The 128,519-nt window shown below is 31.8% G+C and overlaps 5 protein-coding genes across 9 annotated transcripts; 1 reads left to right on the forward strand and 4 right to left on the reverse strand.

The window, feature by feature from the left end:
- Positions 1 to 2,253: 2,253 nt before the first annotated feature.
- Positions 2,254 to 8,376, reverse strand: LOC134712128 (mitochondrial amidoxime-reducing component 1-like). Its single transcript, XM_063573302.1, has 7 exons — positions 7,791 to 8,376; positions 6,752 to 6,928; positions 5,688 to 5,865; positions 5,344 to 5,484; positions 4,494 to 4,558; positions 3,047 to 3,118; positions 2,254 to 2,791 (listed from the first exon to the last, which is right to left on the reverse strand). The coding sequence occupies exons 1-7, from the start codon at positions 8,012 to 8,014 to the stop codon at positions 2,671 to 2,673; spliced, it is 978 nt and encodes a 325-aa protein (XP_063429372.1). The 5' UTR covers positions 8,015 to 8,376; the 3' UTR covers positions 2,254 to 2,670.
- A 5,887-nt stretch (positions 8,377 to 14,263) lies between these two features.
- Positions 14,264 to 33,439, reverse strand: LOC134712129 (ciliated left-right organizer metallopeptidase-like). 3 transcript variants are annotated; one of them, XM_063573304.1, is made up of 16 exons: positions 33,373 to 33,439; positions 31,669 to 32,001; positions 27,379 to 27,457; positions 26,936 to 26,990; positions 26,202 to 26,354; positions 25,637 to 25,756; positions 24,133 to 24,211; positions 23,301 to 23,452; positions 22,795 to 22,866; positions 22,298 to 22,400; positions 21,215 to 21,278; positions 20,367 to 20,457; positions 19,196 to 19,291; positions 17,765 to 17,884; positions 17,293 to 17,404; positions 14,264 to 14,416 (listed from the first exon to the last, which is right to left on the reverse strand). In XM_063573304.1, exons 2-16 carry the CDS (start codon positions 31,940 to 31,942, stop codon positions 14,271 to 14,273), a joined length of 1,716 nt encoding a protein of 571 aa, XP_063429374.1. In that variant the 5' UTR covers positions 31,943 to 32,001; positions 33,373 to 33,439; the 3' UTR covers positions 14,264 to 14,270. The 3 variants fall into 3 exon arrangements, with proteins under 3 accessions (XP_063429374.1, XP_063429373.1, XP_063429375.1); XM_063573303.1 differs by lacking the exon at positions 33,373 to 33,439 and adding an exon at positions 32,507 to 32,578; XM_063573305.1 differs by lacking the exons at positions 19,196 to 19,291; positions 33,373 to 33,439 and adding an exon at positions 32,507 to 32,578.
- Positions 33,440 to 38,093: 4,654 nt separating this feature from the next.
- Positions 38,094 to 87,450, reverse strand: LOC134712130 (RAC serine/threonine-protein kinase-like). Of its 2 annotated transcripts, XM_063573307.1 has the most exons (12): positions 87,324 to 87,450; positions 77,970 to 78,047; positions 76,254 to 76,376; positions 74,434 to 74,648; positions 73,858 to 73,989; positions 71,704 to 71,769; positions 71,000 to 71,191; positions 67,184 to 67,312; positions 66,346 to 66,560; positions 64,136 to 64,223; positions 42,335 to 43,102; positions 38,094 to 42,034 (listed from the first exon to the last, which is right to left on the reverse strand). In XM_063573307.1, the coding sequence occupies exons 2-11, from the start codon at positions 78,025 to 78,027 to the stop codon at positions 42,863 to 42,865; spliced, it is 1,458 nt and encodes a 485-aa protein (XP_063429377.1). In that variant the 5' UTR covers positions 78,028 to 78,047; positions 87,324 to 87,450; the 3' UTR covers positions 38,094 to 42,034; positions 42,335 to 42,862. The 2 variants fall into 2 exon arrangements, with proteins under 2 accessions (XP_063429377.1, XP_063429376.1); XM_063573306.1 differs by lacking the exons at positions 38,094 to 42,034; positions 42,335 to 43,102 and adding an exon at positions 51,671 to 55,525.
- LOC134712131 (AP-4 complex subunit mu-1-like) lies at positions 87,394 to 104,472 on the forward strand. Of its 2 annotated transcripts, none has more exons than XM_063573309.1 (13): positions 87,394 to 87,512; positions 90,740 to 90,822; positions 92,190 to 92,296; positions 93,198 to 93,294; positions 93,805 to 93,918; positions 94,654 to 94,728; positions 96,024 to 96,089; positions 96,612 to 96,732; positions 97,162 to 97,268; positions 98,375 to 98,466; positions 99,884 to 99,982; positions 103,510 to 103,624; positions 104,247 to 104,472. In XM_063573309.1, the coding sequence occupies exons 1-13, from the start codon at positions 87,452 to 87,454 to the stop codon at positions 104,445 to 104,447; spliced, it is 1,338 nt and encodes a 445-aa protein (XP_063429379.1). In that variant the 5' UTR covers positions 87,394 to 87,451; the 3' UTR covers positions 104,448 to 104,472. The 2 variants fall into 2 exon arrangements, with proteins under 2 accessions (XP_063429379.1, XP_063429380.1); XM_063573310.1 differs by lacking the exon at positions 87,394 to 87,512 and adding an exon at positions 88,616 to 90,018.
- Positions 104,473 to 112,749: 8,277 nt separating this feature from the next.
- Positions 112,750 to 114,297, reverse strand: LOC134712132 (E3 ubiquitin-protein ligase NRDP1-like). The gene has a single exon (XM_063573311.1). It carries the CDS (start codon positions 113,834 to 113,836, stop codon positions 112,829 to 112,831), a length of 1,008 nt encoding a protein of 335 aa, XP_063429381.1. The 5' UTR covers positions 113,837 to 114,297; the 3' UTR covers positions 112,750 to 112,828.
- Positions 114,298 to 128,519: the final 14,222 nt, after the last annotated feature.

Below are 128,519 nucleotides of genomic sequence, written 5' to 3' on the forward strand. Positions count from 1 at the left end.
AATAGTCACATCCGAATAAGTTTAAACCTCAACGCCAAGTGACGTCATATTTGAAATTGTAAAAAAATGACAAAAAAAATGACGTCACATTTGAATGAATAAGATAGAATTAGGATTGGTTTAAGATTATATTTGAACTAAATACTAATATTACATTTAATAACAATGCACATTTCAATACTTAGTAATAGCGAACTAAGGTAGCAATTAACTATATTATAAGGCTATGTTCGGTTAGTTTTGAATCTAACTTCCAACGTAAAACATCGTACAAATTACGTTGAACAAATTGAAATTAATAAATGAAGGCGGTGATTAATGTTCTTTGCCATAACACATGAATATAATAGAAAAGACGTCAACACATTTGACAAAATCAGATGAGAATTAAAAAATATAACATTAAACATTTAAACTAAATACAACTAAATACATGAATTTGGGATAGATAAGTACCGTAACACGTCTTATAGTAATGCGAATTTTCACTCAGCAAAACAGTCACAATTGGGAATGAGTCACGTTTGGCAATTAAAAGATTAGACGACGTAATGACAAACTACAATATATCATGTGGTAAAAATGTCCTTAGCTGGTCAAAGACACATCGTATGGATCCACCAATTCGTGATGGTGTCCATAAAATTTACGGAGTCTCAATTTTTTATCTGTCCTCCTCATAACTTTGTCGGAGCAGTTTCTGCGTAAGGAGCACACTTCTGTATATTAAGTCCGTATAGTTTGAACAAGCACGAGAATAACGTATCAACTGTGATATGTAAACACCATACGAAGGGGCAGAGGGTATGTTACTGCTGAGAAAAGGGAAGATAATTGGGAAGTTGAAATCGTCCCGTTTATCAAACATTTTCGTGTGAAGTCGTTCATCTGCGTCAATATTGAGGTAAAGATCAAGGTATGGAGCAGTCCTTCTAGTATCAGTAGTATCCTTAATTTCAAGTTCACTGGAATATATGAGATGTAAGTATTGGCTGAAATATGGGTTATTCAATGATAGAACATCATCAATATATCGGAAAGTAAAATTAAAGAATTTCGCAAGGTGCTTTTTCTTTTTGTCATTTAGAAGGTTCTGAATGAATTCTGCTTCATACGAGTACAAAAACAAATCGGCCAGCAGGGGTGCACAATTAGTACCCATTGGAATACCGACTGTCTGTTGAAATACAAATCCTCCAAACTTAATAAATTTGTTGTCGATCAAAAAGTCCAGCATTTTGATAATATCAACTTTAGTATATTTTTTGGAAGGTTCAGTGCGATTCTTCACAAAATATGAATTATTGTAACCCAAAATAAGAAATTTGTATCTACGATTCCCATTATTATAGAAAATGCTCTGTTTTATGAGATGGTGAAGTCGATCTTTCAACTGAGCATGGGGAATAGCAGTATATAGCGTAGAAAAATCAAAATTATTTATGTTGCTGCAAAATTGCAAAGATTGTGATCGAAGATTAAGCAGTAGATCTTTCGAGTTTTTGAGAATCCACATCTGAGAAAACGACGGTTTCCTATGTGATCAAGAAATGATAACCCGTCCGAAGTAACAAAGGTCACATCTTAATTTTTGTGGTTCATGGCTCAGACGTAAGTTTTCTGTGAAATGCTATTTGTCGTTTCGTCCTTTGCTGTTGTCTATTGTGTTATCTGTCATTTTTTAACTTATAACTTTGATTGTCCCGTTGTACTTTTTTTCTTACTGTGAAGCTGCTTCGTGAATTTCTATGCCAGACCTGTGTAGGCAAATTCTCATGGGATTACCTCAAAAAAAGTTACCGTAGACTATGAAGAAAAACAACTGAAATCACCACATGGTCACCGTTTTTCATTGGTGTATGAAGTGTTTCTGTTTCTCTATGTTTTTCTTTCTTGAAGGCATTCAAAATTAGAAGTAGATCCATGTGGTGTAATTGTTCTTCGTCAGACATCGCACCTGGTTTCGACGTGTTATATAGTAAACTGTAGATAGGGTGTTCTCTACCATCTTGGATCGTAAAATTGTATATCTTTACAAAATATGCAAATTTTAAGAAAGGAATGCAACTGTTTAGTGTGTTACTTTATCTTTTAAATAAAAAATGACATGTGCTTTGTGTTATTTCGACTTTTTTAACAAATACATTATACATTGCAATATAAGGGAAGATCACTCATATAAACTTAATTTAAGTAATGTACATTTTATAAACATATTTGCTTTAAAGCACACTCAACAAAAAATTCCTTGACCTCAATTTTTATTTGAATTTTCTACTCTCTGAAATTACATTATAAAAACTATTTTCTAATATTACATTTTAAGATTCTACAGTCAATTTAAAGTGTTTTTCATATTCACACAAAATTAATGTTTCCTTGTCACATAATCGTTTTAAAAAATCTTACATTTTTCACAATCCGTGATCCATACTTTATGGGATTTGTTTAAATAACATGACTTGATTTACTGTAACTACATTCAAAAATTTTAATCAACATTAACATGTTATGTCGCAAAAAGATGAAATTGACACTACAAGTTGATTGAATGTAGACTTTTAATCTATAAGTCTGCATATCTCAAAAAAATACATTTGATTATATGTCGGGAATACTGTCTGAAAAGTATGTTTCTCCATTGTTAATATGTTTGTACATATCATGATTCTATGCGCCTGGTTTCCTCAAAACATAAACTGGGTCTCCAATCTTGATTATACCTTCTTTATCTATTGCTGTGTTAATACCAAATAATGGAGAATCGCCGTAAGGTTTTGTTTTTCTAAATCTGAAATTTTACACAAATCATTATGAATTCTACAACTATAAATATTTTATAAGTATATCATTTTTAAAATAAAAGGGCGGTTTTCTATTTTAGTGGCAAAAGCGACGTTCCTTGGTGTATGCAAATGAACTTTTCTTCAACAAGTTTCTTCTAAGATGTTGAAATAATCAAAATATTGAGAGATTTGCTTCACAAGTTTTCATACCCAAGTGCTTTAATCATCAATGCAATTTTTATAATGAAATTGGAGCTTACTTTCTGAGTGTTTTCAATGGCTCGATGTTAGGGTCTCTCTTCCCGTTCGGGGCGACAGTTATCAGTAAACACCTGCAATGAACAGGTGCAATCATATATACTTCCAGATAAAAACAAATCAGAGTTCACATACTGCATGCATTATCATCACATCACATTTCGAAAGTAGCAGCAAAGTTTGCGAGGTGGTTATAATAAAATCATAAACCAATCAGTAAAGATGACTATATCAGACTATAACATGTGATGAATGTAGAAACAATGGTAGGAAAAAATTAATACAAGCTTTAATTATAAGATTACATCGAATATAAAAATCAAAATTCGCTACAACGAGAAAAAAGTTACCTCACATACTATGATATCACTTTGCAAAAGAGTAGATAGCGACTGAACACTTTTAATTTTATTCAAGCAACTATATGTTGTTCAAATTTATTCCGTTGTAGTCTAGTTTTATTTGTAAAAGAAATCTCAGTTTCCGTGGTAGACATTTAACATTAGACCAATAACTATAGACATACGTTTATATATAGACAGCTCAGAAACTTACAAAACCTTTGAATAGACTTATTGAGAAGGGATATAATTACGATACTGTTGTCAAGTCATTAAAGATTGCATATTTTGGCGTTAATATTGAGTCACTGATAAGGTCTTTGCGTCGGAACTAAACACATTTATTCTAAAAACAGTTGTTGGCATGACACGGGTTATGTTCTTCTCATATATGTTAGGATGGTATGATACTAAACCCCTAACGGGAAGGGTTGTGCCTGATGGTCATATGATGAAATCATAATCTTTCAGTCAGTTTAATTGAAGTCTGGAGCTGGCATGTCAGTTAACTGCTAGTAGTCTGTTGTTATTTATGTATTATTGTCATTTTGTTTATTTTCTTTGGTTACATCTTCTGACATCAGACTCGGACTTCTCTTGAACTGAATTTTAATGTGCGTATTGTTATGCGTTTACTTTTCTTCATTGGTTAGAGGTATATGGGGAGGGTTGAGATCTCACAAACATGTTTAACCCCGCCGCATTTTTTGCGCCTGTCCCAAGTCAGGAGCCTCTGGCCTTTGTTAGTCTTGTATTATTTTAAATTTAATTTCTTGTGTACTATTTGGAAATTAGTATGGCGTTCATTATCACTGAACTAGTATATTTTTGTTTAGGGGCCAGCTGAAGGACGCCTCCGGGTGTGGGAATTTCTCGCTACATTGAAGACCTGTTGGTGACCTTCTGCTGTTGTTTTTTTTTTTATTTGGTCGGGTTGTTGTCTCTTTGACACATTCCCCATTTCCATTCTCAATTTTACAGCCATACAGAGTAAGAAGAAGTTAAACGCAGGCATATTCATATGCAGATTTCAACTGGACTTCTCTAATGTCGTGGTTAAACCAATTTTTTTCTAAGACCATATCAATGCCTCCAACAATAACCTTACCTTGGGTTTGGTTCTAGTATTCGCATGTATACACTTTCACCAATTCTCATCTCCAGCCAATTGTCCTGAAAAAAGGTTTCAATGGAAGGGATGTACAGATGTACTATTTCGTGAGCAATACGAAAGAGTGTCGCTAGTGGATCAGCACTTACCATTTGGGAGAACATGTCATCGAGTTTATCCGATGAATTTTGATGGGGTTTGTGTGCTTTTTTGTGTGGTGCTTTTATGAATGTTGGTAGTTTTCTTTTCACTTACGATTTTTAACTGACCCTTTAGTACCTTCTTACATTTTGATGTCTCCCTTTGACTTTCATCTGCTGGTTTCTATTTTTTCTTATTCTTTTCATACAACCTTTCCGGGTCCTAACTTTTTAGAAAGGCTTTTGACATTTGACACATGGATATAGCACCTCAAGACGATGTTAAGCGTGCAATGGAAGATGACTTTTGAACTTTGAACCCTTTCCCTTTGGCTTTCAAGGTCACATAAATAATTTGTATATGTCCCTCAAAACCATACAGGACTATTCAGTGTAAGTTTGCTTGTCATGGCGAGACCCTTTCGATGCAACTAAGAGTTTTTCCCTTGTAGCAAGCTCCTCCTCTTGTATAATTAATCGTAAATGTGTCACAGATCACCATCATAAGCCATATTTAGTCTTAATTGTTTTGATAATACCTTTCTAGCGCAACGTCTTTTTTTGTGTGTTTGAACAAAATCCGTCTTTAAAGTGTTCAGAATAATAATTTCCCCAAGCATTTCCTTTTCCACGCTTACACATATTGCATTTCCTGTAAACAATAGAAAAGGATGCTCACATTTATGGATGAAAATGTTATATCTTACCTCGTCATACGCAAGAGATCCATTTATTATGATATTTGGTCGAAAGTTTCCCATGCTAACTGGGTTTGCTAATCGGCTGTTCAGATCTTTCAGTGAGTTTTCGGATGCTATATTACACATGGAAACTTCAGAAAAAGTCACCTGAAATGTGAAATAAAGGATTCATTGACGACTTATGAGGATCAGTTTCAAGTGCACAATTAGTGCATTAATATATATAAGCCTTCCACAAAATCATCTTTAAAATAATCCTATAATATGAATCGATGTGGATCTTATTTTCAAAGTATGCATACAATATTTTAACAATTATATTCGTAAACAAAAGTTTGTATTGAACTCACTTTATCGGTTGTTTCTGGTACATTTAACCATGGTCTTGGAGCTAGTTCACTAACATCTCGCTTTGCCATACTTTCCGTGGATACCACGATGTGTAATCCTTTTGTATTTAGATATTTACTAATCCATTCCGAGGCTTCTTTTCCACAAAACATTGCTGTCATTGCCTTATATCTAGGTCTGTTATGTAAAACAAAACATGTCATGCAATACGCTGTCCTTTTATGTATGTTTTATATGTTTGTTTTAATGATAGTGTCTCATACGTCGTTTTTGGCTGGCATCCTTTTACTTAAATGTTAAGTTCTTATGACTTTATGTGTATTTTACATTAATTTGTAGGATCCTTTACTATAGATAATTTAGCTGATCTGTAACAATAACATCTTCATGCCTTATATATCATGTACTGTAGTACGCCGCTAGATTAAAAACTGACGTGGAAAGGTAACATATGGCCACCGAAAGCTCTTTTTTTGAGAGCCCAGGTGGTCGTGTGGTCTAGCGGGACGGCTGCAGTGCAGGCGATTTGGTGTCACGATATCACAGTAGCATGGGTTCGAATCCCGGCGAGGGAAGAACCAAAAATTTGCGAAAGCAAATTTACAGGTCTAACATTGTTGGGTTGATGTTTAGACGAGTTGTATATATGTATATATATATTGATATTGTAATGGATGGTGATACTTTAATAAAATAAATCTTATCTTATTATCTTATACTATGCATATGCTATTTGCTGTTCAATCTATCTTCATGCCATTGTATTAACTGAGACAAGAATATGGTAAATATGTATAACACACTCGAAAGAACTAGTGATGGTTTATATCTTTCTAATATATCAAGGTCCACAGTAATAATATAACGCTGGAATAAGAACCCACAGAACAAACGTTGGAAAAAACGATGAAAAAAAAATATACGTGAATCCATTTATTTATACCAATTATAATTGAAAAATACCAATAACCAATGATTTTTAAATCCCTTAATTCCATTCATAAAAATAAAAATGGTAATTTTTGGAGAAAAAAATCAAATACAATTTATTAATAGAACTTACTTGCAATCCATGAATATGGATGGATCTTCTTTAGGATTTTTCTCCAACTCCAGAGTTGGCATTCCAGGCGCATCAAAGCAAAGCTTATTGCCAAGAATGCTTGGTGTTATAAGTGCCATTTTCGGTTCTTGTTGGATGTTGACTTTTACACCGTCATCTCTGACGATCATCCAGTGTCTAAATATACACGGAGAATAATTGTGCTTTAGTACAACGCTACGTCTTATTGTGTTTTTAACATGCTTATTGGTGCAATGTTCATGTAAACCCTAATCATTCCTCTATGAAATTCTAGTGTCTTTTATGGCGAATAATTTAGCTTTGCATCGGAACTAAACACATTTATTCTATAAGACAGTTGTTGGCATGACACGGGTTATGTTCTTCTCATATATATGTTATGATGGTATGATACTAAACCCCTAACGGGAAGGATTGTGCCTGATGTTCATATGATGAAATCATAATCTTTCAGTCAGTTTAATTGAAGTCTGGAGCTGGCATGTCAGTTAACTGCTAGTAGTCTGTTGTTATTTATGTATTATTGTCATTTTGTTTATTTTATTTGGTTACATCTTCTGACATCAGACTCGGACTTCTCTTGAACTGACTTTTAATGTGCGTATTGTTATGCGTTTACTTTTCTGCATTGGTTAGAGGTATTAGGAAGGGGGGGGGGGGTTGAGATCTCACAAACATGTTTAACCCCGCCGCATTTTTGCGCCTGTCCCAAGTCAGGAGCCTCTGGCCTTTGTTAGTCTTGTATTATTTTAATTTTAGTTTCATGTGTACTATTTGGAAATTAGTATGGCGTTCATTATCACATCCAATAATTTATAACTTGAAATATCAAGTATTTTGGGAAAATGTGGTATACTCCTGTTCTAGATAACGCCATTGCTAAAGACATACATAGCAATCACAATAGAAGGTTTGTTTCTTTGGTTCAAAACTTATTTAATGTAACAAGCAAGCACATATTCCTGCAACCTTTTTTTGGATATCTCACTATATATTAGATCTAAAATGTCTCGCTTACCTGTCAGTAACACCGTCATGCTTCAATCCACCTCTGGTACAGTTCGCTGACTGTAGAGAAATTGCTCCACATGATTTAGCAGGATATAAATCCAATGCAGTAATGTTCCCTACAAACTCATATTTGGCGAGTTTCTTTAACCTCCACAAAGATGCACCAATATATTTAATTGTGCTTGCAGCGGCTAAAGCTAAAACCAAATTAAGTGGATCGTCAACTGTCATGGCGAGTCCTAAAGTTTGTATAAACTGGCCGATAAGAATTTTTTCTTAGGATAAAATATTTAGGTTGCGATACTCAGTCTGTTTCTTTACGTTATTTATATGTTCAATCCGGAACTGACAATAAATAGGTCAAGCGGTAAGGAATTATAAATTCTTTACGAGTTCATTAAACATTTGGAAAGTTTAAAAACGTACGGCGAAGTTGAAATTGTCACTTGTAATGACTATACACTTATAAATCCCGCTATCACCGAGAACAATCAATAGGTTTCTTATATAATCTGAAACTATCGTAATATATTATGTCCTAGATATAATATACAACATTGAAGTTAGGTCTCCTGTTATCATGCCTCTATGTCGAGTTAAAATTTCGGTTTACCTTACAGTTTAATTTAGGATCTTTTTCCGTTCGCTTCCATATCATGTCAACTTTTATAAGAATAGAAAAATAATAGGGTCACAAATTCAACATTTAATTATTAAATTGACTTGTCAAGGTTAAATTACAGGTTAGCACTATAATATACATAACTATTAATTTTTCATCTTTGTTAAGTATGCTTAATTCTTTCTCACTTTTGTACACAGTTGTTTTCCTGCATTTTGTGTTGCAAAATACTAGAAGTATCCATTTTCAATTCCTATTATAGGGTCTTTATGCTGGTTACTTATTCCTTATTCGTTACTTGTTTCCTTTTCGTTACTTATATCTTATTCTTTATTAGATACTTATTCCTTATTTGTTTCTTATTCCTTTATTATTCAATTTCAAAATGCTTAATAAAACGATATGGAAAATATAAAATGTATTAGAAAGATTGCTCTCGCTACCAAAGTTTATCAGTCTTGCTTTCTTTTTTTTATTGTTATCCCGCAATGTACAGATATTGTACTAGTTAATTAGGACACAACTAAGTGTTGGGTTAGGATTATTTTGAAAATGTATAATACAGAATAGAAATTAATGTTCTGCAGCACAAACTGCATAAAAATATTTGGTACAAAAGTGAAGGAAACAACTAAGCAGACATTACAACATATGATTTAATCTGTAAGAAAAAATAATTTCTACATCCTCCACACAGTACGATAGCACATGCACTTGTTTTTATCCACTGGAAGGTGGAGTTTATCATGTGATATATTTCTATTTGTATCAATCTAATAAGTTCAGCCTTTTTTCCACAGATTTTTTTTATAGTTTTATCTTATGTTGTACTGATACACCGCTGTCCAAGTTAAAGGAAGGTTGGATGCTTACAAAATTGTTTAACCCCGCCACATTTTGTTATACAAATGGTTGTTAGTTTTCTCATTTTTTTTTATATATATATTTCAAAGACATACGGTATGGGGTTTTCTCATGGTTGAAGGACGTATGGTGGCCTATAATTCTAACTTCCACTTCATTTGAAGTTTGGTTGAAGGTTGTCTCATTGACAATCATACCACATCTCCTTATTTTTGTAGTATACCCCATTACTAATTGTTGGGTGTATGTCACTCAGTTGTTGGTTGTCTTCTATTTGGTATTGTCGGTTTGTTTTTGAAATATGAGTTTGACTGTCCCTTAGGTATCTTTTGCCTTTCTTCTACTACACATTGTGACAAAACTGACAAAATTATTATAATCATCAGGATTGTGAAATACGTACCATCATTATAAACCATGTTCACAGCCACTCGTCTCAGATCCCCCCCCCCCCCCCCCCTAATTCAACCTTTATATAAAGGTATATATAGGGGGAATCTGAGACGAATGCCTGTGGCCATGTTGACTTATTTATAGAACTTATTGTGCTGTACAATTCCGCTTTGAAATAGTTTCTGCAATAAATGCAAATAGATTAAATTCATCTTTCATGGTCAATAACTCCTTTTATGTTTCAATTGACAATTTCAGCTTTGTGATTTATTTGTAGATCTAATTTACAGTGTCAAGCACTTTTTGCTTTACTATTCCTCTTAATTATTTATAAATTCTGCTAACATGACAAAAATTGGTTAAAATGTCTTTCAAGGACAATAACTCCTATATGTATGGCAAGCCGTTTTGCTATTTATTCTTTTTTTTTTTTTTTTTTAACAACAAATATAGTCTTTATTCTAAAGATATCTTGTTACAATTATACTTCACTGTCCAAGCGCCAGTGGAGTATTCCTGTGAAAAAACTTCTGAGTTGCCAGGAACATACTCAGAATATAATAAACAATATTACATAAACTATTACAATATTTTCAACTTATTCTATTAAATCAATTTCTTCAAATTTATGAAAAATACATTTTCAGAAATTATTTTGCTTTCCTTCATAACCCTTCTTAATTCCTTTATAAACAATTCATACACATCTATATATTTCAATTTTTGCTCTGAAACATAGTATGACTTGAAAATGCAAAAACCTAAAACTGTCAAAAAATAGTTAAAACCATAATAACCTTTATCTGATATTTTGTATCCAAATACTAATTGTTTAACTGATATCTTATTTTTAAAATTGAGTTGTGCAAGAAGATGTTCCACTTTATCCCAAAAGTCTTTTAAAAAAGAACATGTTATAAAGAAATGAAAGTAATCTTCCTCTTCTGTTTGACAAAAATTACATTTACTATTAGTAGAAATTTTCCATTTAAATAGTAATTGCTTTGTGGGAATAATATAATTTAGCAGTTTCCATCTAAACATTTTCATCTTATTCTCTCTTAAAAATTTAAATATAAAATCGTTTACGAATGACATATTTGGCTTGCTATCTAGCTTTAAATTTTTTGTCCAAATATTGATACCAATCGGCTGTGTATACTTCTGATCTACTAGACTATTATATAACATTTTATTAAAGATATCTTGTGCTTGTATTTGTTTATTTCCCCATCTCAAATTATCCTTATTAATACTAATTTTACTCTTTAAAGAGTTTTCTTTAATTAGAATTTGCTGCCATTCCTTTGGGATGGAAGATTTTAATATTGTAAACTCTGCAATCCAATTAGACTTATTGCTTAATTTTTCTAAAATAAAAGCCTCTGATAACTTTCCCTCACGATCAAGTATGTCGTTGATGTAAATCAAACCACTTGCTACCCAGTTTTGAAAGAACAAACTTTTGTTACAATGTTTAAAGTATCTATTTCCCCAAATAATCTGTTTTCTTATATTTGAAAAATGATCTTTAAATTTTGTAAAACCTCCCCCTGTTTTCACCCAGCTTGAAATTACTTGCAAATAAAAGTCTGGTATATTTTCAAATTCTTTTTATTCTTACTTCAAGATATCTCATAAACTTTATAAGATATCTTATATAGTTTATAAGATATCATATATAGTTTATAAGATATCATATATAGTTTATAAGATATCTCATAAAAATGAAATTTTATAAGATATTATAGGCGATATCTTATTTAGTTTATAAGATATCTCCTAAAGTTTATAAGATATCTTACATAGTGTATATGATATCTCCTAAAGTTTATAAGATATCTTATATAGTTTATATGATATCTCCTAAAGTAATTTTTGGTGCCTCCTTTCTAATCCTGACTTTTGTTGACTTCTGATTTTTCCCCCCATATGATGTTCTTACTTTTCTTTTTTGGAATTGAATTAAATTTTATCGTTTGTTTGATATTGGTCTTTTCTAGAAAAAAAAATGGGGAATATGTCCATGGGATACAGATGATGCCCCTGCTTGCATGCAACATTATAAAGGGACATAACTCAAAAATGGTAAAACTGATGCTACCTTAATTAAAACTAAATCTGTGTATCGTGGTTAGAAACATTGGGTATAAGATACCTCACAATTAGTAAAGGCAAACTAAAGTTAGAGAATGGAAACATTTGTAAAGGGGCATAACTCTAGAATGATGATAGTGACGCAACGAAAATTCAAACTTTATCTGTGTTTTATGGAAATTAAGTATAAGTTTCATAACATTTGGTTGAAGTCTATGTAAGTTAGAAAACATAAAATTCAGCATTTTTTTCATTTGTAAAGGGAAATAATTCTAGAATGGTAAAAGTTATGCCACCAATATTCACACTTGATCCGTGATTTAAGGTAATAAGCATGGTGTACAAGTTTCATAACCTTAGGGTGAGGCAAACTCAAGTAAGAGAACAGAAACCAGCTTGATACGACAGCTCTGAATTTGGATTGTGATTAAATAGTTGACACAGCATAGGTTTTCGACACATTATGAATTTGGTCTAAGAACTTAAAAAAATTAAATTGGACATTTCCCTTTTATGGTCCAATATCAAAAATCTAAATACATGGTTAGATTCAGAATATCAATGTGAAAGTGCTTTAATTCGTGGGTATCAATTTTCGTGGTTTGAGCATTATTTACATGTTCGTGGGTTTTTGAATTCATGGATTTTAGTTTTCTAAAAAAAAAAAAGGAAAAATGGAAGCCTTTAGAAACGAAGGTAACAAACAGTCTGGATTGAAGGAAATTTCAAAATAAAAATTGACCCGTGTAAATGGCAGTGATAACACTAATTAACCCATGATAAAGTGATCAACTGATTAAAGACCATCAAAGTTGTTAATTAGGCCATAAACATGTCACCTAAAGAAAACACTAACATAAACAAATGCTATAAACGTATCTTGAATTGTCAAATATTTTTTATTAAAATCAAGCCTAGCATGGAATTATTATTTCCCGTATGTACGTTAACTATGAGAGTATAAAATGAACACTTAATCTTACCAATACCGGAAATCTGACTTTCATCGATCAAACTTATTTTTTTATGAGAATTTAAAGATCAAAAGTTTAGGCAAGTAAAGATTAAATGGGTATAATCCTGCATGGGGTTGTAGTTCTGCGACTACTATTAATTAAAAGTATTCTCAGATTTGGCGTTATTCAATTTATTCTCTAGATCATATCAATACGTAGTCAAAACTACCCATGGGGATCTTTTCATACCTTGATTTGGACAATGATTGTTTTATTTCGTTGGACACTTAAATTCATTGATAAAGTCATTCACGAAAACCACAAAATTGGTACCCCCCGAATAAAATTACTTTCACAGTATATTCATTTTTTTTTAAAAATCAAACAAAGCTTAATTTTGGGACCCTGATTTGGACCAACCTGGAAAACAGGCCCATAAAAAAAATCTAAGTACATGTTCAGATTCAACATATCAAAACCCCCAAGAATTCAATTTTTGTAAAAATCAAACTTAGTTTAATTTTGGACCTTAATGAAAACCAATTTAACAAAAAAAACAGGATCAAAAACTAAGAATCTAAACACATAGTTTGATTCTACATATCAAATAACCCCAATAATTATATTTTAGATGAAATCAAACAAAGTTAAATTTTGGATCCTTTTGGCCCCTAATTCATAAACTGTTGGGACCAAAACTCCCAAAATCCTAACTTTCCTTTTGTGGTAATAAACCTTATGTTTAACTTTCATAGATTTCTATTTACTTATACTAAAGTTATTGAGTGAAAAACCAAGACAAAGGCTTAATTGGACCCTTTTTGTGGTCATAAACATTGTGTTTAAATTTCATAGATTTCTATTTACTTAAGTTTCTGTGTGCGAAAACCAAATGTCTTTGGACGACAACGACACAATGCCAATATACGATCGCAAATAAATAATGTTTGCAATCGTATAAAAATCCCATCTTCTGTCATTTTATATTTTTTAGAGGCAGGCATAATGCTGTTAACATAATAAAGACAAGATCGTGTCCACAGTACACAAATGCCCCACTCGCACTATCATTTGCAATGTTTAGTGGACCTTGAAAATAAATTCTCTAATTTGGCATTTAAATTACAATTATCATATCATAGGGAACATGCATACTAAATTTCAAGTTGATTGGACTTCAGCTTCATCAAAAACTTAAACCTAAAATTTGCACTATCATTTTCTATGTTCAGTGAACCGTCAAATGGGGTTCAAAACTCTAATTTGGCATTAAAATTAGAAAGATCATTTCATAGGGCACATGTGTACTCAGTTTCAACATGATTGGACTTCAACTTCATAAAAAACTACCTTGACCAAAAACTTTAACCTGAAAGGAAAAGATGGAGGAATGTATGGACGGACAAACAAATGGACCGCAGGACGAACGAACGAACGGACGCACAGACCAGAAAACATAATACCCCTCTACTACCATAGGTGGGGCATAAAAATAACATAATATTCTATGGTGCAGTGATGTAGAAAAGACTAGAATAATAAAACTAATTCTATATTAAGTTACTGTGTATTGGTTTATCAAATATACAAATATTAACATAAATGGAGAAATATTAACAAACAAGTTATTGTTTGTTCCTGATGAAATGCTGTCAATGGATCTATTGTCTGTACTTGAAATTTTGGCAATGGTTGACATATCTGAAAAATAAGATTATTTTCTTTGATTATTTCTAACGCATTATAATACAGCACAACATTAATTTTTCTCTCAGTTATATGTTTAACTTTTGCAACATATGGTCTAGATAGACAAAAAAAAGAAGTTAGTTTGCATGTAAAAGTTGGTTTGACCCACATACATGGTATACCTGTACCTGTCTTGTTATCTGGATAATCTGATATAAAATTGAGAATGAAATTGGGGAATGTGTCAAAGAGACAACAACCCGACCATAGAACAGGCAACAGCAGAAGGTCACCAATAGGTCTTCAATGCAGCAGGAAATTCCCACACTTATAGGCGTCCTTCAGATGGCCCTACACAAATATTTATACTAGTTCAGTGATAATGAACTCCATACTCCAAATTATATACAAGAAACTAAAATTAAAAATAATACAAGACTAACAAAGGCCAGAGGCTCCTGACTTGGGACAGGTGCAAAAATATGGCAGGGTTTAACATGTTTATTAGATCTCAACCCTCCCCTATACCTCTAGCCAATGTAGAAAAGTAAACGCATAACATTACACACATTAAAATTCAGTTCAAGAGAAGTCCGAGTCTGATGTCAGAAGATGTAACCAAATAAAATAAACAAAATGACAATAATACTAATAACAACAGACTACTAGTAGTTAACTGACAAGCCAGCTCCAGACTTCAATTAAACTAATTGAAAGATTATGATTTCATCATATGAATATCAGGCACAATCCTTCCCTTTAGGGGTTTAGTATCATAGCATCATAACATATATGAGAAGAACATAACCCGTGTCATGCCATCAACTGGTTTTGAATAAATGTGTTTAGTTCTGATGCAAAGACCCTATAAGTGAATCAATATTAACGCCAAAATATGCAATGAGAAGAACATAACCCTTGTTATTCATTGTTGTGAATCTTTGTAAGTATAAATAGCATAAATGTTTGTTATCCTATCCAATATTCTGAAATTCCTGTTATCTTTTTTCATAATTTATGATGGGGTATGAATATAAAAGAATTTCTTGATGAAAAAAAATCTTCTATGAACCACACTGTTGTTTTTTGTTTGCTTAAGTTATTCATACATTTTGATATAGCTATATGGATAGAAAAAGTTGACCAATCTTTATAAAACTTGGTATGACACAAGCCTAATATATTATAAGACTGCTTACAAAGTTTCATAGCAATAGGATATATATTATAGACACTATGATTAATTCTATATTCAACTTTACGTGTTAAATTTGGACGTTAAAATTGAGAAATTTCAACTATCAACATTTGGGGCTTTTAAAATTAAAATATTGCAAAAAAATACTTTTACAATGCCTTAATATATAATACATCATGTATTTAAAGCAATAGAGTACTCATTTTATATATCAGACTTAGCATAATTTTTCAAAAGTCAAATTTATATGAGCCTGTGCCTAAAAATGGAGGTTTTCCAATGAAGGGGAGCCTTACATGAAGATGTAATATTTTCCAGCAATTTTAAATTTGTGAAGCTTTTTGATTATAAATGATCCTTACATATGTACTTAATGTACTTTAAATGGAAAGAAAACTTACAAATAACATATCATATTAGTTTAAAAGGGTCTTAGGCCAAGTATGACTAAAAATAATTTAGGGTCAATTTAGGCCGTAGCACATATTTACATTTAAAAATGCATATTGAAGCTATAGGAAATAAAAAATTGTGTCTTTTCTATCATTTCTATACTCAAGTGACATGATACAATGAATCTGAGCACAAAAAGCCTCTTACATTCAACTTTTTGAGCAGACAGTATGGTCTGATACAAAGATTTTTCACTTTTTAGTGAAATACTTGCATGCAATTTTAGTCTCAACAGGCTTATATTTGAACCACATGGTATCCTACAGAGGTAAAGAAAGATATTATGTGAAATGAAACAGGTACAAAAGACATTGTTAAGTGCTTTTTATACAAATTTAGTGAGGTCTTTATTATGGACTTCAACTTTTATGTACCATGCTCCTCACATTTAACTTGATCCAAACAGGGCGTTAGATGAGGGTCATTTATACAACACACTTTGCTCATATTGTCTGAGATAATCTTCTTTTCTGTAAATTCAGAGTTCACAAATGAGTAATACAACTGGATTAAATCATAGAAACACCAAAATTGACACATGAAAACATGTCAGATAGAAAGTCAAAATGCCACTTATGCATCAAAATTGAAAAAGCTATGAAATGCTTATTTTGACCATATAATGCCAAAATTGGTCATTTTTGCAGAAATTCTATCAAATAAAAGTTTAAATCCTTTAGTTTTATGCTACATGCTATTTGACAAATTGACACCATCAAATCATTCAGAGAAGTTGCCAAAGTACAGATTCTATATTTCCTGATTTCACCTCTTATAAGAGTACACAGTTATTTCGTAGTGCATTTCTTTTAGACAATAAATGTAAATAAAAAAAATCCCACCTGCGCTTTCTCAATAACATTTTTACAGTGTGTTGTACTACTTTTGGGACAAATTATATCAAAATTATAGAAAACTTCATCAGCTCTAACTCAAAATATGGACAATTTTGTGTTAAGGGGGTCTTGAAATCTTTTGACAGCTTCCGAAGTGCTAATTTTTGACCTTTTTCAGCTGGACCTAATCACTACTTTACCTAAATATTTATGACCCAAATTTTTTTACAGTGTCATTTCATCCCCCAACTTGCTATATGAGGCATAAAACATGGAGAATTAAATTTGGAAGGGGTATAACAAAAATTGGCAAGTAACACACTGTCCACATTAAGGACTATATTCGTGAACAACGAAAATCAAAGGACGATAACTGTGTACTCGGACCATATGACACTTACAGTAAACAAAATTAGGATATTCTGTAACAGGTATAGTTGTATCAACAGAGAGTTCTGGACACATGATATCTTTACTACTTGGACATTTGATATTTCCTCTGTAACCTGGTATCTAAAAAATGTAAGAAAATTGCTATTGAGAACAATGTCATTTGACAGCAAGGTGAATCTAATGTTCATCCATGTAAATTGCAATAATTTTGAAAAGATTTAAACTCACAGTTACAGATGAACTATAAATTGTTAACCATTATTTATCAATAATGCATTGTGACAGTTGGCAAATTTACAAACCACCAAATAGTATGCCCTTCTTGTAAAAATCCATCAAAATACTTGTAAATATAAAAGTTACATTACCAGCCTATATCTGTTAGTAACAATAAAATATAGAATTGAGCAAATCAAGCTGTTTTAAGATTTTTCTGATATTTCAAAAATCATAAAAAATGTTAAGAATTAAAGTACATACTTTGATTAGTTGTCCATATGGGCAATCATTCCAGTCTGATCCATGAACTTTGACCAATAAATTTCTATTTTTGGAACATTTTTGTAGATAACATCTACCAGTTAATACAGCAGTCTTTTCCTAGAAGGTAGAAAAAAGTCAATATAGATTTATGATATCCATATGAGTAAATACTGAATAATAAAAAAGGCTGTAATACATTACAGGTGGGACAATTTCCCTAGCATTGAAATGAGGAACTCAAAAGTCATATGTAAACAAAAAATCTCTGTGTAGTGATATTTGACACTTTTCTATGATAAACAAGTGACTGAGCTTAACCATTTGTGTTAATTTAGAAAGTAGGGGAACACAGAATAAATGTGTAAAATCTATGGAGCTATTAAATGTGTTTGTTAAAAATGGGATTTTGTACATGTGTACCATGAGCAGCCGCATCACAAAAATGTACTCCAGGTTTGCTAATTTATGGAAAAAGTAATCTCACTTCGTACCCCGAAAATTTAACCACATATGTAAAAATGTCTCTACTTCGAAACAAGCCATCACACATATCCAAGTTAACAATATGGACTGAGCAACAGAAGAAAACATTACCATTACCGCTTGGAGAAACTCATATGCATATTGACCCAGGTACATGAAATTGAAAATGAATCAAATCCTCAGTACATTTTAGCATGCGAAAAAAAGACAATATTCTTTCTTCTCAAAATATCAATCTATATTTTGTCTCATTGGCACTCATACCACATCTGCTTTAATCTTATATCTATAGAATATATTGTTACAATGTCATTTTAAACAACTTGCCCTACACCCTAGAAGAGCATATACTATTATTACATATTAATAAATTGTCTGAACTTCAAAGGGTATGGATAAGTTTTAAGGCATATTCACCTTACTCAATTGTGTGTACTAAAAAAAAACCAAGAATGTGTCCATAGTACACGGATGCCCCACTCGCATCATTTTCTATGTTCAGTGGACCGTGAAAATTGGGGTCAAAACTTAAATTTGGAATGAAAATTAGAAAAATCTTATCATAGGGAACATGTGTACTAAGTTTCAAGTTGATGTAGCTTTAACTTCATCAAAAACTACCTTGACCAAAAACTTTAACCTGAACTTCGCGCTATCATTTTCAATGTTCAATGGACCATGAAATTGGGGTAAAAACTATAATTTGGCATTAAATTAGAAAGATCATATCATGGGGAACATGTGTACTAAGTTTCAAGTTGATTTGACTTGACCTTGACCAAAAACTTTAACCTGAAGCGAAAGGACGCACAGACGGACGAACGAACGGAGGCACAGACCAGAAAACATAATGCCCCTCTACTAGGTGGGGCATAAAAATATAGCAAACTAACAAAAGGTAATTCATTCTGTACGGTCTTAACCCAAAAAAAATGAAACTCTTACCATACAATCTGTAGTTAAATTTGATATAAAGCAGGAACTAGAAGTTTTAAATATCTCTTCATCAAAGTCAGGCTCTCTTGGCATGGAACACTCTCCCTAAAACAGTAGATCATTCTTTTATTTGAAAGTTGGATATTTGCCACTTTACACTATATTAATAACAAGAATGTGTCCAAAGTACACGGATGCCCCACTGGCACTATCATTTTTCATGTTCCATAGACCGTAAAATTGGGTCAAAAGTCTAATTTGGCTTTAAATTTAGAAAGATCATATCATAAGCAGCAATTGTACTAAGTTTCCAGTTGATTGGACTTCAGCTTCATCAAAAACTACCTTGACCAAAAACTTTAACCTGAAACTCCCCTTTTCATTTTCTATGTTCAGTTGACCTTAAAATTGGGGTCAAAAGTCTAATTTGGCTTTAAAATTAGAAAGATCATATCATAAGCAATAAGTGTAATATTTTTCAAGTTGATTGGACTTCAGCTTCATCAAAAACTACCTTGACCAAAAAATTTAACCTGAAGCAGGACGAACAAACAAACGGACAGACGGACGAACGAACGAACAGAGCCACAGACCAGAAAACATAATGCCCCTCTACTATCGTAGGTGGAGCATAAAAATTAATCAAGCATTTTAACCAATCTTTAAATTTTGTAAAATCTTGGATGTCATTTTCCTTTTCCTGGGAAAAAATTGGTTGATTATATAGGGAATCACTGAAGCATGATTGGAGCTTCCCCCCTTAGGTCAGTCAGTGGGCCCCACCTTATGACAAGTTCTGGATCCGCCACAAAATACACTATGATATATTATATAAAGTTTCTCTATATAATATCAAGTGTATAATATATCAGTGACTGTGGTGGATAGTAAGTAAACTTGGAATTGATAGTTAACTGCAAATACACTTTATTTTTAGTATATGTATGTCCATAGTATACAGAAAAACAGAAAACAAAAAATGAAGGACTTTGGAAAAAGGGGGAGGGCTAAAAAATTGTCCTGTCACCATACCTGCATTAAAACTTTTGATACCGTGCCTAAATTTCCTCGTCATAAAATCTTTTTGGAAAATTCATTCTACAACAATTTATATACATAATCACGCAAAAAATGCCAGCAATTTTAAGTGTATTTTATAGTACCTATAAAATGAACTGACCTTTGGTTGTGGTTGGTAAATTTTACATGATAAGTCAGACTCTTGTTTACAATAGCCTTTGTCTTTGTGTAAAAAGTGACAACCAACAGAGCTTAAAATGTAAAAATACTGATTAGTGCATTTATCTTAATCTATATCCCTTCAGGTTATACTGTCATTTCAGAAACTATTGCACATATTTATTATTGAGAGTTTTGGGGAATGGAACAAATTGTGATATTAATTATTGAGATTTCTGGAAAATCTACATACAGATATATGTATCAGATATCACAATGTGATTTCTTACCATTGGAATAATCTGCAAATCGCATAAAATATCCAAAAAGTTTCTGAATATACAGTATGTACATTATTTATTATCAAGCTTACATAGCAATCAACAAGGCATATTTTGCAATCAAGTAAGAAATCAAATATGCAAACTATCTAAGGTATACAACTTATTAAAAATTCAAAGCTCAAATGGGCACCTGCTCCCAGAATAGCAGGTTATTTTCTCTGGTGTGAAATTTCAAGATTTTCATTGAAAAGGTATACGAAGTTTTTTTGCGGTTATTATTTTGGCTTATTCAAAACTATTATCAATACTCTTGCGTGTACAATTTTAAATTGGCGCAATTTATTATGCCGATTTTGTCTATCCGCAAAAACAAGCAAAAATTTACATCCCGCGAAAATAACTGGCTATACGGTATATGATGTAATCTAAATACTCTATTCTACATTTTAATGAAAAAATTTCAGCACTCTTGGCTGTTACAGGATTGTCAGTTTTTATTGGTTGAGTACTCAGAAAAGATAATTGATGATACACTATTATGATAACAAACATAGGAACTTCTTACTTTTTTTGGCAGATGTAATCTTCATATTTAGCACAAAATTCAGATCTATCAACACAACCCATATCTGAAATAACAAAAGACATCATAAAACAATAAACAATAACTTTTTCACTCTTTTGAATTTCAAAAAGCCTCAGCGAGTTAAATACAGAAACATGTTATGCACACTAACTTGAACTAATGTTACCAATGAATTACTACCACCACATGTGGCATTTGTATTTCACATGGTTTCATAGTAAGAATAGACAATTATCAAACTCCTGCTTTTTCATGTATATATCCTATGCCACAATGCTTATATTGTTACATCACAGCGGCCAAGTTCGGATGGATATCTAGAGTAGATTGGATTGACATGGTCATATATAACACCTGTTATGATTGGATATATCTTTCCCGCCATTAACACTCGAGGAAACTGGGTTATGACAGGGTTCCTTGAGATCGACTCAATATCCCGGATGTTATGACATCAATCCAATCAAATTTGAATGTTCACATATTCAGAATAGGAGCCTTGTACTTCCGGTAATCTAGAGACCTTACGCTTCAAAGTTATTTACCGTTCATATGGAACTCTAGTCCTAAATCGAGTTCCATCCAAACTTGGCCAGTAAGAACTGATTGTCCAAAGACATCATTTATGATAATTGCCCTGGTCTCATTTCGTGTAAATCATTTCTTAAAAAAAAACTTGAGATGAGTCCAATAGGTACTTCCATGCTTTATCAAATGCATAAATGTTTATTCAAAATTGATTAATTGAATTAATTCTAGACACACATATATATATATTCTGCCTGGGCATTGTCTTTGTTTCTTTGACATTGTTTTTGATTGCCTCCTTATTTTACTTATACATTTAAAATTAGTGACTTACCACATAGAACTTTTTCATGAAGTTATTCATTTTTTATTTGATGATGTTTGATTGCTGCCTTACTGGTTTATTCCCAAAATCTATAGAAAAATGTAAAGTTTACCACAAACGTAAAACTTCAAATTTAATTGAGAATCAGATTGTGGAAAAACTCAGGATAAAAAACAATGAAAATTTTGTGTCAATTAAAACTTTCTTACTTCTTCCCCAGAGATAATCATCAGCAGAGCTATAGTCTACTGTGTACCATCCACCGTCCTCAAATACAGCTAAAGTTATTCTGTCTATAAATGTCACATGTGGCTGAAAAATACAACAATTTATTGTAAGAGTTCTGTGGATTGATGTTCCCTCAGGATGTTTTTTAAATGCAACTTTAACATGTAGAATTGCTTATACATGAACAACATATCAATGTAACTCTAACACTTTATTAATTCATTAAACATTTAGGAAGTATAAACTAATAATAATAATAATAATTGTGAAAAAATTGTTTGAATGTTGTCACTCTTTAACACCGGTCTGTATGTTAAATTAAACACACCATTTGCTTTAAAAATACAAAGTTTAAAAGGACAATACATGTACTTAGCAGGCCTCAGAGTATATGAGAACCTGAATATCAAGCAACATTTGTAGCAGATAAGGCAAAACTAAAATAATATGAACTTTATACAATTATACATATACATACCATTCCCATATCAGGTGTCATAATAGATCCATACATCAACACTTCATCCCAATGCGACGTAAAGTTGTTAAACTACAAAATCAAAACCACTATGTAATGTCTATCACTGTGTTGACTTTAAACACTCATTTTTTGTCAATATTTTTGCAGAAATTTCCATTTACAAAAAGTGTTTCAACCAAAAGATGATGATGATTCTTGGAGTTGAAGTATTCTTGAATGAGCTGTAGAACCATTTCAACCAAAAATAAATCTTCTTGTAATGTTATAATTTATTTTCAATAAGTTCTAATTAAGGAATAAATAATTATAAGTAGAATTTATTTTATAGTCATAATTGTTCACCCAAGACTTGTTTTCATTTTGAAAAATGGCATTTTCATTATCCATATTCATGTACTATAAGTAGTCATATTTTTTCTACAGATCCAACATAAATTTCTTTTATGTATTTTGTAATTAACTGATTATTTCAAAACAACTATTTATTAATTTCTTTTAATTACCATTCCTGTCAATGGAGCACCATATTTAGTCTCAGTTGTACATCCAAAATGATTTTGTGTTTCTCTTAAAACTGCTGGTGTAACCATCCGAACTAATCCATTTACTTCTTTAACAATGGTCAAACCTAGAGGCTGGCAATCAAGATTTCTATCTGCAAAATATTCAGGAAAACATACTGGGGATTAAAAGCACTAGTCTTCTCATGGCTGTCAGTATTAACAGGATTCCTTGGAAAGAACAAGAGCACCCATGATTATCATCAGGTGCGACAAATAGGATATTTAAGAATGGGATGAGAGATTAACATGAATATATATTAGGATTATTTTGCCCTTTTAGCAAATAGTTTGTTTTTATTTGATTTTTATGGGAGGGCTAGGATGAAATTTGAAAAAAATAGGCAGGACAGGAGTTTTGATTAAAAAAAAAAAGGCAGGATGAGACACTTGCAAAAAAAAAGTCAGGATGACAATTTAGGTAAAAAAAAGTCAGGATAAACTAAAAAAAAAAAGGCAGGACCGAACAGAGTGAAAAATAAATAGGCAGGACAGAGATTACAGCTAAAAAAAATGCAGGACAAAATTTTTCATCCTAGCCCCCCATAAAAATCAAATGGTAGCTCCCTTATTTCCCGGAGAAATGTGGTCTTCAGGTATCATGTAATTTATATTTCAATTCAATTCTTTCTTACTTTGAACAAAACAGTCAGGTTTTAGATTTCGTCCAGCAAAAGAATATGCATAAATCTGGTCAAAATTTGATAAACATTTATTCAAGCACTAACAGTGACATAAGGCTATTTGTCTGTTATTTAAGGTCCTTATGACTTACCTTTAATCTGACACTTCTTAAAATATGGAAAATGAGTTTTTGAAAATCCTAGTGTATGGAATAACTCATGTAACAATGTCTACAAAAGAGCAATCATAATTATGACAGGGGACATTTGACAATTGTTATTGACATAAAAATAAATTGTGAATAAGTGGTACTAACCTAATTTACAAAAATTCTGTTCAGATGTCAACTTTGGCAATATGAAATTATGGTTACAGTGTTCTGTTTATCGTTTGCTTTTATTTCAATAATTTTATAGTGCTTTTTGTCTCTTTTTGACAGCTTAGGCAAAAGTTTTTTTTTTAACTAGCTTGCTTTGATTTATAATGCATGTTGCTTATCTACCTACAGAGTTAAGTGAAATGAAAGTAAAAAAGGAAACTAGTATAGTTAAAAGTGAAAATTAGTCAATAAAGTTATTAACGATGTGGTTAGCTGCTATTCTTGCACGTCTGTGTAGTGGTCTTCATAGAGGTTTCTAGTGGTAATATTGTAGAAATGATGGAAGTTGCTCATAAAATGTCAGTTCATTTCCAAGTTGGACAACACCCCATTGGCCATCCCGTACCAATTCAACTGGCTTCGCTCTGAGGGAGGTACTGCTTCCATTGAGTGGACTGTTGTATGATTGCCGCAATTTTGGGAATTGTAAATCTTGGTAGATATGTTCATAAAAATTAACTTTGCTAATAAAATGTCCGTGGATCAAGCTTTTCTTTATAAATATGGTTTGTGGTTTATGTGGTTCATCTTGGTTCTGGTTCCTTCCTTTTTTTCTCTAAGTAAAATGCCTGGTATTCCGAATTACTTTGACTTTGTGTACTTATGTATGGTATGTTAATCATCAGTGATGGACTGCTTCTTCTTTGTATGTTTCTGTGGTTGCTTCTGTTTCCAAATCTCTCCTTCTTTTTTCTCGTATCTGGTAATTTTCGGGAACAGATCTAGAAATTTTTAAATGGTCCGGTTTTTCGTTCATGCTGTGTGGTTGATAGGTACAACGCTAGTTTGGCAAAGGTGGATCCTCTCGGATGCAGGGGTTTCATAATGTTTAAACACAATTCAAAAGTTTTAATATGAGAACTACAATTGGATTTTTTTTTTAAATAGATACTTTTTTTCTTCCCAAAATTTCCTGTTTTCAATTTCCTCAGTTGGCCAGGATACAAACTAAGGATTACCATTTACATTTAAAATCAAACTGTAATAGCATTAACAGCTTTTAATTTATCAATTTCTTCACCAAGATTTACCTTCAAAACATAAAATATATATACGGTAACTGTCAGTGCAGTCTGCACCAAAAACTTTTTTTCAACTACTAGTCCGAAGACCAATATTCAAACATTTTTTCTTATTTGGCCAAACAAAGTTTTGCAATAACTTACTAGTCCATATAAAATTTCACTAGTCTGGGGCATCGGACTAGTGGCTTACCATGCAGACTGCAGTGTAAACACTTCATAAGCAGAAATTCAAAATAATAAACTTTACAAACCTTATACATTTTTTCTGGACTGTTATTGATTGAATGAGGACAAACATTGATACATCCTGATATTGGTCTATCATATTGGTCCACATGACATACTTTGGAATAGGATAATACCTTGTTCACCTATGGAAAATAAATGGTTAGCAGCTATTTATGGTAAGAAAGACTTGAAATTTAAAAGTTTTTTAGCATTACACAGCCATTTATAACGTGTCTTCATACTTTATATATTACTTATCATAAGTTATATTAGAAGTTAAGCTATATGATTAAATAAGTACCATTCAAAAAATATCACAGATAAAGGAAATTCCCTAAAGCAAAATTCTCTAATCTATTTTCTTGAAGAGATTTCTGAGACTATCTGACCTGTTCTTTTTATAAAATCCTAGAATATCAAGACTCTACTTTACTTTTTTCAATTGTTATTTGGATGGAGATTTGTCTTATTGGCACTCACACCACATCTTCCTATATCTATCTACCGTTCTTATAAATTAAATATTTACCTCTTATGCAATAAGGGTTAGTTGCTGATTAGCATGCAATGGCTAGACTAGAAACATACACTATTGAATCCACAAACATCTGTCGTCACTGAATCTACATATAATATAAAATCTGTATTGTTGACACCAGCTCCTTGAGTATATACCACTCTGACTGGATCTGGGTCTAACTCATTCCATACATATAAACCATCTAAATGGTCATCTGGAATCTGAAAAGTTTTAACATACAAATAAGTTAATTTACATGTGTATCAATTTATCTAGTTAACACACATGAAAATAGATGGGGAATGTGTCCATGGAACACAGGTGAACACAGATAATGCTGCTGCTTGCATGTAAGGTCATGAAGTGACATAATACATGAACTGTAGAAGTGATGCTACAAAAATTTGTACTTGATCAGAGTTTTGTTGTAATAAGCATTAATATTGTGTATAATATTCATAATATTTGGTTGAGGCAAAATTAAGTATGGGAATGGAACCTACAATTCAGCAGTTTTTCCATTTGTAAAGGTACATTAATTTAGAATGGTAACTATGAAGTCACGAAATTCAAATGCAATCTGTATTTTGTGGTAAAAAGCATTGTGTATAAGTTTCAAAACATTTGGTTGAGACAAACAAAAGAAGAAGCATGTGCATGAAAACCAATTTTGGGATGTACAGACAGACTTAGTGCCCTCTCCACAACAGCAATAGAAATTGAAAATAGTACAGGAAATAAAATATAAGAAACTTTATATATTTTTTCTTAATACATGTATAACAACATGAGAAAAACTCACCTTGAATGTCTCCATGCATAGTTCACTTTGATAATTTCTTTTAATTGACTTGCATCTGAAAAAAGAAAGGATTTCAAAGAAATTTAATTTGTATGTGACAATTATAGCCTTCTGATACAGACAAATGTGTAAAATAATTAAAACATAACTTCTTATTATACATAATGAAATTTTTAGAAGTAACTACCAACAGGAAACATGTAGCAGTATTTCACTGTTATATTTATATTCATGACATAAAATTGATTGATTGGTATTTAATGCCACAATCAGCACTACATGTATTGTATTAGTTGTCGTTGGTGGAAGAAAGCCACAGATCTTCGATTGAAAAACTGAAAATCCTTATCAATTAGTAGTTGGACTAGTTGGATTGTCGACCACTCAGCCACACAGACCTCCTAAATAATAACATACAGGTCAACATTATAACTAATATCTACCTTCCTTTATTGGGTCCTGTGGTCCATTCTTTATGACACCCACTTCTTTTTAACAGTATAGGCTTCTGAACTGGAAAAACTATAACATTAATATAAAATGTGTTATTAATTCATTTAAATGGAAAATTTCAATTTGCTTTAGTATTCGAGTTACATTATTAAGGAGGCTTGCGGGTATAAGATTTTCCGAAAAAAATTTAACTTTAATTTTTCATTGCAAAGTTTATTTACTACCTTAAGTAGTTGTTACTTTATCATATGATCCAAAATCATTCCAAAAAATCAATTCGTGTTGGCCCCAGGTTACTTTTAAAATGTTGATATCACTGAAAAAGCTCCAAATTATCTCCCTTTGGTGCAAAAATGCCATATTTTGGCATTAAAATTAAAATATCTTTTTGAACTCATCGGTGACCTATATTTTTTATTGTTGTTTTCAAATAAGCTGTACCTAAACTAAATAATTGTAAAATTTAAGCGATTTCTGTAATTTAGTTCTTTTTTTATTTCAATATTACCGATATTTCTCCTATTAGTTCAACAGAAAAAAAGGACATTAACAAAAATGTATGCTTCTTTCGAAGGCAGATAGTGAGCGTAAATGAACGGTGACCCCATTTTTTTATTTCGTTTTTCTATTAAGAATAAGATAAAGTTCGTTTATAGAAAAATATAGGGAAATCCTATATTAAGGGCATATCCAACAGTTTATTTCTGACGGTGAGAATTTTTTCCCTTTAAGATATTTCATTCTTCAGTTGACAGAGAATCGAATTTTGCTAAAAAAAATATATGTTGTCGATTTCGTTTTTGCAAAAATTACTGCTGAAAATTGAACATTTTGTGCAATTTTGGAGTAAAAAACGTTTTTTATTGAAAAAAATAAATATGATATTTTAATCAACATATACTTATATAATTGGGCTCAAATTGAAGCAAAATAATTCAAGATGGTTAGAAAAATCTAACTTTATTATTTAAAGCATTAATTCTTACTCAAATAAAGCCAAAAACATTATGGTGGACCCAAACAACGGCAAGAAATGAACGTTTGAAATGCACATTTTTGATTTTTTGAAATATTTCTAACGGTGTTGATTTGGCCAAAGTGAGACATGTTATTCTTTTAAAAAAATGGAACGTGATAACGTTTGGAAAAATACTTGTCACCATACTCGTTTTTGAGAAAAATTGAGTAATATAATACTGTTTACTCAATCCCTCCCGTAAGCCTCACAAATTGCGCCAAAATATTAAGACGTTTCGGATCCCGAAAAATAACGTTATATTTCCCCGCTAATTTTTCAAAGGCAGTGCGACGGTGAGGCAGACAAATGTATTTATACAATTTGACTTTGTTGGATAGTTGTCTCGACAGCACTCGTATCGCATTTTCATATTTATAATGATCCAGTATCTGGACGAGATAACTATTCAGATAGTTTTACTATTGTGTTCGTCAAAATCGTGAAACCTGATAGTGAAAAACTCACTGACTTCGTATTAATTCATTTTGCAGAACTTTTCGGGCTTTTTATTCTTTATAGGCTTCTAGCTATAACAAAAATCTGTATGTTGACTCTTAGTGTTTTGAATTATATGGGTCGTTAGGTTGCTGTCGTATTAATGTATACCTTTAAAATCTTTTTCAAAACAAAAGGATTGGTTGGTTATAGAATTATTCACATCTCTGGACTTCTCCCATCCGACAGTATATCTTTGCTAAAATTTGGTGCGGCCGTTTAGCTGCTTGGATGTATAAATTTGCAGCCTCGTTTAGTCGAAATAAAAATGTATATCCGATGCATAGTGCAGTGAGTTTCGTGCTATCTATACGTTAAAAAAAACATCTAAATAAATGTGTGAAGGGATATACAAACTTCGAATAAAATCTTTAAACAACAACAAAGGTCACATGAATCTTCAAATAAGTCACATGGCTGATTTAAACACATCTGTTACGCCTTTTGCAGTTGAAGGTAAAAAAACAGCTTTATTAAAAAAAAAACAGATCAGTAAGACCAAAGCTTGAGAATAAACGAAAGGGCCGAAAAACGACCGTGACTGCCGTTGTTTTACTCTTCAATATATGAGTTACTGCATATGCACAATGGAGATTGTTTTCTGTTCTACTGCCCTCCACCTAGTTTGACTGCATACAATGTAACCACTGATGTAGACTACTATATTATTTTTGATTATTCAAACAAATGAATTCAAAGAGAAAGATGCGGAAAGAAATTCTAAAATTTTCGTTTAAAAACAAAATGTAAATAAAAATAAAATACCAAAACTGGAACCCTGTTTCAGACAATTATCCGTTGTAAACTAATGATTATGCATCACTATATGAAACTAATAAGTTGATTGCTCCCGTGCTCCAGTGGCACATATATCACACATATTTAGGACGAGGCGAAAGTGGTTCTGAAGTAAATTATTGATACATTATTAAGATAAAGAGTTTGCTAGCGGTAAAACGTATGCCGTACTAGAATAAAGTTGAATAAGATCAAACTATTAGCCCTCCACTCCCCCCTTTTCTCCAATTTTGAATTATGGTATTTCGATGGCTGTTTTTTCCCCTATCCTATTATGGACCCGCTGATTTTATGAGAGCGTGTTCTATTATTCAAGACCTACATCAAAACCTATACCGTTTTTGTTTTATTTTGCTAAATCATATTTGTTTTCTTATACATAAGTAAACATCAAAATCATCAGATAGTCAGTGTATATCTATATACTACAATGTTTTCCTATTTCAATTTTGTTTTTATTACAGTGTCATCTATTGTTTTACATTGTTTACCAGTTAAAGGTCGTATTCATTTACATTGTAAAGATCTACTATATGCACTGTACATAAGGACTTCAACGCAAAGCTAGATACATGATAAATGTTAGTTTACGCTGTATCTTATTTTTCTCAAGAAACCAGTTTTTTTTCATCTTTCTCAAGTTAAACCAAACTTTGAGTTTTCTATCCTGAATGACAAAATCTCGGAAAAGTTTGGTAAAGAATTAATTACAATTTGCATTCTAATGCAATAATAAATCATTACGCATTTGTTCTCGTTGTTCTCTACTGTATTGAGGATAATTTCAATAAAAACGGAAACTTAAGTGAATATGGTCTATAATGATCAATATAATTTCGGTTCTTTTATAATAGACTAAGACGACAAATATATCTTTAAAGATTTGAGTTCTATTTCTGTTAATATTCTGTATGAGTTTTTTGCCAATTCCCGCCGTGCCCTTTCTTTTGATGAAAGAACCCGCCCTTTCCAGACGGCCATAGCAATTCCAATGGTGATTCCGTTATGACGTCGTTGAAACAACGTTAAATTACGGGAAACACTAGACGACGTTTACGTTTGTTATTACCTCCCCTGAAACTGTTGGATATGCCCTTAAATAAAAAAAATGATTTAGACCCGCGAGCCCCCTTAAACCTGCAGTAAATATATTAATTTTTCACTATTTCACTGCACATGAATTTAAAATCACAACAACAAAAAAAATGGTGTACCTGTTATACTACATGTAACTTGATTTACAAAACCACAGACATTTATGTTCATAGTAACTTTTTTTTCTATTCAACACATATGATATCCACATCTGTTTCTTGTTAAAATGCCCATATTCTATCATGTACAATCCAACTACGATAGCCTCTTTATTTTGGTTTATATTGTAATTGTTAAATAAAGATGTATAATTATGTTAATATTAAATAAAACTTCAAAACATATTGTCTAATATAAACTTTTATTATTGTTGAATACTCATGATTACATGGATTTCAAGTAATCTGATTGGTTAGTTTAAAGTTTAATGCTCAGTTCCGAGGTTCTTTGTTTTGAGGTAGAAGGACTAATGGAGTCAAAATGGACGGATGCATATGTCCAGAAGCCATTGAAGTGTTTGAGAATTTATAGAGAATAGTTATGATTGTATTATATTGACTTGACATTTTGACAATTTGTAAGCTGTCATATAGATATCACTGTGTGATATACCTGTCAACTACATGTAGTATGTTCATTTGAATTGGTTTGTGCCACAGCAGTAACTACCTTGCTCCACAATTTGGGTGTTTTACGTTACTGATTAATAAATATCCTGAACTCTAGCAAAGTGACTTTAGTTGTCCTTGAGGCCTTAAAGACAGCTTTTACACAACTACAAGTTTGTAAATTCCAAATGCCTAGATTTCAGTATAAAAACTTAAAATAATTTTTGAATTGTTAATTATGATTATTTTAAAAACTCTTATCTTACCAGATAATAACTGTGATATTTTGTCAACTGCCATATTAACTGTCCCAATTATTCTCTGTCTATCCTCAACACTCAGTTCAAAATATATATCTCTGTATACCACTTGAATTCTGATTGGCTGATATGTAACATTTCTATTCTCTACATTACTGACTACATAACTTAGTGTCTGTCTTTGTATACCAGGACTTCTTTCAGCAACAGTTAAATGGTTGTTTTCTTTGTATGACTGTACAATAATCAATGCCATAATAATCACTAGTAACGAATCCATTGTATTTCAATAATTGTATCATCTTAAAGATTTTCTAATCTTTTATGTTATCTGTTGATCTGGAAAATTAAAATTAAGATTATTATTCACTAATAATACCCACTCTAAGTATAAGGTCAACAAGAAGCTGTAGAGCAATTGATATAGAAATGCATTACACCTGCATTGTATATATATATACAAAAAAAATGTAAAGGTTCCAAGGGACCAAGGCCAGTGTTTCGCCTACTTCATGAAGCTAATAAATGTTTTAGGAATTTCAACTGCAGATTGTATGTAATGTTAACTGGCAGAAAACTACTTAAATAATTAAGTAACATACAGGAAAACAGGAAATATATTTTTACAAAATTTTCATCTAGGTACTAGCTTTTGATCATAAACAAGCTTCTGTCCAGGTTTGGTAGAAATCCAGGATAGTTAAAGAAAGTTATTAAAATTTTAAATACTTTAACCACAGACTGAATGATGTTATATCAACTGGCAGAAAAAACTAAGTTCATTTACAAATGTATAATAAGAAAAATAAGATAAAAAGGATTTTTTTTTCTATTATAAATTTACTTCTGAATACCATCTTCTGATCATAAACAAGCTTTCGTCCTATATAACTAGTTTGGTAGAAATCCAGGATAATCTTGGAAAGATATAAAAATTAAAAAAAATTAATCACAGAGTGAATGTAATGGTTTTTTTTTACAAAATTTATTTCTGGATACCATCTTATGATCTTATAAACAAGCTTCTATCTATCTAAGTTTTTTAGAAATTCAGGACAGTTTATTAGTGAGTAAAATTTCAAAATCTTTAACCACATAGTGAATTTTTGTGGACGCTGCCTGCCGACAACATCAATATGTAGGAAACAGTAGGATTGCTATGTCTCTCTTTTTCTACAAAAGTTAAAGGCTCAGCAAAAAAGAAGATGAGATATGATTGCCTACATTGTATGTCAGAGACAAACATAATAAAATTGAGAATGGAAATGGGAAATAAGTCAAAGTGACAACAATTTGACCATAGAGCAGAAAACAGCCAAAAGGCCACCAAAGATACGTATAGCACCCTATAACATACTAAGTTTTTACTTTTCTTAAACGACCACCCTTTTCTAAGAAAATTGGTTTGCATAAACCATTATAAAGGGACATAACTCAACTTGAGTCAAGAATGTTAAGAGACACATAACCAAAATTTAATCAGAGTGTTTTGATAAATAAGTTTCATAACATTTGGTTGGGGCAAACTAAAGTAAAAGAATGGAAAAATAAAACTCGGGTTTTTTTTTCATTTGTAAACTGCTGAATGTAATTATACTTAGATCGTAAAACCCTCCATAGGAATGTATTGAGAGAGTATACTTTTTCTTATTTTATGGAAAAATCAAAGACGATTAATCGTCTGGAAATCAAAAAAAGAATATATCGTACAATTTGTTTACTGGGCGCAGCCATTTTTTGTTGTGTTCGTATGGAGCGTTTTGATTGGGCATCTGAGCAGATTATCCAATGGCAAGTGGTTTTATTAAATGTAAGGTAAATAGTAAACAAATGTTGGAATGACAACAATAACAACCCCACTTCATTTCAAATGGGAAAAAATGTTGACAACTATTGTAAAAGAAAAAAATTAAGGTCCTTAAAAATTAATTAGTCTTTCTATTATCTTGTTTGGGCCAATCTAATTTAAGGAAAATTATGATTTGGAATCAGATTTTATTCTCAGATCCGGACATCCTGGCATTTACATTTGTCAGGAGGTGATGAAATCCGGAATCCTCTAGATTTTTCATCTATTTGAAGGGGATAACTGATTATTTATATTGCCGATTATTTTTTAACCAGAGGTTATAGTATGTTAAAAATCAAAATGGAGATAGTATATAGTATCTTTAACAGTATTAAAAGAGTAAAATTACTATATTCAACTGGTTATGATATATATCAATTAAAATTAATTTGCAATAAGTCTATGGAAAATCTAGAGGAATCTTATCCGCATCACCTATCAACATTGTTTACATAACAAAAATGCTAATCATTGATTGGTCAGTTACATGTTGTGATGTCACTGCAGATCTGAGAATATTTTAGCCTGTCATACATCAGGGACTTTCTATGAGGGTCTGGAAGGGGTTTGTTATTGAAGACATTTAACTTTCACCCCTTTTCTCTAATCTTCAAAAAAATAACCTCTTTATCTCTAATATTAAAAAAATCTACCCCTTTTTTCTCTAATCTTCTTTTTTTTTGGTCCTTTAATTTAGTGTTATTCTCTAATCTTCATTCGTTAAGGGCATTGTTCTTTAATCATTTAAACCCATCCAAACCCTCTTCTATACAGTTATTATTATTACATCATGAATTTACTAATTGAAAAGCTATTTTAATTTTTTTCCATGATGCCTTCTCCTTTGGAAGGCATCACAGAAAGACATAAGCATCACAGAAAGACATAAGCATCACAGAAAAACATAAGCATCACAGAAAGACATAAGCATGACAGAAAGACATAAGCATGAAAGACATAAGCATCACAGAAAGACATAAGCATCACAGAAAGACATTAGCATGACAGAAAAACATAAGCATCACAGAAAGACATAAGCATCACAGAAATACATAAGCATCACAGAAAGACTCAAACATCACAAAAAGACATAAGCATCACAGTAAGACATAAGCATCACAGAAAGACATAAGCATCACAGAAAGACATAAGCATGACAGAAAGACATAAGCATCACAGAAAGACATAAGCATGACAGAAAGACATAAGCATCACAGAAAGACATAAGCATGACAGAAAGTCAAAAGCATTACAGAAAGACATAAGCATGACAGAAAGGCATTAGCATCACAGAAAGACATAAGCATCACAGAAAGACATAAGCATCACAGAAAGACATAAGCATCACAGAAAGACATAAGCATGATCGAAAGACATAAGCATCACAGAAAGACATAAGCATTACAGAAAAGCATAAGCATCACAGAAAGACATAAGCATCACAGAAAGACATAAGCATCACAGAAAGACATAAGCATGATCGAAAGACATAAGCATCACAGAAAGACATAAGCATTACAGAAAGACATAAGCATCACAGAAAGACATAAGCATCACAGAAAAGCATAAGCATCACAGAAAGACATAAGCATCACAGAAAGACATAAGCATCACAGAAAGACATAAGCATGATCGAAAGACATAAGCATCACAGAAAGACATAAGCATTACAGAAAAGCATAAGCATCACAGAAAGACATAAGCATCACAGAAAGACATAAGCATGACAGAAAAACATAAGCATGACAGAAAGACATAAGCATGACAGAAAGACATAATAATAATCTTCGACTGATAAGATAAGATAATTTTGAATTTTCTGTAAGTTGTTAATTTATTGCCAGATTGTATGTAAGTACACTTCCCAGTATTGCTTTCTTAACTTGCTAACCAACTTTCTTTAATCTTAATAGTTAAAAATGTTTTTACTTTTTTTAGGATATATGGTTTTGTTTAAAGTTGATCTCAATGTGAAACTCCTACTTTAATGTATTTCTACGGGTTTTCTTTACTTGGCCAAAGAATGGAATTAAAAGGAATTTTGACCCAAAAAATGATATGAAAAATGTAACTAAAATTAAATCTTTGATGAAATTTTAAAGCTTCTACAAAAAGCATATCCAAGACTGCAATGGATAAGACAGTCACAGAGGACTTCCAATCTAAGAGTGAAAGTCTTTTATCTTAGCTCTTCACTTTGCAATTTTATGGATGAAAATAAGTTTTTTGTTTTAATAGGAAACCATAGATAGGATTAAAACGTATCTGTGACATATACATTTGTACCAAACATCTCCTTCAAATTCCTATTTATTAAATAAAATTCTCTGACAGTCACAGGATTTATTTGAATTTGACCAGCATTGATGCAAGAGGATAATTATTGTAGTATAAACTTATTTATTATATTTTACCTGCACACAAATGGAATCAACTTTTGTTACTACATTGTATATGGGGAAACAATTACTAATGAAATTTGAAACTATGTCCCACCAAACTGACTTGGCTTTTCAAATTGGTAGTTTCTATAATGTCTCTGCTTGATAATTATTGTTTTCTTTGATTTTATATAAACCAAATAATATCCACACTTCTACCTTTCTATTTCTATGTCTGTTTGGCAAATTTCAACTGACTTAAACTTATTCACAGTTCATTTGACAATGTTAATTTTTTGTGGGTTGGTTGATTTCCCAAATTCAAGAAATAGGACCACTAAATCTGAGTATGGAGGACTGTAAGGTGTATTTTTCTATCTTGCAGGTCTCATCTGACATCATCCTTTTTTCATGGTTCATTGATCAATGTTTAATTTTTACGGTTTTTATGCCCCACCTACGATAGTAGAGGGGCATTATGTTTCTGGTCTGTGTTCATTCGTCTGTCCGTCCGTCCGTCTGTCCCGCTCCAGGTTAAAGTGTTTGGTCAAGGTAGTTTTTGATGAAGTTGAAGTCCAATCGACTTCAAACTCTGTACATATGTTCCCTATAATATGATCTTTCTAATTTTAATGGCAAATTAGAGTTTTCACCCCAATTTCACGGTCCACTGAACATGGAAAATGATAGTGCCAGTGGGGCATTCGTGTACTGAGGACACATTTTTGTTCTATAAGCAATAGGTCAACTATATTAGGTAATCTGAGTGATAGTTAAGTGTGCATGCCTTTCTAGCATGGTGGCTGGTTCACCTGACCTTGGTCTCATCTTCATGGTTCATTTATCAATAGCATGTTTCTTTTAAGTTGAATTTAACTGTGCATATTGCCACCTGTTTGTTTATTCTTCACTGCCTGGAGGTATAGTGGGAGATGGTTCAGATCTCACAAAACATGCTCAAACCCAGAGTGCCTCATTTTTGTTATGTTTTTTTTGCCCCAGCATTTATGGTTGGTGTTATATGTTGTGTTGTCCAGGATGTTTTATAATTCCCATGAACCTTTTAGTGTATTAATATCAAATCAAGTTTCGCAGTAACAAACCATATTGATATTAAAATGAGACCACACACAGTAAGTATATGTGTACTGTCTATGACCTTGAACTTAGAATTAAACAAAGGGTCTGTAACATATAAGGACAAGTGTGAAAAAAGTTCTGTGGAGACTATATGTCAAAGAAACAGCAACACAATGACATAATCAACCAAGAGTATTCAGGATAATAAAATAATAAATTATGTTAAAATAGTTACAAATTTTAGAAGCTAGACATTTGGGTGTTTTTCCACCTTCAAATCACTGGCATAGATTTAGACACATTGGATCTTTCCAATATGCCAACTCAGGGTAAACTCTAACACAAATAACAAATCGATATATTTAAGCATGAAGAATAAAAGTCTGCTTAATTGCATGAAGTCCAGGGAGCATAACTTTGCACAAAATCATCAGACAGGAACAAAATTCAAACTTGACGCGTAACTGGTCATGATAAAACTATATACCAAATATTAAACAAATATCATAGACATAAAGAAACCAGATGCTTGGCAGGGCCAGCTTGATACAACAGCAGAGGTCAAACCCTGAACAGTTGGGGCAAGTAAAACGCTTATTTGTACCCCTTTTTTGGCCCTAATTCTTAAACTGTTGGGACTAAAAAAAACATGATCAATCCCAACCTTCCTTTAGTGGTTATAAACCTTGTGTTAAAATTATAATGATTTCTATTACTTATACTTAAGTTAAGTTATTATCCGGAAGTTATCTGTCTTTGAACAACACTCACAACGACAATGTTATACCAATATACGACCAAATTTAAAATTTTGCAGGCGTATAAAAAGAAGAAAAAGTGTGGACTGACATACAGATGGACTGAGTGAACACAGAAAGTCCTCTGACTTTTTCAGTCGGTGATTAATAATTTGAAAGTAAAATGCAAATGACAAAAGATTGATGGCTGGGAGTTCCACGAAAATCATATGAATTTATGCTTATACAACTGCATACCAAAGACAAGTCTTGCTTTTTCACTGCTTCAAGGGGAAACAAAAGATGGATTAAGGGATAATAGATTGAAGTGCTTACTGGTCCTTTTTTGCACTGACAAACAATAAGGATTAAATAAAAATTAAATTCAAGATTTCTAAATCTGTATTTTGTATAAAATATAGTATACCGACAGTTCTATAAAGCATGTTAACAATGATGGTGGGTCTTCCTAATCTAAATGAAATGTACAACCCACTGTTTGTTCTCAACAACATAACCTATACTTAATAAAACTTCAACAATCATACATACTATATATATATATATATATATATTACAATACAATTTGTACAACAATATTTTTTTTGCAGATATTTCCAGGATTTCTAATTATTAGCAGTGCCATGATATTCTTCCATCAAAATAAGATTTAGGGGCTCAAGGATTGTTCCCTATAATGAAAATTCTCTTTAAATAAAGGGAAACACTTAAATTTCCATTGAAGCTCCCTCCTTTCTTTGAATATTCAAAATTAATACAAAACTGTACAGGAAATAAAAATACAAAACTGTCCCAAAGTGAATAATCTTAAGACTGGATTTATCAGTCCTGGTCCTTCAATATATTATAAACCTAATAAAAAAAGTGTAAAATTTTATTACATATTTGTTTTTTTTTTATAATTTTGTGGTGAAAAACAAATGATGGGTATCTAAAGGATTGGACTCTAAGGCCTTACAAATAATAGAAATAGTCATTAAGATTTTTAAGGTGGAAAACAATAAATATTTTTTATTTTTGAAAAGATGAAAAAAGTTATTTGTTTTGACTTTTACATGAATTTCTGAAATATCAAGACATGAAAAATCCTGTAAATTTATAAAAGATTGTTTGTTTATATAGTCAGAGATAAACTATTTTAATGGTCCTTATGTTAACAAATCTGAACAATTTGAAAATCAATAAAAAATATATGTTTTTTCACAAAAAAAAGAGTATCAGTAGCTTGTTTATGCCTTGTGACTTTATTACGGTGGTACATTTTTGATGAGCACTGTCTTATAGTTGAATAAGATATACATAGACATTTTTTAAAATAAAAATAAATCTTTTAGTCTAGTTAGGGGAAAATAGCACTTGTAATGTACCTTGTTCATCTTACAAAATCTTGTCAAGTTCATTGCATAAAACCCATTCTGAAAAGCATTTAAAAAAAATTGTATGAGGTATTTTTCTTGCTTTTTCTGATAGCAAATTAGCTTTGCTTTCCATAATAGGAAAAGCTCTTATAAAAAAAAATCAAACTATAATTCAAGTCGAAATCCTAATTCATGAATCAATTTTTTTTTTACCAAAAGCATAATTCATTAATATTCATCCTTTATAAAATACAAAAGTTACTATGCACTATCTGCTGTCAAATCCTATTGATTGTACAAATCTGTAATATGCTGCCTGTGACAGTATAAAGCTTTGTTTGTGATATAACAATATGTTTCTATAGAATTTTAAATATGACCTTTCAAAGGAGAAGAGGTACATTGAATTTATACACAGAACTTTACAAATTACATGTATGATGAGTAGCTTATAAGAGATCATACTCTAGTGTGTCAATAAATTAAGAGTTGTCATGATTAGAAATGAAAAGAAATGAATATAATCCAATTGATAACTGATTTTAGGTACATTAGTGTAAAAGATGTGATCAAAATATGTAAAACCACTAATATCTAGAATATTCTAATTGTAAAATTTCTAGAGAGCAATTTTTTTCTCCTTCATGATATAAAATCAACCTTTAAATAATACTTTTAATGCTATTCCTTCACAAAATGAAATCAGTTGCTTAAAAACAGATTGTGGCATAGCAATTTAATCTTAAAACGATTGATATTGTTACTTGCAGGTGTTTAATTCATTATAAATTCACGGAAAACATAATATACAACAACAGTTAACAAATGTCCTTACTGAACAAATAAATTTTCATCTTTGCACTGCAAAAGAAGTTTTTCTGCTCAAATACCACATTAACAAGAGGCTCTTAAAGCCTGAATCATTCACTTGCTATGCTTGTCAAAAATAGAGTTAATAGACAAAAACTCTCAACTTGGAAACAATTTTATATAATAAGTTGTGAGCCAATGGTGCCTCTTTTTTATAGCTTCTATAACATTTTTCCATTCAAAGTTACTTATCTATTATAGTTTTCAAGTTAATAGGTAAAACTTGTATATTAGTCAAAATTCATCAGTTAAGGGCAATAACCCCTTTAAGAAGTCATTCAATATTTAGGACATAGGAATTATTATAGGTCTTGAATTGCCCATTATGTTTGCTGCTGTATCTAGTTTCTGCTGATCTATAATAGTTATAGGAATAAACTCATCATCATATATTAATAAAAGTTCTTATTTCAGAACAATAACTCCTAAAGGGATTTATCCAATGAAATTTGTTCAGTACCGGTAGTTTCAGAAGAGGCCTTTGAAAAAATGAATGAAGAGGACATAAAACAAAAATGATAGACACCAAGTGATGGCAATAGCTCACAAGGCCACTAGATCAAGGTCCGCAAAAAATGTTTGTTTTTAATTTTTTATTTGTGATGCTTACAAATGTCACTACCATATTTTTGTGAAGTTAAAATGTGAGACAATATTGATAATATCAGATTAAAAATTTAGCTGTAAAAAAGGTCTATACCGAAATGTGGAGAAATATATACCAGTTTATTATAGCTCAAGCCATTATATTTCTATATGTACATGTAATAAAAAAGAACCAATTGGCCACACTGTCATAGGCTAGAGACAGCAATAAAAATATCTTTTGTACACAAATATATAAAAATATTTCACTACAACAGCAAACAAAGATAAATACAATACATTATATTGTCATTTACACCATTAAAGACTTACATCTAAAATACTGGATAAAATTAGTTATATCTGTAGCACTTTCTCATTTGTACAATAGAAATAGACATAAACTAAATATCACCAAAAGTAATATTGGGATATGATTAATGAAGCAATTAGAACATTACTTTAATGATACAACAAACAAATCATTTCCAAAACTTATTCAACATTTAATTTTTTTTAAGGATATATTTTTTTCTGTATTTTATAGGACAATTTCTATCTTTTTTTCGTTGCATTGATTCCATACTTGTCAGTGTTGATATCCTATGTTTTTCTAGTTTCATACATTTTAAAAATAAATCTTTTCAATGTTCATGGATCAAAGATAAAGATAAAAATGTATTATATAATAATCACATGATTCTCTGTGAATCTGACTTAATAAAATTATTTTTTTCATTGTTATACATTCTTTGGTTGTATTAGTTTAACTTTACATTCTTGAGTCAAAGATTTTTTTTTAATTGAAATAATTTAACTTGCTTGGACAAAAATCCATTATCAGTGTTGAAATAGATAGAAAGAAAAAAAAAATCTGAATATTTTGTCATCAATTTAATGAAAAGTACTGCTTCTCATATAAATTCTCAACAAGAAAAAGAGTTTTATTATCCAAATGAATTTGCTGGAAGGCAAAAGAGAAATTTACTTGATGCATTAGAAAGGTATAACATTTGTTTTTGTTTCAAGGAAGGTTTTTCCCAGTGTTTGATTCATCAACAGAGAATGTCGGAAATAAAATAAAATTCAACCTATTGAAATTCTTTTTCCAACAAAATTTTATTGAAAAGTTTTATATTTAAAATAGTTTGAAACATCATTAAAAGATTAAGTAAGTCATCTGAACTTAATCAACATTTTATTGGAATTATACAGTAGGTCCAAAAAAATGATTATGCATACACAGGCTGTAAGCACTTCTATAATTCAATTTCATATTTTATATATCTAGGAAAAAAAACATTAAATCTGAGGAACTTGAAATGCAAAATTTTGAAATTAAGGGAAATAATAAATTGCCAATTGCTGGGCAGAATAAAATGCACTTTTTTTTTGGCATAAAAGGCACCCTTTGAATTTATTTTCTTTAAAGATCCCATATTTGGAATGTTACATCAATCTTTCTAAAAAGGGCTAATATTGCAACAAGATCTTTGCTCTTTCTAATATATGATCTTAAAAATCTAACCTAATACTACTATAGGCATATGACTTATGATGGTCAGAAATGATAAAGGACCCCCAAAAAAGTCTACATTTTGGGGTTTGATTTGTGCTGTAAATTCATAAGTTTATTTTCTAACTGTACTTATCTGAACAATCTAATAATTGGTGTATACTTAACTACCCCCCCCCCCCCCCCCCCACACACACACACACAAAACCTAAAGATACATAGATTATAATTTATACAAATTGAATGTTTTGTCCAGTTGCACCAAATTATTTCACTGAAGTACATGTTTGGGCTTTAGATTTTGTATTCTTTAATGTCAGCAACATTTACTATCATACTAAAATTTTGCTGCTAGATATTCTTAGGTGTTTAATAAATGAATAATATCCCTAATACTGTGGATTAATTATTTTTTGGGATACCAACCTTTGTGGATAACACTGAATTAATTATTTTTTGTGGGATACCAACTTTTGTGGATACACTGTGAATTTAAATATTCCACTAAGTACAAGTTTTCTAGAGGCTTGTATGCAGACATTGTCGAAACCATCAAATCAAATACATGTATCCACAAATATGCAATTTTTTTCTCAATTCACAAAATAGGTACCCAAGAATATCACTCAATCCACAGAACACTATACATAGTTGAGGCTAGGATGCAAAATACATCTTTGAATCAGCCTCTTTTTAAGAATTCAATGATAAATAATTGATGATGACAGTTATACAATACTGAAAGACATGATATATCTACACAATAGAGACAACCTCATTTCTATTATTGCATTTCATATGTGCTAGAAAATTTCCCCATCATTTACATGTGATTGGAGGTAGCTTTCTCCCATACCAGCTCTTGATCCGTGGTATGAGAATTGTTCAAAGTAAGGAAGTTCACTTTCCTCTGCTATGGAACTGAGCTCTACATGACTTTCTTTAGAGTTAGGTGTCAAGGACAGAGGAACCTGGGCAAACTCATCAGGTATGTATTTTGTATCATAGTCATTTTTGACGTCAGGCTTCCAAGGTGGTGTTATCTGAAATAAAAAAATAAATGAATACAATGTGTGATCAATTGGAAGTTAACTTGACAATAGATGACTTTTCCAAGGTAAAGACAGGGAATTTTTTTTCAATTGGTAAAGACAGGACATTTCATTACAATTGGTTATCTTTTATAATGGTACGTTTGATTAATATTAAGATTTTTTACAAAAAACAATATTTTTTTTTCATCAATATGAATATTCCTACATATCTGATCACATTCTTCACAATTTTGTTAAAATAACCCTACCTGTTTTTTTTTTTTTTAAAAACATGCAATATAAAGGTTACAGTTGGAAAAATTGAAAAAAACATGTTAGTAAAACCTTCAAAAATGACAATTGTCAACAAAAATGTCCTTGGTGTTATTGATTGTTGTCAATTTTATTCTCTTAATGCGACATATTCTACTAAATGAAAAATGTTTTTACAGAAAAAGTTAAAAAAAATATCTTTGTTGTCACAGTACATCCCCAGAAATTCATATTGGTTATAATCCAATGTAGGTTTCCAAAGTTCTTATCTAGAAACCTACTTTCTACTTTGATTTTGCATCAATTTTGGTATGAGGGACACTGACTGGACATATTACCTCATTACAGATAAGGATCAGGGACACTGACTGGACATATTACCTCATTATAGATAAGTATCAGGGACATTGACTGGACATATTACCTCATTATAGATAAGGATCAGGGACACTGACTGGACATAATCCCTCATTATAGATAAGGATCGGGGACACTGACTGGACATATTACCTCATTATAGATAAGTACCAGGGACACTGACTGGACATATTACCTCATTATAGATAAGTATCAGGGACACGGACTGGACATATTACCTCATTATAGATAAGGATCAGGGACACTGACTGGACATATTACCTCATTAAAGATAAGGATCACGGACATTGACTGGACATATTACCTCATTATAGATAAGTATCAGGGACACTGACTGGACATATTACCTCATTATAGATAAGGATCGGGGACACTGACTGGACATATTACCTCATTATAGATAAGGATCAGGGACACTGACTGGACATATAACCTCATTAAAGATAAGGATCAGGGACACTGACTGGACATATTACCTCATTATAGATAAGTATCAGGGACATTGACTGGACATATTACCTCATTATAGAAAAGGATCAGGGACACTGACTGGACATATTACCTCATTATAGATAAGGATCAGGGACACTGACTGGACATATTACCTCATTATAGATAAGTATCAGGGACATTGACTGGACAAATTACCTCATTATAGATAAGTATCAGGGACACTGACTGGACATATTACCTCATTATAGATAAGTATCAGGGACATTGACTGGACATATTACCTCATTATAGATAAGGATCAGGGACACTGACTGGACATATTACCTCATTATAGATGAGGATCAGGCACACTGACTGGACATATTACCTCATTATAGATGAGGATCAGGGACACTGACTGGACATATTACCGCATTATAGATAAGGATCAGGGACACTGACTGGACATATTACCTCATTATAGATAAGTATCAGGCACACTGACTGGACATATTACCTCATTATAGATAAGGATCAGGGACACTGACTGGACAAATTACCTCATTATAGATAAGTATGAGGGACACTGACTGGACATATTACCTCATTATAGATAAGGATCAGGGACACTGACTGGACATATTACCTCATTATAGATAAGGATCAGGGACACTGACTGGACATATAACCTCATTAAAGATAAGGATCAGGGACACTGACTGGACATATTACCTCATTATAGATAAGTATCAGGGACACTGACTGGACATATTATCTCATTATAGATAAGGATCAGGGACACTGACTGGACATATTACCTCATTAAAGATAAGTATCAGGGACACTGACTGGACATATTACCTCATTATAGATAAGGATCAGGGACACTGACTGGACATATTACCTCATTATAGATAAGTATCAGGGACACTGACTGGACATATTACCTCATTATAGATAAGTATCAGGGACACTGACTGGACATATTACCTCATTATAGATAAGTATGAGGGACACTGACTGGACATATTACCTCATTATAGATAAGTATCAGGGACACTGACTGGACATATTACCTCATTATAGATAAGTATCAGGGACACTGACTGGACATATTACCTCATTATAGATAAGTATGAGGGACACTGACTGGACATATTACCTCATTATAGATAAGGATCAGGGACACTGACTGGACATATTACCTCATTAAAGATAAGGATCAGGGACACTGACTGGACATATTACCTCATTATAGATAAGTATCAGGGACATTGACTGGACATATTACCTCATTATAGATAAGTATCAGGGACATTGACTGGACATATTACCTCATTATAGATAAGTATCAGGGACACTGACTGGACATATTACCTCATTATAGATAAGGATCAGGGACATTGACTGGACATATTACCTCATTATAGATAAGTATCAGGGACACTGACTGGACATATTACCTCATTATAGATAAGGATCGGGGACACTGACTGGACATATTACCTCATTATAGATAAGTATCAGGGACACTGACTGGACATATTACCTCATTATAGATAAGTATCAGGGACACTGACTGGACATATTATCTCATTATAGATAAGTATCAGGGACATTGACTGGACATATTACCTCATTATAGATAAGGATCAGGGACACTGACTGGACATATTACCTCATTATAGATAAGTATCAGGGACACTGACTGGACAAATTACCTCATTATAGATAAGTATCAGGCACACTGACTGGACATAATCCCTCATTATAGATAAGGATCGGGGACACTGACTGGACATATTACCTCATTATAGATAAGTATCAGGGACACTGACTGGACATATTACCTCATTATAGATAAGTATCATGGACACTGACTGGACATATTACCTCATTATAGATAAGTATCAGGGACACTGACTGGACATATTACCTCATTATAGATAAGGATCGGGGACACTGACTGGACATATTACCTCATTATAGATAAGGATCAGGGACACTGACTGGACATATAACCTCATTAAAGATAAGGATCAGGGACACTGACTGGACATATTACCTCATTATAGATAAGTATCAGGGACATTGACTGGACATATTACCTCATTATAGAAAAGGATCAGGGACACTGACTGGACATATTACCTCATTATAGATAAGGATCAGGGACACTGACTGGACATATTACCTCATTATAGATAAGTATCAGGGACATTGACTGGACAAATTACCTCATTATAGATAAGTATCAGGGACACTGACTGGACATATTACCTCATTATAGATAAGTATCAGGGACATTGACTGGACATATTACCTCATTATAGATAAGGATCAGGGACACTGACTGGACATATTACCTCATTATAGATGAGGATCAGGCACACTGACTGGACATATTACCTCATTATAGATGAGGATCAGGGACACTGACTGGACATATTACCGCATTATAGATAAGGATCAGGGACACTGACTGGACATATTACCTCATTATAGATAAGTATCAGGCACACTGACTGGACATATTACCTCATTATAGATAAGGATCAGGGACACTGACTGGACAAATTACCTCATTATAGATAAGTATGAGGGACACTGACTGGACATATTACCTCATTATAGATAAGGATCAGGGACACTGACTGGACATATTACCTCATTATAGATAAGTATCAGGGACACTGACTGGACATATTACCTCATTATAGATAAGTATCAGGGACACTGACTGGACATATAACCTCATTATAGATAAGGATCAGGGACACTGACTGGACATATTACCTAATTATAGATAAGTATCAGGGACATTGACTGGACATATTACCTCATTATAGATAAGGATCAGGGACACTGACTGGACATATTACCTCATTATAGATAAGTATCAGGGACACTGACTGGACATATTATCTCATTATAGATAAGGATCAGGGACACTGACTGGACATATTACCTCATTATAGATAAGGATCTTACTCGGGTTATATGAGACATCATCTGTAACATGTGTAAACCAACACATCTGGTGTGGGGTCCATAAGAGACCCTTTATGAGGTTAAAGTTCTATTCCTTTGAAATGCATCTGTTTTTTGCCTTTGATAGAAATGATAGTTTTACCAATGAAAATATGATTTTTTACTCCTCAAGAAAGTTGAAAAAACCCACATTACATTATGAAACCAGCAATCAATGATATAATCTTCAATGTTTTAACTGGAGATGTAAAATTATAAAACCAACACACAACAAATTCACTCCTCACTTGAATTAGATAACTTCAATTTAAACAAGTGACATTCCTAATAGGTTTCAATGGAAGTAACTGCATACTAATCTCCTTCTATTTCGCCTGTCTAGCACATATTTTTTATTTGTCTAAGGGCAATTATTCCATTTATTTTTTATTTACACATGACTTAAGTTCAATACAAATTACATTTCCTAAGGACACTGCTGTAAAAACATTTGTTCTCACAGCACTGATCTAGAGCTGGTCCCAGACATTTCTGTTTTGAAACTTATATGGAAAGTTTATAACAATTCTACAAGTAAATGTATGCTTGAAAGAAATTACAAAGCAATTTTCCATATCGTTTATAACTTCAAGGGGCATAACTCCTTTGAAATTGGTTGTATGCCATTGATTTTCCAACTTGTCAAAGAAATTGCTAAGACATTGCTGATATAAATTTCATATCAATCTTGCTAGACTGAAAAGAAGATTGGTTGGACAGATGCTTTGCCTGTCTGTGTCCTCCCCATCACATTGCATAGAAGACAATTTTGGCCAATCAATATCACAATGTTGTCCACAATATATAAGGATCTTTTTCTAGAAGGTCTTTAAAGTGGTACCTAACACTACAGGGAGATAACTCTGTAAAGTCAGCTTAACTTTTTTATTACGTTGTGATGTAAAGGGAATATCAAGCTTATCAATGATCAAAATTGATGTTTGTCAAACTGCTGTATACCCAGTGTAATTTTTCTGACATAACTGTTGGTTCAAAATGTTTGAAATTTTAATATTTTTGTTAAAGGGTCAAAATTAATACTTTGTCAAAATTTTATGGAAATTAAACAAGCCAAATAAATTTTAGTGAAAGTGTTGGGTACCACCTTAAATCACTTATCTAAAGACTTCAAACATAATCAACAAGAGTGCACACCCTGAAATATCTCGCCTTCTTTACTAACCATTGATATTATCACATAAACTTAACATGATCAGAGAAAATGAGGTCAAGGTCATATAAACCAAACTAGAAATACATGTACATCTTAAAATCATTCATACACTAAATATAGTTGAACTATTGCTTATATTTTCTAAGAAACAGACTTAACCAAGAAAACTAAACATTGACCAATGAACCATGAAAATGGGGTCAAGGTCAGATGAACCATGTTAGGCAGACATTTTCAGCTTACAATTCTTCTGTAAACAAATATAGTTGACCTATTGCTTGTAGTTAAAAAAAAAAAAGGACCAAAACACAAAAAAAATTAACACTGAGCAATCAACCATGAAAATGATGTCAAGGTCAAATAAAACGTGTGAGTCTGAAATTTTCATCATAAAATATAGTTGAACTATTGCATATCTATAATTAGAAAGAAAAAAAACAACAGCCAGACATGTACACCTTACAATCATTCCATTCACCAGATTTAGTAGACCTATGGCATACAAAATAGAAAAAACAGACCAAAACACAACCAGTTGCTTCGCAGGGCGCAGCATTATACGACCGCAGATGTAGAACCCTGAACAGATGGGACAAGTATGGACACAACTTTTAAGTTTGATACAGCTTTAAATGTGGATTGTGATTAAATAGTTGACACAACATAGGTTTATGTCACATTATGATTTGGACCCTTTGGACCTTAATGTAGACCAATTTGAAAACTGGACCAAAATTTAAGAATCTACATACACAGTTAGATTTGGAATATCAAAGAACCCCATTTATTCAATTTTTGATGAAATCAAACAAAGTTTAATTTTGGACCCGATTTGGACCAATTTGAAAACTGGGCCAATAATTAAAAATCTAAGTACATTTTTAGATTCAGCATATTAAAGAACCCCAAGGATTCAATTTTTGTCAAAATCAAACAAAGTTTAAGTTTGGACCCTTTGGACCTTAATGTAAACCAATTTGAAATAGGGACCACAAATTAAGAATCTACATACACAGTTAGATTTGGCATATCAAAGAACCCCAATTATTCATTTTTTTATGAAATCAAACAAAGTTTAATTGTGGACCCTTTGGGCCCCAAATTCCTAAACTGTTGGGACCAAAACTCCCAAAATCAATACCAACCTTCCTTTTGTGGTCATAAACCTTGTGTTTAAATTTCATAGATTTCTATTCACTTATACTAAAGTTATAATGTACTGATTTCAATTCAAATTTCTAATGAAGTTTGCAACAATAACTGCTGATTTAAATACATCATACAATATTAAAATGTAATAAAAAGTGCTTGTTATCACTGAATGGTAAAGATTTTTATAATTTATTAGTTGGTAGTAAAAATGAAAATACATTGTATATTGTATAAAACTATGATTAAAGTTGATTCAACTCCTATTCTATACAAAGAAAGATAACTCCAATTGAAAAAATTAATTGCTATTTCACAATATTGTGCAATTAGATATTTCTTGCTATTGTGCAATACTGTGCAATTGAAAATTTCTTGCTATTGCACAATGCTTAATATGATAATTTTGAATCCTGATTTGGACCAACTTGAAAACTGGGCCCATAATCAAAAATCAAAGTACATGTTTAGATAAAGCATATCAAAGAAGCCAAAGAATTTAATTTTTGTTAAAATCAAACTTAGTTTAATTTTGGACCCTTTGGACTTTAATGTAGACCAATTTGAAAACTGGACCAAAAATTAAGAATCTACATACACAGTTAGATTTGGAATATCAAAGAACCCCATTTATTCATTTTTTGATGAAATCAAACAAAAGTTTAATTTTGGACCCCAATTTGGACCAACTTGAAAACTGGGCCAATAATTAAAAATCTAAGTACATTTTTAGATTCAGCATATCAACGAACCACAAGGATTAAATTTTTGTCAAAATCAAACAAAGTTTAAGTTTGGACCCTTTGGACCTTAATGTAAACCAATTTGAAAACGGGACCAAAAATTAAGAATCTACATACACAGTTAGAATCGGCATATCAAAGAACCCCACTTATTCAATTTTTGATGAAATTAAACAAAGTTTAATTTTTGACCCTTTGGGCCCCAAATTCCTAAACTGTTGGGACCAAAACTCCCAAAATCAATACCAACCTTCTTTTTATGGTCATAAACCTTGTGTTTAAATTTCATAGATTTCTATTCACTTAAACTAAAGATATTTTTGTGCAAAAACCAAGAATAATGCTTATTTTGGCCCTTTTTTGGCCCCTAATTCCTAAACTGTTAGAACCAAAACTCCCAAAATCAATCCCAACCTTCCTTTTGTGGTCATAAACCTTGTGTCAAAATTTCATTGATTTCTATTTACTTAAACTAAAGTTACTGTGTGAAAACCAAGAAAATGCTTATTTGGGCCCTTTTTGGCCCCTAATTCCTAAAATGTTGGGATCAAACTCCCAAAATCAATCCCTGCCTTCCTTTTGTGGTCATAAACCTTGTGTTAAAATTTCATAGATTTCTATTCACCTTTACTAAAGTTAGAGTGCGAAAACTAAAAGTATTTGGACGACTATGACGACGACGCAGACGACGACGCCAACGTGATAGCAATATACGACGAAAAATTTCAAATTTTGCGGTCGTATTAAAACTTAACTATAACCACTGAACCATGAAAAAGAGGTCATGGTCAGATGACACCTGTCAGTTGGACATGTTCACCTTACAGTCCTTTCATACACCGAATATAAAATAGACCTATTGCTTATAGTATCTTAGATATGGACTTGACCACCAAAACTTAACCTTATTCACTGATCCATGAAATGAGGTCAAGGTCAAGTGAAAACTGTCTGACAGGCGTGAGGACCTTGCAAGGTATCTTTAGATTGTAAGAAGTTTCTGAACACCAAATACAGTTATCTCATTACTCATAAGAGAGAAATTAACATAAAAAAATAAAGTATTAAGCTTTTCAGAAGTAAGTAAATGCTGCCACTGCAGTCACCATCAGATCACTATCCCTATGTTGACCTTTCTGCGACAAAAGTTGCAGGCTCAACAAAAGTCAAATATGGCAGCAAAGCTTTTCATAAAATAAGAACCAAATTTTATTAGTCCTTTCTCAAAATTGACAATGGTTCATTCCTGCAAAATTTGGTTTAACCTAGGCTGGTGGCTTTAGATGGTGGTATGGCCTCTTAAGTTTTTACATTGTGTTGTAATTGGGTTGCTGTCTCATTAATGATACTCCAACATGTCTGTTTTTTATTATTATCCATTGAAATAAAGAACTGATGTAAATTTATGAAGCAGATGATTTAATCAACATTAGTGGACATAATTTGTTTTACATTGCACACTGCAGAATGACTCTTGACAAAAATAACAATAATTATGTCATATCAATGAACGTTCAAATCATTTCTGTGATTATAGAGACATTTAAAATTAAATCTAACGATACAAAATAAAACTTTTACAAATTTAATCTCATAAAAAAATAAACAGTTGTTTGTGAGACTACCACTCTTACCATCTCCATTTCTCTCTTTACATAATTTGCCAGTTCAGAATCTAATGCATTCTGGGTAATATTTTCAAAAGTGTACACCAAAATGTCATGTTTGGTTGAAAACGTTCAAAACAATGGAAATCCATTATTTTCAATTTGATGTACGAACCATGAAATTACCCATAGTCCTTTAGATTCTGAAACGGTCAATTAATAGATTCATATGGAAAAATCATGTTGTTTTTTTATAATATTATTATAATAGAGATTTTATATAATATAGTCATGCATTCTAAATCATCAGTTCATTATAAATTAGATGATTTTGTCATCTTCAATAGATTTTCTTGGCTTGAGGTTTTTTATTTGTTCCATAGTTCATGTAAAACATTTTTCACAAATATAATTTTTACATGGTCATTCATCAAGGGTTTAAAAAAAATCCATTAACATGCCATTATGAATGTTATACAAGCAAATTAATCAGAATAAATTAGGGAAACTAATTTTGATTCACAATAAAAACACACAGCCTGAATTTATGAATCAGTTCTTGAACTTGATTTTTGTCCCTTTTCCTTTCACACTGAACATTGACACATCTTGTTTAATACATTTTCAATTTTCTTCTATGGGAGCCTGAACATTACCAAGTTTACAGAGACTTGGAATGAACTGAGTTCAACTCATCAGAAAAAGAATGCATTGATTAAACTTGAAACATAATCATATTAAACTGATTAAAAAAAACTCAGATGTTCAACACAACACGGTTCAACTGCAAATATCTAATAGCCTAGAAGATCAAAGTTGTTCAAAGTAGTTCAGACCGCCGGTCTGTATGAGACTTTGTCACTTTTACTAGATGGTTTAAAAGAAAGATTTTTAAATTGTTAAGTTGCGTAAGTTATATATGTGATAATATGGCTCAAAATGAAGGAAAAAGCTGGATCAGTTCTTTTTGGTTATTTCTACTCATCTAAATACTTTTATTCCAGTTAGTTTCAAAAAATATCTTAATACATTTGGTTTGAAGTGAACACGTTTTTTTTTATCTTTTACAAAATGTTTGATGTGAAACTAATGCTGAGTTCACACTAATTCGAGTTCAATTCACATTAACTAATTTGAGGTAATTTAATTCGCATTCGAAACGTTTTACTTCCTAACATCAATTCTAGTCCAAGCGACATTGATTTTCAATTTGAATTAACAAAAGTGTATGCGAATTGAATAATTCGAATCAATTCGAATTAAAAAAGAAGAGTGTGTGAACGTGATTAGCGAATTGGATTCGCATTCCATTCTAATTCAATTGAAACTAAATGTACGTGTGAACGAGGCATAAGTTTTCAATAGTCTATTTACCTTCTTTTGATGTACATAAACTCTTAAGAATTTAAATTAACCACTTTTTTACCAAAAATAATGATGCACTTATGAATTCTAAATCATTGTCAGACCACACATACAATGCACCATGTTCATTCCTTTTTATTAAAAGACACAGAAATAAATTTGAAGGACACCTCAGGGTGCGGGAATTTCTCGCTACATTGAAGACCTGTTCGTGACCTTCTGCTGTTGTTTTTTCTATGGTCGGGTTATTGTCTCTCTGACACATTCCCCATTTTCATTCTCAATTTTATTACTTATTAGAAAAATGACTATAATCAGCATCATTCTTTTACTGATCAGTATAGTCAAACAAACTAAGCAACTAAATATTTTCTACTAGCTTCAATATAAAAATATTTCCTGTATTAGCAAACATATTGTTTGGCACTTTTTAAAAATAAAGTTCTTAGAAAACTTGGAGAGGTAACTGAAAACTATTATAAACCAGTATCAATCAATAGACCACTTTCGAGTTTCCTTCACCAGAAAAACACAACAATTATGTGTGCCTTTATGACATCATTTACCAAATAGAAGGGATTGGCTGAATCCCTGCACTATAAATGTTCACTAAGGGTCTTAGTGATCGTCATTGTGCAGGATAAACTAGAAATAATGTTTGTTTTGTAGGTACTTAATCACAATTCCCTAATATAATAACAGCAGTGCTGGTTGTCAATTATGAGAAATCAATTTGTTGAATAACTTCGTGCAATATAGCATCATAGTTTTCCAACCACTTGCTCAACATGAGCATCATAGTTTTCCAATCACTTGCTCAACATGGGAATGGAAGTGACGATGCCCCTAAACACATGAATGCTGTTCACTAAATCCAAAGTTTTTGACTGAAATGCACTAAACTCGAAAGTTGTCTATAAAGAATTGGTAAACTAAATATAAATGTGACTCAATCACTATTGTTATATAAGCATTGTTACAATAGAAATGGCAGGTTTACATGCATTTAAAGCAATCAATATGATATTAAAATGAGTACAAAAAGATAAAAATCTTTAAAAAAACATTTTCGATCCAGCGAAATGTTACAATAATTGTAATTTGTATTGATAGTGGTAACAAAAAATAAAATTTTAAAGGTGCACTATAAAATATAGAGAAAAGTTTAACTAAGAAAAAGAAGGGAGAATTTTTTTTTTTTGCTCAGAAGAAGAAAATAATGCAAAATATTATTAACAACTCAAATTTATTCATATTTTTCTGTAAAATCTGTAAAATCATAAATGTTAAGATTTTACATTTAAGACACAATCAAGAATATATTCCTTTAATATAATTACAAAACATATATACATAAAAATACTGAGATTTTTCAGCAAATGTGTTGTCTAAAATGAAAACAAAATATAAGTAAGGTAACTTCAATAAAATAACTGTGATCAATACAATTTTCTTTGTATCAGACCCTCTCTAAACAATAATGCTTATGTTCCATAGATAAAAACTTATCACCTACCAGAATTAATCATTCAATTCGGTAAGTCCACACTATAATAACACATTTGAATGGTTTGTCTATTGCAATCTTAGAAAATATTTATGAAAGTATTTTTTTCCAATGATGTAGAGAAATGGACCTAATTTAAAATCATTTATAACACAAAATAAAACATAACATGCTACGATTCAATGTCTTTAGACTTATCAGTGTAACTTTCGGTGGTTTGTGTGAAACAATTATGAATGAATTGCTTACAAATTAATATGAGGTTATGATGGACAATTCAAGTTGTCTTACAGTAATATTTGTATGTTCAACTGTTGTTTTTGATATGAAGGCAAACAAAAATGAAACCATGCACTTAAGGAGGATATTTAACAAATTATAAATTTGACATCTTATCACATTTATATACCACAATATCCATTTTAAAATAACAATTTGAAAAATCATATACAAGTATCTAAATAATAACACTTCATTTATTTTGAACAGTAATTGAAAAAGAAATATATCTACATATGTTGTTCATCATGTGGTCCAAGATGTTTCAAAACTCATACAACTACTAGCATGACTTGCTGCTAAACTAGCTTTACTTCCGTGGTAAGAAAATTTCTCAAAGTAAGGCAAAGCATCAGGCATTTCTTCATCAATACTCTCCAACACATGTTTGGGTTGGTCTGGTGGTGTCAGGCTTACAGATTCTCCAGTGAAGACATCGTCAAAATACCGTGTGTCAGTTTCAGAGGTCACAAGTGGCTTGAAGGGTGGCTGAACCTATTGGGAGAGTAAAGAGGTGCATGCGAATGAGTCTGGTGAAAAATATAAAGAAAATGCAGAAAAATTTATCATTAGCCAAAGAACTACCCGACAATGAGTTTCGGATTTTTCTAGAGAAATGTGTGAACAATGTCTTTTTTATGTCTTGGTTTTTTTTGTAATTGATTTTTATGGAAATGTCTTACTTTTATGTAAAATCCTAAAACCAGTGTTCTATTTTCTTAATGACTGAACTAAAATTGTCCATTAAGTTGGATGTGACAACTCATTCAGGGCAACTTAATGCACTGGTTTTTATTTTCAAATCTTATGCTTAGCAGAATATAAAGAATTATTAATGAAAGCAAGTCCCTTTTACCACATTAAGCATACAAGGATCAACATTCCAATATCAAAATGTCATCTGGTTTGAAATCAAGTTCCTGTAAATCTTAGCTTAAAATACATATAACTGATAAAGATAATACCAGACTCAAGCAAGAATAAAAATAGAAATATGATGGTAATGGTGTGGTTTATATTATGTATAAAAATATAAAAATGATATTGGGAAGACATAAATTAGAAAATATCCGAAATATATAGAGTAAAAACAAACTGAAGATCCAATATTGCCTTCAGTGATGAGTTTAACCTAATAACCGAATAATGAGAACATATTTAAAAAAAGGGACAATAAAAAGTATTTGTCATAAAATTATTCCTAAGCCAAAGCCTTCTTCCTTTCAGTCTAAGCAACAACAAACAAGTGAAACTGCGAGCTACTGCTCACTGATGATACCCCCGCTGCAAGTGGATTATATTAATAGTGTAAAAATATGCAAGTGTTCGGTAAACAGGAAGTTGTCGAGTGATCAATCCGAAAACGCATCACACGGTATAGCTGACTTATATAAATCCTGAAACCAAGTTTCAGAAATCCTTGTATTGTAGTTCGTGAGAAAAATGTGACGAAAATTTTCAACTTGGCTATCATGTGTAAAATCATACAAGTGTTCGGTAAACAGGAAGTTGACAAGTGATCAATCTGAAAACGCATCACACGGTATAGCTGACTTAGATAAACCCTGAAACCAAATTTCAGAAATCCTTGTATTGTAGTTCCTGAGAAAAATGTGACGAAAAATTTTCAACTTGGCTATCATGTGTAAAATCATTCAAGTGTTCGGTAAACAGGAAGTTGTCAAGGGATCAATCTGAAAACGCATCACACGGTATAGCTGACTTAGATAAATTCTGAAACCAAATTTCAAAAATCCTTGTATTGTAGTTCGTGAGAAAAATGTGACGAAAATTTTCAACTTGGCTATCATGTGTAAAATCATGCAAGTGTTCGGTAAACAGGAAGTTGTCAAGTGATCAATCTGAAAACGCATCATATAGCTGACTTAGATAAACCCTGAAACCAAATTTCAGAAATCCTTGTATTGTAGTTCCTGAGAAAAATGTGACGAAAGTTTCATGGGACGGACTGACTGACGGACGGACAGACAGAGGTAAAACAGTATACCCCCCCTTTTTTAAAGCGGGGGTATAAAAATCCAATCTTAAGGTGGTACCTAACACTATAGGGAGATAACTCTGTAAAAATCAGCTGAACGTTTTAATCATGTATTATTTATGAAATATTAAGCTTCTCAATGATCAAAAGTAGAGTTTGTTAAAACTGCTTTGTTACCAATGAAATTTATCTGTTGAAGTGGTTGGTTCAAATTTTTTGAAAATTTTATATTTTTGTCAAAGGGTCAAAGTAAACATTTTATTAAAATTTTATGAAAATTAAACAAGCCAAACTAAATTTAGTCAAGGTGTTGGGTACCACCTTAAATGTAAAAAGAAAAGATAGTGATCTATCTGAATTTATGCACATAATGGAATACTGTTAATAAATTAGGGCCTCCAACATTTCTGATTATAATTCCATGTTTTGTGAACTGTAAACCCTTGATCAAAACCCTTTTTTTGGTAAATATTTTAATAATAAGTTCATATTATAATAATGATGTGTACTTTTGTTTAAGTTGATAAAGCACGGTGTAGAAAGGTAACAGACTTCTTTTTTCCCATAGTTTCCACACTATTTAGCAACAGACTGATTGCCTTAAGATTCAAGACCACATGACACACAATGAGCCACATAGGCAAGAAGAAGTCATAAGTGTTTGTGTTTATATGATTACTGAAGGCAACAATGATCTAAATTGGCAATATAGGCCATTTTACTTCGTAGCCACTCATGGCTTTTCAAACTGCTTCCCAATAAACAGGACAACCAGCCAAACACAGTTACCTACGGTGTAGTTGCTAATTAGTGTGAAGCAGTTTGAAAAAGCCATGAGTAGTACAAAAGTAAAATGGAGAATATTGCAAACTTAGATCATTGTTGCCATCCTTTATCTTGTATAAACACAAACACTTACGACTTATTATATCTCTGTGGCCTATTGTATGTCATGCTGTCTTGAATCAAAATGTGATAAATCTGTTACCATTCTACACTGTGAAATGGTAATCATGTTTCTTTGAAGGTAGTGCATAAAGTGCACATTATATGATAAAATTCCAATATGATCTTAGCAATTTCCCAATTCAGTGATTGTAACATGCAGGCAATAAGAAAATTAAGAGATCAATAAACTTTTCACACAAGGTATGTGTCACCTTTTTGTTATTTTGATAATGCAAATGTTGAAATTAAGGTAGCAATACTTTCACATGTAAGTTATGCAAATTAGCTTGTTAACTATGTAATATTTTCAATAAACTATAATGATGGGTAAGGGTAATATAATTACTTGCAAATGTCAATACAGTCGCATACTAAATATCAATGACTTAACATAAAGGGTTCCCCATAAACTGACCTAATCACAAACTAATACATGAAAACTAAATTTCAAAGTCAATAGACCATGACTGAGGGTGAATTGCCAAATTGTCTGCATGGTAATGAGATGTGCCAATGCTAATACAACTGCATACCAAATATCATTGATCTACCACTAGTGGTTAACTATAAACTGACCTAATCACAAACTAATACATGTAAACTAAGCAAAGTTTTGAAGTCAATAGACCATTTCTTAGGGGGCAGTGCCAATTTATCTGCATGATAATGAGATGTGCCAATGCTAATACAACTGCATACCAAATATCATTGAACTACCACTAGTGGTTATTAACTAATCAAAGAGCTGAATAGCTCTGAGGGGAAAGACGGCCCTTGTTTCTATTTAATTATGTTTTTGGAAAAGGGGGGGTGTCTTTTGATAGTTTTCATATGAAGAATGAAAAAGAGAACAGCTAGAACATGTAGAAAGGTTGACAATATTGAAATCAATTGTTGTTTATGTAATTTCATTTCCTCAGTTTAGGATTCAATTTGGACCAATGAAAGAGATCTGCATCTTCTAAATCTAAACATTTGATTAAAGTTGATAGCTAATTATAAAACTCAACTGAATTCTGTCATTTCACAGCAACTACAATATTTTCTGAAATCTTGATTGTGTACTACTGAACTGCAGGCTCGGGCCATTTTCCATTTTTTGTGACAGTTCTCTTGGATTTTTAGGTTTTTTCTTTAGAAAGTGTGGACTGAAAAATCTCTTCAGTTTTAAATTTCCAATGAATTTTATGAAGTTCATAGTTATAACTCTTATCACAGGGAATCAGGTACTAATAAAAAAAACAATATGAGAGATGTAAACTGTGTGAAGCTTGTTTCCAAATCTTAATTTTGAAATATTTGTAAATAATAAATATGTTTAAACTACAAAATGTAAATTTTTTTTTTTTTTTTTTTTTTACCATTACAATGATTATGTAGGTACACAAAAAAATAGTTTTAATAGAAGACTACTAATCCAATGAAATGTTACATTTGAAGTGTTTAAATACATTAACTTTTATTTTAGTGGATAATTACTCATCAATTGACATGATTGAGGTGCTCCTGAATTGGAGGAAGATTCTCAGAATTTTTACAGAAAAAGTGGTCTCACTAATTAGCGACAAGAAGAATTTTAGCGACAAGAAGCGACAAGAAGAATATTTTTTTCTTGTAACTAAATAGTCTTCTTGACGCTTCTTGTCGCTTTTTGACGCTTCTTGTCTCTGATTAGTAGGACTCGAAAAAAGTAATAAAATCGTTTCTTTCCCCTGTCTCATGTAACCCCACAATCTTTGTTGATTTTGAAAGTTGTTGACCTACAAATTAAAGTATTGTATGTTGATGTTTAAATCATCTACAGTAAACAATATTATGTTTAGATTTAACAAATACAAATTTGTATTTAGTGCACGATCTCTAAGAATGATTGAAATATTAAACCAGTGAACTGGTGAAGGATATCTGCTTCTTCCAAGAATGACGTCACTATAAAATGCAATGTAGGTTGGATATATTTAGAAGATCTCGTCATACTAATTTTTTCCGGATTGTAAAATAAGCGTTAATAGTGTAAAGGAGAGTTCAAGATACGATAATTTTGTGAGAAACAGAAGGGAAATGTGTAAAAAAGTGTTTAAAGTCAAACTATTCATTTCTGGGTCTCCTTCTCTTCAATCTAAGTAAGATTTGTTGGGGGGTTTTCCACACTATAACATGTATAAAATCAAAATGAATGATGTGAGGGAGTGTCACTCTGGTCAACCCCATAGGGGATTCACGGCTTGAAGCCGTCTTTCCCCAAAAACTAAACACAAATGTATACATTGTTGATGCTCCTACAGCATATCTACGTCTTGTTTTCTGACTCCATTAAAGAGATAATAAATCAGAGAGACAAAACCCATACATGATTAATCAAATAACCATTATAGGTAAAAATATATCAATAATAAAGTAAACTATGCAAAAATTCTATGTCGATGAACAATGGTCACATAATTTAAAAGTAAATGAGATATGTCAATAAAATTATAATTGCATACCAAATATCATTGACCAAACACTAGTGGTTCCCCTTAAACTGACCTAATCACAAAAAAATACTTATAAACTAAGCAAAACATTTCAACAGCCATTATACTATGACTGAAGGGGTTGATTCAAATAATTCAATTGCCAATGTTTGTAAAAGTGCAAACCAAATATCAATGACTGAACATAAGTGGACACCATAAAACTGACTGAATCACAAACTAATTTGTTTGGAAACGAAGCAAAATTTTCAAAGTCAATAGACTAGGACTGAGGAGCAGGGCTAAATATTCTCACTTCAAAAAAGCCGTGCCAATGCTTATACAACTGAATACCAAATATCATTGACCTACCACTTGTGATTGCCCAATAACTAATCTAATGTCAAACTTATACATTATTGATTGGACAGATGATGGAAAAAGACATCCAAGTCTTGCCTTCACAACTTAGTTGAGGCAAGACGAAAATCTACAAGACAGGATAAAAAACATCAACTTAACTAAAGAACTGATCAGAAATTATTTGTTACTACAAATGTGTTAAAAATAAGCTAAATATTAAGAACGAAGGCCATAATTATTCACAATTTTTTTGCATTTAACTTCCCTTTACACCTAAGTTATTTATTTAAAAATTGCCATGTAACAGAAGCGGGTGCTTGATACAAAAATAAACATGATGTTATTGTAATGGATGATATAAGTAGCTGTAGACTTTTTTTTTATACCATATTGAGTATTCATTTTGGCTTGTACTTGTGTTCTGATGCATTTACCCAATTAAGGAACTACATTCTTTTGCAATGTTTTTTTTTTTTATCATTGTGAAAATGGTAATAGGATAGATTTAAAAAATGTTGATAAAATTGAGAATGGAAATGGGGAATATGTCAACGAGGCAACAACTGACCAAAGAGCAGACAACCATCAAAGGTGACCAATGGGTCTTCAACGCAGTGATATTTGTGCGTAGGGCTTTCTAAAATCGCATAAACTGTCCATTGTTAAACATTTGTAATAAAAATGCTCTCATAAAATTCTTCGTATATCTGTATGGACTATTTTACACCTGAAGAATGTAATGACTATAATAGATTATTTTACAAAATAGCAATACGATGCAACATGCCTGTTGAGTGTAATTTATTTGTACAAGATGTGAGAGCTCCTAGCTAAGTATTTTTCTACTTGGGTGGGTGGCCTGGGAGTTCTATTGACCGTATGAAAGTAAGTCAGCATAGCAACATGCAAATTAAGTTATCTGCAAGCTAACACTATATAGTTGCAGATTTATATATATGAAAGCAAGTATGTTTATTTCTATAATTGAAGCAATATATGCATATAATACAAAACTTGAAGGCCATTCAGCAATATTAGTTTTATGCTTATTATTGTGGAAAAGTAAAACTTATTTTGTTTTTCTTTTCTTTTTTCCCTTACTCAACTTTGTATGCTGATAAAAAGTTTTTTTTTAAATGTATAAAAAAATAGAGGAATTACCTGAAATATGTGGGTTTTTTTGTTGGTTTTTTTTGTGTGATTTTTTTAATCATATGCACCCAAGAATTATAATTCTTTTGATTCATTTGAATAAGTAAAACATATTTTGTTTATAATGGGAACCAGTTTGATAATGGGAACCAGTTTGCCACTGTGACCTCTAGAAATGATGGGGAAAAAACATTTTGGTTCTTTCAAAACAAATATCAATTTTATACAAGACTAAACATCCCATTTAATTTGATCTTGACCTTAATATTTGACCCAAATTATGACCTCATGAACTATGATACATATACTAATAATTTGGCCATCTTTCCAGAGTCCATGCATCTTTAATTAAGGTTGAAATATATATTTGATTTGTTAAATGAAAATGTTGTTTCAAATAAGCCAAACTTTTCAAAAACATCAAAAATGATTTTTTTTGTTAAAAAATAATCATGATTTTATTTAAATGAAAAAACTCATTAGGTTTGCACCTGTACAGAAAACAGTGCTTCCTTTTTTTCTGACCGCTTTAAAAAAACTACATTCTGCCATGTTTTGAAATAAAATGAAAGTTTTCCATATTGTATTTGATAAAATAGACAATAGGATGTTTGGTCTTCAATGTTAAAATAACATACTGTTTTAAGTTATTAACATTATATTTATATATAAACTGTCTGTATGGAAAATAAAATATCTGTAAAAGACACTGTGTATTCATTCATATTCATGAGATACTGAATTTCACAGATTTCCTGAGTATAGATAAACACTGAATTAATAAGTTGAATGAAGTACAACTTATCTATGCTCTTGTATGCAGAGTTGGAAAAAACACAAAATAAATTACAATAATATAACTTACTCTTTTCCCATACAGACAAATATTTTAAATATATAATAAACATATGTTGTTACTAGTCAATGTTTAACAGTATCTGGAATAGTACAATGAAGCACAAACAGTAGATATCGATTGGTATATCAGAAGGTTAGCATAATCTTGGTGGGTTGTAACTTATTTGCAAATATTTACGTACAATGGTGACTGTATTTCAACTGAACAAAATGCACATGCATCTGTCTACTTTAAAAATATTTATACATAAAAACCACACCAATACCTATATAATTTGCACAATAATTAACAGTAAGTTTTAGATATAAGCTAAGATTACAGAAAACAAGATTTTTTTCAGAATAAATTATAATTATGTTGTCTTCTTAAGTATAAAGATGTCCTTTGTTGAAAATTAAATGCATAATAACTACAAAAATAGAACGGTTTCGATTGACAAAATGTACAGTAGTCAAAAAGGAAACTCAACCATTCTCTCCACAAAAATAGACTCTAATTCATATACTTCATATCGAAACCTATCTATATGTGAAAAAAAACCAGTACATTTTCATGTCCATACAAAAAAGAAAAACGTCAGTTGCATGAACAAATAATTTACAACTACAATATCAAATGTTGTACACAATATTAATGTAAATCATAAGATCCATATCCATTTTCATGCATTTCATGTTAATGTCTTGACTTGTGTTACTCATAAAACTGATAATGTCAAATCAAAGGTCATGTTAATGTCTTGACTTGTGTTACTCATAAAACTGATAATGTCAAATCAAAGGTAATGAGTGTGATGTCTGAATTAACACCAACAAAGAAATTCAGAATCAAATAAAAACACTATCATCTTTTTATTCATATTTGGTATATTTACAATCCAGCTGATTTTCTTGTTAATAAGTTCCTGTTTTGAGGCCTTTGATATCTTGGTTTTATCAAGAAATCTGTTCTTTGGCCAATAATAAGACAAAAGTGTTATGCCTTAAACTGATCCAGATTTGATTTGAAACCAAATTTAATTTTCTAGCAGAAAGTAATTTGGTTGCAAATATGCAATGTTTTTTATCCTAATCATGTGACATCTCATGTAGATTTTTGGTAAATCAATTTCATTTATTTTATTGATGCACTAATTACATGATCTTTTTATTGCAAATATGAAGAGCTACATTTTAGCATGTTTTTTTTTTATTGTACTAAATTTTCCGCTTTTTTATCTTTCTCCTTTCATCTTTGTAAAAAAAACTTGAATAATAAATTATCCTTTAATGTATATCTGGCAAAATAAAATTCTGACACAAAAGACAGACCACACAAAATACACATACCTTCTTCTCAATTAAGTCCTGCCAGTTGACTGTTTTAAAGAATGGATGTGCTATTATTTCTTTGACATCCTGCTCACTACCTCCAAGTCTAAAATTACAAATTGTCAAAATATGTGTAACATTCTTTTATTTCATACAAGTTTGTCATGATAAAAGCCAAAACAATGTACAACTATTTATTCTAAGTAGTACTTTTGAGGAATCAAGTGAAGAAGAAAACTGAATTTTCAAATACTCAAACAATGTAAGATCACGTTACTTATGGAAGTCAAATGAGTAGAACCTCATATTAAGCATGTTGATGCTTATATATTAGAATAACATTAATAAATGTTGTATCAAAAGCTCTTCTTCATAAGGCCGTTTTTATTTAATAAGTTGGTTTATTGACATCAGCCCAAAAAACTTAGGGTAGGAGGAGGGAAAAAAAAAATTTAAACTAGATCTTTCCAGTTGTTTTTTTTACTTGGTTTACGGATATCAGCCACAAAAAATAGGGTAGGAGGTACAAAAAAAATAATTTAAACTTGATTGAAAAGACTTATCTATAGTTCTGTAAAACTTGGAAAGCCTTTTGATAATACCTTTTATTCAGCATCTTTTGTAGGTTTTATGGAATTAATAAATGCGACAACAAAAACACATCACATATAGTAGAACAAGTCAATATTAAAGACAAAGGCAAATCTAAGAGCATATTGCATGTCAACACCTATAAGGACAGAGCATATCAGACAGTATTTAAAAGTATAAACAGAAATTTACTGTTAGGAGCCTGTAATTCAGTGGTTTAATATTGTTTGTTGCTGTGTTACATATTTGTTAGTTTTTTCAGTACATTTTTTTTACATTTTTTAGGCTGTTTGTTTTCTCACGTGAATTGTTTTACATTTGTCATTTTGGGGCCTTTTATAGCTGACTATGCGGTATGGGCTTTGCTCATTGAAGAAGGCTGTACAGTGATCTATAGTTATTAATTTCTGTGTCATTTGGTCTCTTATGAAAAATCATCTCATTGGCAAACACACCACATCTTTTTTATATGTATCAACCCTATAAACATACATCTGAAAGACAAAGATTTGTATTAAGTGAAATATGCAATTGATGAAAGGTACTTGGTATTAAAGATAATTAGAACGTTCATCAGTGTAGTTTCAAGCGTAACGGTTCAATTGTCATTTGTTTTGCTGTGGTCACAACTGCCGGCCCTAATCTCTTCAATCACAACATTAAAGTTTTCTAATTGTTCATTAATAACTTGACCGATGGTTTCATGACGAAGGCATTTCACAATTTTTTTTCTGATAAAATTGAATTATTTAGGACATCCACATCCAGATGCATGTACACTGGTTCATCCATAGTAAACAATCCATGCCCTGATATCGTCTGGTTCCTAAACGGAAGTCAGGGTTTCAGGATACGCAAACATGTGAACAGCTAACCAGTCACGTTTCCCTTGCACTGGTTAACAATTTTTTAATGCAGTAATAGGAACCAGAATACGAAACGTAAACACAAAAATACTGTTTAAAATTTTCTTAGTAAATCGATTAAATATGAGGTCGGCGGAAATAATTTTTCAAGGACAAATGTGTGTTTATTTTTATTTCAATTAGCGAAAATTCGGGTAGGCGGATCCGTAAACCAACTTATTTTATAAAAACGACCAAATAAACATACTATCAAAACATAATACTCTAAAAATGTATAAAATTTCACTGAAGTATACCCCATAGCATGGAATTATGCAGGTTGAAAGTATACTAGTGCAACTTGTTCTTGCATGAAAGTGTAAAAAGTAGAGTTTTCTTAAAAATAACTCTTTTTTTTATATGTGTAGTTTGACTGTTTGTCTAAATATAATGCCACTTTCTAAATCTTCTTAAAATCAGTCAACTTATTGATGGTGAATCAGGTAGATTGACATTTGTAGTATATATAACAATAATAATATGATATTCAGCCCGTAATTGGCAAACTCTGAACACATGTTGGTAGACTGCACAATAAAACACTTATCTGCAATAATTTTCCTACTTCAATGACAACCATGATTTTACAACTGTGTTAGTAGGTGGTGAATATTATTCAAGGTTTGTTTTAAAGTGTATAAAGAACATACTTATCATGCAAATCTTATAGCTTAAAGTTTTTTCTCTAAAGTAAAAGATTTCTAATACATTTGTACATCCATTAAAACCAACCTTTCATGTGGATTTTTCTTTAAAAACCCTTCCAGAAGACTCTTGGCATCTTCTGACAATGTCCTGGGAAACCGCACTGATTGTAGTAATATAAGTTCAAATAAAACATCATGATCACGATTGTAAAAAGGTAAACGTCCACACATCATTTCATACATAACTACACCTGTGCCCCACCAATCTACTGCTCGACCATAATCATTGTCTTCTAAAACCTGATAACATAAAATACATATAATACAACAATTTACACATGTATATTACTTTATATTCAGAAATTAATGTGCAGTTTTTATCAATACACTTTATTATATCTGGGTATGAATGTATGCACATGAATCTCATCATTCTAGTCAAATAATGAACAGATTAACTGTGAAGGAAGTTTTTGTACCTAGTCCTATTTCATATTTTTTGGTTTTATTTAGAATTTAATGCGAAAAAAAATGTGTTTACTTGTTTCTTTCTTCATACCCTTTAAACTACCAATGGGCTAAAGACTTTCACCAAATGATTATTTCACACTGCAGCTTGAACAAATTTGTTTGCCTTTAAGTAATGTGAAAACACAGCCTTTGAATATGAGCACAGTAAAACACAATGCATTGCTCTCTTGTGTGTAATTTGTTATTTTTTCTTGTGTGTAATTTGTTATTTTTCCACAAAACAAAGTAGCTAGTATAAACTAAGATTAATTCACCATACAAGAGTAGTAGTATTTGCTAAATAAAACAAAGATTTTTTTAACTTAAATTAAAACAAAATTAAAATCCCATTAAATTGCATTGCTTTGGCACAAATATGTTGTAAGTTTACAGTCATATTATTCAATACTTACTTCAGGTGCCAAATACTCTGGAGTGCCACAAAATGTTTTCGTACTAGCTCCATAAAACATTTCTTCTTTACAAAGTCCAAAATCAGCTATTTTGATATGTCCATCTTTATCTAACAACAAATTTTCTAACTGAAATTAAAATTTGATATCCAATTTTATTCACCAAAATAACTAAGCAAACAAGAATGTGTCCCAAGTACATGGATGCTCCACTCACACTATCATTTTCTGTTTTGGTACCATGATTGGGGTAAAAACACAAATTTGGCATTAAAAAAAATCATAATGCGCTGTACTATCATTGGTTCGGCATAAAAATCTGAATTACCTGATTTATAAAAGTACTAGCAATGACTTACATGTAGTTGTCTCAGATAATATAATTGTTAGATTGCATTGCCAAGATGAAGATCAGCAATAAAAGCCTTGTTCCTTTGATAATTATGTCACTTCTTAAGAGTTTCATGATGTGATTTTACTTGTGCAATCTACATTTTCAATATGTAATGAAGCTTCTTTCCTAAACTTCCTGTTATCTTAACTAGGTAAATTATGACCTCCAATCAATTTGTTAGGGTCATAAGTTCCTTTCAATTAAAACTTATTTGTGGAAAATATTAAAAAAAGGTTTTTTGATTATAATCTGCAATCACGTTCCAGATTATAATATATCTTTTATACATCTATATGTCAATTAGCAATTAAAATAAAGTTTAAGAAACCAGTTTTGTGCATTCTTAAAAGTCGAAAATGAATACCACAACCAGATGACAGGGCGCAGCTTTATACTACCAAAGAGGTCCAACCCTGAACAGTTGGGGCAAGTTCTGGACACAACATTAAGCTTGAAACAGCTCTGAATTTGGATTGTGATTAAATAATTGACACAACATAGGTTTCTGACACAGAATGAATGTGGTCTAAGAACTTACAAACTTAAAAATTTTTAATTGGACATTTACCTATTATGGTCCAAAATCAAAAATCTAAATACATGGTTAGATTCAGCATATCATAGAACCCCAATAATTCATTTTTTTTTAAAATCAAATAATGTTCCATTTTAGACCCTTTAGACATGTTAGACCTCAATGTGGACCAATTGATAATTGGGCCCAAATATTAAAAATCTAAATACATGGTTAGATTCAGCATATTGAAGAACCCCAAGAATTCAATTTGTGTTAAAATCAAACAAAGTTTAATTTTGGACCCTTTGGACCTTAATGTAGACCAATTTGTAAACACCACCAAAAATTAAAAATCTAAATACACGGTTAAAAATATCAAAGAACCCCAAAAATTCAATTTTTTATTAAATCAAACAATGTTTAATTTGGACCCTTTTGGCCCCTTATTCCTAAACTGTTGAAACCAAAACTCCCAAAATCAATCCAACCTTCCTTTTGTGTTCATAAACCTTATGTTAAAATTTCATAGATTTCTGTTTACTTAAACTAAAGTTATTGTGCGAAAACCAAGAAAAATGCTTTTTGGGTCCTTTTTGGCCCCTAATTCCTAAACTGTTGGGAACAAAGTTATGGTGCGAAAACCAAATGTCTTTAGACGACGACAACGCTAGCGTCATACCAATATATGACAAAAATTAACAAATTTTTGCGGTCGTATAAAACCCAACCAGTGTCAGAAATCTTTTTTTATAGGGTAATAAATCAAAATAATATGGGGACGAAGTCCCCAATAACAGTAGAAAATTCAATAAAAAAAAAAATCAGGAAAATTTCCCGACTTTTTCATTGTACTAATGAACTCAAAATCGTTCAATTTTTTTGATGTCATGTTTTGACATCCCGGTCCTGTGCAGAAATCTACAATGTACTTCCTTTTTCTGGTTTCGTTGGATGAAACTTTGAGAAAATATATATTTATCAGTCTAGTATAAAATAGGAAGGACTGCAATACCAAGTTCATTTTTTAATAATTCCTTGATATGAAAAAACATTACCTGATGAAAGCGTTTTTTTCTTTACATTGCATATGACGTCATAACTTAGATAACGTCACAACTAAAATCCCTAACAACAGAACCAAAAGCGGAAACGTTACGGTATTTCTGTTTCTTTTTTTTTTATACAAATATTTAAGTTAAAAAAAATCATACAGACTTCATCCCCATTAACAGGTTATGTCTGCCTCATATTAATTTACAGAATGTAATTTATGATTAACACCTTTCTTAAACCACAAAGTACATGGTATTTTTGTTCCATGATAATAATTGTTTGACAGGTGTTTCAAACACTGGTGAAAATTGTCTTCCTGTTTTTAACTGATAATTGTTAGCCAAGCATTTAAAATACAAGTAAACAGCCTTGAAAATGTGACATGTTTGATAATTTTTCAGGCAAAAGAGAGTTCAGAAATAAGGATCTGGGAAAATTGTTTTATATTATTTCTTTTATGTCCAAGCTTACATTCTTGTAGCCAAAAATTATCATTTCCAAACCTCATTTCTCTAAAGCAGAGCATATCAATCCATATTTAGGTATCAAGGATTCTCTACACATAACTTGAATAACATGAATTGTACAATTGTACTTTTACATGAAGTGATTTTTTTAAATTTCATTCAATTTTTATGTAGGAAAATTGGAGGTGACGAACTTCCCTTCATGTTGAAAAGACATGTCTATGTTTTTCTAGAGGAAACCAGATAAATAAATCTGATAAAAAATCAGAGGCGAACATTGAAATGTGGTATTAATTAGTTCTGTTAATTCAAGTAAACCATAAGATTTTTTTTAAATGAAACAATTATGTATTAAACAGAATAACAAATTGATGGAAAGGACAAAAATCTTATGTACATAAAATACCAGCAAAACACTATTTATACTAAAAGTTTCATTAATCTTGCACCATTCAAAATACATTTCACTGGTTGGATTAATTAAGAGATATGAATCAATGTGTAAATAAATATAGAGCTTGTATTTATTACTGTTACTCTACAAAATTCAGGAAGAAAACACACTTGGGTTAAATTTTTAATAATCTTGTCTTTTTTGGCAAGCTATTAAAGTGACAGCAAAATTTTACTTTTCCAAAAGTTGAAAACCAATTTTCAAAATTTATACTTGCTTAAAAGTTTCTACCTTTGGTCTAATAACATATTTAAATAAATTGCTTAAGAATATGTATATATATATATATATCTATAATCTTTTAACCAAAATCCCTCTTCTGAAAAAAATATGTGATAGCTCATTTATAAATATAGGGGTACAAATCAGGTATATTGTTTTTTCTTTTTTTATTTCACATTTATTTCAGTGTTGAATATCAATTATCTTACATATGGTTATCTCAGATCTCCTATTAGTTTTTTTCTCCCAAAATACCTAGTTCTCATTTTGGCTCAAAATCAACAGTACCATCAGGTAGTTAAGTTTTATTCAATGATGGGCTGGTTTGATTGCTTGTTTCCAATACTGACCAATTCATTCTTAGGTTCAGGGGTCCATGACGTTATGAGTAATACTTCGAAAGCACTTCTAAATTTAAGGGGTTTTTTTATTTTTATAAAAATTGGTGATTGTTCCTCAAACTTTAATATCTAGAATGTACACCTAAACTTAAATTATCAGTGCCTCCCCTGTTACTGATAGCTAAAGCAAATCAGTGCCTCCCCTGTTACTGATAGCTAAAGCAAATCTCATTTAAATTAACACTCATAAATCCTTTAATCTAAACCTTATAGTAACTGCTAATAGATTCAAATGCCACACAAAAAACAAAAACATCTTGTGAGGAGACTTATTAGCATACTTCACACCTCTGAACAAACAAACTCACCTTCAGATCTCTATAAACAATATTATTTTCATGTAAATATCCTAATGCTGAAATTATTTCTGCACCATAAAATTTTGTTCTTTCTTCTGAAAACACACGTTCTCGTGATAAATGAAAGAAAAGTTCACCACCATTTACATACTCCATAACAAAACATAACCTATCTGTCGTCTGGAATGAGTACTTCAATTGCTGCAAAAGAAATTGAGAGATATACATTTTACATAAATTAAAAAAAACAGATATTTAAAAAGACTGCATTTACAAGTTTTTTTTAGCAATGGCAAAGATTTATAAAGAACAAAGGATGTATGTAGAAACATCATACTTTACTCATACCTAAACATGATTTATTGTGAGATAGTGGTTGGTGATAGATTAAATCATATTCAATCAACTGTATAACAGAAGTGACATTGCAAGTGCTTATACTGTTATTTTACGCCTTTATTAGGATAGTTCCTGTATATATTTTCTAACATTCCTCTTTCCTTATTTCAACATATAATCAATTAAAGAAATCTTCAGAGTAGATATCTTTTAAGAAATCCGGACAAAAAATAAAGGAACAGATAAAAATACAAATTCAATTCAAATCCTGTACAACTGTTGCTGAAAGGTAAACAATCTGAAAAAAAAATTACAGCGTATAATAATCCAAGAAGTGAGCATTACTAAATATCTATTTATTGTAAACAACTTACTGTTAAGAATGGATGTTTTGTTGTCTGTAATACTCTGTTTTCAGTCAAAGTATGTGCAACTTCATCCTATTAAAATAAAATTCATAATGTATAAATACAAAAAGCAGAACACACATAAATAATGGGAAAAAAGGTAATGTAGGTACTCTTTTTGTAAATGGATATATACTGCTGCTGTGGCAAACTAAAGATAGTGAAGGGAAACCAATTTTGTGACATGTATGTCATGTATGTCCAGACAAACAAGGGTAAAACTTAATGCCTCCCTACACTACTGCATAACCAGATGCTCCGCAGGGCGTAGCTTTATACGACCGCAGAGGTTGAACCCTGAACGGTTGGGGCAAGTATGGACACAACATTCAAGCTGGATTCCACTCTAAATTTGGATTGTGATTAAATAGTTGACACAGCATAGGTTTCTGACACAGAATGAATGTATTCAAATGAACTTAAAATTTTTGTTTTCTCTTAGAGCAATTCACTATGCTGTTGAATATTAATCCTCTCAAAAAAATGTTTGAAGAAATTTTCTTTTTATTTATGAAATTTCAAATGAGAAAAATTGAACCCAATTTTTTATTCACATCCCCCTTTCCCTTATTCCAAAACTAATTTCAATTAAAATATTCTAATGGAGTTTGCAACAATTACTACTCATTTAAATACATCATAAAATATTAAGATGTAAAAAAACTGCTTGTTATCACTGAATGGTAAAGATTATTTAAATTTATCAGTTGGTAGTAAAAAGTGAATATACATTGTATATTGTATATAACAAAGATTTAAGTTGATTCTGGACAAAGAAAGATAACTCCAATTAAAAAAAATTCTTGTAGATATTTCTTGCTTACTATACTGGACAAAGAAAGATAACTCTTAATTAAAAAAAAATTTGCTATTTCACAATATTGTGAAATTAGATATTTCTTGCCATTGCACAATACTGTGCAATTGAAAAGACTTGCTATTGCACAATACTTAATATAATAATTTTAGATCCTGATTTGGACCTTGAAAACTGGGCCCATAATCAAAAATCTAAGTACATGTTTAGATTCAGCATATCAAAGAGGCCCAAGAATTTAATTTTTGTTAAAATCAAACTTAGTTTAATTTTGGACCCTTTGCACTTTAATTTAGACCAATTTTAAAACTGGGCCAAAAATTAAGAATCTACATACACAGTTAGATTTGGCATATCAAAGAACCCCAATTATTCAATTTTTGATGAAATCAAACAATGTTTAATTTTGGACCTCGATTTGGGCCAACTTGAAAACTGGGCCAATAATCAAAAATCAAAGTACATTTTTAGATTCAGCATATCAAAGAACCCCAAGGTTTCAATTTTTGTTAAAATCAAACTAAGTTTAATTTTGGACCCATTGGACCTTAATGTAGACCAATTTGAAAACGGGACCAAAAATTAAGAATCTACATACACAGTTAGATTCGGCATATTAAAGAACCCCAATTATTCAATTTTGATGAAATCAAACAAAGTTTAATTTTGGACCCTTTGGGCCCCTAATTCCTAAACTGTTGAAACCAAAACTCCCAAAATCAATCCCAACCTTTCTTTTGTGGTCATAAACCTTGTGTCAAAATTTCATAGATTTCTATTAACTTAAACTAAAGTTATAGTGCGAAAACCAAGAAAATGCTTATTTGGGCCCTTTTTGGCCCCTAATTCCTAAAATGTTGGGACCAAAACTCCCAAAATCAATACCAGCCTTCCTTTTATGGTCATAAACCTTGTGTTAAAATTTCATAGATTTCTTTTCACTTTTACTAAAGTTAGAGTGCGAAAACTAAAAGTATTCAGACGGCGACGACGCCGACGCCGACGCCAACGTGATAGCAATATACGACGAAATTTTTTTCAAAATTTGCGATCGTATAAAAAGTAGAGGAAACTATCAATGATAAACTGTGCAAGTAAAATACTAGAATGGAAATCATCATGCATATTAATCTCTCAAATTTATATATAAATCATTGTGTACATGAATCCATCAAATTATCGATTGTCAATTATTTAAAGATTGTTTTCCTTATTATTTTCATGACTTTAAAGATTATCATGCCTAAAACTACAAGAAGATTAGAATGAGAGAAAAAAAGATTTTTTACAATAATTGCACTTACCTTTTGAATGATTACTTGCTTCTTTAATATTTTGATTGCTAATAGATGACCTGTCACCTTCTCTTTACAAAGGATGACTTTTCCAAATGTTCCTTTTCCTAGTACTTTCAAAAACTCAAAGTCATCTAATGACTGAAATAAAAAATACGAGGGGAAACTCATTAAAACATATATCCCATTGTATGGAAGGAATCAAGACAGAAGAAGATCTATAAGTTTTTATTGCTTTGTGTTTTAGTTTTTAATCAAAAAAAAGGAATACTTGGGACACAGATGCCCTGCTTGAAAATATACGGTAATTCTGCATTTTTTCAATTTACAAAGGGCATTTCTCAAGAACAGCGAAAGTGGTGCCCCCAAAAATTTCAAACTTGATATGAGTATGGTGGTAAGAAGTATTGAGTATAACATTTGATTATCTAAAGTTAGAACAGAAACTAATTTTTGAATGAACTGACGGAGGATCAGACGCTCGTATTTTGACACCAACTGCAGTTACTTTAGCTGCACTTAAGACAAAAAAATATAATCTAGAAATATAGGATTATTACAAAAAAAAATAGAAAATAGTATTACCACTTTTTTCTTTGATTTGTCAAAAAGTGATGGTCCCTCTGCTCCTTCATCCGAGTTTTTCAACTCATCTGAGATAGAATTGATAGCTGCTATCCACTCTTCTCTCTCCTCCTGAGATTCTACACAGAACATCCTCTCTACCACTGTTGTCCATTGTAATCCTCGGATTATAAACGTATTGGCCTTTGGACGTTCTTGTCTCATTAACTGACAATCTGTACAAATTATATTGAATCTAATGTTAGATGTTTCTAATATATATACATATATATATATAACTAGTCTAAACATCAACCCAACAATGTTAGATCTGTAAATTTGCTTTTGCAATTTTTTTGTTCTTCCCTCGCCAGGATTCGAACCCATGCTATATATATGTATGTTATTACAAGAACTTAATTATGATCTGAGGTAAGGCAACAACTTTTTTGAGATCAGTGGTCGTGAGTGCATTCCATATTAGTGTCTGTTTAATTTTGTGATGAAAAATACCCAAGAAGCTTATAATTGCATAGCAATATAATATTTCCCAAAGAAAATAACCAAAAGTTAGCGAGCAATAAATTCCAATATTGCACTAGTGCAATAAATCTTCAAAATTCATGACGTCATCGACAACAAAATTTTAGTTTAAACCAATTTTTACTTTCACATATTATATTGCAATACATTAAAAGGGTTAAAGGGTTATTGCATGAGTATAAGGTTATATTATCCCTCGTAGAACATATATTGCACTCGCAAGCTCGGGCAATATAAAATTCTACTTGGGACAATATTCATACAATAACCATATATTATTAACGTAAATAACTTTACAATTTCCATTTGGTATCTTTAAAAGTTTATTGTCATTTTAGGAATATCTTGATGACAGATCTTTGATTAATAGTCTCTGTTTAATTTGTTCAAAAGTTCACCTAACATTGACCTCTTGATAATTTAAGTTTTTTATGGTGTAAAACTGTTGACTCATTATATATATACAATTTACTTTTGTTTATGCAGATTGTGGGTTGTTTCATCCTGTGTTTTTTCAAAATATGCATTTTCTGTAATACTAAGTTTCATATACATTATAAAATTTACTGATCTTTTGTTCTTTTTCAAGAAGTTGCACAGTACACATTGTTATGCATAGCATACACCTACTTGTATTTCAAAGTACTGGAAAACAGGAAGTTATTCTTCAACACATTTGAAAAGTGCTTTCATGTTACAACTTATAAATGTTAACAGGTTAAGATGCTGACCAAATAGGAAGTCATTTTTTAAGAAATCACTATTAAAATATATTTTGTAGACTGAGAAATTGGGGTTTAAACTCTAATTGGCTGTAAAATTATAAAGAACATATCATAGGTAACATGTGTACTAAGTTGATTGGACTTCAAGTTCACCAAAAACTACCTTGACAAAAAACTTGAAGTGGGAAAAAAACGACGAAAGGACACACATTCAGATTGAAAACATAATTCGCCTAAACAGGGCATGACCAGATGCTCTGCAGGGTGCAACTTTATATGACCGCAGAGTTTGAACACTGAACAGTTGGGGCAAGTATGGACACAACATTCAAGCTTGATTCAGCTCTGAATTTGGATTGTAATTAAATAGTTGACACAACACATGTTTCTGACACAGAATGAATGTGGTCTAAGAACTTACACTTAAAAACTTTTTTTTTTTAAATTGGACATTTACCTATTATGGTCCAATATCCAAAATCTAAGTAATGTTCACATGGTTTCAAACCAGCTGCAGCATTTTAGCACATAAATGTTATCTGTTTGTTTAAAAACATAACTTCTACTATTTACCTCTAACAGTAAAATCATTAAGTGGGTCATTAAATCCTTGTTCAGGCTTTGCCCTGAAGCCTAGAAAGGAACCATCTTTTCTTAAAATAAAATATCTTTTTCTCCAATTTTTTATATGTTCTCCTAAAAAAAGAAAAAAACGAACACTTCAGTCATTGCATGTAAACATGTTTAACAGTAAAAAATATAATTCAAGAATTAAATCAATGATTTCCAAGATTTTTTTCTATCACTAAAATAGAAATATAAAATTAGTATGTAAAAATCTAACAAAACTAGTTCAACTCTTTCACTAGGATATATAACTGTTGGTACTTTTGAAAGATATTGTGGATGTGGTTCTTTTCTGTAAGTACATGTATATATTTGGGAATTTGACGTTGATTTCACATACAGATTTATATCACTTAAAATTGTTTAGTAAATTCCTATTCAAATGCTTGTCTTAATGTTTGGGACCATTATATTTTGATGAGCTTTAAAGTTGTGATTTTGTGTGATTCTCTAAGGTACAAACAAAAGTACATACAATGACATACATGTACATGTACAATGCTGGATAAACTAATGATAAAATTATCCATTGAATAAAGTTGAGGAAATTGTCAAATGAAATAGGCATTACAAACCAATTTATTACTTAATCTAGTTTATTTGTGTTTACATGAAATTAAAATTATTTTCTATATATATATCAGTACAGAAGTCAATAATAGGGAAATAGTAAACGGAAATCTAATCACAACTTCTATTGTTAATTTCAGAAATATAAGATCCCACTCATTTCAAAAGGAAGCAAATCTAAGTGACAAAATCACACGTTTTGAATTTTTGGTTCATATCAATAAATTGAGAATAATTGTTTATCAAACAGTGTCAGAGTTAACAAGTTTACAATACAGATTTTTCTTAAGGTATTAGAGCCTTCTTCAATTCTTCAATAAATACAAATGTAATACAATGTATTGGCTGATGTGAATTTATTTGCTTATACATGTCCTTTTTCATACCACTGCTGTAATACTAATAATATGATTCTGTTAATTCTTTTCTCGTTATATATGAATATTATTGTGAAACACAACGATTATTGATAATTTGGTGTTGATCCTTTTGAAAACCTGATGTATATTTTTTCTACTATAATAAAAAATAAATTTCAGAGTGATTGTCTAAACTGCCGTACATGTATATTCACTTATAAACATATTAGTCATCAATATATCGTACTTGGGTGTGATGTACATTTGTTTTATAAATGTACTTTAGTATTAAGATTTTTCTTTTATCATGGAGAACATCACAACTTGCTGAACAAATGGACAAATCCAGCATTAAAGCTCCATTTACAGCTACAAGTGGCCATAGTACCATCTGAGGTTGATGTGCTACAAACTGTCAACAGTCTTAGCTATCCATATACACTATGTCACCCATTGACAATAATGGACATGATTGTTTGGTCATAGGTGTTTTATTACACTTTATATAAATCTGTGTAATCTAAAAGCATCCATCATATCCATGACAATGATGACTGATAATTATTACACAAATAGCTGTAGAAATTATTGACCATTGGTCAGAAACTTACATTGCTACCTGTAAACTAAGTGCTATTTGACAAGAACATATATACATGTAGTCAAAAATAGAGACATGTAATCAATTTCCAACTGGTAAAATTTCACAGGAAATCTGTATAAACAAGCTTACCTCTTTTCATTAAATATCCTTCCTTCACCACAGGAATGCTACTTCCAGACGGGTTCATCGTCCTGTCTGCCCGTCAGTCTGAAAAACATCACAACCTTGTACTTTTATATCAATCAATAATCAATCAGGACCACTAATGTAGAACCTAAATATATTATCCTTGAAATTATCCTTCTGAGAAATTGGTCATGTAAATCAACAACTTCTTGTTAAACAATTGCCCTTCCGACCTTCAATTTACACACTGATAAACAACATCAAGTATTTTTCTTAATATGTATCCTAAAAGGGAAGTCAATTTCACTTCAGGCAGTGTTCATTAATTTGTTTATAGTATGGAAACCACAACTGCACCATAAAAATTTCCTTATGAAAGAAACATGGAAGAAAATAATGCCAAATTTAATGCATATTTAGATAGTAATCTTATGCCTCTTATTATTATTATTTTTTTTTTAATTTGAATGAACATCATGGCATGCAATTAAAACCAAATATTTTTATGTATATGTATATATGATAGAATATTATTCCATTTGTACATTGTATATATTTAATTTCAAGGAAAATACAACTATTTTGTCATAATGGTTTTCTACATACATTTTTGTAATACTTATATATATACTAACAAATAAACATATCATTCTAATTTGTTTAAACATCAATATACATGTCGTGAACATTTCCTTTACAATGCACTAAAAACATGAATTACTTAGATGTAAAAATTCAATTTACTTTTACAGGTGTTCTACATACATTTTCATGTGAAACAATTGATCAGAAATTTTCTTTAACAAATAAATGTAAAAAAGTTCGTATTTATTGAACCTTGTGTATGAAGTAACCGACTACATTTTGAACGTGTATTGGTACTATGTCTTTAAAGTGGAACAAAAAAATGGACATATCAACTTTAAAATAAAATGCTTTACTGAGCACATCCTTATACAACTCCAAAGGTCAAACCTTGAACAATTGCCCTGTTGGAGTAAGTTTGGACACAATACACAAGCTTGATACTGTCTAAAGTAAATTTGAATGTTGACTCAAATTTAAGACATAATATAGATTTGAGTGTGTGGTCAGATAGAAATGTCACCTACTCAGTGTGTAAACTAGGATGACCAGTCACTTCCAAATGAATATCTGTAGGCAATTAACAATAGAACAATTACTCCCTGACTTATATACATGTGGGAGTCACTGAATTTCAATACTGTAAAACATGCATTTGACATGCAATTTAAATGGGGACTAATTTCATCAGAAACAGAGAACACTGTCAAAATCAGAAAGAAACACGCAATAATTTTACAGAAAATTGTGACTACATGAACATAAAGTTGGCATTTACTACAAAAACTACTAGAATGGTGAGCCCTGTGCTCCGGATTGAACTTTAAATAAATCAATATTTCTTTCTCCTTTTTTTTACAATCATTTACTACTTGTCAATAATTGATCAATCGGTCCTTTTCCACTTTCAATCTTGTTCATAGATAAAATACATTGAAGGGCATAAAATACAGTTTTGATCCCATATTGAAATTTTGCTGACAATTTGCATATACATGTAGGCTATTTTTTGCCTTATTAAATCAAATATGTAATAAAAAATATACCTTCATGTGCTACTTTTTGAGTAAAATGAGGTCCAAATTTTATATCTTTACTCAAAATTCGGATTTGTAGATGTATTTTTCCTATCACCAGAAATACATAGCTTTTTTGTTTTAAAAGATAAAGTTACATTATTCGTAAATTCTATTTCATATAAATGTCCTTTAAATTTGTGCAATTTGTTTTTCAAATATGGACCATAATTTGCTATTGGGCTCCGTTTCCTATAACTATAGAAAAGTGATAAAATGTGAATTACTGTAAGAAAAGTTGTAACTACATCTAAAGATGCCATTATTTTTATCAACATACAAGTGTATGCTACTCTTCCCTAGAAAAAAAATTGAAATATACGAATTTCAAAGATTCTACAACCGTATTTTTGTGTCGTTTCTCACGTTACTTTTTGCTTCCGAAGAGCATAACGCTGACTGATTTATAGACAATTTTCACCGGCAAATTCGTAACTTTTGCTTTCAAATAACAAAGAACATCGACCAATAAGAATAGTGAGAAGAAAATGCCGAGAACTATAAGTATTTATGTAGCAGATGTAAGAACAGTGGCGTGATTTTTGTGTCCGATTTCGTAACGCAATTTTTAGATGATGTAATCTGCTTTGTTGTAATAGAATTCTTAAAAACAATATGCAAATATGAACTCTCGCGAGATGTTCAAACAGGTAAATCCGAGATGATTTACATTCTTGTTTTGATCTTCGTAATAATTAAGTAAGAAAATGACGTTATCGTTATGCGTTACATTTCACACGAAACAGAAGTCCAGTTATTTATTAAAATTGTTTTTGTCCTTAAGTTCTATTCATTTCCGGTCATACATGAAACATGTGACTAACATGTGATCACGCCATTACGGCCGGATGTACGAAATACTAGGTCTAAACATTGTTTTTGTTTCCAACGGGATGTTAGCAAACATAACCTGTAGACTTGTTTCCTCTTGTTTAAAAGAGGAAAATACAATTGTCAAAGAGATTGCGCCTGTGGTCTGTTATTTTTCCTATGTGCATAATGTTACATACGATCCTGTGTGAAAATAAATGCCCAATGACTTGACAAAATCGATTTCATATTTGACAGATGTTAGAACACACTTCGTTTCCCGATAATGACGTGAAGAGTCCTTGGAAAAATCAATCGAAATTACGTCTCTTATCATTGTACCAATGCTCGTTGAATTGATTTAACTTCAGCAGTAAATATTACTGGATATTTTAGGTGAATAAATATAATTCAATAAAAAATACATGTTAATATACTGTTACACTTGGAATGTACAAAGTTGCCATCTTTGTCACAGTTTTTAATTAATATTTTTTATTCATGTTCTGCAAACACTTATCAGAAACGCAATAAACTTGTCAAAGGAGAAGTAAACTTTTACCATGCATGACTTGAAAGGAAGTACATTATTGATTTTAGCCCACTAAAGTAGGTTAAAATGTGGAAACCATGTAGATGGTGTACAGGTCACAAGTATCACATTGTGCCTATTTTAAAGATTTTAATTCCAAGTTAAAAGTTTTTTTCTTTCCTGGATTTAAAGAATGTTACATTGCCAATGATTTGGAATAAATTGTATATAACTGGAATATCAAAACCAAATATAAATACATTTTTTTGGTTTAAACATCAAGATACAACGATTATGGTATCCTGTATCAATGAAGAAAGTATGGAAAATTCTGAATAAATTGTACTAATTGTTTTCAAAACAAGCACATATTTAGGAGTTTTATAATACTGTTACATTTAAGATGGATTTTAAGAAAAAGTATACTGTTCAGATTATTTTAAGCAGATTTTGCAATAAAATAAAACTAAAAAAATGCTTTCGGTTTCTTATGGTTTCCTGTCAGGTTTAAAAAAAACTTTAATATAACATTGAAAATAGATTTTGAATATTAACATGAAGCAAGTAACACTAGTAACGGTGTTTATTTATAAATGCCTTTTGAATTATATTGTGCAAAATAAAGAAAATAAAGATTGGTTTCCAGTTTGGTTTCATGTCACGTAAACGGTGAATCAAAATGTATTATTTTTTTCTCGAAAAACTCAATTGTTCCATTCATACTATTCTAACACCAACGAAACCCACAAAATAAAAGTTAAAATTTTAGAACTTATAAAAAAGGATACAAAAAGAAACCAAAGGCCGAATACCAAATTATGGTCCATATTCAAAAATTACACTATTGACGTTTTCATGAAAATTGGCATACATAGTCTTCTTACATAATCAAACCAAATGGCATATTAAAACAAAGGGGTTTTCAAGTTAGATAAGTTTGAATGATAAAAATCAGATGAAAAACTTAATCTTTTCCCGATAAGTCATTGATTGACGTTGCGAAAATAACAATTTACGTTAGCAAAGTCATTACCTCCCCTGCAACTGTATTGTATGCCTTTAAAGCATTTAAGCTTTCATTTATAAATTTTGTATACCCATGCACTCAGTGTACTACAAATTTATTCCTTCAATTTTTTAAAATCTAATCAAATAATTTTAAAAAAACTTTGAGAAGTTACCCCTTTGTTTGCTAATATTATTGTCTGGATATAGACATGATAGAAGATTTTTTTTTCTCCATTGTAAATTCATCTTATCCTCATATTATCTGTGTTTGAAACCCAAGAAGAAGTCTTTTCCATGATGGGTCTATATATACCAGACTGCCAATGATAAGATTTCTTATTACTAACCATGCTAACACAGGTGATGTTTCAGAACATGTAGGACCAACAATAAAGTCATTGTCAGCTTCTGTGTTTGGTTTTGTAACCCACTGTAGAAGTGTACTGTGAACCTTATGACGTTTGACAGGAATTGACATTTTTTAGCATAATGATTTGTCATTTTTCTGACCTTAACGTTATATAATATTCAAATGGCTTCCTCCAAGCTGGACATCGAGAAAATGAATTTCTCAAGCCGTTTCAGCTTGGGGTTTTGTTTTTCAAATCATATCCTCACAATTGTTTTCAAATGGTAAAATTCATTACTGTAGAATTGCTGCCTTACCAATAATTAGTCCGAATAGGTTATAAATAATACTTCAAAGATTTGCTCATTTTTGGGGTTCTTATGGATAGTAAGCCCAGCAAATTGTAACAAACATCTGTGTTTGATGGTTTTTAAAATCATCGTTTGTTAAACAAAATTTTGAGTGTCGTCGCTAAATGCAGTCAATTTATTCTATCTCATTTCATTCATATAATGTTAATTGTGAAAAGCTCCTTGGGGTTTTTATTGATGAAAATCTTGAGTGGACAGCCCAAATTGACACTTTGTGCACAAAAATCAGTACAAGGCTAAATCTTTTGTCTAGGATAAAGAAATCCCTACCCCTTGAAACACGAAAGTTATACTTTAATGGTTATATTCTCCCTATTTTGGATTACTGTTGTACAATTTGGGGAAACACCAGTGACCAAAATACAAATAGATTAGATAAACTTCAAAAACGAGCAGCTAGAATTATTCTTGAACTTCCTTATGATACCCCATCTAATACAATGTTTAAAAAGTTATCATGGCTTCGATTTACTGATCGTGTGATTTACCACAAGGCCTTATATGTTCATAGATGTTTATATGGATCTGTTCCAGAATATTTGTCTAACAAAATCTCCTACGTTTCAAATAAAAATGGAATGCAACTTAGATCAAATACTACCCAATTACTTAATATACCAAAGGCAAGAACAAACACATTTAGAAGATCTTTTTCATATTCTGGCCCAACTTTATGGAATAAACTACCAGAAGCACTAAGACACATGTCAAACATAAATACTTTTAAAACAAACTGCTTTAAGTTTTTACTTGAAAATCCAGGAACTATTTAAATGACTATGTATCAACTTTGATTTATGTTTTCTAATGTTTTTCTTTGTTATGAAGAAATTGTGTGAATTGCATTGTGAGTGGAGTGTGAGGGCCTCAAGGGAGAATAGTGTTTGTACTAATTGAGCATACCCTCTTGAAATAAAGATTATTATTATTATTATATACGCATCTATATATTCCATTAATTAAAACAATAGATGTCAATGTTGAAATCTTTGTTTATTTTTATCTTTCAAAGTCACCATTTTGAAAAATTTACTAGACTGGTCCCAAGGAATTACTAAACACAACGGAAATAATTCATTCAGAAATAATAAACTAGTCGATCATATTAATATCCGAGGTGAAAAATAAGCGGGAAATTTGAAAAAATACAAAAATTAAGGAAAAAATATAACGACATGCTTGCGTTGGATAGCTCTACGGTCAGTGCAATAGAACAGGGGGAAATTGTGATAGTGCTAAAAATTGCTGTGCTAAAACGGCCTGGGGAGAACAGTGTTCATGAAAAATTTGGTCCAATAAATTATATATGTACAAAAACAAAGCTATAGATCAGCAGGCATTATAAAAACGTTTGGGTATGTATAATTTTCATAATACAGTCTTCAATGCAAGTCCAAGGATCATAATTTAGGAAGAGCAGTCCACCAAAAACATACATATATATATATATATAATATATTTATATATTTATTTTTTTCTTAGTATGGTCGGGTTGTTGTCTCTTTGATACATTCCCCATTTTCATTCTCAATTTTATATGTGGATTTTTTTTAATTTTTTTTAATTATATACTTTAATACAAAACATTTTTTTCATGAGACAGAAGACTGGAGTGTATGTACAGGAACACGGATTTAAGTATATATTTCTAAAATACTGAAAAGTTTCCTGATGATTAAAAAAATGTTCCTTTATAAAGTTCTTTGGTTCATTGGTTATCCTTATTCTTTTTCATAATGACTAAAAAAAAATCAATACATAACAGAGGTTAATTCCTTTTAACAAGTATATAAAGTTACTATAAAATTTACACAAGTCATTTTGTGTCCATTTATATCTTGCAATTGCTGTTCAATATGACACATTGAAGGCTCCATGTTGAAAGCTGCACTTTGACCTATAATGGTTTGCGCTGAATAATTTTTTGGGCACACAGCTGATGTTGTGTGCAACTTGCAAGGGGGGTTTTGGGACATGACCCCCCCCCCCCCCCCCCCCAGGAATTTAAAAAAAAAAATAGGAGCAAAATCCTGCATTTGAAAAGGGATAACTGCATGAACACCAAACAAGAATCAAGAGATTTGTAAACCAAAAACCATGATAGGTCATAAAAAAAATCTTGCTACAATATCTTTCTATATAGCTACCATTGGGAATTTTAGAGCACAAAATGGGGGGGAAAAAGCATATTTTTCTTTGGAAATGGGGCCTCCATTTTGGACTAAGACTGATTAATTGTTGGTTGCTTAACGTTCAGTGATAAATATGTAGCATGTATGTTCAGGACTAGAACAGGTTAACAATAAATACAATAAGTAGGTCTTGTAATGGAGGCCATTCAGGATCAAGGTTAGGAAGAAAATTGACTGCCATTGGAAAATGAGGGTTTAATGAATAGACACAGAAATTTAGCCTTGCAACAGGCCACCAGCTAGTCCGAGATTACTCTGATGTCCAACAGCTGTTTTGCCAGACAAGCTGGGATATTTTTTCACCTCCTATATAGGAGTTCGATGTTTAACATTAAACTGGCCCCCTGTTGTGTTCACTTATCACTACACTGACAACAGGTATGGCCTAAATCACGTGGTCAGAATTCTGACCACAGGATTTGATAATTGGACCAGACTAGTGCATCATGTGCTATGTTTATTATGTGTTATACTGATAGGGAATCAAACAAGAAATTAGCACTTATAACCCTACTGAGTTCTTAAGGGAATAAAAGATACCGGCTCAGTTTTTCAAGACTATGTTAACATGCTTGTCGGTTATTTATCTGCGCTCCACCATGGAGTTTATTAACCCTTTCCTCCATTGAAATTTTTTTTTTGCATACTTGATTCGCATAGGATTTTTTTGATAAAATGCTGAACTTATGCTTTGAAGTATTAAGACATTGTGAAAAACAACTATTTCATCAAATAAATTTAAGTCAGATATTCCTATGATATTCCTTTTCATATTGGATACAAACTTTATTAAGTCAACTGCAGACACTTTTTAGTTAAAGTGTTTCAACTGAGGTACTACACAGGCGTCAAAAGGCGTCATTATGGAGTAAGGGGGGTGGCGTCAAAAGGCGTCATTATGGAGGAAAGGGTTAACAGATACTTACAAGTATTTATTTTGCCGCATCACAGTATTAACATTTGAGGTCAATTTCCTATCACTATAATTGGTCAATTTTATTAGCGAATCATTGAATTTGTAATAGTCCTCCAATTAATGCCAATGTGACAATGGCACCAACCCGGGGGCCCCGTTCCTTCGGTGCAAAGCTGTAGATGGAACGGCGGACCAGTTTATGTTTAACATTTATTTGCCCATCAAAATTTTTCACCTCCTTTACAGGAGTCTGGAGATCAGTATAAAGCATTTAGTTCAGACCACGATAACAATCGGAACTTCTCAGACATTTAGATAACTTTCATCGTAAATGAACGAGGTGTTAGATTATGGTCATTTGCATAAATCATCACTGTTTTCTTGTGGTCACATGATAATTTGAAAATGAAGGGCAAAATGTTGAAATCGGTGGGTCTCTGTGAAAACTGTTAAAATACGAGAAAATAAAGGTTGGCAAGTAGGTGAAACTTACATACATGTAAATGAAGAGATAAATGAAAAATACACAGATTGATGCCCAATTTAAATAATTCCAAGGCCGTCAGTTGGCACCAGAAGGAACAAGCAGTGCATCTATTTTGGGTGAGCAAATATCCACTTTTAGATATGGGACGAGCTCCGACATCCCACGGCCCCATCTTAACTGGCAAAACAGCCGTTGGACATCAAAGTAATCTCAGATTAGCCACCAACGGACCCCTCAAAGAGTTGATGCAAGGGTTCTTAACATGTAGTTAGTGTAGCACATCCACTCTCTTCACACTTGGCACTAGGCATCAGATCCCATTCTGACCGGACATGGCTACAAACTTGTACATCACACACCACTTGTACATCCCCTTAACCCAAAGAGATGCCCCACTTTGGCAAGAGTACTACTACTAGCCATGGTCGGAAGAAGATAAAGTGATCATACTTTATTCCCCAGTCACTCTTGGGGGTATGAGGGTTGGAAAATCGATGCCCAATTAAAAAAAGAATAACACATGACAGGCAGAAGTCGGTGAACGGTGTGAGGGCAGGAGTCCTGCTTTCAGGTGTTCTATGTTGAGCGGGCATCCGCACTAAGATTGGTATCAATAGTATACTACTAAAGACAGGCAGAATGTTTACTCTTTATGTTTTTACACAAGTAGAATGTTCTATGATTATTTATTATGATATGAGTAGCAAGTTCCTCCTGCAAAGATACATTTCTGCTGGACTGATTTTTAAAAAAAAAAAAAGATTTTTAGATTGTGAGTATAAATAAGGACTGAGTTCTAAATACGCAAAAATGTATTGCGTTGTCATCTTCTTCACAGGACCATCACATCAGACCTGTCAACATGTCACTGAGCAATCTTAACACCCCTCCCCCTTTTTTCTTGAAGTTATTTCTGGAGATCAACAAGTGCCTGCAGATAACTTCACTTTGTGTCAGTTGAAGGGGTCCTTGAATCTGTACAAAATTGTAAAATATTTTTGAGAATATGAATAGCAAATGTTCAGTATTACCTTTCAAGAAAATGCAAAGAGTTCCAGCATTTCACATCAGTAATGTTGTCTCGTTTCTTCTCGCTTGACACGGGAATTAAAGATATGCCCGGATGACAGGTGTCTGCTAGCCATTTGTAGGATTCATAATGCATTTCAGTGAAATATTCATTGTGTCAGGCACGGAATCTGTTCTGATATATAAATCCTGTATCCTAAACTTGCTATTGAATACTTGCATAAAAGAACAGGGGTCAGATTGAAGAACAAAACTGATCAAATTGAAATTTCCAAAATCTTCTTCTAAGCTTCTCTGTATCTCCTTCCTATAAGGAACACCAAGTAAAAATAAATGCATTTATGTACATTGAGCAGCATGTCTCTGGCAGTGACCTGAAAATTAAAAAAATAATAGTTTGTAGATATATAAATTAGACTACAGGAATCAAAATTACCGTCGTTGAATACCAGGTAAAAAAAAATGAGGCTCTGTCAAAGATTTGTATAGTATGGTGAGGGTGGTAAAGGGTTATTTTTGTGCCACGTGATTGCCGTTTTTTATTTCACGTTGAATATGTTTTCAACCGGATTTTTGTGACAAAAATGTCGGTTATTGATTTGGGGAATGTTCCGCGGCCGTGCGAGTGGCAATCAAATGTTGTCTGTGCATTAACTCATGAACCATTCAACCAAAGCTTTTCAAATTTTAATATGTTGTTACTGGCAACTAAATGAAGGTCAAGTTCAATAATGGCGATTTTGACTTTTACCTTTCAGGAGTAATGGTTCTTGAAAGATTTAAAAATGGAGTTTCCAGTCATGTCCATGCATTTACGCATGAACCGTTCTACATAAGCTTCCCAAATTTTAATATAATTGTTACTGGTGACAAAATGGAGGTCAAGTTCAATAATGATGATTTTGACTTTTACCGTTCAGTAGTTATGGTTCTTGAAAGATCATGAAATGGCGTTTCCAGTCGTGTCGGTGCATTTACGCATGAACTGTTCTACCAAAGCTTCCCAAATTTTGATATGTTGTTACTGATGACTAAATGGAGGTCCAGTTCAATAATGACAATTTTGACCTTTACCGTTCAGGAGTTATGGTTCTTGAAAGATTGAAAAATGGTGTTTCCAGTCATGTCCCTGCATTTTCTCATGAACCATTCAACCAAAGCTTTTCAAATTTTAATATGTTGTTACTGATGACAAAATAGAGGTCAAGTTCAATAATGACGATTTTGACTTTAACCGTTCAGAAGTTATGGTGTTTGAAAGATCATGAAATGGTGTTTCCATTCACGATGTTGCATTAACTCAAGAACCATTCAATCTAAGCTTTTCAAATTTTAATATGTTGATACTGATGACAAAATGGAGGTCAAATTTGAAATTGACGATTTTCACTTTCATTAATCATCAGTAATGGTTCTTGTGATATTGCCAGGACACAAATAAATGTTAATAAATCCGGTGTGCTGTCATTGTGACAGCCTCTTGTTACTTTTTTATTTGACGTTTAGTTGTGCAAGACAGGTGCCCTTTCAACATGTTCTGCTTATTTAATTTTACATGCATCATGATTTTCAAACTCTTATTTTGCGTGCTCGCCTGCTCGGTATTTTTCAAATAAAATTCAAACACTTGGCAGGGATTGTCAAGAAATACTTTTTTAAAAGGCGTAAACCAATTATATCATATATGTGTATACTAAATCGGGAATATCAAGTAAAACAAAGAGTTAGTAAATACAAGAAGACAGTGACTCAGTCACAAAAGGTTCACATAAAAGTATTTATTTTTCAAGCAACGTTCATTACAGAAATTATTTCACATTCAACGTGAAATTATGTCTTATTTCACATTTTTTTCGTGCAAGCACCCCCCTTTACGACCCTCTATGGTCTGATTATATGTTTTCGTACGTCACATGCATGCTTTTTAAATGGAAATTGTGACGTTACAATGCATTCTCGATAGTACGAAGAAACCCTGAGTCAAGAATAAGTCTTACTACACAAATACAAATCCTAGTCCAATAATTGTTATGTCTTGAAATTAAGGCGTCAAAGCATAAAATTATAATAATGGGGGGTCCTTCAACTCAAGACGTCATAATTATTTGGACTATACAAATCGTTGCGCTGTCTCAGTGTGATTCATAAAGGCAAGCCTCACATCATTAAAACAGACATATATAAATATACCAAATAAAACAAGACAGACAAAAAAGTCAACAGTGATGGATTATGATGAACATGGGGCCTGGCCCAGCCCTTCCCTTTTTTGCACCAAAGAAAGTTATCACAACTGATGGTTCAAAATTTTTGAAATTTTTATATTTTTGTTAAAGGGTCAAAGTAAATTTCATTATGGCTTATACGATTTAAATTATAATAGATAAAATAACACTCTAAATCTGTTAATCACAAAAATGATTATCAAGGCAAGATCTATTAAAAACTAAAAAGTCACATTTTTTTGCTGATATATACCGTAGTTAGAATCTGTCACTCTTCAAATGAGTGATTGCCCTTGAATGATGATTTTTTTCTACCCTCTTTTGTATTTAGAGCAAAAACTGAGAACATAGAGAGAAACTAAAAGATCAGAAATGACAAATATGAGATCAACATAGTTGTCATCATGGTCATTCTCATCTACAATTTTAGAGAGTGTCCTTTAATGTTTGATATGGACATAGACAGACCAAGGTGAGAGATTCAGGCCCTTTAGAGCCTCAAGTTTTAAGATAAAGGAGTAAAAGGTCAGTGCTAGCATCTGAGGATGTTAAAAAATTGTAATAGTTGTCTGAAAGTTTCTGAGAATTATGAATATGATATTTTAATACATAAAATCCCTGAAAAAGAAAATAATTTGAGTTATGAAATACAAATGATTAGGAAATCCTCACTAACAATATTGAAAAGAGGCATGCAGTAAATCCCAGTCATAAAAATTCTGCAAATACTAATAAGACAAAACAAAGGGGGAAATGCATTTCCTTTTAAATATTGTCCCTTAAAAAGAATATTCAAACTCTATATTTTTTGGTAAACTTAATATGAGAAGTCATGTTTACTAGATAAATAGGGAAACTGAATGAAGACTAAACAGATGTGCAATTATTCAAAACAAGCTTTTAATGTTTTAAAACAAACTAGAATATCTGCTACATGGTCTACCATTATAACAATGAAAACACACCATAGATTTTACAGTACTGATTATTATTACTATAATAATGATGATAATATCTTTAATAAGAAGATAATATATTTATACACATAAATTAGAAAATCTGTTCTAGTGCATTGCAATCATCTATATGATCATTGAATCTATTACATTGATAAAATAATTTTAAGCATCCTCAGTGCTTTTCATTTTCTGTAAAACTAAGAAACAAACACCTTACTTTCCTTAAAATTGCAGTCAGATTAGATACAGACTTAAAAAGCAAGGATGTTTTCTTACAAACTTTGAAGGAACCTGGAACAAATATGTTACCACATTTTGTAAGTATTTTATATCTATTTTAATATGTTTATTATTATAATTAAGATGCCCAGAAAAATGTACAGCTTTTCCAATCACAATTAAGGCAACATTGATAAATTATTGTACAGTGAAGTCCATGTTTTGTGAAGACAAAATATTATCAGATAAATATAAATATAAAATAAAAACAGGAGATGCACAAATTAATTTGGACAGTGCTTTGTAGTAATTCTGTCATCTAAATGGAAATGATTGAGCCAATGAGGATATTTAATATATATATATATATATATATATATTTTATATGTGTCATACTGGGGCTATTTTTAGCTGTTCAATATATATACATTGACATAAATAAGTTATTGGTTTTGCTCATTGATGAAGGTGATTTGGTTTCAAACATCTACCATCAGTATCAAATTCCCTGAAGATAAAATTGAGGACAACCACTGAATTGAAAATATATTAATAGGAATTTCAATTAAAGGAACATTTGTTTGGCTTTATTTAGGTATTTTTTTCTTAGAAAAGGCTATTGATAATGCAAAAAGCTTAAGATTGGGGATTCAGAAAAGGACTGAAAATATTTGCAAGCTGATTAGAAATGAACATTGTCATTTTAGGGCTTTTTATAGCTTACTATGCAGTATGGCTTTGCTCAATGTTGAAGGCCATACAGTGACCTATAGTTGTTAATTTCTGTATCATTTTGGTATCTTTCAGATGGTTGTCTCATTGGCAATCATACCACATCTTCTTTTTTTTATATTGAAGTAAAAATCTTGTTAAGTTTGAAAACAAAGAAAGTAGCAGTTTCTGTTTCATCACGTAAAAAATATTATACAGACTTACAACAGGACATTTATGTCAATTGAAAAACATGTTACTTTAAGTAGTTTACAAAATGTTACAACAGTTGAACCAGTCAATCTTGGATCAATTCTTTAATTGCAAAGGAAATAGAAATCTTTCCTAAGAATTAGTTGGCCATTCTGCTGGGAAGACTAATCTGTTAATATGATGTTTCCAGGCATGAGTACAATGTAGTTGTTAACCTTTTGTCTTTTGGTCTCTGGTGGAGAGTTTTCATACCACATCTTCTCATTTTTATGTGGGATAAACAAATTCTTTTAATTATGGAAGTGTAGACTTGATGACTTATTTAATGTTAAAGCATTACTGAGTGTTTCAAAACACCAAAGGCAAACTGCAATAGTATTAATCACTATTGACATTCATCATGCATTGATCAATAATTATGTATACCACATTTAAACTGAAATATAGAAAAGATGATGCAATTATAATAATGATGTACATATCACTTGTTTTTTTGTTTTTTTTAATGGAGATGTTCTGAATACCATTTGTCTATTTTCAGAAATTAAAGGAAACTTACTTTTTCAACATAAAAAGAGGAGGGCTGTATTTTGTTGCTACCTCTGGACATGAAATATCACCTATTATGGTTATTGAAATCTTATGCAGGTCAGTATATACTACATTAGACATTTTCTTTTTAAAGAGTTATCATGGTTATTAGATGAGGATCCAGAACTAAAAAAAAGGGGGTGGGCAGCTGCCAAACTTTGCAATGTTTGGAGTGGGACATGTAAAAAGTCAATGCATTAACCATACATGTAGCTTCCATAAGGGGAGCAGGCCTGCCCTCTGACACACCCACGCTAAATTCTTCTCTGGATTTGGAGTACTGATCATTGAAAAGACTCAAATTGGTTGCTGTAGGTCCATCATTGCAGTGATTAATATTTTGTTTACAAAAGGCTTACAAAAAAAACAAATATTGAAATTTTTAACTTTTTCATTCTTATAGTCCTTTTTTCTTGTGAACATTTAGTGCTATAATGAAAATGTTAGAACAATCAACATCAACGATGAAAACTGTAGTCAGACATATTGCAATATTGGTGAACATCCAAGATGTACATTTGTATAAGAATCAATAAAAATCACCCTTTTTTATCCCTCTGTTTGCTATGTTGGGTGTTTAACAATACTGAATACATGTACATAGCCCTCCTTAATAGACATGTTACATTATATTCCTAATGTTATGTGAACACACAACTTTTTATGCCCAACCTACGATAGTAGAGGGGCATTATGTTTTCTGGTCTGTGCGTCCTGTACGTTTGTCTGTTCGTTCGTCCGTTCATTCTTCTGTCTGTCCTTTCGTCCCACTTCAGGTTAAAGTTTTTGGTCAAGGTAGTTTTTGATGAAGCTGAAGTCCTATCAACTTGAAACTTAGTACACATGTTCCCTATTGGTTGATCTTTTTACCTTGGTCTAGAATATTGTTCAACAGAAGCATTGTTTAAGAAAACTTTATATACAGATACTTTATGTTATTCTTTTTTTTATTTTTTAGACTTTATAGTATATTGAAAGATTTTTGTGGTACAGTTACAGAGGATTCTGTTCAAGCCAACAATTTGCTGATCTTAGAAATACTTAATGAATTTGCTGTAAGTGATTTTTATATACATTACTAAAAAAAGATTGTTTCGCAGAAGGTTTTATTCTTCAAATAATTCAATATTCTTGAATCATTTGTTTTTAATAATGTTTATGCAAGAGATAGATAACTATATAAACAATTTAAAGTTAAAGGTTAATGTCTTAGGGTGGGATTGTGACAGTTTTATATCAGATGATCTGTATTAAGGGAATTGGTTATAAGTACCTATTGTTTGACTATGTTTGTTTTTCTTCTCAAAGGTAATTACTTGTGTAGGACATTCAGCCTTTTTCAACGAAGACTTAAAATTGCTGTAATATTAACATTGGATCAAACACATGAAAAGTATTTTCTAGATGGCTGTTAAAAGTTACCAAATATGAATGAACTCTTTAAAAAATAATGACATTCTTTTTTTATGATTGGTAGAAGTTATTCTCAATGTCTATTGTAATAGCCAGACAAATAGCAATAATACCAATTTTAAACAGCCAATAAAAAATAATTCATTTTTCAGGATTCTGGCTATGTTCAAATAGCCTCAACAGAGAAGTTACAGCCATATATTCAATCTCGTCCTGTTATGGTTAAACAGACTAGAGAAGTCACTAGTGATATTACTTCCAGAGTTGTGAGTCCTTATTTAAAACAAAATAAAAGTATTGGATGCAGGAATTGTTATATCTTTACACTGTCCAAGCCATCATGTTCTATACCTGCTTAAATATTATGTCAATAGACAACTTTAAAGTTCAATGCATTTCCGTCAAAAACTCTGGTTTTAGTGAACATCATTCATGCGTTTAGGGGCATCGTCACTTCCATTCCAATGTTGAGCGAGTGGTTGTAAAATTATAATACCATATTGCATGATTTATTCGGCAAACTAAATTCTCATAATAAACAATCAGCACTGCTGACATTGGGGAATTGTGCTTAAATACCTACGAAACAAATATTATTTCTAGTTTATCCTGCACAATGACAATCACTTAGATGCTTGATGATCGTTGATAGTGCAGGGATACAGGCAACCCCCTCTATCTGGTAAATGATGTCACAAAGGCGCACCTAATTGACGAGTTTTTTCCGGTGACGGATGTACTCCCAAAGTGGTTTATTGAATTCTTTGTGATACACTATTTAGGAAGTATTGATGGAGATGTTGAAAATCTGTACATATGTTCTATTATGAGATTCTTAAAATAAATCATGACTCCAAAAGAGAACTACTGTTATGAGCTGAGAACGTTTTTCTTTCAAATAGAATAAACTTTACAAATGTGCAGTATATATGTGTTTTTATTATAAATGTTAACATTTATTGATTTGCTGTATATTAATTTAATGTAATTTGTATTTTTAGTTTGGAATAGAGACAAAAGTATCTCCTGGTTCATCCTCCATTAGATCTGTAGTCATGTCACCTGTAACTGATACGGTAAATTAGAGGAGACTGAATAAGTTTATTTCTACAATTCTTACCTGATGTATCATTTTCCTGGCCTGTTGATTATTTTTACTTAATCAGTTTATGAATCTTCGTATGTTTTTGGTCAAAACTCCAATGTGAGGACACATTTTCTTGCTTTCCTCTGAGATTCCTATTGTGACAGCATGAAAAAAGGCGCTCATGTCTGATGATGTCATATAGAAGGAACACATCTTTTTGCAGATCATTTGAAAAAAATAATTGTGATCGTCTGCATATTGTCTAAAAATCGTTAGAGAAACAGATTCCACGACCAAATCGCATGCAATTGAATACAATATTTATCCTCTACACAGTTAACTTTCAAATATTTAAAATGCTAATAGAGCCTCACGTTTTGTATTTGAAAATTTAACTGATTTGAGTGCAAAGATATCATATCACACATGATGCAATGATAGAATCTATATTTATCTATATGGTGTCTGTATCTTATACCCCACTTTTGTCTTTATAAAATGATGAACCTATTTTATGTTCATGTTATGTTTTTCAATTTAGTCAAACTTATGATATATTGTCATTTAGCCGATACAAATTATTCAAACATTGTTTACTTTTATAGCACTGTATAATGGGAAAACGCTCATGCCATGTCATATTCATATTCATAGCATAGATAACTTTTTAAAACTTTTAGAAATTTTGGAACTTTTTTGGATTTGAGCGTCACAGATGAGTCTTTTGTAGACGAAACACACGTCTTGCGTATATACTAAATTTAGTCCTGGTATCTATGATGAGTTTATTCATGATTGTTACTACAATTAACATGGAGTTATTCATCAAACTGAATCTTGTGGAAGCATGTTGACCATGCATGCTGGGTTTTATAAGTAGTTTGATGACTTACCAGGTCAAATCAGAGACTTAGAAACTTTTGGAATTAAAGCATTTTCTTGATGGCTGAGTGGTTTTGTTTGTTTGAGGAAGGTGACAATGAAGCATACTTATACGTTTTAAATTACCATGTTCATGTCCTTAGATGTGTGTAATATTTGCCACAGACTGTTAGGCATCACCATAATGATCATCTCAATCTAAAAATACACAAAAAAACTGCTGTGTAATTTTAATTGTAAAAAAAGTATATTGAGCATAAAAAAAGGGAAAAGCACCCAAGTTAGAATGAGTTTTGAGTCATTTGCAGCACATTTCAAAAGTACTTCTGTTTTTAATGAAAAATATAAAAAGATAATACATTTTTTATTTTAAAGCATTTATATGAACTTTTATCCTTTCAGGATTCTATTAAAAATGAATTATATATTGACATCATTGAAAAGCTTACTGCTGTTATAAATGCTAATGTAAGTATATACAAATGTAGAAATAAAAAAGGTGTGGTATGAGTGCCAATGAGACAACTCTTCATCCAAGTCAAAATTATTTGTGGGGATGGATGAAAGGAAACTATGTTTAGTTTAATTAGATATATAGAGTAGTGGGACTTTGATTGTCAGATTTTAGTATTTTTTTTACATATTGACCATGACTCTAGTTTGCCTTGATTGATTTAGTGGAAACATTTTATAAGTGTTGGAACGAAACATTATATAAATGTTGGAACGGGTCAACATATGATTATATGCCACTCACATTATTCTTGCATCAATTTCTAAATGCACAATTAAAATGTATCATGCGCTCTTGAAGCACTTTTTTAATATGATTGAAGAAATGCATTTTGGAAAAATTGTTTTTGTTCATTATTGATAGATTTTAAGCATTTTTCTTAAGATCTTTAATGGATCTACCTTCATAAAAAAAAGTTTAAAACAACTTTCTAAGTATAAGAATTACTTAATATATGTAGCATTTACTTTTTAAAGGGAACTGCGTCCACTTTGGAAGTTTCAGGTGAAATGATTGTGAAAAATTTTGTTAATGGGACTCCACAAATTAAAATAGGATTAAATGAAGATTTGGATATTCTTGAAGGAAAAAGTAAAGGTAATTTGTTCATCTTTTATTTCATCTTGTATAAAGTAAAGAACTGAATTCAAAGTTTGGAAGATTTCAGTACTATAGATGCAATTGAAATGGCACATGGATGAACTGTTGAACCATTTAAATGTGCTTCTTCTGTTACTTTATTTATGTGATCTGATAAAAAATTTTAAAAATCATTTGTCTGGTGTAAACAGGAATATGATAACAAATACAGCATTTATAAGAATTTTGATTGATAATTAAGTAGATTTTTATTTGTCAACTTTTTGCAAATGAATATTTCTGAATCAACCTTTAATACTGTATACTTAATCCCTGCATAAAACTGTAACATTCAAACATTTCTCATGTGTGGTATTTTAGGATAAAAACTTCCATATTTCTATACTCAAGTCAACCTGTATATTTGAAATTGTTTTATGTTTACAGGCTATGGTGACCATGTGCAACTAGATAAATGTAACTTCCACCCATGTGTTAAATTAGAAGAATTTGAATCATCAAAAGTAATTGTCATGGTTCCTCCTGTGGGTGAGGTATGTGTCATTAGAATTTGAATCGTCAAAAGTAATTGTTATGGTTCCTCCTGTGGGTGGGGTATGTGTCATTAGAATTTGAATCGTCAAAAGTAATTGTTATGGTTCCTCCTGTGGGTGAGGTATGTGTCATTAGCATTTGAATAATCAAAAGTAATTGTTATGGTACCTCCTGTGGGTGAGGTATGTGTCATTAGAATTTGAAAAACGTCTTACTGTGGATTCATTGTTTTTCATTTGATATAACTTTTTGTGGGTACAGGTTAACCACGAATTTCAATATTCAATGAAGTACAAATTTTCAACAGACTTGTAAGCAGATTTTGAAAGAACAACAAAATTAAATGTTCACGAAAGTTCTAGTTTGGTTCAAACTACAAAAATTGGTACCCACGAAAATAAATGAATCTACAGTAATTAAGTAGACTAAAACTTTGATTACTGTAAATTCAGAAATTAATTTGAGGTTTTTATTATTGCGAAAACTGTGGCAATGATGTAAATGCAATAATTTAAACTCACAATGCGAAATATTTTATATGAAGTAAATAGGATCTTTCTCAAAATTGTAAAAATTAAAATTGCTTTTAAGTCTAAAATGACGAAATTGCAATAATAAATGCAGGCATTAATTTCTCAATTTACAGTACTTCAGCTACTAGGTTATAGAAGATGGTCAATTATTTTCTTTTTACTTGCTTTGTCTTTATCTGTTCTTCATTATATTTATCTTCACTCTGTTTAAAAACTTATAAGTCTCTAGAATCAGTTGATTAGACTGATTAAAACCCAAATACGGTATATAGGTTCCATTTTTCAATTTACATTCAATTGGTACATTTATCAATCATCACTAATTTGCTATGATGTGGAGGTGTCTCATTGGCAATTATACCTCATTTTCTTACTTTTATATAGATGCAAGATCACAATGTGACTTTATCAGAGGTCAATGTTAGCATCTTTCATTCATATTTACTGGGGAGGGGAAGACTAAATATTGGTGAAAACGACTTATCATTTATATTGAAAAATATCTAATAGAGAGTAAATCTTAATTCATAAATTATAACAAGTGTATCTACATGGTCTGTTGTTTTTTTTAGTTTTCAGCCATGCTTTACAGTACCAGTGGAGAAATAGCATTAAATGTGCCATTCAGAGTTCTAGCCTTTATAGATGATGCTGAAAATAGTAGGTATGTATTATTAGGTAATTTAGAGTTTTTATGATGTCAGAAATTACCTGTAAAGGATATAGAATTAGCAATTATGTCATTTACTGTAAAATTAGAACTTTTATTTATTTGTTTTTAAAAATATTTTTAAAGTCAGCAGTTCATTTTTCAATAATTTAGCCCCCCCCCCCCCCCCAAATCAGATGGAAAAAGAGTTATATTGATTGGGAATTAAATATAATGTCTTCATTTTTTTGAATTTTGAACATAATTTCATTTTTAACCGGATTTTTGGGACAAAAATGTCGGTTATTGATTTGGGGATGTACTGCGGGCAGCCAGTCGGTCGGTCAGGCGGCCGGGCGGGTGGTCGGTCGGGCGGGCGGCAATCAAATGTTGTCAGTGCATTAACTCGTGAACCATTCAACCAAAGCTTTTAAAATTTTAATATGTTGTTACTGATGACAAAATGGAGGTCAAGTTCAATAATGACGATTTTGACTTTTACCGTTCAGGAGTTATGGTTCTTGAAAGATTGAAAAATGGAGTTTTCAGTCATGTCCGTGCATTTACGCATGAACTGTTCTACTAAAGCCTCCCAAATTTTAATATGTTGTTACTGATGACAAAATGGAGGTCAAGTTCAATAATGACGATTTTGACTTTTACCGTTCAGGAGTTATGGTTCTTGTTAGATTGAAAAATGGTGTTTCCAGTCATGTCCGTGCATTTTCTCATGAACCATTCAACCAAAGCTTTTGAAATTTTTTTATGTTGTTACTGATGACAAAATAGAGGTCAAGTTCAATAATAATGATTTTGACTTTTACCGTTTAGGAGTTATGGTTCTTGAAAGATCGTAAAATGGCGTTTCCATTCAAGTTGTTGCATTTACTCATGAACCATTCAATCTAAGCTTTTCAAATTTTAATATGTTGATACTGATGACAAAATGGAGGTCAAATTTGATATTGACGATTTTCACTTTCACCATTCATCAGTAATGGTTCAGGACACAAATAAATGTTAATAAATCCGGTTTGCTGTCGTTGTGACAGCCTCTTGTTATTAACCTTTACAAAAACATTCTTGGCTTTTATCTTACCACCAAAGCTGAAGCAATACATAGGAATAATTTTTGTTATCTTACATTGTTGTCATCAAAGGCACACTCTGTTATCTGCAATCTCTTTAGATCTGCTTGCTGAAAGTCAACATTTGCAGTATTTCACTTAAACGACATGAATCTTTGTTTTTGAGGGGTTAACATACCAAAACATATTTCCTTATTTCTTCTTGTACCCTATTATATATGGAGAGGCAGGCCACATATGTCATCCAAGGAAGGCACACACATTTTTTTGATGTTATGATTTTGTTTGTTAATAAAACATGAAATAAGTAAATGAAAAGTGTTAAAGTTGTCTTTCTGTTTCAGAGACAAAATACTCACACTACGATTAAAAAATGAGCTACCATCAAATTATAATGCTGTCAAAGTTATCATTAGACTGAAAATACCAAGATGTGTTAGTAGGTATGTTGTGTATTTAATGTTATGTGTCTTTTACACTCAAATGACTGATTTCTCTATGTGATTTATTACCACTTACCAGCTAAGCATTTTCAAAAACATGATTTAAACTGAACAAGAAACAGATTGTATTGATTCTGGTCAATGGTCAATGAGTGACCTGTAGTACAGAGATATGTCAAGCACTTGTGTCATAAATAAAATAGTTTTGAAGATTGTGAAGGTTGGCTTTATTGTTAAATTATTTTATTATGAATGATCAGTACTGATAGTTGATTTTTTGTTTTATTTGTTTAAATTTTATTTGCTGTTTTGATATGAATTCCACTTGATTATTATCCAATGGGCTTTTTCTGATTTAAGTCCATTTTAAATAACTTATGAGAATATGATTTAAGTCTATTTTAAATAACTTATGAGAATAGAGAATAATGAATAAAATTGTTTATTATAGTGTCACATATTGATTGAAACAAGACATTCACACAATATACATATACATACATACAACAATCAATATCCAGCCAAAAAATGACTTATGAGACACTTGATTCTTAAAACCAAAATATATACAAAAATATACTATTTAAACTTGTAAGTAATCACATAAAAGTTTTATCTAAATGGAACAAGTAGCTTAAAATATAAATAATTCTTAGTTTAAAAAAAAAAAAAAAAAAAAAAAGATATGTATTAACTATGAAATATGAAATACTATAAAATTGGGTAAAAATCTTATAAATAACTGCATTAAAAATTGATTAATGAAAAATATTACTGTAAAAATAGTTTTCTACGTAAATAAAATTTATGTAAACATTTGCAAAAATAATACTGGATATTGGTACAATTCATAATTTCAATAAATTTTCTGTTTGTATTAAAATCTTGAAAGTTTTCAATAAGTTTTGAGCATTCATTAAACAAATTGTATCGAAGATCGTCATATAATGAGCATTCCATTAGAAAATGTTTTTCTGTTTCTATGCTGTTGGTTTCGCAAAGCACACATATTCGGTCTTCAATGGGTGTAGGCGGCCTGGAGTATCTTCCCGTCTCACACGCAAGTGGAAGTGAACCGGAGCGAAACAGAGCCATTGTACGTCGCTCAGTTTTGAAAATGTTCAAACGGACGTATTGTTCGGTTTTCACACTTTGTTTGTATTGCCTATAAGTTCGTAATTTGTTTCCGTTCTGTGAGTTATGTCGATCATTAAAGACTTCCTCGTTCCATTCCGTGTTATCTAATACAATTATTTTTTCGCTAATTGTACGCATTACAGTTTTTGTAGATACAGATTAATCGTACACAAGATCTCTCACATTTAGCAAATCAACAGTTTTGTGCACTTGGAAAGCCCAACCCTTTCTATACCTAGAAGTCCATTTAAGTATTTTAGTACAGTTTCTATGTTGATCAGAGCGTAAAAGTCTACACAAAAGCCTACAGAAGTTAATTCGCTGTTTTGTAAAGCACGACGTCCAGCCCATATCGCCGCGTGATGCTAAATTAGACGTTCGTTTTCCTACGGACAAAAAGAATTTACAGGCCCGGTTCTGAATTGTCGATATGGCACTAAACGCTTTAGTGCCCCAAATACCACTACCATAGAGAAGAACAGGCTCTACCATTGATGTATACAGTTTAGTGTAAACTTTATATGTCATTCCACCTAACATAGACGCCTTTGTCATTAAAGCTCCAAGGGCACGACTAGCCGCTTTTGATAACTCCGTTACATGTTTTTTAAAAGTCAAGTACTCGTCCATCCAGACACCTAAGTATTTGTAGGATTCACAGTAATCAATATTATTGCCTGAACAATTGAAAATCCGATCTGACCTTGCAATTGATTGATTTCGGAAATGTACGATTTTGGTTTTGTTAATGTTAATTGAAAGTTTCCATGTAGCACACCAGTCCGATACGACATCTAGCATTCGTTGTAAACTATTTTCGTCGGGTGCGATTAAGGCGATATCGTCCGCATATAATAAAATACTCAAATGAAAATCATCAACCTTCACTCCACAGTTTAACGCATTAATGCGGTCCGCTAAGTCATTTATGTAAAGAGAAAACAATGTCGGTGAAAGGATACATCCCTGTTTTACTCCGGCTTCAACGTTGAACCACTGAGTAAGGTCATTATTAACACGAACGGTACAATTAACATCATCATACAGTGACTGAATTGCGAATAAAAACTTTCCCCTTACTCCTGCACGTTGCAGTTTATACCATAAAAAGCTATGCTCAACCGTATCAAATGCTTTTTTCATGTCAACGAAACATGTAAACGTGGATTTTCTTGATATTTTACGATCATTTATGATTGAGTATAGCGAATGTATATGCTCCTCACAGCTTCTGCCTCGTCGAAATCCATTTTGTTCGTCACATAAAATTTTGTTATCTTCAAGCCATTTACTTAAACGATAATTTAAAATGTTACAATAAATTTTACAAGGCACCGAAATCAAAGTTATTCCCCTGTAGTTGAGCGGGTTTCTATTGTCATCGAATCCGTGTTTAAAAATCGGGTTTATAATACCACTTTTCCACTGAATTGGAACTTTGCCGAGATTGAAACAGCCCATAATAATTTGGTGTAATAAGTCAATAGCTGTGTCATTCTTTAATACTTCAGCCGGGATGTCGTCAATTCCTGTAGCTTTCCGTGATTTGGCACGTATGACTGCATCGAGAACCTCAGTTCTGGAAATAGATGCATTAAGCGTAGTTACATCAATTTCAATATTAAAGTTCGCAGAATCAAGTTCAGTTTCGACACCGGTTTTTCGCTTAAATAATGAATGAAAATCGGTCTTCCACTTATTCATAACATCGTTTCTGTTTGTATTAACTGAACCGTTCTCATCAACAATTGCCATTGGAATACACGGTTTACGCTCGTTGGCAATACCCAATTTACCAATAGATTTCCAGAAATCACGCTGATTGGTTTCACACAGTTTATTTTCAAGTATATGGCGTTCATTGGCTTGATATTTTCTTTTAAATTTTCGGTTTAGACGGTCAAAAGTTTTTCTTTCAGAACAGTATTCTTTTTTATATAGACCATTGATATTTATTATACAGTTGCATAATTGATTGCATTTCTATAACAAGCAGTATAGATACAATAAAATCCTTCATGCACCTAAAACTGAAATTTCACAAGTTCTCAAATTTTCTATAAAATAAATAGATATGGGGGTAAATGATAAGGAGACAGCATACCAACAGTACACAAATAAACAGTAAGACTGTGCTGCCAACATTTATACCTCTGTTTCAAGCAATTTTGCATTGAATTTGTGTTTTCAGTTGATCCAACATGCATTAATTATAAATCGATCATAGATGTGACAAACATCATTTGATACCACATATAAAATAAACAAGACAATTATATAATAGTCTTAGCTTAACCTATCCATATATGTTTTACATATAGGTACCATGTTAGTTCTAGATGGTATTTCAAATGAATTTTTTATCATTAATGAAACAATTCTAATTTTAGAATGTCTCAGCAATTAAATGAACCAGATCAAACAGCAGAATTAACAGAAAATAATGAAATAGTATGGACCATCAAGAAATTTCCTGGCAGAGCAGAATATGTAGCAAATTTTAGAGTATGTTTTATTTGTCTTTATTACTAGTATATTGTTACAGACTTAGAATGGAAACAACAGTTTTTTGTGTTCATATATGGGTATGGGGATATAACTACTATCCTTGTTGGTGTCTTTGAATGTGTTTATTAACACACAAGCAAGCACACATTATGGCATGTATTATAACTCTATGGTCCGCAAATAGTCAAATATAACATAAGGACCCGAGAGCTACCATACCACAGCTAGTTATCATCCTATCTTGTTTACAAGAAAGGGGCAAAAGGGACCTAAAAATATTTATTTTATTCATTTTTTTATATGTACAGCTTTTTGTAAAACCTGATTTCTTGGAGTGGGTGTAATACAGTAAAAAGGGGAGTCTGTTCATGTCTTTCCATCCAAATTTGTAGCTGCTCCTGAAATGATTTACAGAATTTAAGAACCTTGAGTCCTTGACTCACATGATGTTGCATTATATAGGACTGTACCCATTTTGTATCATTAACTCCACCTTTATTTTACAGTGCAATATTTGTACATAATGTACATTTTCTTTTGATAATGATTAGTAACATGACTTTGGTTGACTGTACAATTGTATCTGCATGTTTTTAATGTTTTTTTTCTTATTTTTCAGTTGATAAATAGTACAAGTTCAGAGATAAAGAAATATGATATAGGTCCTATAAGAATGGATTTTGAGATATCTGGATACACAAGTTCTGGACTTCAAATAAAAGGTCTCAAAGTTCAGGAAATAGGAAAAAAAATAAACTTAAACAAATGGACAAGACTAATAACTGTTAGTGATTCTTATGTTATTAAATTATGGCCTTGAATTTGCAATAAATTATCAAACAATGTGTCTTTTTATTTTTTGCAATTGTAGTTTTTATTTAAAACTGCATTACATACTCTGCTTCAGTCATTTTATGAGCTCACCTGGTCCTTAAAGCCAGTGTAACCTTTTCCCATCACTTATCAGCCATTGTCTTCTGTCTATCTTCCATTTTAATTCGTCCTTTAAATTTCTTGGCCAATTGGAACAAAACTTCTGCCTGATCAATCTGAGTGTCTAGTTAAAATCCATTTAAAAATGCATCTGATCATACAATCAGTATGGCCACCATGGTTGAAAATAAAAGCTAGGAATCAAATGAAAGTAATTGGCTAATATCTACCAAATAATATCAGATGTAGATAATCTGATTTGACAAGTGCAACCTATAGAAAGAAAAAAAAAGGTCAGAAAACTCCTTTTAAGAGTTATTGCCCTTACTAAATTTACAAGGATTGCCTTTTTTCATACTGAAGGCTAGTATTTCTACAGGTTACACTGGCCTAATCTTATAACCAAAGTGCTTGTAAGCACTGAAAAGTAAAGACTGTTTAAATTTATCAGTGGGAGGTAAGATTAAATATTGCATTGGTTGTAGTAAATTAAACAACAATTCTAGACTACAGAAGATAACTGCAATTTTTATAGATGACTTCAAGAATGACATAATTTATGTTTTGAGAAAAAATATCTGATTCCTGCACCTTGCAAAAGTTGTGTAATTTTCTTGACAAGTGTGACATCATTTTGCACCTTGAATATCTGAGCATATATTACATAGACAAATTTCTGGAAATGTTCATGGATAGGATATATAGAATGTTATGATCAATTCACTATATTTATACTCCGTGCAACGGGTTGGGGAGGGTATAATGTTTTTGACCCGTCCGTCCGTCAGTCCTGTTTCTTGTCATCGCAACTGCTCTCAAACCACACAACAGAATTCATGAAACTTTTTCAGATAATAAGGACATACTATTTAGTTGTGCATATCGACGGGAAATTGGGATTCAATTTTTTTCTAGGAGGTGAAACTTATTTACTTTAATGTACTACTGCAACAGTTTGTCATCGCAACTCCTCTCAAACCACACAACAGAATTTCACGAAACCTTTTCAGATAATAAGGACATACTATGTAGTTGTGCATATCGACGGGAAATTGTGATTAAATTATTTTTCTAGGAGTTACACCTCTTTGAACTTATTTGCTCTATGGCACTACTTCAACAGTTTGTCATCTTAACTCCTCTGAAACCACACAACAGAGTTTCATGAAACTTTGTAGATAATAAGGACATACTACGTAGATGTGCATATCAACAGGAAATTACCATTCATTTTTTTTTTTTAGGAGTTACACCCCTTTGAACTTATTTGCTTCAATGTACTTCTGCAACAGTTTGTCATCTCTACTCTTCTGAAACCACAAACAGAATTTCATGAAATTTTGTAGATAATAAGGACATACTATTTAGATGTGCATATTGGCAGGAAATTAATTTTTCTTATACAATTTTTTTTTCTTACACTTATTTAATTTCTCCAATGACAATGTGGGGACATGGGGTATGTGAGCGTGCTCACTAACTGAAGGTTCTTTAATGTGTGTATCAAAGAGGTAGTGATAAGCCTTGGAAGATTTAGATATCAAGTCAGTCCCATAAGGTTTTGCTTGCATTTCATGCAATCCTTACCTAAAAACATGCTACTATAATACTGACAACAGTGCTGAAAATTGCATTGAACACTATCAATCAATCAATCAGTCAAATTAAAAAGGGTAAAATAGAACATTGAGCCTCATAGTACAAATACGATATCAAATAAAGCCCTGTGAAAAAAAAATGGACTTAGATTAAATAATTCACATGACCTGTTCTAAGCTTTTAAAAATGATGTGCAAATAGGCAGGAAATTTTAAACAAAAGTGACATAATATATATATATTCCTTCACTCAATTACATATCACTGATCATTACAAAGTAAACTGTCTAAATCTAATTTAAACAGAATTACACACTAATGACTATGTAATAGTTTTAACAAATTGTCATAAATTTTATAACAATGTCTACTGCATCACCTTGATAACGGCATAGTAATAGTTTTATGACAATATTTTTACTATTCTACTGTGGCATTACAATGACACTGAACAGTTATACTGACAAAGAAATAGTTTTATAACAATCTTTTTACTGTTCTACTGTATTATTATCAATACACTTGAATCAGTGATAATGGCATCGTAATACTTTAATGACAAAGGCATTTTTAATGGGTTACTGTATATAGCATTACTATGCCAACTTGAACAGTGATAATGACCCTTGTTTTAAAACAAATTTAAACAAAACTGATGGTCGAGGTAGATCGTCCTACGTCTGTTAAGGATTTTGGTCGAGGTAGTTTTTTTTATGAAGTTGAAGTCCAATCAACTTGAAACTCACTTAGTAAACATTTTCCCTATAATATAATCTTTCTGATTTTAATGCCAAATTAGAGATTTTATCCCAGTTTCACGATCCACTGACCATAGAAAATGATAGCACGGATGGGGCATCGGTGTACTTTGGACACATTCTTACTGTTATGTCATTTATCTAAACCTTAAACTACATTTTGTGCTGACTGGTTGACATGCATAATGGCAATGATGTTACTTGGGTTTCCATTGGTCTCTGTGAAAATCTAACTTGGTATTGTTCCCTAAAACATCATGCTTTATTTGAACCAAATTTGTTTTGAATTATGTATGGTAGGTTCATTATGATTATTCTTCAAGTTCATAACAAGGACCCCATAGTATGTATGGTACATTATTAGTAGTTTTGTTCAGCTTAAAAAGAGACAAACGCATGACTTTGATATGCTCATAATGCTGATTCTGACAGGCTTCAAACCATTTTTTTAAGATTGTGATAATGTTTGTTTAAGGAGAACCACTTATTGTAAATTGGTACATTTCATTACCCTGGAGATTAGTTGACCCTGCCCTCTAAGTCATGGTCAAGGAAAATTAGCACATATTACTAAATGGTAAGTTTGAGGGAAAATACTCAAAATGCGTCAATGATATGTGGTTATCAGAGGCTAATTTAGAGCTCATGTCCCACCCCTTTTCATGGAAAATACAGGCCAGACATCTTTGTCAACGGTTTATTACTCAATTGTTTTTTCATAGGTCATGGTCAAGCGATTTTCAATTATTCAGCTTCAATGTTAATTTTTCTGCTTAAGTAAGTTTGATAGAAACTACTTGTGATATATTAATTACTAGTATCTCTTCTATACAGTGACATTCCTATCAGTACATATGAGTTTGATGACTATCTTTCGTCCCTATCTCTAGATTCTGATCCATGCAGTTACCTTGAATTAAGTAACTATTTTCAATGTTAAATTAAACTTTTCTCCTCAAGTCATACTTGTGCTAGATCAATAACAGCTGCATCAAGAGTCCATTTTACTTCGGCAGTTATCTGTAGTTTGCCCCATATCTGATGATGTTTACTAGCTTCTGTCTCTACAGTTCTCCTCAATGTTATTTTGGGTCGTTCTTGTTTAAATTATTTGTTGTGACAAAAAGATTTGCAGACTCCTTCTGAGGTTTTTTGTGTGGAATACATCAAGCTTTTTTCTGTCGAGGTCTATTCCATGTACGACATTCAGAACCATACAAAAGTATGAAGGCAAGACAGCCGCTGTAAAATTTGAGTTGATCTGGATGGTATATTCACTATAGTGACCAGATCTCCATACAGCATGCAGGTTGTTAATGATATATTCTTCAACAATTCCATTAACGGTTACATAAAGTTTCAACTAAATTAATCAAACTCCAGTTATGGTTATAGCTATCATGCCTACGCTATTTTACGGGAAATAAATAGATATGAAAAATATATGATGCATTTACAACTGCATCTCAGTCTGCGAATAAAGGTAACATCTGATTTGTTTCTGATACTGATTATGATTATGATGTCTTGAAAGCCTATTCTTATTTGTGACAACAAAACAATGAATAGCCTTTCAAGATTTCATAATTATTCGGAACTATGATTCAATCGACAACCTTATAATAAATCTTCTTTACACATCTCGATCTTATCAAAAATCAAATGCTGCTTGAAAAAGTTATCCATCACCACCATTATGATACTGTATCACCCAAGGCATATCTATTATTATGCTTTTGTCATGTTTTTTTTTTTTGTGGAAGGAGTGTGCGTATGGGTTTTTTTTGTCGTTTTGTTTTTAAAGCGCAGTGTTTCAAATTTTAAAGGATATGTTGTTTTCTAATTGGCTTTAATTGGTGTCTCTTGGACGTGTACCCAACACCTTATACTCAAAGTGAAGGAAACTTGTCTTGTTTTCCATTTCATGGCGAGGGCAGAATGTGGATCTATATAAAATAGTCGGACAGAAGTCGCTTGCATAAGGGTTTTACTGCACAATTGTGTATTGGGTGTGAAACTATTCAATTATAGATAACATTTGAGGTTAAATACAGGCTATAGTAAATTGTATTTTCACAATTATGTGTTGTTTCGGATGATCAATGGAAATTGTGATTATCTCATCAAAGAAATAGAATACCGACACATAATTAAATTAAATCTCAACAGGTATCTCAAACACTTTTTTGACTCCTGCAGATTTTTCTATTATTCATACTTAATTGATAGTGCCATATGCCGGTTTTGATAATAATTTTGTTTCGCGGGAAAGTAGCCTGAAGGGAAAATAAGTGAAGATCTCGCTTCTGATTCGTCTCGCGGTTGTTCTGTACAATATCATACTATAAATATTTTATTTCTCAATTCCCTGTATACTTATTATTTGTTTTTATATATTTCCCCCTGGTTTAATAATCACAAGTTGTACCTAGAGTAAATGTAATTAGAAGTAAATTAGTTGGACCAGGTCACGCAATACAAGAAAACTTTTGGTATACAAAAGTTCTCAAGCGCGTTATATGTAACATTCATACGAATTTCTTGTTCATGTAGTCATGATATGGTACTAGTCAGTACTTTTTAATTTTCAATAAATGTGTTTATTGTATAGCCGATACATTTCCATTTTCAGTAATAAAACTTAATTAAAAAAAATACACTAATAAGGCAAACACAGAAATTGTAAGTGTTTGTTTATATTTTATATATCCGCTTTCGACATTCCAATGAAAACCCAAGAAGATGTACATTCAGAAATTTTTGCGTGCATTTATTTTTGCGATTGTTATAGAACGAACAAAATACGAGATTTGAAAGTATTGCGGTTTCAGAAAAAAATGCATACGGATATGCAGTAAGTGCAGATGCACTAACAATTCAACTTTATTGCAAAACTTACATAAAGCGAAACACGGTCAACACGTTGTAGAGCTGAGTTTTTATACAATAAATGCTGATGTTCAGACAAATGACAAGTAGTTTCATTGTTCAGACAAATGATAAGAGGTTTCATTGTTCAGACAAATAACAAGAGGTTACATTGTTCAGACAAATAACAAGAGGTTACATTGTTCAGACAAATGACAAGAGGTTACCTTGTTCAGACAAATTACAAGAGGTTACCTTGTTCAGACAAATGGTAAGAGGTTACATTGTTCAGACAAATGATAAGAGGTTTCATTGTTCAGACAAATAACAAGAGGTTACATTGCTCAGACAAATGACAAGAGGTTACCTTGTTCAGACAAATGACAAGAGGTTACCTTGTTCAGACAAATTACAAGAGGTTACCTTGTTCAGACAAATAACAAGAGGTTACCTTGTTCAGACAAATTACAAGAGGTTACCTTGTTCAGACAAATTACAAGAGGTTACCTTGTTCAGACAAATGGTAAGAGGTTACATTGTTCAGACAAATGACAAGAGGTTACCTTGTTCAGACAAATAACAAGAGGTTACCTTGTTCAGACAAATGACAAGAGGTTACCTTGTTCAGACAAATGACAAGAGGTTACCTTGTTCAGACAAATGACAAGAGGTTACCCTGTTCAGACAAATTACAAGAGGTTACATTGTTCAGACAAATGACAAGAGGCCAAATCGTGGCGGTCATTTTTTTTCTTTTTTTTTTTGTATTTTTGTTAAGGAAACTGGAGACAACCATTGACCTTTGTAAGGCAACTATATTAATCATAACGTCGATGGAGTTAAACACATCTGACAAACTCGAAAAAGACACTATATGATTTACTAATACCACTCAACACTAAAACATTTTTCTTGTAGTATTCTCATATCTTATACACCGAATAATCCGCTTTATTTGTTAGATTTCTCTTTCTTGATTTTGATGTTTCATTGGCTCCTTATCAATCTAGTGACACATTCTCATTTGCGTATGTTTTCAATGATGTCTCAGATTTCAATGAACATATTATGTTTTCTAAAACATATTATGTTTTCTAAAACATATTATGTTTTCTAAAACATATAACTAAACTATATTGATATAGAACGTACAAATTTATAATTGTAACTAAATTTCTCCACGAATATAGATTTATAACATTTTCTTTGATATATTAATATAGATCTAATTAAACGAAGCTATATATATATATATATAACTGCTTGTCATTATGATATATATCAAATTAACATGTTGTTAACCTAAATTCGCATGGGATATTTGACACTGGACGTAAGTTATTTAACAATCAATTTATCATTAATCGCTCGATCTGGAAGTCAATGTTATAGGAGAAGGAAATGCGTTTTTTTTTAGATATACATGTGCTGCTGACAGAATACACCTGTACTTGCCCAAATTCAATAATTCATTAATCATCGCTCTTTTATGTTATTGGTTGATCTTTTCAATGACTAGACTTAATACGTGATCTTTGTTTCGGTCTGTGAAGTAAATGATGGTTATGATTGCCATCTGAAAGATTATCAAAATTAGATCACTACCACCAATAGGGTGTTAAACGACCTTGACAATCCATGACCGAGGGTCTCGCACGGAAAAGGTCATGAATGTGTAACATCTAAGTAGTTCAGTCTTTAGAGTCGCTGTTATGTGAGCGTTTCTGTTTGTGTAAAGTATCTGATAACTCTATGTTTAACAATAGGTAAACTGTATCTTGTGTGTAGAAATATTTGCCACTGGACGTTTAACAACCAACAATCAATCAACCCTAAGTTATCACACACGTTCGTAACCGAATAGGACGAAGCTATCATCATTTCCTTAAATGAACTCTGAACTAATTCTTGCAAGCGGAGTTCACTGCTTGAAAAGATGTTTTGCAATTTTTTATTGAAGAGGAATATTTCATGTGCGCTCGCCCTTATCTCGTGCAACAGCCAATAGATATGAGAAGATGTGGTATGAGTGCCAATGAGACAACTGTCTATCCAAGTCACAATTTGTAAAAGAGAACCATTATAGGTCAAAGTATTGTCTTCCACATGAAGCATTGGCTCACAACTGCAAGCTATAAAGGGACAAAAAAATGACTAGTATAAAACCATTCAAACGAGAAAACCAACGGTATAATCTATAAAAGAAACGAGAAACACTTATGAACCTCATTAACAAACAGCAAGCAACTACTAAACATCAGCTCCCTGAAATATGAGAGGTGCAAAAATTCAGCTGATTTAAACGTTTTAATAGGTACCAGCCTTCACCCTTTCCTGAAACCATGTCTTGACATTGACGCCTTTGAAATATTATTGGTAGCTTATTACACATCATAGTTTGATCAAACCCGATACTGTTACAATATCGGAAAAAAAACAGTACTTGATCAGAGTTTATGTGCACTGTCGCATATCGTCTTCTAAAGAAAATTTTGTTCATCTTCAATTTCACCTATATTTATATTAAATATATTATCTTTACTGTTGCAGTTGACTTCATAAGGATGTGTTTAAAAAGCTATTATTGACTATGAAATTGGAGTTTGTGATTATTTTCTTTATTGACTTTATTTTATATAATTTTGATTCCCTGGAGATCCTGTCAACAACAGAAATAATTAAAGATAATTATCTTTAGGTGAAACAAGTAATCTACCACTAGATACATGTCAGTTTTGTCTAATTATGCTCTGAAAAGCTTTAGAATGGAAATTATCGTCTATAATTGCGTGATTAATAGCCCATAAAAAAAGAAATAAATTGCTTTTCGTTTTAGTATCTGACATCATCGAAACATAACACCTATGATATTATCTAACACAAATACAACTGTTTTTATTCAGTCGTAACAAAATGAATAAACTTCGAACAAAAACTTACTATTTTAATGGATACAGAACTATTACGAACATTTAACATAAAATATAAGCAGCAACAGGTATTATTTGTGAAATGTTTGTTGAGGTACATATCATATTGTGGTATCACTTATGTTCCCGGTACATATAAGAACGTCGGTTTTCTATAGAATCCTTCAAAGTTTTCCCCGCGAATTGTCTCTGTCTACATATACTTTGCAGCCAACAATGATAATGTATCCTTTGCGCATCACTAAACCAATCACTGGCAAAGGAGGTAGCAAGCAACATATGAACATCATGTTCATACTCACTGCCACAACGCGAATACTGGTCATAGCATCGTTTAACAGCATCGAAAATCTTATCTTCGTTGATGTACCCTGGTTTCTTTAATAAGAATCTTGAGATCAGTAAGGAAAGTTTAGCAATACTCTGTGGTGTGTACCCGTAATCATAGTTTGGATCGAATTCTGCAAACTGCATGTCAATCAGTTCATTCTTAGTGATCTGAAGTTCATCCTTCATTTTACGACACTCTCTTTCCATCAGTCTGTTTTTAGATTCAGAGATTTGTAAATCCCGTTTCAGATTTTTAATTTGAAATTCCAATGAGCTTATTCTATAAAGGAGATCTGATACTTCATTAGAGGTAATTGAAGCACCTGCTTTTAGATATCGTAGTCTACGTACGCCTCTTGATTCTTCTGGTTCCTGTACCACCGCTGCTATCCCTTCACATCCTAACTGGTGGTCAGCTAGGTCACATCGGTTCACCGTCAGATTACATCCTGCACATTCCACAGGAAAATAACTACAAGACTCCAAGTGAGAGTTTAACCTATCTAACTTAACAAGTACCTTACATCCCCGATCACTATGGTCACATACAACATCAAACCCATTGATGAGGTTACGAAGTGACAACACAGGTTTGGAATCACACTTATTCATTAAACTCCTACATTCTGGGCAAGTATTTGTACCCGGTTTGTTAAGCCATGTTTCCAAACATTTTGCACAAAAAGTATGTCCACACGGGGTTAGAACAGCATCTTCTAACACGGCACTACAGATTCCACAGAGTAGATTAGGATCTATAGCACTGACAAATCTATGAACTCCGTATCCCATATCGAAAGTATTAGTTAGACGAATTTAAACTAACGCGACCTTCTTGTTATCCTATCTGGTTATGTTTGGAATTCGGTGACACGACATCGCAACAAATAAAATGTCACTTTAATATCTTTTATTATCATAAAATCAAATCTTTACTTTTATTCTAAAGATTGAACTGATCGTCAAATGTTTTCTTCTCTGATTAACTCCAATTTGACTAAATTTAAATATCCTTTTAATACATACTGTCTTTATAATGATATTTGATAGTCGTTACAATATTTGAATGCTGTAATAAAAACAGTTTTAAAGTTTCAACTTTCCGTGTTATGAAGTATTGATTCAGGAAATCAATCCTACATGAAAACAAACCTCATCAAAAATCTGCTAGTGTCGGATACTATAGTCTAACCACGGAGTATAAAATACAACTGATACAAATACTGTTGTTCACTTTTTTTTGTAACCTTCAGTCGATCAATATTACATTAGTCCGCGCTTGGGTGAGTCGTAACGAGGGTAAATCAAATAGTTTCACCTATACCTTATTCTTTATTGATCTGATTGATAATAAATTCGATCACTTAATCAGACATTTGTATGCGGAGACTAAAACATAAGTAAATGTCTTGAGCTAGTAACACAGAAAAGAATGTATAATTTCTTTATCTATATACAGTTCAAGTAGGTCACATCTCCATTTAAAAGATTACTAAGCTCTAAGTATGCTTACTTCGTTTCTTTCATTGTGTCACGCTTGAAGTTTAAGATGAACTGACACAAAGCCAATTATAAAACTGAAAATTGAATTATATTTTTTTCAGAACTTATTTATTTGTAACGCATACAAAAGTTCGTGTGATGTCGTAGCGCGTAGAACATTTATAAAACCCTCCAAACAGAAGAACAAGACATACAATGAGTAGAATACTCAAACTGTTTCACCAACTCATAATTTAACAAAAGTTATTGGAAGAATGTGTATATTCAAAAGCAAGACTGCCTGAGGCGGATTTGTAGCTACAATCATTATGGTTAATGCATAGCTAGACCGCGTTTTACAAGTTCCACCCTAAGCGTTGCCTTGGTGTATCCGTATGTTTCAAAATCCTGGATCCGCATATGACTGCTAAATTTTTCTTAAACTATTGATCGATGGATCTTGTCGATGTAAATTAATCTGCATTTGATATATATAATTCTATGCTGAATTTAAATACAGTTTAAAGTGTCCTATTTTAAAAAAAAAAAAAAGGCCTTGATTATACTTGTAGGATATCAAACCAATATATCAGTTGTAATGAACACTTATTGATACCAATAATGAAAGGCCATATTTTCAGATGTAGAAGCGATAGGTGCCTATTTGAATATCTCGTATATATGTCCCTTGTGTAGTTTGTCTTTCTTTCATACTTCAGTCGAAATTAAGACCATTTGTACAAGTACCTCTAAACTGAATACATGAGCGACAAGTCTATAGAGATCCTTGGTCTGCATGGAGAAATATTGTCTTTCTAGGTCTAGTTTTTTTTCTCCTGTTAACGATTGATTATGTATATCTTGTAATTTTAAAGAGTTCACACGCTGAAATGACTCGCCTACTTTACTAAGCGTTGAATATTATCTTGATAGTGCTAAATATAAAGCTTTACTACAACTATCACTTAAGCTCAACCGTTACATGATCCAAGAAAAAAAGATAACTATGATGTCATATAAACCAAACAAGTAATACATACATGTACACCTTAAAATCATTCAGTATACTAAATATAGTTGATCTATTGCTTATAGTTTCTAAGAAACACACAAAACTTAGAAAACTAAACATTGATCAATGAACCATGAAAATGAGGTCATTTTCAGATGAACCATGCAAGTCAATGAACTATGACTGAAGATGCATGGCTAAACAATCTCCACGGAAATAAGATGTGCCAATGTAAAAACATTCATTGATCGATCATAAGTAGTTTTCTTTAAACAAATCTAAGCACAAACTAATCATAGTACATGTAAAGCAAAGTTTCAAAGTCAATAAACCATAACTGACTAGTTAGGGGGAGGGTTAAAAAAAATCGATGATAATGATATGTGCCAATGTTAATACAACTGCATACCAAGTATCATTGACCTAATACTTCTGGTTCTACATAAACTTACCTAATCACAAATAATACACATGAAAACTAAGCAAAAGTTTCAAAGCCAATAGACCATGACTGAAGGGGAGGGTAAAAAAATCTCCATGGAAATGAGATATGCCAATGCTTATACAACTGCGTACTAATTACCATTAACCTACGACTAGTGGTTCCCCATAAACTGACATAATTACAAACTAATACATTAAAACTAAATTTCAAAATCAATAGACCATGACGGAGTGGTCGGGGCCAAATAATCTCCATGAAATTGAGATATGATGATGCTTATACATCTGCATACCAATTATCATTACTTTACCACCAGTTGTTCCCCATAAACTGACCTAATCACAAACTAATAAATGAAAACGAAGCAAAAGTTTCAAAGTCAATAGACCATAACTGGGGGGGGGGGGGGGGGGGTTAAATAATCTCCATGGCAATGAGATGTGCCAATACTTATACAACTGCATACAAAATATCTTTGACTTACCACTAGTTGTTCACCATAAACTAGAACTAATCACAAACTAATACATTATTGACGCCTCGACGCCGACGCCGACGCCGGAAACAGCATACCTATATGTCTCGCTTTTGACCCCGTCAAGCGAGACAAAAACTTAATTTTAACCACTGAACCATGAACGTTAGTTCAAGGTCAGATGACACATGCCAGTTGGACATGTACACCTTACAATACTTCCATACACCAAATATACTAGACCTATTGCTTATAGTATCTGAGATAAGGACTTGACCAATAAAATGTAACCTTGTTCACTGATTCGTTAAATAAGGTCGAGGTCAAAAGAAAACTGTCTGACGGTCATAAGAACCTTGCAAGGCATGCACAAATCAGATATGGATATACTATTACTCATAATAAAAGGAAAATTAACATTACAAAAATTCGTGCATATTTTTGCAATATAGGATATTTTCATAAGTGTCATTGTGGGTATTTTGCAATACTGCCAATTTAAGTCCTTTCATTTTCAGTATTATTTTCGAAGCAGTATTTATCGTTTTATCGGTGTGTTTTTTTATCATTGTCGTTATCGGTATTTTTGCGATATTTTTTTTGCTATACTGTTCAGTTTCGTGTTTGGCGTAAAACTTTAGTTTAAGATCAACCTTTTATCGAGCCCATTTATACAGAACAAATATGGTCACACTTACTCATCTTTCATCCCACAGTTAAACCATCTTACTCTGATAGGTATGAATTCACGACAGGTCGTAATCAGATATTCCCTTATTATTCAACAGCAGTCCACATTTCCCGCCTTTCATCCTGTGGTTGACCTAATGCAGGAGATTGGAATATTTGTCACTGGACATTGAGAATGCAACACCAAACCAATTTTCAACGGTGGTGTGTGGTAAAATGTGTGGCGCAGCTCTACTATTTATTCTCTGACTTTGCATTAGATTTTTGAAAAATCTTTATGGACGATATCTATTCGCTACATCTCTCCAATGATAACATGTTATTCGGTTTCTTTAAATTTCGGATTTTGAATTTGCAAGTGAAACAAATTATGGAAAATAGGTTAGAACTATACCTGTTTAAAACCATAGAATGAAGTTCTGGCATTACATCTGTATATGATTTAATTTCAAACCAAAATTAGCCTTGATACGTACCTCGAATTAACCAGAAATTATAATATAGGTTAATGTATGTGTGTCCTTTGTGAGAAACATTATATATATAAAATGAAACATTCCGATCCAATGGCAACATGAACAAACAATACTGAGCAAAGGCTTAAACAATGAGAATTGACAAATTGTAAAATTATGTTTATGATATTTGGTAAACTTGTTTTAGAACATCTCAAGTTATATAAGATTAAACTGTTATCTCTTCAAAGAGTAATCAAAGACCAATGGCCTTCCATTCCTTTTATAGCGTACGATTCGAGTAAATTATTTTGTAATTTAAACGTAATACAATATCTACACTGAAGTTATTAGTTATACAAAACTACGTATACCTAGTCACAAACATCATAAAATGAATTATCCTATATTAAATTTTGTTATTACCCACTACTAGCATTTACAATAGTGAAAACTATAAGTAATCTACGATTACAAAAGGTCACATTTTCCATAGATTCCATTGCTTGATAAACCAAATGAGACTTATTTGGAATCATCTCTTGTCGTAATTTTTTTTTCAATTGCAAGATGTAAGTCAAGATATGAGGCAGACTTAACTGTATCTGTTGTATTCTTTTTCTGGAGTTCGATGGGATAGTATTAGATACGACTTTTGTTTTTTTTATTCGCGGATAATCAGTTGGTTTACAGTATATATGGATACCTAAATAAGATGGTGAATACTACAAGAATAAGACTTTTCAAAAATGTATGTCCTCTATCGTTATTTAAGCGGTTGTTATGCTTTTAGTTTCATTCCAACAGCTATTAAGTGAAAAAATGTACTTAAAGTGAACTAAGTTTCAAAACTGAAAATTGCTGAAAATTTCGATACAAAATTATGATAGAGAGAACCTCTTTAATAGACTGATACTTGTACGAATTCCTGGGAGGAAGTGGAGCAAATCACCAAATTTAACAAATAAGGGTCTACTTATCAAATCAATATTTATTCGACGAAATCATGCGAAGGGATACATATAAATAGGCCTTCTTGTTCCTGTCTTAGTGATTTCTCTTTTTAATTTTCTTCTATTTTTTATCTTTAAAAAGAATTTAAAAAAAGAAGAATGTATCTGAGTGGGCTAGCTCAAAGCTCAACATTTGCTATCCAATATCAACCCTGTATATGTTATTGCTTTGTTTTGGAGAAGATTTAGGTTAACTCAATATACGTGAATTCAAACATATTGCATGGAAAATCTAATAAACACCATATTTACCAACAAATCATAAATAAGTTAATTGTATTTATAACCATATTTGCATAAAACACTTTGATCTTTAAAAACCGTAAATTTCAAATAAACTGAACTATTAACCTGTGGTCATTACACTAACATATGGGAGTTCGGGTTAAATAGTTCTTGTCCCTGCATCATACTATCCGGTAGAGAAAATCTTTTTTTTTCTGGGTTTTTTTGTGCAGAAAAGATGATATACCAAATGGAAGGACTTATTTATACTACATGCCGATAAGCTATTCTGTTTTGAAATTTTGTTTTCAGTAACCGTTCAATTTGTGCAAATTTATTGAATTATAAAAATAAAAATATGTAAAAATTCACCAACTTAAACAGAATAGGGGTTTAAACATGATGAAGAAAGTTAAGCGCAGCTTTGTAAATAATTTGTTGTCAAATGCTACTGGGAATGAAATCCGAAAACCATTTGCCACCTATTTGTTAGAAAATTACATTACCAGTGAGTCTAGAACTCCGTCAAGTATGTAGACGACTGTTCAAAATAAAATTTGAAAAAAACCCAACGTAACAATAAAGGTCCAGTCTTTTTACAACACAAGAGTGCACACACTGAAATGTCTCGCCTTCTTTACTAATCCTTGATACTATCTTGATAGACCTAAATATAAAGCTTTATTACAACTGTCACATAAACTCAACATTAACCAAGAAAATGAAACATTGATCAATGAACCATGAAAATGAGGTCAAGGTCAGATGAACAATGCCAGGCAGACATGTACAGATAACAATTCTTCAATACAACAAATAAAGTTGACTTATTGCTTATAAATAAAGAAAAACAGACCAAAACACACACACTTAAAACTTAGCAATGGACCTTGAAAATGAGGTCAAGGTCAAATGAAACCTGCGTAACCGACATATAGATCATAAAATATTTCCATACACCAAATATAGTTGACCTTATGCATAAAGTATTAGAAAAATAGACCAAAACTAAAAAACTTAACTTTGACCACTGAACCATGGAAATGAGGTCAAGGTCAGATGACACCTGTCAGCTAGACATGTACACCTTACAATCATTCCATACACCAATTATAGTAGACCTATTGCATATTGTATAAGAAAAACAGACCAAAACACAAAAACTTAACTATCACCACTGAACCATGAAAATGAGGTCAAGGTCAGATGACACCTGTCAGTTGGACATGTACACCTTACAGTCCTTCCATACAAGGAATATACTAGACATATTGCTTATAGTATCTGAGATATGAACTTGACCACCAAAACTTAACCTTGTTCACTGATCCATGAAATGAGGTCGAGGTCAAGTGAAAACTGTCTGACGGGCATGAGGACCTTGCAAGGTACGCACATACCACATATGGTTATCCAATTACTTATAATAAGAGAGAATTTAACATTACAAAAAAACTTTTTTTTCAAGTAGTCACTGAACCATGAAAATAAGGTCAAGGACATTGGACATGTGACTGATGGAAAGTTCGTAACATGAGGCATCTATATACAAAGTATGAAGCATCCAGGTTTTCTACCTTCTAAAATATAAAGCTTTTAAGAAGTGAGCTAACACCGTCGCCGCCGCCGTAGCCGCCGCCGCCGGATCACTATCCCTATGTCGAGCTTTCTGCAACAAAAGTTGCAGGCTCGACAAAAAACCGACTTTTATATAAAAAGAACTACATGGCCGTCCTGAACATGCATGAAATGTTTGCTACTGGAGGTTCAGCAACCATCCATCAATGCATGATGAATAATGATAGCAGAGTTTGTGTAAGGGTACATTAACGTACAGAGTCCGTATAACTCAAAAAGTGCTTTTAAAAACTAGAGGCTCTAAAGAGCCTGTGTCGCTCACCTTGGTCTATGTGAATATTAAACAAAGGACACAGATGGATTCATGACAAAATTGTGTTTTGGTGATAGTGATGTGTTTGTAGATCTTATTTTACTAAACATTCTGTAATGAACTACGTCCAGTTAGTTTCAGTGGAAAATTATAGTGAAAATTTACAAATTTTAAGAAAATTGTTAAAAATTGACTATAAAGGGCAATAACTCCTTAGGAGGTCAATTGACCATTTTGGTCATATTGACTTAATTGTAAATCTTACTCAGCTGAACAATATTGCTGTTTACAGTTTATCTCTATCTATAATAATATTCAAGATATTAACCAAAAACAGCAAAATTTCCTTAAAATTACAAATTCAAGGGCAGCAACCTAACAACCGGTTGTCCGATTCATCTAAAAAATTTCTGGGCAGTTAGATCTTGACCTGAATAACAATTTAACCCCCATGTCAGATTTGCTCTAAATGCTTTGGTTTTTGAGTTATAAGCCAAAAACTGCATTTTACCCCTATGTTCTATTTTTAGCCGTAGCAGCCATCTTAATTGGTTTGCCCGGTCACAAAACACAATTTTTGAACTAGATAGCCTAATAATGATTCTGGCTGTGTTTGGTAAAATTTGGCCCAGTAGTTTCAGAGGAGAAGATTTCTGTAAAAGTTAACTAAGATTTACGAAAAATGGTTAAAAATTGACTATAAAGGGCAATAACTCCTAAAGGGGTCAACTGACCATTTTGGTCCTGTTGACTTATTTGTAAATCTTATTTTGCTGAACATTTTTGCTGTTTACAGTTTATCTCTATCCATAATAATATTCAAGATAATATCCAACCAAGTGCTCCGCAGGGCGTAGCTTTATACGACCGCAGAGGTTGAACCCTGAACGGTTGGGGCAAGTATGGACACAACATTCAAGCTGGATTCAGCTCTAAATTTGGATTGTGATTAAATAGTTGACACAGCATAGGTTTCTGACACAGAATGAATGTGTTCTCATGAACTAAAATTTTTTGTTTTCTCTTACAGCAATTCACTATGCTGTTGAATATTAATCCTCTCAAAAAAATGTTTGAAGAAATTTTCTTTTTATTTATGAAATTTCAAATGAGAAAATTGAACCCAATTTTTTTAATCACATCCCCCTTTCCCTTATTTCAAAACTAATATCAATTAAAATTTCTAATGGAGTTTGCAACAATAACTACTCATTTAAATACATCATGAAATATTAAGATGTAAAAAAACTGCTTGTTATCACTGAATGGTAAAGATTATTTTAATTTATCAGTTGGTAGTAAAAAGTGAATAAACATTGTATATTGTATATAACAAAGATTTAAGTTGATTCTGGACAAAGAAAGATAACTCCAATTAAAAAAAATTCTTGCAATTGCACAATTGTAATTAGATATTTCTTGCTTACTATTCTGGACAAAGAAAGATAACTCTGATTAAAAAAAGAATTGCTATTTCACAATATTGTGTAATTAGATATTTCTTGCCATTGCGCAATACTGTGCAATTGAAAAGACTTGCTATTGCACAATACTTAATATAATAATTTTAGATCCTGATTTGGACCAACTTGAAAACTGGGCCCATAATCAAAAATCTAAGTACATGTTTGGATTCAGCATATCAAAGAACCCCAAGATTTCAATTTTTGTTAAAATCAAACTAAGTTTAATTTTGGACCCTTTGGACTTTAATGTAGGCCAATTTGAAAACAAGACCAAAAATGAAGAATCTACATATACAGTTAGATTTGGCATATCAAAGAACCCCATTTATTCAATTTTTGATGAAATCAAACAAAGTTTAATTTTGGACCCCGATTTGGACCAACTTGAAAACTGGGCCAATAATCAAGAATCTAAGTACATTTTTAGATTCAGCATATCAAAGAACCCAACCGATTCATTTTTTGTCAAAATCAAACTAAGTTTAATTTTGGACCCTTTGGACCTTAATGTAGACCAATTTGAAAACGACACCAAAAGTTAAGAATCTACATACACAGTTAGATTCGGCATATCAAAGAACCCCAATTATTCAATTTTGATGAAATCAAACAAAGTTTAATTTTGGACCCTTTGGGCCCCTTATTCCTAAACTGTTGGGACCTAAACTCCCAAAATCAATACCAACCTTCCTTTTGTGGTCATTAACATTGTGTTTAAATTTCATAAAGTTATTGTGCGAAAACCAAGTATAATGCTTATTTGGACCCTTTTTTGGCCCCTAATTCCTAAAATGTTGAAACCAAAACTCCCAAAATCAATCCCAACCTTTCTTTTGTCTTCATTAACCTTGTGTCAAAATTTCATAGATTTCTATTAACTTAAACTAAAGTTATAGTGCGAAAACCAAGAAAATGCTTATTTGGGCCCTTTTTGGCCCCTAATTCCTAAAATGTTTGGACCAAAACTCCCAAAATCAATACCAACCTTTATTTTGTGGTCATAAACCTTGTGTTAAAATTTCATAGATTTCTATTCACTTTTACTAAAGTTAGAGTGCGAAAACTAAAAGTATTCGGACGACGACGACGACAACGACAACGACGACGACGACGCAGACGACGACGCCAACGTGATAGCAATATACGACGAAATTTTTTTCAAAATTTGCGGTCGTATAAAACAGCAAAATTTCCTTAAAATTACCAATTCAGGGGCAGCAACCCAACAACAGGTTGTCCCATTCATCTTAAAATTTCAGGGCAGATAGAGCTTGACCTGATTAACAATTTTACAACTTGTCAGATTTGCTCTAAATGCTTTGGTTTTTGAGTTATAAGCCAAAAACTGCATTTTATCCCTATGTTCTATTTTTAGCCATGGCAGCCTTCTTGGTTATTTGGCCGGGTCAAAAAACACGATTTTAAACTAGATACTTAAATGATGAGTGTGGCCAAGTTTGGTTTAATTTGGCCCAGTAGTTTCAGAGGAGAAGATTTTTGTAAAAGATCATGGAGATTTACGAAAGATGGTTAAAAATTGACTATAAAGGGCAATAAATCCTAAAGGGGTCAACTGACCATTTTGGTCATGTTGACTTATTTGTAAATCTTAATTTGCTGAACATTATTGCTGGTTACAGTTTATCTCCATCTATAATAATATTCAAGATAATAACCAAAAACAGTAAAAATTCCTTAAAATTACCAATTTAGGGGCAGCAACCCAACAATGGGTTGTCTCATTCATCTTAAAATTTCAGGGCAGATAGATCTTGACCTGATTAACAATTTTACCTCGTGTCAGATTTGCTCTAAATGCTTTGGTTTTTTGAGTTTTAAGCCAAAAACTGCATTTTACACCTATGTTCTATTTTTAGCCATGGCAGCCATCGTGGTTGGTTGGCCGGGTCAAAAAACACAAATATTAAACTAGATACATCAATGATGATTGCGGCCAAGTTTGGTTAAATTTAGCCCAGTAGTTTCAGAGGAGAAGATTTTTGTAAAAGTTAACGACGACGGATGACGACAGACGACGGACTACGACAGACGACGGACGCCACGTGATGAGAAAAGCTCACTTGGCCCTTTAGGCCAGGTGAGCTAAAAATCAATCGTTATTCAACTTTATACATATTCATAGTTTAATTGAAAATAAAGTAGTGTGGCTAATTTTGATAACAAAACCAATCAGAACACAAGTACCTAAAGAAATTAATAGAAATTAACTGATTTCTTGCTAGATTATGGCAAATTTAGAGTCTTTATCCAAAAGTGTTTCGCAAGGATAAAACCAATATTCTATTGAAACTCAAGCTTTACTTTGTCTTGCTTGAATATCTACATACCAACTGACCAAAAGCTTTTAAATTGCACATCTTAAATTAAATACACAATCAGTTGGTAAATACGAAACCCAACCATTAGAAGGTGGATTTTATGTTCCTATATTTTTTCTTAAATAATTCATTTTAGGTTTGAAATTTTGAACAATGATAATTAAGCTTACCCAGTAACTGATCTGCATATTCTAATAGTTCAGTTTTTTAAGTTATCAAAATTTTAAATCAATCAGAAGAGTCTTTACGTAAAACTGGTGATTAATTGACAATTGTCAAACGTCCAGTGGCATATATTAAATACATCGGCAAATATTAAATACATCTTCTAGTAGATGAATAGGGATGAAAGGTTAGAAATTGACACTCACTAGAAAAGAGGATATGTCTACCAATACAGCATGTAGCTCACAGACTCCTCTTACGAGTATTTGCAAAAGAAATTACATGGCTCCTCTACCATAACACATTGGATTTAATCTCCCTCTTATGTCCAGAATATTAAGGACACAAACAATCAAACAACAATCTTTCTAGTTCACAGCTAAAAACATTGTACCTCTTATAAACAAGAATGCACGCCGAAATATCTTGCCTTCATTTACTTATCATTGATATTATGTTGATATTCCTAAATATAAAGCTTAACTACAACTATCAAATAAACTAAGCATGATCCAAAGAAATGAGGTCAAGGTCATATCAACCAAACAAGAAATACACGTACACCTTACAATCATTCAATCATTCAATACACTAAATACAGAAGACCACGAAACCATGAAAATTATCAGGTCAAGGCCAGATGATCCATACAAGGGAGAGTCACACATGCACACAATAAATTTGAACTATTGAATATAGTATAAGAAAAAAAGACCAAAAATAAAAAAACTTATCCTTGACCACTGAACCATGAAAATGAGGTCAAGGTCAGATGGCCAAAAAAACATGTACACCTCAGAATCATTCATTACACCAAATATAGTAGACTATGGCATACAGTATAAGAAAAACAGACCAAAACACAAAATCTTAACTATAACCACTGAACCATGAAAATAAGGTCAAGGTCAGATGAAACATGTCAGTTCGTCATGTACCTCTTACAGGCCTTCCATTCACTGAATGCGTAAGACCAATTGCTTATAGTGTCTGAGATATGGACTTGACCACCAGAACTTAAAGTCATAAGAAGTGAGTGACCGGTGAAAAATAATGTTCTTCCAATTCTTAAACCAATGCATACAAACATCATAAACTTAGTCTTCTGTGCTCGAATTTATCATTTTTTAGTGTAAATTTCGTATAATCGTCAATTTTTTTTTCAATCGGTCAGTGTTGTTGTGAAAAGATGGCAGGTAATTAAAGTTCGTGTTTTGAAGCCGAAGTTTAACGATTGTCACCTGTTTGTCAACAATTGACGAAAAATAAACAAAAAACCATGGAAGTTGAGCACGTGTTTAACATGTAAATTCAGATAATAGTTTATTTTAAGGACATCCATGCGTATTGTGGTCACCGGATTTTTACGAGATGGGTCACACTGAGGTCACCTTGCATACGGAAAATATATCGGGGGAATTGCTTGCTAGAAGGAAGCAATTCAAAGTAAAACTTCTTCTAAATCTATACTATTAAACGAGAAGACCTCATTTTGGGTGTCGCTTCTCTTCTTTCCACAATAAATTTATCAAAACGTCTCTGTGTCCTATATGTACAGTGCATAGTGCCATTTGTCATCCATTGATATGATTATTCAGATTGAGTTATTTTTGGAGAAAAACGAGAAAAAAGGCATCCGGATATTGTCCCGTCATTGGACGATATTTTAAGTCAGATTAGAGTTCCGGTTTGCGTTTTTCTGTATACTTTGAACATACATATACAAAGAATAAAGTGTATTTTCAGAATTCTATCTGCTATCATTTTCAAGTTCAATATCCACGGCATTCACAGAGTTTATTAAATAGTGAGGGTCTGTATACTATATCAATGACCACTATGGACCGATTAGTAAACATAGAATTGAAAGTAAATACACTATATTTATATAGTAATGAATGTTCATAATATACAGATAAGTGCTAAAAATATTCATGTGAACTTTTGATACCGTTTCTGAAATTCTCCAGTCATTAAATCTTTTACAAAATTCATTGATTACAAAAGAAAGAAGATTTGGTATGATTGCCATGTTGAGACAACTCTCCACAAGAGACCAATATGACACAGATATTAACAACTATAGGTTACCGAACGATTTTTAACAACAATCAAATCCCATACCGCATACTTAGCTTTCAAAGGCTCGGAACTGACAATGTAAAACAGTTCAAACCAGAAAACTAGCGGCCTTATTTATGTCCAAAAAAAATTAACAAAAAACAAATATGTAACACAAAAACAAACAACAACCACTGAATTACAGGCTCCTTACTTGAATGTTCATAACACACTAAATGTATGTTCATATTGAAATTGATAGAAAACCAAAAAATGGGAATATTGGAAATAAAGGAGGAGGGATAAAAAAAAAAAAAAGCATTTTCCTGTCCCCGATAACCTATGACTTATGATACTTTTGCTGAAATTCTCCAGTCATTCAATATTTTAAAAAATTCTTCCAATAACACTTTACATACTTTAACCTATGCTCTGAGTGCCTGCGATTTCGCGGGTGTGTTCTAGTATGAATAAATTAAAGAATTTTCTTCAGAAAAAGTATATGTACATAAGTTTTACAATAAAAACTATCCATTGAGTTATAAAAAACATATACATTATTTTTATTTTATTTGAGGTTTCTTATGACTTTAACCTTGTTCACTGATCCATGAAATGAGGTCAAGGTCAAGTGAAAACTGTCCGACAGGCACCAGAACCTTGCAAAAGGTACACATATACCAAATATAGTTATCCTACTATAACTCATAATAAAAGAGAAATAGACATTACAAAATTTCCCGAGAAGTCACTGAACCATAAAAATGAGGTAAAGGACAATGGACATGTAACAAACTTCGTCAAATGAGGCATCTATATACAAAGTATGAAGCATCCAGGTCTTCCAACTTCTAAAATATAAAAATGAGGTCAAGGTCATATCAACCAAAGAAATACATGTACACCTTACAATCATTCAATACACTAGATCAAGAAATCATGAAAATTTATCAGGTCAAAGTAAGATGAACCATGCAAGGGGGAGATACACATGCACACCATAAAATGATCCCATACACCGAATATATTTGAACTATTGCATAGAGTATAAGAAAAAAAGACTATTAAAAAATCAAAAAACTTATCCTTGACCACTGAACCATGAGAATGAGGTAAAGGTCAGATGACATCTGCCAAAAATACATGTACACCTCACAATCATTCATCACACGAAATATAGTAGACTTATGGCATACAGTATAAGAAAAACAGACCAAAACACAAAATCTAAACTATAACCACTGAACCATGAAAATAAGGTCAAGGTCAAATGAAACATGTCAGTTCGGCATGTACCTCTTACAGGCCTTCCATTCACTGAATGTGTAAGACCAATTGCTTATAGTATCTGAGATATGGACTTGACCACCAGAACTTAACCTTGTTCACTGATCCATGAAATGAGGTCAGGGTCAAGTGAAAAGTGTCGGAAAGGCACCAGAACCTTGCAAAAGGTACAACTATACCAAATATAGTTATCCTGCTATTACTCATAATAAAACAGAAATAATCATTACAAAATCTTAATTTTTATTTTCAAGAAGTCACTGAACCATAAAAAAAGGTAAAGGTAATGGACATGTGACAGACTTCGTAAAATTAGGCATCTATATACAAAGTATGAAGCATCCAGGTCTTCCAACTTCTAAAATATAAAGCTTTTAGCAATCTGATAAAACATTTTACCAGTGGATCAGTTAGTTGGAAAAGAAATCTAACTGCAATTTGATAAACCGTTTCAGCAATAGCTATTGTG

The sequence above is a fragment of the Mytilus trossulus genome, chromosome 3, assembly GCF_036588685.1.
Source record: "Mytilus trossulus isolate FHL-02 chromosome 3, PNRI_Mtr1.1.1.hap1, whole genome shotgun sequence".
Lineage (NCBI taxonomy): Eukaryota > Metazoa > Mollusca > Bivalvia > Mytilida > Mytilidae > Mytilus > Mytilus trossulus.

Coding starts and splice junctions, on each gene's coding strand:
- LOC134712128 (XM_063573302.1), bottom strand. CDS start 8,014: ATGACAGTTGACGATCCACTTAATTTGGTTTTAGCTTTAGCCGCTGCA. Junction 6,929..7,790: donor CATGACGGTGTTACTGACAG/GTAAGCGAGACA, acceptor GTGTATATTTAG/ACACTGGATGATCGTCAGAG. Junction 3,119..4,493: donor ATACTAGAACCAAACCCAAG/GTAAGGTTATTG, acceptor TGTTCATTGCAG/GTGTTTACTGATAACTGTCG.
- LOC134712129 (XM_063573304.1), bottom strand. CDS start 31,942: ATGGATTCGTTACTAGTGATTATTATGGCATTGATTATTGTACAGTCA. Junction 22,401..22,794: donor TGACACCTGATATGGGAATG/GTATGTATATGT, acceptor TGTATTTTTCAG/CCACATGTGACATTTATAGA. Junction 19,292..20,366: donor TTTACCAACCACAACCAAAG/GTCAGTTCATTT, acceptor CTACTGTTTTAG/GGAGAGTGTTCCATGCCAAG.
- LOC134712130 (XM_063573306.1), bottom strand. CDS start 78,027: ATGAACCCGTCTGGAAGTAGCATTCCTGTGGTGAAGGAAGGATATTTA. Junction 71,770..73,857: donor AGCAAGTAATCATTCAAAAG/GTAAGTGCAATT, acceptor TTATTTTAATAG/GATGAAGTTGCACATACTTT. Junction 55,526..64,135: donor AGGACTTAATTGAGAAGAAG/GTATGTGTATTT, acceptor CTCTCCCAATAG/GTTCAGCCACCCTTCAAGCC.
- LOC134712131 (XM_063573309.1), top strand. CDS start 87,452: ATGCATTTCAGTGAAATATTCATTGTGTCAGGCACGGAATCTGTTCTG. Junction 96,090..96,611: donor CTGCTGTTATAAATGCTAAT/GTAAGTATATAC, acceptor TACTTTTTAAAG/GGAACTGCGTCCACTTTGGA. Junction 96,733..97,161: donor TCTTGAAGGAAAAAGTAAAG/GTAATTTGTTCA, acceptor TTATGTTTACAG/GCTATGGTGACCATGTGCAA.
- LOC134712132 (XM_063573311.1), bottom strand. CDS start 113,836: ATGGGATACGGAGTTCATAGATTTGTCAGTGCTATAGATCCTAATCTA.